Raw genomic sequence first — 110,757 nt, 5'->3', positions numbered from 1 at the left:
GCAACTGCTTAATTTGGGGGTTAGATTTTTGTCACATTCATCCGGGAATACTCATAAATCATGTACGTAATATTTTTGATAAAATTTCTGAGGGAGGTAACTGACCCTGTGATCCATACACGAAGAACCTCAGCTCTGTTGGTTAGATGGGTCTGCCATACACATTGGGAAGACTACTCCATCAACAGTAACTTCTTTTCTGGGTGGTGGTCTGTCTTGGTGAAGAGACTGGGGGAATCGGGGTGATGGGGGGTGTCCTACGGAGATGAATCTGTGGCATGGGTCTCTTTCCAAAGGAAAAAAAAAGAACATTTTGAATAATGTGGGGAGACTTGCTTTGCTAGTTATCAAGACTTACTATGAAGCTATTATGATTAAGTTATTGGTATTGAGATAAATTATACTATGAATCAAAATAGAGAGCACCCAAACAGACTCATACACATATGAAAACACAATATATGACAAGTTGGCATTACAAAAGGAAAAGGATTTAATAAATGGGGCTTGACACAGTTGGTTTTCTATATGAAAAGAATTAAAGTTGAATTGCTTCCTACCATTCACAAAAATAAATTCCAGGTGTATTAAAGACCTAAAAGGGAGCAGTAATACTTGAAATAGAAGAATAAAAAATAGAAGTAGAAGAAAAACAGCAAGACTTGAAATAGAAGAAAAGTAAAATATTCTTAGGATCTTGGGGTAAAAAAGGTCTTAACTTACAAAACACACAAACCATAATGGAAAAGGTTAAGTTTGACTACACAAAAAATTAAAACTCTGTTATAAACAAAAGTCACCATAGCAGAGAGACAAGTCAGGCCACAGAGTAGGAGAAGACATTTACAATACATTTAACTAAGGATTAATTTCCAAAATGTATCAAGAATTTCTATAAAGAATAAGAAAAAAGCCAAAGACTCCATTAGAAAAATGCGGAAAAATATGAATAGGCCATTGACAGAAGTGGAAACAAAAGGCCAAAAAAAGATGCTCAGTCTCACTACTAATCAGGGAAATGCAAATCCAAATAATGAGGTTCCCTTCCACACCCATCAGATTGGAAAAATGTTTAAATGGAAAAAAAACCAAGTGTGGGTGAAAATGTGGAACAACAGAACCTCTCATACACTGCTTCAGGGTGGAGCAAACACTTGGGGAACCATCTGACATCATCAAGTACAGCTCAAGACGCTGGTACATATAACCCAGGAATTCTACTTCTAGGTATACATGCAAACGATTCCACAAGGATATACATAGAACACTCATTACAGCATTGTTAGTAATGGTGAAAATTTGAAAATGGATAAACTGTGGTGCACTTACTCAGTGGACTGCAATATAACAGTTATGAGGAATAAATTATAGAACAATGCCCGGCATACTGCAAGGACTATATAGGTGTTTGATGGTATCATCATTGTCATTGTTGTCATCAGCACCTCAAAAACATAAAGTTCAGTGCAAAAAAATCAAGTGACAGAAAGTCGTGTAGACTGTGTTATTATTTATATAAAGTTTATATAAAGTCTTAAATCACACTGTCAATGTTGTAAGACATATTTATAGATAGATACATGTGTAATGATATTATAAAATTATGACAACCTCCATGGAAATGATAAACACGGAATTCAGAATAATATTTATCAGCGAGGGGGAAGGAGGAGAATGGAATCAAGGAGGAATAGAGAGAGAGCTATATTGGCATTTGCAGTTTTATTTCTTGAAGTAGATTGAGAGTCCATGGGAACTCTTTATTTGTTCTCCACATGTCATTATATACTGAATATTTCATGTTTTAAAAAGAAGTCTGATAATACCAAGTGACAGTGAGGATTTGCAAAAAAAAAAGAACTCTCTCACTGCTGGTGGGAATATAAATTGGAACAGCCACTTGGGGGAGTAATTTGGCAATACCTAGTAAAGTTTAAATGTCTGTCCTGGGACCCAGCAATTCCACTCCAGATGCCTCCCCTAGAAAACCTCTCCTGCATGTGGACACAAAGACATTGATAAAGATGTTTAATGAACCACTATTTATAATAACAGATAGAAACTATTATTTCTAAATCTCTATCAATAATAACAGCTGACATTTAATGTGTGCATGCCACACACTAGTCATTGTGTAGAGGAATGAATAAATAAAAAGATAGATAAATAAATAGCATACAACTATTAAAATGATAACCAAGACCTAAATATGTCAATATGATAAACCTCAAAAAATACATTTAAAGGGGGCTGGCCTGGTGGCACAAGCAGTTAAGTGCACGCTCTCCGCTGCGGCGGCCCGGGGTTCGCCGGTTCGGATCCCGGGCGCGCACTGATGCACCGCTTGTCAAGCCATGCTGTGGCAGCGTCCCATATAAAGTAGAGGAAGATGGGCATGAATGTTAGCCCAGGGCCAGTATTCCTCAGCAAAAAGAGGAGGATTGGCAGATGTTAGCTCAGGGCCGGTCTTCCTGACAAAAAAAAAAAAAAATACGTTTGAAAAGGGGAAGTACCAAAGGGTACACACAGTATGAATTTTAAATTCATAAAATTATATCAGGAGAGAAGATTCTCTGAAGGTGGTGTAGTAGGACGCACCAGGAGTCTGTCTCTCCACCTAGGCAACAATTGCACTGGCCAATCTATCTGATGTAACTGTTTTGGAACTTTGGAAGCTATTGAAGGCTTACAACCTCCAGGGGAAGGCTTGGATGGTAAACTATAGTTAATTTTGGTCAATTTCAGCTCTTCCACTGTGCATGTGTTCATGGAGCAGCTTGCACACGGATGGTGAGAGCTAGAGTGAACATAAAGGATACTGTCTTCAAAATAGTGGTGATCTGAGCTCTGGTCATTGATTGCTGCTTCTGGTCACAGAGGTGGGGATAAAGAGGAAGCCACTGCTGTTGCACCTGCCCTCATTGTTGCAAGCCCCTCCTCCCTCAGGTTGAAGTGACTTCCAGGGATTTTAAAGGGCCAGTGCCATATTTTTCCTCCTCCTTCATTTTTCTCTTTTTTCACCTTCTGGGAGGCAGAAATTAAACACCAGAACATTCAAAAACAGTTGCATACATGAGGAAAATTAGAAAGTGACCATGCATGCCCAGGAAAAAGCTCAGAAAAGACCTGAAAGACTTTAAGTTTATTCCTCAGGCTAATCCTCCACACAGAGATAGCCTGCAACAATCAAAAAAACAATAACTAAAAACAGCAAACCCTGGGAAGGTGGAGAATCTGATTTCCAGATTTACCACATTATGAGATTTAAATATCCAGTGTTCACCAAAAACACACAAAGCATATAAAGAAGCAGGAAAGTATGGCCCATTCAAAGGAAAACAACAAATCAACAGAAACCATCTCTGAGAAAGAGCTGATGGCAGATCTACTATACAAAAACTTTAAAAGAACTGTCTTGGGCCGGCCCCATGGCTTAGCGGTTGAGTGCACACGCTCCGCTGCTGGCAGCCCGGGTTCGGATCCCGGGTGTGCACCAAGGCACCATGTCTCTGGCCATGCTGAGGCCACATCCCACATACAGCAACTAGAAGGATGTGCAGCTATGACATACAACTATCTACTGGGGCTTTGGGGGGAAAAAATAAATAAATAAATAAATAAATAAATAAATAAATAAATAGATAAATAAATAAATAAATAATTAAAAAAAAAAAGAACTGTCTTAAAGATGCTCAAAGAACTAAGGGAAGATGCAGAGAAAGTCAAGAAAATGATGCATGAACAAAACGGAAACATCAATAAAGGAATAGAAAACCTAAAAAGAACAAAAAGAAATTCTGGAGCTGAAAACTATACTAACTGAAATGAAAAATTCACTAAAGGGATTCAAAGACAGATTTGAGCAGGCAGTAGAAAGAATCAGTGAGCGTGAAGACAGGACAATGGAAATGATCAAGTTTGAGGAACAGAATTAGATTGAAGAAAAGTGAACAGAGACTAACAGACCTGTAAGACACCATCAAGCAGGCCAACATATGCATTGTGGGAGTCCCAGAAGAAGAGAGAGAGAAAGGGGCAGAGAGACTATTTGAAGAAATAATGGCTTAAAACTTTCTAAATTTGATGAAAGGCATGAAGATAAGTGTTGAAGAAGCTCAATGAATCCCAAGTAAGACCAACTCAAAGAGATCCACACCAAACACAATATAATCAAATTTTTGTAAGACAAAGGACAAATCTTGAAAGCAGTGAGAAGCAAATCATCACAAACTAAGGAGCCTCAATAATATTATCAGCAGATTTCTTACCAGAAACTTTGGAGGCCAGAAGGCAGAGGGCCAATATATTCAAAGTGTTAAAAGAAAAAAAAAAGTCAACCCAAAATCCTATACCCAGCAAAAGTGTCCTTCAAAAATGAGGGAGAAACTAAGACATTCCCAGATAAACAAAAGCTGAGGGGGCTCATTATCACTAGACCTGCCCTACAAGAAATGCTGAAGGGAAGTCCCACGAGGGGAATAAGAGGACATGAGACAGTAACTCGAAGCTGTATGGAGAAACAAAGATCTCAATAAAGGCGAATACATGGGCAAGTGCTTAAAAGCTAGTATTATTGTAACAATGGTTTGCAACTGCATTTTTTGTTTTCTACATGATTAAAGAGACTAATACATTAAAAAAATTATTAGTCTAAAAGCTAGTACTATTGTAACTTTGGTTTATAACTCCAAATTTTGTTTTCTACAAAATTTAAGAGATGAGTGCATTTAAAAGAATTATTAGTTTATGTTTGGGCACATAACATATAAAGACATAATTCTGGGGAATTACAACCAAAAGGGGCAGGAACAGAGCCATAAAGGAGCAGAGTTTTTGTATGTTATTAAAGTTAAGCTGGTATAAATTCAAATTAGAGTGTTACAACTTTAGGATGTTAAACGTAATCTCCATGGTAACCACAGAGAAAATAGCTATAGGATATACACAAAAGGAAATGAGAAAGGAATTTAAACATTTCACTACAAAAAAATCAACTAAACACAAAAGAACTCAGTAATGCAAGAAATGAGACAAAAAAGCTGTAAGACATAGAAAACAAATAGCAAAATGACAGAAGTCCCTCCTTATCAGTAATTACTTTAAATGTAAATGGATTAAACTCCCCAATAAAAAGACAAAGTTTGGCAGAATGAATAAAAATGCATGATCCAACTATATGCTGTCTACAAGAGACTCACTTTAGATCCAAAGACACAAATAGATTGAAAGTGAAAGAATGGGAAAAGATATTCCATGCAAATAGTAACCAAAAGAGCAGGAGTGGCTATTCTAATATCAGATAAAACAGACTTTAAAATCTAAAAAGGATACAAGAGACAAAGAAGGACATTATATATTAATAAAAGGTTCAATACAGCAAGAAGACATGACAATTATAAACATTTACATACCTAGGAATTTGTCCATTTCATCCAGGTTATGTAATTTGCTGGCATAAACTTGCTCTTTATATTCCTTATAGTCCTTTTTATTGCTTGAGGTCAGTGGTGATGTCCCCTCTTTCATTTCTGATTTATTAATTTGAGTCTTCTTTTTTCTTGGTCAGTCTAGCTAAAAGTTTGTTAATTTTGTTGATCTTTTCAAAAGACTAATTTTTGGTTTTCTTGATTTTTGTTTATTATATTTCTTTTCTCTATTTCATTTATTTCCACCCTAACTTTTTCTTAAGTTTCTTAGAGTAGAAGCTTTAGTTATTGATTTGAGATCTTTCTTTTAATACAAATTTCCTTCTAAGCACTGCATTTGCTGCTTTCCTTAAGTTTTGGTATATTGGGTCTTCATTTTCATTCATCTCTAAGTATTTTCTAATTTCTCTTGTGACTTTCTTTGACTATTCGTTATTTAAGAGTGTTGTGTAAATTTCATATTTTTGAATTCCCCAAATTTCCTTATGTTATTGATGTCTCATTTCATTCCACTGAGGTTAGAGAACATCCTTCATATGCTTTCAATCCTTTTAACTTTATGAGGCTTGTTTTATGGCCTAACATATGGCCTATCCTGGAGAATGTTCTATGTGCCCTTGAGAAGAATGTATATTCTGTTGTTGCTGGGTGGAGTGTTCCATAGATGTCTGTTAGGTCTAGTTGGTTTAAAGTGTTAAGTTATCTATTTCCTTGGTGATCTTCTACCTAGTTGTCTATCCATTATTGAAAGTGGGATATTGAAGTGGAATAGTCAACCATTATTGTTGAATTGTCTATTTCTCTCTTCAATTCTGTCACTTTTTGTTTCACGTACTTTGGTCTGGTTGCTTTTATGGAAGAGTTGAGTTTTGGAGGTCCTTAGTCCACCATTCCAGAAGTGCTTCTACCTTTGATACTTTATTTGGAGCGTAGACAATGTGTCAGCTTTTCCATTGGAGATCAATCCTGTTCTATAAGTAGCTTTTAGGGTGCAATATCACAGTTCACATTTTACAATGTACAATAATTATACTCATTTCCTCCAGTCAGAATTATCATTTAACAGATCTCACTAATACCATATATTAGGGTTATGATAAAGTTGCAGATAAAAACCAGCATACCAGCCCCTAATGCCCTTTTCAGTTTTCTCTTATGAAAATCATATGCACCATGTCTCCAATATTCTCAAACTTTATATTTCACCTGGGCTATATATTTCATTTGACAATCATAACCAAACTATACAGCTGCCAGGGTTTTATCTCCATCTAGAACCTCTGTGGACTGCAATCCAGCTTATCTCACTATTCTTAAATTCTCTAAATTCTCAGTTCATGGCTTTATGTATCACACTTAGATTATCTTAATTTCTTAACTGCTCATCTCTCCATTACTCCTCTTTTGGATTTTACTACAAAAAAGCTCAAAGTGAAATGCTAAATTGGATTAGTCTCTATGATGTAGAGCTTTACCTATTAGCTTATCCACCTTTAGTCTCTTCTTCATAACATGCTCTGAGATGTTCTTTTCATATGAAGGTTATCCAATTGCAAATATTAAAATGTATTTTGCATTTGGCAGTCTATGCCAAATGTGAGTTTTGCTGGCAAAAAAAAAAAAAAGAGTCTAAAGCTCAAAACAATTACGGAAATAATTAAGCTAAATCATAGATAGGGTGGCTTATTGCTATTATAGATATCTGAAATGCAACATGTTCTTCTGGAAAAGATTCCAATTATAGTGATTGTACTATCTTTGCCTAATATAGCTCAGTGCAAATATTCTGCACATATAATTATGTAGATACACAACCTCAGATTATCTTATTGCACTTGTGTTCATAGTTTTCACCATTCTACATCCATTTTTTATTCAAAATATTTTTATTTAAACAGAATTGTCTATTGCTCATGTCTAGACAGAGACTGTTCACTAACGACCCTTTGAGCCTTTTTTTCCAAATTAATATAAGCCCTAACTGACCATGTTATGGACTGAATTGTGCTCCCAGCCCCAAATTCATATGTTGAAGCCCTAATGCCCAATGTGACCGTATTTGGAGATAGGGCCTACGAGGAAGTAATTAAGGTTAAATGAGATCAGAAGGGTGGGGCCCTGATCTGATAAGATTAGTGTCCTATAAGAAGAGACACCAGAGACAGATCTCTTTCTTTCTCTTGCTCTCTCCCTCAGTGCACACCACACACCGAGGAAAGGCCATGTGAGGACGTAGTGAGAAGGCAGCCGTCTACAAGTCCAGAAGAGACCTCTCACCAGGAATTGACCCTGCTAAAGCTTGATTTGGGACTTCCAACCTCCAGAACCATGAGAAAACAAATGTCTGTTGTTTAAGCCACCCAGCCCATTTTGTTACAGCAGCCTGAGAAGACTAACACAGCAATGTTTGGCTCTGGAGAGATGAAGATGAATCAGACACAGCCCTATGCTTCAGCAGCACATCGTCAAGTAAGAAGAAACATCTCATGAAAATACAACGTGGTAAGCACTTCTAATTTAGTCCGGGAGTTCTGAAAGGCTCCAGAGAGCACACATTTGAGCAAGGTTTTCAAAGAGGCCCAACCAGGAAAAGAAAAAGCAATCCAGGCAGAGAGAACCCCCAGCAAGGACTGAGAGACTTCAAAAAGTAGGATGTATTTGGTGAACACTGAACGGCTAGAGGGTACAGAGAGCATGACAGGGGGCATTGGAAGAGGAGGCTGAAAAGATGGACTGGGGGCAGGATGTGAAGGTTCCTGAGTGCCAATACTAAAGAACCTAAATTTCAATAAAAGAAAATATTTATTAAAAAATGTATTCGTTTACTAGGGCTGCCATAACAATACACCACAGACTAGATAGCTTAAACAACAGAAATTTATTTTCTCACAGTTTTGGAGGCTAGAAATCCAAAATCAAGGTGTCAGCAGGCTTGGTGTCTCCTGAGGCCTCTCTCCTTGGCTTGTAGATGGCTGTCTTCTTCCTGTATCTTCACATGATCTTCCCTCTGTACATGCACCTGTGTCTAAATTTCCTTTTCTTATAAAGATGACATTCGTATTGGACTAGGGCCCACCATGATGACCTCATTCCAACTTAATTTTCTCTTTAAAGACCCTATCTCAAAATGTGGTCACATTCTGAGTTATAGGGGCTAGGACTTCAACGTGCAAATTTGGAGGGGACACAACTCAGCCCCTAACAAACAACTCTCATGTGTATGATACAGGTATGTTTAGGACATTGCCCACTAGGGAAGGGATATGCCATTTGTTCACTTTTCCTCCAATGGACTCCCATGTTTTGAAAGATTTCATCTGCCAAACTACATTTATTAACTTATAAATTCTTCATTTTTAAAAATCAAAGACAAATATATTAGTCAAATCTGATCAGCAGGCAACATTTAGAATTACCATACGGAGCTGATACAATTTCAACCAAGAGAAAAATTGGTACGTTAATTAAACTGTGAAGATGGCTGTGGGGTAAATGTGACTACTGATAAACTTTCTGAATGTAACATTTGCTGCAGTGCATACTCCTACACACAGACACCCTGAGCATGTCTCTATCATAGCACTTTTCATACTGTATTGAAATTGTGGTTGTGTGACTGTATCTCCCTCCAGATTCTGAATCCCCTGTAAACAGGGACCAAGTCTCATTCGTTTTTACATACCTAGCAATGTCCCCAACTGCGTTAAACTGTACTGAACCCATTACCACATCTTTAAGACCCTTAGAGAGCAGAGGACCACAAAGCTGGAAACCACTGCTCTAGGATCTTAAATGTACATGGGAAGATCACACATTTATGTTTGTACACACACACACAAGTTCCCACTTTAAATGCCAACACAATGCAGATGAAGAGGCCATGGAATGATGATATTGATAGCGCTGTGGGATCCTGAGGAGGGGCTGATCAAAAGCTGGAGCATGCAGGGAAGACTTACTAGAGAAGAGGAGATGGGCTTTGAAAGATAAAGGGGAATTCACACAAGCAGAGAAGAGGAGGAAACATTCAGGTGAGGAAATAAAAACATTCAGGGATGGAAAGATGTTTCATGGTTTTCAGTAATTACATTTTTTTAATCGAAGTTTAATATACAAAGAAAAGTTTACAAATCATAAGGGTACAGCTCAATGAGTTATCAGAAAGGAAATATATCCACATTACACCCTTCTAGATCAAGAAATAGAACATTATTCTCTGTATCTCCTTTTATATTTTTAAATACTGACCCATGGCAAGTATTATCTATTAGAAAATATAAACATAAACAAATGAGAAACAAACAAAAACATAATGAGGGGATATATTCTGTCTCCTAGGCCCACTGTGGTAGGTTGACTAATGGCCACTACAAGATATCAAGGCACCTGGGAAGTGTAATTATTAATGTTTCCAATGTGGTATTATCTTGTTGTATAAAGGTTCTGTGTTCAAATAAATTTGTGAAAATCTTGGTTAAATGCTTTTAAATAACTTCATATCATAACTTCTCAGCTCCCTTAATATAATAATGTGCTTGTGAAGCTCCAAGATTGGGGAGACAACATATCCCAAACTTACTTGACCATGGAATCTTCTTACTTTAGAGCATTTCTCAGCAGTGATATTCCATCGGGTCTTCGTCGGTAAATGCTGAGGGGCAGCGAAGAAAGGATAGTCTTGAGAGATTTCGCTCGGACAAGGCAGCAGCCTAATGAAGTATCCCTGACCCACTAAACAGATCGTTTCTGTAGGAACCAGAATGACTGTCTCCTCTAGGTTCCTCATCTCTTCACCTGGACAGGGATGAATTTACACGCCAAAGTTTTCGTCTCCAAACCCAGCTTATCTGGTTTTTGTTACTAACAACACCTTCTGATGAAATTATTTTCTTAAATTGACTTTTACATCAATTTTGCCAGATAGCTTTCCCTAATCAAGTAGACTTTATCCAGTGGCTGTATTAGTTTCCTGAGGCTGCTGTAACAAATTACCACAAGCTGGGTGGCTTACAACAAGAGAAATTTATTCTCTTGCAGTTCTGGAAACCAGAAGCCCAAACTCCAGCAAGACCACCCTCCTGCCAAAAGCTCTAGGGGAGAATTCTTCCAGGCCTGTCCCAGCAGCTGGTGGCTCCAAGTGTTCCTTGGCTCGTGGCTGCATAACTCCATCCTCTTCCTCCATCTTCACACGGTCCTCTTCTCCTCCTCCCTCTGATAAAGATGTCTGTGACTGCATTTAGGTCCCACTCGAAAAATCCAAGAGTATCTCATCTCAAGGTCCTTAATTAAATCTGCAAAGACCCTTTTTCTGAATAAGGTCAGGGCCGTCCCGGTGGCACAAGTGGTTAAGTGCGCGCGCTCCGCTGCAGCAGCCCGGGGTTCGCCGGTTCGGATCCCGGACGCACACCGAGGCACCGCTTGGCAAGCCATGCTGTGGCGGCGTCCCATATAAAGTGGAGGAAGATGGGCATGGATGTTAGCCCAGGGCCAGTCTTCCTCAGCAAAAAGAGGAGGATTGGCAGATGTTAGCTCAGGGCCGATCTTCCTCGCAAAAAAAATAAATAAATAAATAAATAAATAAGGTCACATTCACGGACTTCAGGGGTTAGGACACGGACATATCTTTTGGGGGCCACTATTCAACCTACTACAACTCTGAAAGAGATATACTGGTATCAGTCTGTCACCAAAAATCATCTCTGGGTAAGTTAATAACAGAAGTTTAGACCTGCAAAGTTGAGGGCTAGATCTTGGACAATAAATTCATCTAGTAATACATTTCTGCCTTACCATGAACCATCCCCATCATCTCTTTCAGTCAAAACATCAGAAGTCATTATTATTTCCATTTTACAGAGACATAAACTGAGGGTCAAAAAATTTGAGTAAACCTCCAAGGTCATAGAGCTGGTGAGTGACAGAACTAGAATTCAAGCTCTGATCTTTCTGATTATGAAACTATACTCTCTCAACTCTATCCCACTGCCTTCCTCATTTCTTCTAGGACCATTACAAAGTCCTTTCTACTGAGCCATATGGCATATAACAGATAAACATGATATAAGATTTCCCCAAATATGTGGAAAAAGTTTTTATATCCTGAGTCTTCCCTCTTCTAGTCTTCACATCCCTGATTCCTTCCGCCTTCACTTAGATGACATGGCTTGTCCTCTTGCCTTTCTAGCCACATCCTCTAAATCTGTTGCATTTTGTCTGTATGCTTCTTTAAAGAATGCTTCCCAGAGCTGACTAGTTATAAACACGAATTTCTATTGAGTACTTATGTGCCTGGTCCCATTCTAAGCAGCTCAACTGTATGACTTCAATTTAATCTTCAATAACCTCATTTGATAGGTTACTATTATTATTTCTCATTTTGGAGATGAGGAAACAGACACAGATGTGATGAGCCAACAGCTATTTTGAGTTGCTGGCTAGGCATTTTACAGCATGACAGCCCTGCTCACACCCAGAGTCTGGACATTGAGATAAGGACCTGAACTTAGGACTCCTGCCACAAGTTCCTGCTTTGCTTTTCCTGGGGCACCTTTAAAAATAAGCTCTTCCAGTTAAGCCCCAACCACCCCGTAAGTAATAGGTGCCTGCTACCCTGTTCTCTATCTCCTGCTCGCTTGTGACCTGGGAGGGAGGACTGCCCCTCCCCTGGCTCAGTGCCCCCACTCACCCTTGTTTCTGGGATCTGTAGGTAATAAATCTTGTGACTTCACTTTCTTTGTGTGAGCGTACTGAAACTGCACCTTCAATCAAAATGACCCAGGGTTTTCTCTTCTCCAGAGTGGGAGCTCGGATGCTGAGGGAAGTACCTGCTGAGGCTTGTGCCTCTTCATTCAGCAGGTCATAATCTGCATATTCTTAATTTAATATACCAGCTGGTGGGCGGGGGCCGGGGCAGGGGCGGGGGGAGCACCACAACAGGGAAGTGAAGTATCTTGCTTAACGTCATAGGTCACAAAGTTAGGAAGTAAAATGCAGGTAGCCTGTCTCCAGAGCCTGCATTCTTAACTTCTACCCTCTATGCTGCCTCTCCTTGTGCCTACTCTAAGTGTGGTCTCAATCGCTCAGAGTAGAAAGAGACCACCTCCCTTGTTCTAAATATTACACTCCAATTAATGCAACTTAAGACCATATGGCAATCACATCATGTATGGGCATTTGGACATTGCCAAATGCACACCCAGCACCTATTCCCTCCTTTTCCTTGCCAAAAGTCACAAACCTGATGAAAAAGTATGCGGCAGGGGGGTGCAGGGGTGGCAGGGAAGGGGCGCACAGGCAGAAAGAAGGCTAAGAGAGGGCCAGACACAAAAGGAAGCTGATGAGGGGTCAAAGGGTAAAGCGGCAAGCAGGTCAACATGGAGAAGCAACACCAGAGGCTGGTGCAGGAAGATCGTGGGCTGGTTTAGGACAACCCTCACAAATACTGTGTTCCCATTACATTATTTCTATCAGTCCTCAAAGGAAGGCCGGCCACTATACTCAAGAGCTTCTAGAAAAGTGCTTGCAGAGTAGCCCTTAAAAACTGCTAATCACTTGTAGGTACAAGCAACCAGGAAAAGAGAGAAGTGGTTTGGGGCCGGCCCCGTGGCATAGCGGTTGAGTGCGCGTGCTCTGCTGCTGGCGGCCTGGGTTCGGATCCCAAGCACGCACCGACACACCGCTTGTCAGGCCATGCTATGGTGGCATCCCATATAAAGTGGAGGAAGATGGGCACGGATGTTAGCCCAGGGCCAGTCTTCCTCAGCAAAAAGAGGAGGATGGGCATCGGATGTTAGCTCAGGGCTGATCTTCCTCACAAAAAAAAAAAAAAGAAGTGGTTTATGACATTCTTTTCAGCACTGCGTGCTATCTGTCCGTTTGTCATAACCTTTTTTTCCTTTTCTTTAAGTAAAAGATACTCTAGGACAGGGCACAGATATTAGCCAACAAATGACCCAAAATAAAGAAAAATGTGTAACTGCATCTCCGGGTTTCAAGAGGTCACTCCAGACACAAAAGGTGCTAACTTCTGTTAGGTGGGAACTTCAGCAGTACCACTCCACACCTGCAGCCCACGGCTGGGCTCATGGCAGAACACTTCCTGTTCCAATTCCTTAACATTAGGAGCAACGTGCAGTCCTATAGGCTCCCTAGTGTTGGGTGTTTTTTGCTAAATCCAAATAGAGAATGATTCCAACCTTAAGGTTCAAGCCTACCTAACACAAAGGCCAGAGCAGAACTGGAATTCAACAAACATTATCTTGCAATTTTCTTTACTAGGGTAAACTAGGCTTGAATTATCTAAGACTTTTAAGATTTGATCACAGTGGTGAAGCTGACACAATGGTGGTTCCTGTCATGGAACTCTAGCAGTGGAAAAGAATGCAAGATTACATTGCCATGAACTTGTTTTGAATTGGTAAGGTAGATAAACCAGCATGTCTGGATATTTATTTACTGAACATAAAGATGAAAATGACCTAGCCTGGCAACCATAGAAATCCTCAAGGGTTAAGCAAATTGAAAGAGATTTTTAAAAAGCAGATTTCAGAAAAAACTGGCTAACATCTTTGGAGGACTGTTTCATAAACTGAGAGACAAAGAGCCTCACTAAACAGAAGTAGCCAAATTCAGTGGAGGTAGAGGTCTACACGCAAACGACCTCCATTCTCCTGAATTATAGCCAGTTTTAAGCTGTCATTTTAGTAAGCACTGAAATCCATCCTGTAATGTGCAAGTCAGCTCAAGTGCTATCATATGCATAAATCTTTTTTATTTCCATTAGAAAGGCATTAATTACCTCATGCTACAATATGTAATTAAGAAGTAAATGTGCTATTTTGCTTAGCCTTATAAGATAAACATTGTATTATTGAAAGAATAAAAGTTATGATTTTAACTAGCTACACTTCAATGTGGAATATAAGAAAGTCTACCACTACCTAAGCTATGTCCCTTATATGGTAATGACCCAGATATTATATAACAAGTTGACTAGTAATTATACTTTGATGTTAAAGGCAGAAAGTACCTTTCAATTTATAAGGCACTAGAAACAGTTTGGAATGAATGAGCTTCACAGAGACAGAACCAATATGAAGATTCACAAGCTATTAGAAGAGAACTCAGAAATGTCTGGGATAGTCTTTCAAAGTAGAAAAAGAAGGGTTCCTTCATTTGGTAGCTAGTTCAGGGCCTATTATGTACTAACGGTGGTGAAGCAAGAGGTGAGGCTGGGGGTTGGGAGGCGGAATAGGGAGAACGCTGGCTAGAAAGGTTTAAGTGATAAGGGTTTCGAATAGTCACTGTGAAGCATGGGAAAGCTGACAGGGGACAGCTAGAACAGACGAGGGGGCAGCTGCGGCACGGTACCAAAACTCTGCGCAGTCCCCAACAGCAGGCATTCCATGTTTGTTGAAAGAGCATAGGGAAAGAGACACTGGGCTGGAAGTGAGACCTGGGCTCTGGCACTAACCAACTGGATGGCTTTGGCAAGTCATGTATCATCCTGACAGGTCTGTCCTCTGACTTATACATACAGTTCACATTGCTCCATCCAATTCACAAGGACAGTGTCAGAGATTTACAACATCTAATACAGTTCCCTGGCTGGATATTCCTCTTCACATCCCTCCACAGAAAAAGAACAAACATCTGCCAATATCTATGTTTTAGATTTCTTGTCTTAGGAGAAGTAAACATAATGGCTGGGAACAAATCTGACTTTATCTTCAATGTCCCACATGGGGGCCACTTCTTTTTTTTAAAAAAACCCTTGTATGTGCAATCTAGTCTCTAGATAAGGAGGCCTTACCACGGGGGTCCACGAATAGGCTTTCAGGCAGAGTTCATAAACACCTTGAACTTACATGCAAAGTGATTTTCTACATACACGTACGCACGAACTTTCTTTGCATTTTGAAGTATATCTATAAACCCCTCCCCCCCAAAAAAGTTAAGGACTGTTGCTCTAAGAATGTTCCCTTTCTAAAGCAAGTCTTTTAACAAGTTATGGGTCTAATTCCCACACTGCCTTAAGATAAATGTTCTTATTAAGCGGTCGGCAAGGAGAGTTGGGAAAAAATGGAATTGCTTTGCACAGCCTAACCTACCACTATACTGTTCGAAATACGGTTCCGTAGCATTTGCAATGCTATACCCTAGTATTTGCAATGCTACACCGTAGTACTCAAATAAAGCCACAGGACTGAAGTCCCGACACCGCACCATGCATTGGCTCCACGGTTCAGAAACGCGTTTGCAGACTCCTCTTCGTCGATCCTAACTCGTCGCGCAATTTGGGGCCAGTTGCTTCGCCTCTAGGGCACCCACCGCGGAAAACACACAAGCCGGTGTCCGACAGGCGAATGGGTCCGTTTCTCTCCTCCACGACCCAGGCCTCCCGAGCACTCGGCACCAGGCTCCCGGCGGGCGACCGGGACGGGGCCTCGGGGTGGTCCCTTGCGGTCGGCGGCGGCCCCCGTCTGCCGGCGTGACGCGGTGCCAGTGTCACTCGCGTTCCCCGGACCTCCGCCTGTCTCCTCTCAGCCCTGCAGCACCCACACGGAACGCCACGAGCCTCGGCCACGCCCACAGACTGACCCCGTCCTCCCAGAGCCTCACAAACCCCAGTCGCGCCGACCCGCGCACAAACGCCTCACATAAGGACAGCGGCCGACACGTGACCACCGCGCGTAAACCCTGGACGCAGGCGCCGGCTCTCCGGCTGAGGCCAGCACGTGCGTGAGTTGCGCATGCGCGCGCGCATGCGTGGGAAGGGCGCTCGCCTCCCCGCGACAGTGTCGAAGCAGCTGGGCGCATGCGCCGCGTGCCCCCCGACTGTCCGCGGAAGGGGCTATTGCCGTCCCAGGCTCTGACGCGCTTGCGCAGTAGCTGGACGGGGGCGTTTCTTTCCGCCCTTTTTTTCGAATCGGTTTTGAGGGGTAGATTCGAGATACAAAATGGCGGCCTGGAGCGTGTTGGTTGCCGTTGCCCCGGCGGTCTCTGGCTGAGCGGACAGCTCCCTCCCTCACTGCCGAACACAGAGAGACGAGGTCCCCGGGGGACATGGTGTTGGAGACTCTGGGCTTGCTGACCACCAAGTCCTCCGAGAATCTCGGCGCCCCGGAAGCGACCAGGCGCGCTCAGCCGGGCGACCCGCTTCAGACCCGAGCGCCGCGGCCGCGACCTCGCGCCTGCTCGCTGCGGCGCACCCGGGCTTCGCCGCGCCCACGACCCAGCGAGTGCCGCGGGGGCCGCCCGGAGGTGAGCGGCCGGCGGCAGCGTGGGAGGGGAAGGGGCCGAGGGCGGGAGCCGGGGTGCGGGGACCGGGCCTGGGGACGGGGCGCCCGGGTGAGGATGCGGGGCCTGGGCCTGAAAGGGAGATCCTGGGAGGGCGCCTGGGTGTGGGGCCCCGGCCTGGGGAGGGGGACCCCGGGAGGGAGCCTGGGGAGGGGGAGCCTGGGTGTGGGGCCCCCGCCTGGGGAGGGGCCGCCGGGCGGGGCGCTGGGGGAAGCCGGGGAGGGTGGGGCGGAGTGACAGCAGCGACGCCGTCGGCGGCTGTTTGTGAAGCCGAGCTGGGGGCCGACCGGGTAGGGCTCGCCCGGGCGCGGGGCCCCTGCGGCCCCGGAGGAGGCAGGAGGCCGGAGCGCGCGAGGGCCGGCGTGGCGTGGCCCTCGGTCCGCTTCCTAGCGGTTCCTCTCGGTACTCGCCTCTCTTCTCGCCCCTTCCACGACCTCTGCGGTCTGGCTCCGCTCTCCTGTTGCAGTCCCGGGCCCCCTTTGCTCTGTTCCATCAAGAAGCAGTTTTGAGATTCCGTTTCTCTTGACGTTTCGGTCTCTGGGGTCCGCCCCCTCCTTGTCTTTTCCTCCGGGCACTGCACCATCAAGTATGGTCAAAGGTTTGCATCTTAGGGTGAAGTGATGTTGACTGAAGCTCAACCGCAAGCGCGGAGCAGCACCAGGTGGCAGAGACCACGTAACTATATCAGGCACAAATAACAAAGTTTTCTCCAGTTACCGAAAGTTTTAATTTCGTATCACAAGGCTTCATACCTAGAAATCATTTCATGATTTGGTGCCTTTTTAACCACAAGCCCAATCATTTTTTAAGTTCTTAATAATGATAGCTAGCACATAAGACTCTCTAGATGCCAGGCCTTGTTCTAAGTACTTTACAGGAATTTTTTTCTTCTTCTTCTTGCATAAAAAGAAAATTTATTGCCTGAGGTGTCATGCTCCGAAATAAAATTTGGATTTGGTAAAAGATGTTTTAAAGCCTGGCTCATAAGTTTTTTTTTCCCACACTACAACTTGTAAGTTTCGGAGGAAAAGTAATATTTTATAGTCTCTGCTTCTAAGAAAACTTGTTTCTTTAATAATATTTATTAACCCCTTCCTCTATTCCAGGCACTGTTCTAAGTTTTTTGTTTATCTCATTTAATTTTCACAACACCTCCCTGTTCTCCAGATGAAGAAACTGAGTCACAAAAGTTAAATAACTTACCAAAGTATCCAGCAAAAAAAACGGCAAAACTGAGATGGCAGCATCTGTAGTACCTTCTCAAATATGTAGTGCCCCGGTCACTGGTTGAACACCTGCTGGCACACCTCCCACGACACGGGCAGGATTGGGCATCTGGAGGAGATAGTAAAAAGCCCCTGCCCTCTCTTAGGTCACCGATGCGATAAATGTGGCAGAATATGGCGGCAGCTCGGTTAGTTTAGGTCCGTTTACTCTGCCAGTCCCTTCTTCAGTTGTGGCTGTGAGTCAGATGGTAAAATGTTACTCGTGTTATGGTTTTGCACTTTCAGTTCCCCCCTCTTTGCCAGTTAGTCCTAATAACTGTTAAGTTATTAACTTAATAGTTAATAACAGAAATGACTGTTGAGCTTCTCACCTCTTCTGCCCTGTGGAGGAGGTGTTAGTTACTGACTAGGAAAAAAATCCAGGCAGGGACCTGGCCTGTGAACAGTTGAAGGTCAGGAAGGAATCACATGTCTAGAAGTACCTTGTTTGTGTGACAAAGAGTAATAGCAAATCTTGACCAGGTGTTTGGAGGGGAGACAATAAAAAAGAGGATTTGCAGGTAAGGACTGAAAAGCATATTTGTTAAGTCTCATACTTTATGTTTTAGAATCTTGGACTTTAAAACCATTTATTCTATAATCAGAAAAAAAGCACACAATTGAAAAATAAGAAAAAATCAAACATTGTTAGGATATTATTAACAGCTAAAAAACCCCTATGTAATTACTGTACAGGGGGTCAGATTTTGGAGGGCTTTGGAATGTCAACATTTGAGTTTTATTTTGTAGATGCTGAAGAGCAGTGGGTGATGTGTAAGTTTGTATCTTAATGACCGTGAAGTTGTGGGAACTCACTGTGGTGGGTTGTGGTGTTGAGGGCAAGTGAGAGTGCAGAAAGACTGTCAGAAAGAGTAAAGGTGGGTTTCAGGAGCCCTGGCTAGTGCCATATACGAATTGATAAATTCCTGGGCAAGGTGAGTAGCAGAGGACATGGAGGTTTTTTGGTCCATTTACCTGGTGAGTTAGGGACGAAGCCAGCGTGACACTCACAATGGAGCTCTTCATTGATTGTTTTTGTTTTTTGTTTTTTATGGCAAAGGATATGGTAGGATATGTTAGGATGAGAAAACAAATTGCAGATTTCCAAAGTGCACCCTCTTTGGATAGATCCTTGTGTCCACTGCAGAGATAATACTCCTGCTACCCCGACTGCTGCTCTTACCCATAACACCGTGGTTTTGGGGGAGTTGAGCTGATGGCTTGTTTTTGGAGGGTTATAAACTCTCAGAATGTTAACACATCCTTATTAATCATGTATTGAACTTCTAAATGATGTTCTAGCTTAGCAATTTACCATTTAGGGTAATTAAATGTTCAGTCTTGGGAAACATATTTCTATCAATCGTTTGTAGCCTAAAGAAGAGTATTCACATTGCAAAGGTATTTCCAATGCCTATTAAAATTCTTACCTAAGGATGAACTTCTTTTTTTTTTTTTTTTTTATAATTTTATTTATTTATTTATTTTTCCCCCAAAGCCCCAGTAGATAGTTGTATGTCACAGTTGCACATCCTTCTAGTTGCTGTACGTGGGACGCGGCCTCAGCGTGGCCAGAGAAGTGGTGTATCGGTGCGCGCCCGGGATCCGAACCCGGGCCGCCAGCAGTGGAGCGCGCACACTTAACCGCCAAGCCACGGGGCCGGCCCAGGATGAACTTCTTTACGGGATCATTTTTAAGAGAATTTTAAATATTAAAAATGTTTTCCCTATAGCAAGACCATAAGTGTAATGTGCATAGAATATGTTAGTTAAGCACTTGTTGATTGTATATACAATACTAAAGATTTCAGATTTTAAAAAATTGACGTTTCATTTTAATTTTTTTCAAATGGAGTTGGTTTAGTGTTGTTCAGAAAGTGTGCCAGTGTTCCTCAGGAGACCTCCACTGCCTCCTCTCGTAATTCTTCAATGGATTTGTAACACTGGGCGCCTAACAACATTATTGTAAAGTTCTCCTTAAAGCAGTTCCCACCAGTGTTAGGAATGATTTTATCTCGTTTCATGCTAGAGTAATTGTAAAAGTTCTTTGTAAGAGTTATATCTTTGTCTAGAAAAGTAAACTTTTTTTTACTTATAACCTTTTTACTTTTAACATAGGTTCAAAAAAATGGCCAAAAGAATTGCCGAGAAGGAATTGACAGATAGGAATTGGGATCAAGAAGATGAAGCAGAAGAGGTAAAAAGTAGTTCCCTAAAAATGATTTCCTGCTGCTTCTAAATTTAAATTCATTTTGGACCTCTTCATGCAGACTTTGTGGTAAAAATAAAAGGCTTTTTTAAGAACATCCTGAATAGGAAATAGTGTGGTTTCTTAGGACCTGTACTTAGTATAGACATTTATTAGTTGCATTTGGGTATGCTTTTGCACTAGCACCTGTTCTCTAAATATTCTGCTCCTTTGTGGCTCCTTTGTGGAAGCACCTTCCTCCTGAATTTTACATACTTGCAGTATTCTATAACCCATGGTTTTAGTCATGACTCAGGGTGAGTTGAATGAGCTAGTCATGAACTTAGCACAGTGCCAGCGATCAGACATGAAATTGGTATGCCACTACCATCTCAGTCTGCCATACCCATAATTTTAGATTTCAGAAGATTGAGGTCACCTCCCTTACTCTGATGCTTCTTGGAGGCCTGCTTTATTTCATATTCTTATAGATCTGAGACCACCCAGCAATTGCGTTAATAGGACTAGAATTTAGATTGGCCTAGTTGCCTTTCTAACAAAATAAAAATGGTCTTCCCTGAGGAAATCTTTTAAATCTGCTCTTACAAAGAGTAGAGCACAGCTGCATTTCTAGTGCCGCATCAGCAGTTGGACACTCTCAGGCCAGTTCACTGAGGAAATCTGTAACCACGTTAGCCTTTCAAGTTAATAGAATACTGCTATGTAAAAAAAGAAGAAAAATTAAAGAATGTGGAAAAGTGTTTCCAAGCTTATTCCTAGGCTGCTGTCTTCCTTTCTGAATCTGTTTTGTAGTACTAATATTTTTTTCCTTTAAAAATATATGTACTAATATGTTTAGGGAAACCAAAATCACAAGTATGTTAATATTTTGACAGGGCTTTTAAAATGTCTAACTGACTTGGTGCTTTTTAACCAAGTCTTTGGTAACTAAAAAACTAAAACTAAAAAACTATGTGTAATGTAACTTACACATAGTTACATTCTGGGCCTAGTAAGATTTAGACTACCATATAATGATTTGCTTTGACATTAAAATATTCTAGGAATGAAAGAACTTCCATTTGGGTAGATTCTAATGAAATGAGTATGGAAGGGCATTACATTTAATTTTGGGCAAGTGTAACCAAACAGTCCCTTCTATGGATATCTCTCTAAGTTTAACATTATTTGGAGTAACTATAGATAAGAACTTTTTACAGAAGATGTTTTATGCCAGCCCTACAGGGTAAAAGAAAGATTGTAGTAAAGCCAAAGATCTCCAGCAGATTTCTGATAGTGGACATAGTACTCTCAGCATCCTGTGAAGAGCAGTAGTGTCCACCAGGGTCACCTTAGAGTCCCAGGTGTCTCAGTGGGCTTTTGCATGATGGATGAATGGGCAGCGCTCTTTTTAAAAATAATGTGTGTCAGAAATAGAACAAAGAATACTAACATTCATATGGGGCAACAAAAAACCTCGTATAGCTAAAGCAATCCTGAAAAAGAACAAGGCTGGAGGCATCACAGTCCCTGACTTCAAAACATACTACAAAGTGATAGTAATTAAAACAGCATGGTACTGGTACAAAAACAGACACACAGATCAATGGAACAGAATTGAAAGTCCAGAATCTACAGGCAGCTAATCTTTGACAAAGGAGCTAAGGACATACAGTGGAGAAAGGAAAGTCTCTTCAATAAATGGTGCTGGGAAAACTGGACAGCCACTTGCAAAAGAATGAAAGTAGATCATCTTCTTTCACAATACACAAAAATTAACTCAAAATGGATCAAAGACCTGAAGGTGAGACCTGAAACTATAAAACTCCTGGAGGAAAATAAAGGTAGGACACTACTCGTCATCAGCCATAAAGGGATCTTTTCGAATTCTGTGTCTACTCAGACAAGGGAAACAAAAGAGAAAATAAACAAGTGGGACTTCATCAGATTAAAGAGCTTCTACAAGGCAAATGAAACCAGGATCAAAATGAATAGGGAACCCATCAGCTGGGAAAAAATATTTGCAAACCATATATCTGACAAAGGATTAATCTCCATAATATATAAAGAACTCACACAACTGAATAACAAAAAACAAACAACCCAATCAAAAAATGAGCAGAGGAAATGAACAGACACTTCTCCAAAGAAGATATACAGATGGCCAATAGGCACAGGAAAAGATGCTCAACATCACTAATCATCAGGGAAACGCAAATCAAAACCACATTAAGATATCATCTTACACCTGTTAGAATGGCTATAATCACCAAGACAAAAAGCAACAAATGCTGGAGAGGCTGTGGAGAAAGGGGAACCCTAATTCACTGCTGGTAGGAATGCAAACTGGTGCAGCCTCTATGGAAAACAGTATGGAGATTCCTCAAAAAATTAAAAATAGAAATACCTTATGATCCAGCTATCCCGCTACTGGGTGTCTACCCAACGAACCTGAAATCAACAATCCAAAGAGGCTTATGCACCCCTATGTTCATCACAGCATTGTTCACTATAGCCAAGACATGGAAGCAACCCAAGTGTACCTTGACTGATGATTGGTTAAAGAAGATGTGGTATATATATACCATGGACTACTACCCAGCCATAAAAAAAGACAAAATCATCCCATTTGCAACAACACGGGTGGACCTGGAGAGTATTATGTTAAGTGAAATAAGCCAGAAAAAGAAAGACAAACAGTGCATGATTTCACTCATATGTGGAAGATAAACCAACACATGGACAGATAGAACTGTTTGGTGGTTACCAGGGGCTAGGGGGGTGGGGGTTGGGCACAAGGAGTGAAGGGATGCACTTATATGGTGACTGACAAACAATAATGTACAACAAAAATTTCACAATTAAAAGAAAAAAAAATTGAATTTGTAGTTAACAGCCTCCCCACAAAGACGGCTCCAGCCCCAGGTGGCTCTACTAGTGAATTCTACCAATATCTAAGGAAGTAATAATACCAATTCTGTACAGACTTCCAGAAAGTAGAAGAGGAGGGAACACTTTCCAGCTCATTTTATGAGGCCAGCGTTAGCCTGATACCGCAACTGGACAGTCTTCTTACTATAAGAAAACAGAATTACACACTAATATCCTTAGTGAACATAGATGCAAAAATCCATAATAAAATGTTATCAAATTAAATCCAGAAATATATAAAAAGGAGAGTACTTCATGACCAAGTGAAATTTATCCCAGGAATGCAAGGCTGGTCCAACATTTGAAAATCAGTGTAATTCACCAGAGCGATAGACTAAGAAAGAAAAATCCGAAGATGATCTCCTGAAAAAGAAAAGACATTTGATAAAATTCAGCATCCATTCACGATTAAAAGAAACTCTCAGCAAACTAGGAGTGGATGGGAACATTCTCAAATTGTTAAAGAGCATCTCTGATAAACCTATGAATAATATCACATTTAATGGTAAGAAATGGCTTTTTCCTCTAAGATTGGGAATAAGGAACGATACCCGCTCTGGCTGTTTCTGTTGAACATCGTGCTGTAGGTCCTGGCCCACACAACAAGTCACCAAACATAGATGACAGGCCTACAGGCTGTAGAGGAAGAAACACTGCTTTTCTATAGACTTCACAGTCGTCTCCAAAGAAAAACCCAAAGAATCTGCAAAAAGAAGTAGAACTAATAAGTGAGTTTAGCAAGATCATAGGATACAAAGTCAGTATACAAAAAAATCAACTGTATTTCTGTATACTAGAAATGAACAACTGGAAACAGAAATTTTAAAAAATTACAATTGACTATAGCATCAAAAACCAGGAAATACTTAGGGAGAAATCTAACAAAAAATATATAATATTTGTGTACTGAAAACTACCAAACACTGCTGAGAGAAATTAAAGAAGACCCAAATAAATGAAGAAATAGACCTTGTTCATGGGTTGGAAGATTCCATGTTGTCAAGATGTCTGTTCTCCTCAAATTGATCTATAGATTCAACTGGATCTCGATCAAAATCTTAGTAGGTTTTTTTGTAGCAAATGACAAACTTTTCAAATGAAAAGGCAATGAACCTAGAATACCCACACATCTTTGAAAAAGAATAAAGTTGGAGAACTCACTTTACCCTATTTCAAGACATGCTATAAAGCTGTAGCATTTTTTTAAGTGGCTAAAACAATTCTGTATTTGTATGCACATAACAAAGCTTCTAAATATACAAAGCAAAAATTGATAAAATGTAAGCAGAAATAAATCTACCATCATAGTACCAATTTTTAGTAATTGACAGATCAAGAAGATAAAAGTAAAAAAACCACAATATTTGCAGTAAATAGCTTAAAATCTCGATTTAATGGACAGACATATAGAGTACATTGCATTAAACAACTGGATGCCCCCAGAATATTAAATTTCTTTCACATGCTAGGTCACAAAGCTAGGCTTAACAAGGCTTCACAGGAGAGCAGTATTGGTGTCAACACGGCCATACAGATCAATGCAGGAGAACAGAGTCCAGAAAGAGACCCACAACGTAAATGGTCTGGTGATTTTCCATAAAAGTGCTAAAGTAACTCAGTTAAGAAACGACAGTCTTTTCAAAAAATGGTGTTGGAGCAAAAAAAAATAGTGTTATAAAATTTATTTTTAAAAACCGTAGTAAGATACTAGATTTGGACATCTGGATTTTAGAACTGGCTCCACTACCAATTAATCAAGTTTAAAGTACCTTCCAACTTTTGGAGAATAGGTTTTGTTTCTTAAAGGAAACTGAATTTTTATTCTACTGAATTTTTATTCTAAGTTTTGTTAATATCTTTGACTATATTTCAAATATTTGAAGAATTGGTCCTGAATAGTTTTGCATGACAGTTTTGATGATCTTAGTCTTGTCAAAACTTGTATGCGTGCACTCTTCTCTCAGGACAATGATTCAAAGCCTGGATTTGTAGATTCTGGAAGAGTTCTGATTTGCCTAATGAGCATCGGAATTCACAAGATAGATAATAAACATAAACTGTTTTAACAAGCCATCTCCATAATCTGTGTTACCAGTATTAACAATACTTTAAAACCAGCAGATATTAGGTAAGTTTGGTCTCATTTTTCTGTTCAGCATTTTCTCTCCTTTTTGGAGAGAGAATCTTACCACTGTTTAATTTGTACACTTCTGCAGGTGGGAACATTCTCGGTGGCCAGCGAGGAAGTCTTGAAGAATAGAGCCATAAAGAAAGCAAAACGTAGAAACGTTGGATTTGAAGTGAGTGTTTTCTTACAGCTTTTGGTATTGAACACTAATTTGATTTCTGAGTTGCAGAGTATTTTTACCTCTGGGAGCAATCAGATTAACAAATGCTTTTTAAAATGCTTACTCCACTTGTGAAAATCCTTGGTGTAGACCATAGGAGATAGAAAAAAATAATAAATATGAGATCTGTACCTTAAAGGGAGCTTATCCAGTTGCACAAATAAGACACAGATACAGACAGATTTGAGTTATGACAATGTGAAGAGAGAGAGAGGTAGAGCAACACAGAAGGCAGGAGAAGTGAGCGTCAGGTAGGGTTAGGGGGGAAACGTGAGAGGTTCTCGGTCTCATCTGCCCCAGGGATGAGGTGTGGTGGGGGAGTCCTTTAAACATAACAGAAGCAGTTTACAGGGCGATGTTTCTCCTAGTGTAGTATAGTATAGAAAAAAGTTTCATTCTGTGTTCAGAAGGGTAAAAGATGAGTTTCAAAAAATTGAAATTATATGGTCAGTATTCAGCAATCACTCCATGTTTAACAGTTCTTTCCCAGTACAACCGTCAGTGCTCAGATACATTCCAGACGTGTGTGCTGTCTTGGTGGCCTGGAAATCTGTTGTCAGGCAGGAGAAGCTTGTTTGAACATCCTGGGTGGCAGCTTTGGAATAAACCTACACAACTGTACATTCTGTGGTGGCTCTGTGCAGTTGTTTTTTATTCCAAGTTCTTTTCATTCTTAAGACTGGTGACTAGTTGGATGTAGGTGTTGAGCCAGATGATATTTGATGGCTCTTTCATGGAGAAGATAAGGGGGGAAGGGACAACTTAATTACGGAGGAAATGATTGGTTTAGTTTTAGAAATGTATTTTAAGGGCCTGTGGGGTGGAGTTCTCTAGAAGACCCCTAGGTATACTGGTTGGCTACTCAGAACAGGAATTGGGGTGAGAGGTGGGTGCAGCTCTGAGAGTTTTCACCATAAAGGAGGTTGAAGCCATGGGGGTGGATGAGAAGAGGCATGAGAGTGGGAGCTCATGATGAAGAATGAGAAGCCAAGAGAAGACGGTCTCAGGAGTGGTCCAGCTGTTAGGTGAATGGAGGTGAAGAAATAGAAGCAGTGCAGGCCACAATCCAAACTTAGCTAAAGGGTAGAGGGAGAGAGTGGGAGTCCTCAGGCTATTAAAGGATATCAAATGTATGTGGATAAGTGAAACCCATATAATTTTAGCTGTAACTTTTAGCATCAAGTTTCCATTGGAACCTGTATATTGGAGAAATTAAAGGTTGTGTCATCCACTTAAATGCTGAAACATGGCTTCTCCCATATAGTGGATTTCTTTCTTCATTCATTCAAGAGATCTCCTAGTCAACGGAGATACGTTGGTGGGTAAAAACAGACCAGAATATCCCTGCTTCATAGAACTTACATCCTAATGATGGAAGAGACACAAATATTTAGTATTTATTTTTCTCCGTTAAGTGCCATGGAGAAAAATAAAACAAGTGAGGGAAATTGGAAGACACAGGGATGTTTTAGTTCCCATGGATCCCAAATGGATATCTTCTCATTTAACTTTTACTCTCATTTTTCTCAATGTCTCTCTTTCCTTTTTGTTTTTTGTGAGGAAGACCAGCCCTGAGCTAACATCCGATGCCAATCCTCCTCTTTTTTGCTGAGGAAAACTGGCCCTGGGCTAACATCTGTGCCCGTCTTCCTCTGCTTTATATGGGATGCCACCACAGCATGGCTTAACAAGCGGTGCGTCGGTGCGCACCCAGGATCCAAACTGGCGAACTCTGGGCCGCCGCAGCGGAGTGCGCTCACTTAACCGCTTGCGCCACCAGGCTGCCCACCCCCCCCTTTTTTTTAAAACCAGTGATTCTTGAATTTTTGTCATGATTCTAGGGCCAGTTTGCTGTCAGCGGTTTCCAAAAGAGCTGTAAATACCATGTGTCTTTTAAATCTAGTGCAAAATAAAAGGCTCTGAAGAGCCCCTTGCAGCTTTACAGTTTGTCCGTGAATCGTTGTAAAACGATAGCTATCAGTTTGATGTATTTTGGATTTTGAATCATCAAAAATCAAATTTAGAGCATCAGAACCTAAGCTGTATTTATTATGTACAATAAAATTCATACAAGTTAAGATTTTGCATTCTTTTCCTAATTTTATTACAGATCTATCACTGGTCAGTAACCCTCTGAAATTCTGTAGAGGTGATTGAAACTTGGGTTTTCTGAAAACTGCTATAATACTTGGCTTGCTGGCCCATTTAGAAAATGAAGAGTTTCAGTTTAAGTAATTCTTTTTGTGAGATCATGACCATAACTGATTTATATGGGAACTTAAGGTTTGTGCACTCTCTTGGATATTCTGAAGCATGTTTTCTTCCATGATGTATATTTGAGAATATTTCCTAGAGTCTCCCTTGGATCTTTGGTCTAAGAATCAGATCACCCCCCTGTGGTATAACTACTACTTTGTTTTTTTTTTTTTTTAAAGATTTTATTTATTTATTTTTCCCCCAAAGCCCCAGTACATAGTTGTCTGTCATAGCTGCACATCCTTCTAGTTGCTGTATGTGGGACGCGGCCTCAGCATGGCTGGAGGAGTGGTGCCTCAGTGCGCACCGGGGATCCGAACCCGGGCCGCCGGCAGCAGAGCGCACGCACTTAACCACTAAGCCACGGGGCCGGCCCATAACTACTACTTTGAATGAAAAAAAGATCTTATAGAAATTGTAGTGACTTGAGCAAAGCACTGTAAACTGAGGAACCTTTCTCCAAAAGTTCCCAGAGGCAGAGAGCAGCTTTAGAATTTCATAAGGAATGCCAGACATTTTCAAAGCATATTGGGTTAGAGATGTGAGAAAGCTAGCAACAGTGGGCAAGGTCTACTAGAAAGACCTTGCTAAAGAAAGTAGCAAGAAAACTGAGAATAAATGTTGTCTTTGGATTTCTCAACTAACAAAAATGTAGATTTGAGACTCACTCAACTTCTAGAGTTTCTGTAGGCTGAAAGCTAAAGAAGTTCTTAGGAAATGATAGGTAAGTGGGTAAAATACTTTTAGTTAACGTAACTTGATGTTTCTACAGCTTCCTTAGGCAAATCGTTTTTGACTGAGTAGTATATGAAAAATCTTTCATTTGGGGTTTAGTTGTGTTGAGAACGTGTTTCTAGTTATTATTTTGAGGCTGGGTAGTGGGTATGTGAATTTATTGCATTAGTCTCTTTTGCTTTTTATATAAATATGTTTTTTAAAATACAGTGCGCTGTAAATTATGACCTGGCTATTATTCCTGGCTATTTCAGGAAGGCAGCTTTGGATTGTAAAGCTGTCATTAGGAATAAAATCTGTCATTAGGAATAAAATCTATCTCATTCTTATTTCTACTTGTGCTGGCAGGTTCCTTTACTGCTGGTTGCATAACGTGTGTGGGTGCTGTTTAGCCAAGATGATATTGTCACTCACTTGCTTATTTGGTGATAAAAAGCAGAGTTATCTAACATGTGCTCTTTCTTTATATTTCAGTCTGATAGTGGAGGGGCCTTCAAAGGTTTTAAAGGTCTGGTTGTACCTTCTGGAGGAGGAGGGTTTTTTGGATTTGGTAGTGGTGCTGGAGGAAAGCCTTTGGAAGGACTGTCAAATGGGAACAGTATAACTAGTGCCCCTCCCTTCACCAGTACAAGGGCAGCAACCGAGACCAAGACAGCCTTCGGTAAGTAGGCTCCCCTCCCCCTAGTCAATCTGTAAGTAAAATCTGTGAAAAATAACTTTGCAGAGATGTTTTTCTTGTACTTACCTGGGCCCTGGGACTATATGAGCAAAAACAGGGTAATAATGAAAGGGATGGAAATTAGGGAGTTGTTGGCTGTTTACAGAGTAAGTGGGTAGGGCAGAGACTTTTGAGCCAAAATAGACCTAGGTCCTGTTCTCAGCTCTGCCAGTTACCAGCTCTGTGACTTTGGTAAAGTTCCTTAACTTCTGAGCCTCCAAATCTTCAACTGTGAAATGAGAGTGACCCTCAGAATTGACCTAAGGGTCAAAGGAGAAAAGGAAGCTCTTAGCAGCCCCTCTGTAAAGGCCTGCCTCCCCATTGCCTCATGCAGTATACATGTGTACCAAGGATTTCCTGTGTGCCACACACCTGCTGGGAGCTTAGGAGTCCTCCCGGTCTAGATTTGTTTTGCCCAGGATGTGTTGATTGCCTGATCCTGTTTTGAGGGAATTAGTCAAGAACTCTTGGGATTAACATCAGAGAATGGGGGATCCTGGGTTAAAATCTTCAATTCTTGGAAATAATCCTGACTGGTAGGACTGTACTTAGCTAGTTCTTCTAAAAGTGTATACTGTTTCATTTTAATTAGGCAGAATGGTTAGTGTGATTAAGATAAGCACTTTCTGTTAAGATTTTAACTACGTTAATATATGTTCATCCTTATGATTTTGAGGATTTTTATACTAGCAGTATTTTGACAGTTCTGTGTGAAATGGGCATCCTTTTGAAGAAAAATATTATTTTAAAATTGTAGAAGTTTAGTGCAAGCATATAATAGATGCTGTTCCTGTATACGGTTTGATTTGATTTTTGTGATAACCAGTTCCTAAATATTAGATGTGCACATACTTCTTGAACTGTCCGAAAAATGGGATACAGTAGAAGCAGAAAATATGACAGTGATATAAAAATCTAGATGATTTAATCAAATCAACTTCTAAATAAATTCTTAAAACTATAATTTCCTGTAGGATCTATTGCTGCAAATGGCCCTACCTCCTTGGTTGATAAAAAGATTTCAAATCCCAAAACTAATGGTGACAGCCAGCAGCCCTCCTCCTCTGGCCTCACCTCGAGTACAGCCCACCGCGGGAATGCCTACCACAAGCAGCTGGCTGCCCTAAACTGCTCCGTTCGGGATTGGATAGTGAAGCACGTGAATACAAACCCGCTCTGCGACCTGACACCTATCTTTAGAGACTATGAGAAATACTTAGCAGGTATTGAGCAGCAACATGGGAGCAGTGGCAGCAGTAATTCTGAAAATGAAACCAACAAAATGTCAGTTGAAACACAGTCTCCTTCCCTGTTTGGTTCAACAAAATTACAGCAAGAGTCAACATTTTTGTTTCATGGCGACAAAACTGAGGATACATCTGAAAAGAAGATGGAGGCTGTATCTGAAAAGAAAACGGACCCATCACTAGGAGCAACAAGTGCCTCCTTTAATTTTGGCAAGAAAATTGATAGTTCTATTTTGGGCTCATTAAACTCTGGCCCCTTGACTGGATTTTCATTTTCTTCTGGAAACTCCAGTTTATTTGGCAAAGATAGTACCCAGAATAAACCAGTTTCTTCACCATTTTCTACTAAAACATTGGAGAGCCAAGCAGAAGGTAGCAATAATGAATGCAAAGGTAAATACAGAGTTTCTCCTTCTAAGTCTATGTTAGGTTTGTGTAAGTCGTGTTTAGTGGAAAAGGCGCAGACTTGTGATCTGGGTGGATCTGGATCACCATTACTCCATTGTTTCCTAGATGTATGATCCTGGATGAAGTTGATTAGCTTCTTGTAATCTCCGTTTCCTTATTTGTGAAGTGGAGTAAAACCTCTTTTGTAGGTGGTTATAAAGATTAAGAATATAAAAACAAAAATTAGGAATATAAAAACATCTGGCACAATGACTTTGAAAACTGTCAAACACATGGCTTTGCATATAAAAAAGAATTAAATGAATTAACACTTTTTGGAGATTCTGTTTTATTGAAAAAGTTCCTGAATGTCCACTGAATTTTTTGTATTTAGGAAATTTGATCATAAAGTTGCATGGCAAAACAATACTCCACTATAAGTAAAAAAGCTAGACTTTTCATAGCCATGGGGAACAAATTGACAGTGTTTTCTCAAGACATGTTTGGATTGCAGCCACCTTTCCAGAAGTTTTCTGCCGTGTGTGGTGTCAGTGCCCTGAGCCAGGCCTTAGTCCCAGTCCCTCCACTCCCCCTGTTCTTAGCTCTCTGGAAAGAAGGGTTCTGTCGTCATCCCTGTTCATCACATGGTGGTTGTAAACAAGTAATGTCTGTGAAGATACTTGTAAGCAGTTAAAAGGACATCTCTCAGGAACTGTGTTAACATATTGATCCTGGAGAAAGAAAACTGCAGTTCCCCATTTGCCATAGTATGTCTCCTACGGGGAGGTAAACTTCCATTCCTGTTCTGAATAGAGATCTCCCCTTTTATTTCTTTTTTTTTTTTTTTTTTTTTTTAAGATTTTATTTATTTTATTTTTTTTTCCCCCCAAAGCCCCAGTAGATAGTTGTATGTCATAGCTGCACATCCTTCTAGTTGCTGTATGTGGGACTCGGCCTCAGGATGGAGGGAGAAGTGGTGCCTCGATGCGCACCCGGGATCCGAACCCGGGCCACCAGCATTGCAGCGCGCGCACTTAACCACCAAGCCACAGGGCCGGCCCTCCCCTTTTATTTCTTCTCTGCCCTAAATAAGACAAATGCAGAGTGTGTCCTGGTCCTAAGGCAGTAGTCACAGGGACACCGAAGCTGCAGCGTATAGCAGGGATGTTGAATTTGAATTCTCTCTCCACTCGGCAGGATGCCCCTCAATAAAGCACTTAGTACTTACCATGTGGTTATCGTGTCTTATACGTCAGAAAGACTCGGCGAGCTTGTTTAACAAATGCCTAGGGCCCACCCTGGAGAGCCTAACTTAGGAGTACCTTCTTAAAATTTAAATCTTGGGTCTTGAATTGTTTGAGCATCAGAATTATTTTTCTTAATGTTGCTTTTTAATTTAGTGAGTTTTATGAGACTGCGTCTAATAGTGTCTTAAATCTCCCCTGTGGTTGGGAGCTGGTGTAAATGGAAGGTCTGTCCCAGCTCAGTCAGGGAAGGTAGCCTGGCTGACCAGAGCGTTGAGAGGCGAGTCAAGACAGAGCTTATGTTACTTATACTTGGCTTTGGGGTGAATTCTCTGACAACTTGCCCTGTAAAAAATCTTACTTGTTATCCTCATCTTTGGTCATTGCCTCGTATGGTCACAGGAACATTTGGGAGATGAAAGTGTGAGCAGCCTATCTGAGATTTTTATTTTCTAGTGGGTAATCTGAGTATATATGTGTGTTGACTGATTATTTTTCTATAAAAGTTTGCCTGTATGCTGAATCATAAGCATGGACATTTTTATATTCCATAGCTTTCTACAAATTAACATTTATTTTAGAAAAGAGAAATATGTTCCAATTAAAATTTATTCCTATTTTTCACAAAATAATTAAAATCCATGAGGGGCCGGCCCGGTGGTGCAGTGGTTAAGTGCGTGCACTCCGCTTCTGCGGCCCAGGGTTGGCGGGTTCAATCCCGGGCGCGCACCAACACACCACTTGTCACACCATACTGTGGCGGCGTCCCATGTAAAGTAGAGGAAGATTGGCCCTGAGCTAAATCTTCCTCGGCAAAAAGAGGACGATTGGCATCGGATGTTAGCTCGGGGCTGATCTCCCTCACAAAAAAAAAAATGGGGGAGGGGGCGGCCCCGTGGCGTAGCGGTTAAGTGTGCGCCCTCTGCTGTGGTGGCCCGGGGTTCGGATCCCGGGTGTGCACCAGTGCACTGCTTGTCAGGCCATGCTGTGGTGGCATCCTATATAAAGTAGAGGAAGATGGGCACGGATGTTAGCTCAGGGCCAGTCTTCCTCAGCAAAAAGAGGAGGATTGATGACAGACGTTAGCTCAGGGCTAATCTTCCTCACAAAAAAAAAAAAAAATCCATGAGTGCCTCCCCACTCCATAAAATTAGATGTGTGCTTTCAGTTTCTGGATCAGCTTACATGGGATTTTTAGGCTGAGGTGTCGGGGGTAGATAACCAACTTCTTTTATCATATTTTTAAGCCCTTGATTTGAATCTTATTGAGATGGTGTTTTTATAAAAGGTGGTGATGAAGAGGAGAACGATGAACCGCCCAAAGTAGTAGTTACTGAAGTAAAAGAAGAAGATGCTTTTTACTCCAAGAAGTAAGTAATGTTCATAGGAGTCCACTTGGTGGATGTGTTTTCAGAGACGTGCTTCTGGCTGGAGAGTGTGGGGGTGACATTGTCCCTGCAGAATTGACTGAGCGTCCCATCCTGGGGTCAGGCCCTTCCTGCTTTTTGAACTGGAACAAGGAAGAATTCTTGGCCTGTTTATTTAAAAACAAACGGATTCTAGAAATTTCCTGCTGGGCATATCCTACTCTATTCTGTTCATTTAGCTCTTTTGTGCTTTTAAAGTGCTTTAGAGACAGGCTTTTCTTTGATCTTCCCACCCCATCTTATCTCATACTTCTCTCCCTTTCTTTTTTTCCTTCCTTCTCTTCCCCTCCTCCTTCCCCCATAAAGAAAGCCACCTAGTCACTGATTTCAGGTTTGGTTTTACTTCTGCTCCTAATCAGGAGGCATCTCTCATCCCTTCCTGGAGACCTGGTTGGCCTTCGTGGATTTTCTCACAGCCTTAAAGTTCTGCATGGTAACCATCCCTTTCCATTAAGGATGTATAAACACTTTATCTTCCCCCCAGTGATGAGAGCTGTTTTGGTTTTTTGTTTTATTTTTAAGTGAGAGCTGCTGCTTTCAGAAGAAAGCTGAAGGGAAAATTTGAATTATCTCATCTCTCTCTCAGTGAAATGAAATTAGTACTCTTGAGTACAAAGATATTTACAGAAAAACATTTGTGCCATTTTAGAAGCTTTCCTAGGTGTGTTTTTCTAATACAAAAATTTCAGACTGAGTCAGCAGTTTTCATAACATAAATCAGCATGTCCTTTGGGATTCTGAAGTGTCATTTTATTTTTGAGAACTTTTAAAAGAGGCCAACAATTTCTTCTGCTTGTTTTAAATTGAATTATGCAGGTGACGTAGAGGAGTGACCCTGCTCTAAGGTTTTTTTCCTAATCAGAATAAAGCAAAAGAGCAGGCAGTGGTTTTGATTTATTAATAACCTAAGGAGATGTGAGACGGGAGGCTGGGAAGACATCTAATTACAATATTGTTAGTTAGGCCTTGCTTCAGAATGTCTTCCAGATTTATTTCAATGTCTTAGGAGACCAAAAATTGAAGGAGTCCTGAAGAGAATTCAAAAATGAGAAATAGGGGAAAAGGGGGGGCAGAGTGCTTGTCCTGTATTGTTCCTGTCCTTAAAGGACCAGGTCAGCTCTCAAGCTCAGGGCCAGAGGAGCACAGCAGGGGGGTATGGGGCGCTCAGCGTGAATTTGACAGACTTGAGAAGAGGCAGCTTCAGAAAGTGTTATTGAACAAGTTTATAGGACCCAGTATTTAATAATTTGAAAAAATAGGGGTTTTAGAATATCTAACCAGATTTCCTTATTCTGGTTTGTGCCCACAGCCCATGTGAATCAACAAAAGATTTATCCTAAAGCTTCCTCTGCTCTCGTTTAATACAGATTTTTCCACACACGTGTGAACAGTGTTAGAAAACTATGTGACTTGATTTGTCGTTGAGTGTCTGATCATACCTATTGTTTTTCTTCATAGGTGTAAACTTTTTTACAAGAAAGACAATGAGTTTAAAGAGAAGGGCGTAGGTACTCTGCATTTAAAACCTACAGTGAATCAGAAGACACAGCTTTTAGTGCGAGCAGACACCAATTTAGGTGGGTACCTTTTTTTTCAGGTGGCACCAGATAACCATAATCACCTAGTATATAAAAGCCCTTCACCTTGCTGATTTCAGTCATTGAAATTGTCAAGTATATTGATGTGTTTTTTGAAATGGCATAGGGATCGTTCAAGCCAAATTCATCCTGTACTTACTATTATTTATAGATTTAGTTGAGTACCAAGGTAATAGTGTATAAGAAAATGTAGATGTGTTAAAAGCTATAGCCAAGAAATAACCAAAATGGTTTTCATTTCCCTTTGTGTTAGAAATGTGACTGAGAAGCTATAGGTAAATTGGATGGCTTAAGAAACACAGAAGGGGAATTAACCATTTAAAGGAATCCATTTTATGTAGCAAATAATCATTAACACATTGCTGTCCACCCCTCACCCCACCCCTGGCTTTACCCTTAAAACAGTCCACCAGAAGGAGGGGGTTAGTGCCTGGAGGAGGTGGGGGCCAGGTCTAAGAGGAAGTAGTTGGTCATGGCAGGCCACACCAGGCTGGGTCGCAGAAAGAAACTTCTGTGAGGCTTTTTCTTTCCTGTGGGCTTGACTAAGTTGTGATATCAGTCTTACCAGTGAGCCATGCTGGCTCTGGGACAGAGATGTTTCTTTGCTCACCATTCTTTCTTTCTTCAAATGACCTAGTGAAGACTCCAGGTCGTACCTACATCTTCTTCCTTTAGTGCAGGAACGTACAGTGTTCAGAAAGGGCTGGCCATCCTGAACAAGGCCATCGCCCGTTAGGGATGCTGGTGTGGTTGCAGACTGGGGCAGGAGGGCAGAGGGCAGTTCCTTCACAGTGAGGCGGACTCCAAGGCCTGCCCGAGGCCTCACGGTGCTCTCAGGAACACCATGCTGGTGTCGGACAGGGAACCACTGCCCTTTTTTATGACATTCCTGATGGCTCCCAATTTTAGATCCATTAATTATAAGTTGCTTCAATCTTTTTTTTGTGTGTGTGTGAGGAAGATCGGCCCTGAGCTAACATCTGCCAATCCTCCTCTTTTTGCTGAGGAAGACTGGCCCTGGGCTAACATCCATGCCTATCTTCCTCCCCTTTACATGGGACGCCGCCACAGCAAGGCTTGCCAAGCGGTGCGTCAGTGCGCGCCCGGGATCCGAACCGGTGAACCCCGGGCCGTCGCAGTGGAGCGCACGCACTTAACCACTGCGCCACCGGGCCGACCCCAGTTGCTTCAATCTTTAATGTTTAGCATATTAAAGCTATAGTTTCATGGAGCTATAGTTTGTATGATTTTGATGTATTTTTTCCTTTGTTTAAATGCAGGCAACATATTGCTGAATGTTCTGATTCCACCCAATATGCCATGCACCCGAACAGGGAAAAACAATGTACTTATTGTCTGTGTTCCAAATCCTCCCATTGATGAGAAGAATGCCACCATCCCAGTTACCATGTTAATTCGGGTGAAAACAAGTGAGGATGCAGATGAGTTGCACAAAATTTTACTGGAGAAGAAGGATGCCTGAACACATTTCGACTGAGGAATTGTTGCTAAGTTGCTGCTTCCCCCACCACCCCTTAAACTTAGTCAGTTTTTCTTCTCTTCTTTCTTTGACATTCTGAGAACCTATAACTTAAAACTTTTGTGAGGAAGATTAATATGGCCAATAAAACCTTTAATGTTAAGTGTCAAGAAACTGTATTCTCCCTTCTTAAGAACTGTCTAATGTGTAAAATACATTTGAAAGAAATTTTTTGGAAGATTTTTAATGTTCATTTATTAAACCAACCACAAGTGATTTCTTAAAGGACTGAAATCAGGGTATCGATTAGATTTCCCAAAGGCTTTGCCAGTCCATGGGTTTCGGGGTCTGTTGCCGCCACTAGTGAGGCCTTCTGCCCGCGGCGTGTGTGTCCAGAGGGAAACCTGCCTGGAAGCGTTCTTCTCTCCGCGGGCGGGCTGGCTGGTGAGAACGGCGCTCCTCTTTCCAGGTGAACCATGCAGCATGCTGTGACAGAGGTGTTTCTTGGCTTTCTTTTATTGTGTCATTTTAAAGCCGACGTGAGCACTCAGTGTTGGCCTTCAACCTTGGCGTCGTTAGCTCTTTGCTTGCAGAGGTTGGCCTTGCCACCTGTAGGCTGCTTCCCCAGGATCAGGAACCGCTTTTTCATTTGAAGAAGAAACAAGGAGCTTGTTCTTTGGTTTTGTAGATTTGGTTTGTAGTTGTACTCCTGAGGTGCTATTGCTTCTCTATCCCCCTAGAGACAAATGGGATAGAGGGGGATTGCCAGGAATGAGGTTTAAAAGCACAAATTTGGTAGCTTATAGTTTATAGACCATGGACGGTAAACCCTTATAAAAACTAAAGTTAGGTCAAAGTTAAACCAGACTCCAAAAGGAAGAGAATATGCTCCTAGTGATTTGTACCACGACGAACCCTATGGATCTAAAAACTACTTGTTAACTAAGTGGAGTCATAGGAGCTTTTACTACGCAGGAGCCATGTGAATTAACCAGGAAACATGCAATAAGGTAGTGGAAGAGAAAAGTGTAAGTGTTGCCTTTAACTGTAGACAGCAGTATAGTCTACATTTGATATCTGAGATTTCCATTTACTTTTTTATGAGTAAGATATTCAGTGTGTCCGTGTGGAAGGGAGCCATGGTTGTGCACAAAAATATCCACGTCACTTCTTCATAGCTGGCAGGTGACTAACACTAGCATTCTTTGAAGACTCTGGGTACATGAATTAGATGCAAATTTTAATGTTTAAATATCCTCTTTCATTCCTTATGAATCATTTAATGCTGGTACCAGGTGGTCTTGTTTAAAGGCTCAGGGTCCGTGTCTGAGGGCTCACACTTGTATATTCTGCTCTTCAATGCATAATGTCTTCTGACTTAGAGTAGTCAGAATAATTGTAGATAGTACAGTAGCTTTTTTTAAAAACTACACTTTTTAGATGTAAACAGGGCAGGGAAGCTCTTATGATTAAATATGTTAACTCGTAAATGCTTGAGATAAGGTAGTTCGGCCAACGTTTGTCATGAGAGTCTGCTCTCAGTTTTCTGATTGCAGTGGGAGAACTTGTCCCAGAGTGTGACTTTGGATAAATGCACGCAGAGAGAGCTGTGCTTACACTATTATGGGATGTGGTCAAACTCAGCTGTATTCTGAGACCTGGGGAGGAAGTGGCAATCATTTTTGCATTTACTTTTTAGAACTGAGACTATTCATGAGTGTTAGTTACAGATGACTTATAGTAAGCAGGTGGTTGATAGTGTTACAGTAATACTGGCCCTGCCCTGTTCGCTTTAGGTTTATCTAGCTGTTATAAGGATGAGGAAATAAGGGGAACAGATTTCAGTATGTTACAGCTTAGCCACACTTGCTCCCATGGTCCCAACCAGAACAGGGACACTTCAGTGTTCCTGGTGTGTTATTTTGTTAGCTTTTGCATGTGTAGTGGAGTGTTCACCAGAAAATGGCATGGAGAGATCATGATTGGATTACCTTTTAATCCCCCTGTAAAAATAGTTTCTTTTTAAGTTAGTGGATATGCCTGGCTTTCTTTTTTCCTAACATTCCCAGCAAATTCTTGCTGCTAAGACGGTCACTGTTGAAGTGAAAATTACAGGGAAACATGTGATGTGTGTACCATAACTCAGAATGTGTTGTTTTCTTAAAATCATTCTTACGCTTTAGGAACTTGTTGGTCTCCACTTTAATTATGTATTGGTATAAAGAGCCTAAGTATGTGTGGATTTTACTGTAAAATCTAAATCCTGGTATGTTACTTAGGGGAAGGAGCCCCTTTGGCCTCCAGAGGGCTTACCTTTTCTTCCCCACTGTATTAACAGCTAAATTCTGTGCCATGGGTTTAGTTAGATTTATTTTTAATAAAGTATTAGAAATTAGGCTTTAAAATGTTTAGTGTGGACTGAAATTTTCATCTTTAGTTTGAGAATCTATAAAGTGTATCAGATATGTGGCCTAACGCGAGGTGTGTATATCTTTAATTCTAAATCGGATTGTGTTGCCTCTTGACAAATACTGAGTATCCCATTGGCCTTTTTTTTTTTAAACTGGTGTGTGTCCATCTCATCCTTTTGAGCATTCCCAGTAAGCAAAAAATGGAGTGTTGTGCTGTCTTCATTATTAGAATTACAGACTGAAAAGTGTGTGTCCAGTTTTTAAAGAAGTTTAGATTGTGTTTTCCATGGAAGGACAAGTCTGACTGTTTATGGACTGATTTTCTTTAAAAGGATTATTGTTTTACGATGACCATTCTAAATCATATTTTTGATATGCTGCATGCCAAAACTATCTACCTGTTCTGGGGTAGAGGAAAAAACTAATACTCCACCTTACTATTAGAGTTCAAAACAAGTTTTCACTGAGAAAGCCTTTTTGGTTTAGTTTTTAAGGTAAACAAGTTTGTTTTTGAGCATTTGTCAGTTGTATTTCAGAAGTCAAAATGCAAGTGCAGTGCATTTGAAGGCGCTGCAGACTAAATGGCTCACTCCCAGACCCCTGAGTATCCATTCTCATTCTGGAAGTGAGAATTTTAAGTAGAAACTTATTTGTCCTGTAGTCCTGGTAGGTGACAAAGAGGAGCCTGTCAAAACTGGTCTTTTCTTCCAACCCGGTGCTCCGAGCACAAGGCCGCTTGTATGACCTTGGCCAGTGGTAATCATGGAGAGCGCTGAGGACGCTCCGTTAGCTGCAGGCACAATTGTGACGGAGGTGGAAAACTTCTCAGCAATCAAATGGGTAAATTGTTTGCTTTCTATTTTAAATAGGAAATTGTTTTCTAAAACTAAAATACTTGAATTGTCATACAATGTAATCTCACTTTGTATTAGTTTTTGGATGATCCCATTGAGGAAGTGTAAAAATCCATGAAATGTGAATAAATGGAAAGTAAACAAAATCACGGTGTTTGACACTTTTGTGTTCCTCTGTGATGCACCTGGCGTTATTACAAGTCAAGCAGACTGGAGGGAGGAGAGTCAGGCAGAAGCAGTGCCCAGAACCCCCCCTGGACACAGGGAGGTCTGTGTGGAGGTGAGGAGAGACCTGTTTCTTATCAGACCCTGTGTGCACCAGATGAGGCCACTTACAGACCATTCAGGAGCTCCTGTTGGGTTCATGTTACAGATTAGAATGGGAATAATAGAGCCTTCATTCGCTACGTGCGAAGCATTGTGCTCAACGCTTTATGTGTATTATCTCATTTAGTCGTCACAGCAAACCTCCCAGACATGGGCTCTGTGGCCGGTTTTCCAAAGAAGCGGGTTTAGCCAGGTTAAGTTTCTTATAGGTAAGTAAATGGCGTTGGGATCTGTGCCCAGGTCTGTTTCAGTCAAAAATCTGAACCCTCTTAAGGACATTTTAAAACTAAGGATCAAAATGATAAGAAAAAATCCATTTTGAGTTTATGTAACTTTAAATTTTCAATGATTTAGAAAATCACTATTAAGGCATTAACAGATTAAATTGTTCTATATAGTTACGATAGTATTTTGGTGTGAGGTTCATATTTTTTAAAGGTTGCTGAGTTATTCAGCACTTAGCTGGTGTATCAGAGGTGTCTCCTGGTAAAGAAAATATTGCAAAGACTAACATCCATAGAAGTATTTTTCCTCAACTGAAACATGTAATGGAAGCTATTGAAATAACACTAAGAGGGCACTAGCGGAAGAGGGAAGACTACCTAAATGCACCAGCCCTGTTTTAGGTCTCAGCTGAATGGCTGGGCTGGAGCAGTGGTCCTCCAAGTCTGTTCCTGGGAGCAGCAGCACCTGGGAACTTGTTAAAAATGCAAACCTGGGGCCCGACCCTCGACCTACTGAATCAGAACCTCAGGTTGGGGCCTGTCATGGGTTTTTTTGTTTGTTTTTATTGAGATATAATTTACATAGCATAAAATTCACTCTTTTAAAGTGTACAATTCAGTCATTTTTAGTATATCCACAGAGTTGTGCAACCATCACCCCTATCTAATTCCAGAATATTTTCATCACCAGCCATTTGGGTTGTAACAGGTGATCCGGATACATGCTCAAGTCTGAGAACCACTGGGCTACATCTGTGCTCCCTATGACTTGCATCTAACGATAACCTATGAAATAGCCCTTTGGCACATTTCAGGGGAGGAAACAGCAATGATTATCAGAGTTCCCAGGAACTATGCCAGCCTTTGTACATACGTGTCTCACTTCAACCTCACTGCATCCAGGAAGGTGGGGGTGATTCTACTTTACGGTTGAGACAGCCCAGGCCCAGCCAATTAGATAACATGCCTACAGATGCAGCTTGCTGAGGGGCCAGCTCCACGCGGGCTCTTTCTGGTGTGCCACTGAAGGTATGTATGTGCCCATTAAAGGACTAACTTCACTGGTTTCTGGAATTGGCTAGAATCTTTTAAACAAAATTGTTTATTCAAAATATAATCGTTAAAGTTCACTAAAAACCATGGTTATTTCAAACTGAGCAGTCTGTTTTATTAAAGTCAGATTCCAAGATGAAAGACCCTTAATCCACATATAGGAAAGAAATATCTTGTTAAACCTGTTGGCTTATGTAGAGGCCAAGTCAGGAGGGAATTCGATGAAGCTGTGAGCAAAAGAAAAGACATCTTTTGTTTTATCCCCCAAAACAAATATTTTCCCTTGCGTGTATAAATTCTCCAGCTGTTCTGTCATTTTAACAATCAAGCACAAAGTACAGCATGTTTGTACATTCAACATGTATATATACAATGAACTATGGTATCGTATAGATTAGGTTATTGTACATTTCCCCTCCTCCTGGTATAAAATTCCAAACGTTTTCTCTTCCAGTCAACATTTTTTCCTAAGCTAGGGCATGACAGTAGTTCCTAAAAGTTCATCTAGGTCAGAATAAAAGAACAAACAGCGACATTTGCCTTCAAGAGCAGGCAATCGATAGGAATGAGGTTACTGCAGGTATCTCCCAGGGCAGAGACTTTCTCCCCAAATACCTCGTATTTTTCAGGTGACCATTTTAAAGGGACCTCCTTATTTAAACAAGAAAGGGCTTCAATCTGGATGGCAAGGAAGTTGTCTTTTTTATCAACTGAACTGCCTTCTTCATAACCACCATCTTGTACAGTCTGCCCTTGTGATGCCGGTTCAGAAAATTCTGGCTCAGGTGTTTCTAATGCAGTGACTGTTCCCAAGAGGTGTCATCTGATGTGACGACCCTCACTGTATTTCTAGATTTGTTTATGTGTTCCTCTCAGACCTCCCTTTTTACTGTCCTTCATTTTCTATAACTTTCTACTGTGTCTTAGGCCTTACTTGCACCCATGACCTTGTGACATAACCCACAGCTCACTTGGCCATGGAAAGAAAAACCCTACTGCGTGAGAGGGACTCCCAGGCTGCTTCCATCGCCGATGAACCTGCAACAGCGGGCTCTGGTAGCGTCAGCCCAAAGAACGTGCCCGCGTGCTCAGCATCAGCTTTGTTCATTACAGAGTTGGGAGGCAACAGGGAGCCAGGGTCCAAAGGCCATCTTCCAGAAGTCCAGCCAGCTTGTTGGAGCCTGCCTAAACTTGAACTCGGGACCCCTGACTTATGCTCCACTCATTTTCCCACTTCTGTGAAGGCTTTTTAAAAGGCTGTCTAGAAAAAGCTTGGGAAACTTCACAACAGAAAGGGTATATACTACTTCACGGGGGCTGAGAGCTAAACCCGAAACATCTCTTATGATTTAATTTTGCAAATACAGCCTCTGACCAAACCACAGCCGCCGGCCTGCCGACCCCCTCACCGACTCCTAGGACTGCCAAAGCCAGGGCATGGGGAGGTTTCTGTCAGTCTCCAAGAACATTTCAAAAAGTAACCTGTGTGACAGCTCCAAAAAGAGTTCTTGAAGAAATCTTTGGGGACAAATTAAGGTTTAATCACTAAGTTATCGCATTGCTCTAACATCTGTAGAGTATTTAATCTGAAATACCCTACTGGAGGAAAAAATAACTAAGTAGAGATTCATTAGAGGAAAAAACAGAAGAAAAATAAATTTAATATCCAACATGCAAATCAACTTTCAAAAGAAATGCAAAATTATAAAGCGGAGCTAACAGCCAACCACAAGCACTGCTTAGAAATTATTTCCACTGTATGTGGAAGATGGTTCATCCAGAAGCTGCTGCTGCTGTTTATGGAAATACCACTGACAATTAGATCCTAATATGTTCAATGGATGTCGTCACGGTGTTTTTGCTAAAATATGTTTTGTAGAAATCACTTTAGTTAAGCCTCAAAGTAGTGAAAAATCTCTACAGGTTTTCTCTGCAGGTTTAAGTACTCTCATACACAGAATTCATTTGGAAACCATAAAAGATTACTATTTACACCTAAATCACCCAACCTGCTACAAAGTAAGGAACTAAAGAACAAAGAAGGTGAGAAAGCCTGGATGCTTCCAACTGCTCAGCAGAGCTGGAGCATCACTGTTATTTTTGATCTGCTGAGCTCAGACTGGAACCTCGACAATAAAAATGCCCGCTTGCCTCGGGAAGAACAGAACACTGTAATACACACAACCCCTTTCCACGAGTCCGTGGCTTCCTCCACTTCTGAGGTCCACCCGCCGTGGAACTCTGACCCCAAGCCACCGGTGTTCAGTGACTTGGCTTCTGTGTGGTGCCCCAAGGAGCTCTCTAGGGCTCTTTGTTCCAGGGGCTCAGGGAAAGGGCCGGAAGAAATGTCCTTCTTCCACTGAGGATCATGTCAGTGCCCAGTCAGTGAAAAGGAACCAGGAAGAGAAGCCCCAGGCTGCACCCAAACCTGACTCCCAGAGGTCATCTCCCAAGAGGGAGGGGTGGAACTCTGGCCACCTGGCCTAAAGAGCAGCAATTCCTGATACTCCAAAGGCCACTTCTCGTCAAGCTCAGGGGCCAGATGGTGGCCAGCACTGGCATTTTTATCTCTCAGAGTCTGTGTCCTGTCAGGGTGGTTATTTTTTAAAGAGAAGTAATTCTGCGTTCTGACACAAAGAGAGAAAGCCTGAACAGGAAGAATCAAAGTAATATCAAAAGACACTTGGTTTTTGAAACTGGATATGAAACTAAATTCCAGCTAAACTGGAAAACTGAACAGAATATATACCAGAGTGAAACCTATTAAGGCTCATCACAAAGTTGGCAGACTTTTGATATGTAAGTCTTCAAAGAATTTTGTCCGACAATTTAAAACCGCCATATTATGACAATGTCAAATATATTTTTCAACAGTCAGTCATCAGAATACACCATCTGCAGAGGGACTTTCCTCTGGAATGTCTTTTAATAGAAAAAAAACTTCTCCCTTGATTCTTCAAAAGTCTACTAACTAGTCTATTGGTGATTAAAACATCAAAAATAGATCCTGGTTAGATTCTAGCTAGATTCTTTGGGAAAAAAGTCACATTAGGAACATGACTTTATGTCGTTACTCTCATTGTCCCATGTGGATAGAAACCTAATTGATTTCTGACGATTTGTTCACAGTCCTTGGAAACTCCAGATGTCAGCAAGGACTCGACTCGTCAGAAAACCCATCTCCAAGGTGACCAGGCGATAGAATATCTTACTTCTTTTTGTTCTCTTCTGACTACTTCTCTGTTACTTATGCTTTAAATAATATTATTCTTTTGGAATAATGAGCCTTGGCTGTTTTTACAGGCAACTGGAAGTCCCAGTAAGACACCAGAATGTCAACGCCTAACGCCCGAGCCCTCGGGTGCTGAACGAAGAGGGAATGCAGATGGTATGTTACCTACCAGGCTCTAGGACCACGACATCTCTCTAAAAGAATAAAAGGGTAACTTTCTCATCAATGTCCTGAAAAGGGACACCTAGGTTTCTTCAAGGGAAAACTGTACTTTAATTCTCAATCCCATTTAAGAAACGTGCACGCACTCTGGTCGTCCCTGCGTTCTGCGAGAGACAGTCACATTCCCAGCAAGATTAAAGACGGCCTTGCAAGAAGTAAAAATGGACCAACCCCGGGATGCTGGGGTGCTGGTTCGGGCCCTGCCACTTGTTACTCTAGTTCTTTGTTACTGATTTGTTACTGGTTTGTCACTTTGAAAAAACCAGCCTCAGGGTCACAGCTTACTGCCTCGTCACTGAGTACCTGTCAGCACGTTTGAAAGTCAGGATCAGAAGTGCCCTTTGGAGGATTTAAAGACCGAGGAAGGTCAACTCCACCAAACATGGGTCCGTCTGTGGCGGGCAGCACAGTGTCGTGCTCAGTGTAGATGGGCCGGATGTCTGGCTTGGACCCCTGCCGTCACCACTTGCTGTTCAATCTTGGGCAGCTCACTTGACCTCTCGCTGGCTGTTTCCTCATCTGGAAGATGGGGATAATGATAGTACCTGAATGTCTCACACGGGGCCTGCACACCCGACGTGCTACCTAAGTGTTGGGTATAAAACAGCCAAACCGTTGTGTGCCTCTGTTCACATTCATACAGATGAGGTATGGGCTCTAAAATCCACCACTGCACACATTTCTGAGACCTGCAAAGCATGTCACCGGCTACTGCAGTTGGTCCTCAGTTACCCTGCAGGGCAGGCAGAACTTAACGTTTGTCATTTTACAGAGGAGCCTGACTCGCCCAGGGCCCCGCCAGGAGCCGTGGCCGAGCCTCAGAGCTTGGCCCATTTCTGGCTCCAGCTGGGGGGACCTTCTCCCGTTCCTCACCTCTGAGAACAGAGGGAGGGCCGCTGCACTTCTGCACGTGTTCAACTACCTCATCCTTCCACGGAAGAGACATCAGGACTGTATTTCTCCCCAAAACTGAGTTCCAGAGTCTTCAGACCCCAGATGAGCAGGGAGAAAAAGTTCCTGAAGAAAAAGCTCTCATTTAGCCACCCTGGACACAAACTCAGGGGCAGCATTCGGCTCCCCTGGAGAACACTCAGACGGCATCTTGGAACACAGGGCCGCGGCTCCCTGAGGCTCTGCTCCCACGCTTTGGGGCGAGACCCGGCTCTGGGCTGCCCTGAGACACTGCTTTGGGACATGAAATCGTGCAGAGAGCTGAGATACAGCCGAGCATGAGCAGGGTGCTGTCAGAGAATGGACAATGTTCAAACCCAACCCCACCACATGTCTTCCTGGACTGGTGACTGGGCGGGGGGAGCATCCTAGTAGTTTAACACCTGACCCAAGCTACGCAGAACGTCTGGCCATCGCGCCCTGACCCAGTCGTGCACTGGAACCCTGGAGACTTCAGTGAGGTAGGTGGTATCAGCCCCATTTTACAGGTGGGCAAACTGAGGCAGAATGAAATGCAACAGCTCGCTTTTAATAACAGCATACAAAATCTAGAGAAAGCCCCAAAGTAGTCCTCTGTTCCCGGAGCCCAGCACAAATCCCTGGAATGCACGGAATAAAAATAGGTGGGAGAACAAGCCCCTCCAATTCCTTGTCTCCCCCAAAGAGGATCTCTAAACACACAACAGGAACTCCTCAAATATTCCTGGGGACTTCAAAGAAAACGACATAGCAACAGAGACCCAGCTTACAGTTTATTCCCAGCGGGGGAGGGGACACGCGTCTGCTCTTGAGGAGGCTCGTGGTTTTGAGAAGAGCACAACGTGTCGCCGCAGATGGAAAGCCTCCTGGCTGGAACGAGGCCCCCGGCAAGCCCACGGCTGGACGGCCACTCGCACAGACTAGACCGGCCACGTGGAAGCCAATTCCTCTTTGCCTCAGTGAGCTGGTCTGAGAAATGGGACCAGCTCACTCAGTCAAAGGAATCAAGCTCCAGGAAACCGGGGAAGATGAAACACCCCACCCCATCTCCAGCCCCCGGAGGATGGAGGTTCTACCCAGAACCTTCCCAGGAGGATGCCAACCCCACCCCACCATCCACCCTTGGCAGAGATCTCACTGTCATCCTGTCTGGCTACCCGGCCCTCCCACCTGCCCTCAGAGTCCAAATCCTGTGGGTCCTGCCAGCAGCGGTGGAGTGGTGTGTCTCCAAGTGAGAGGTGTGCGTGTTGGCGGTGCTCTTTGGCTGGAAGCAAAGGCCATTCTGGCGGGATCGGGGCCCGTCTGCTCAGCTCGAGGCCTTTTTGAAAGCAGGCATGGGGTGAGGTGTTCCCAGCCCAGGGCAAAACCAACAACAGCTTGTGCTCCCCATCTCCCCATGTAACCCCTCTACAACCAAGTGGTAAACCAGGGAGGACGCAGGAGTCGGGACTAAGTCAGATGCTGAAGTTCACACAGCATCACAGGCTCGTACACCTTTTTCCTGAAGAAAGTGTCGACAGTTTGACACTGAGTGACCCCCGCCAGGTGGTCTCCGCCTGCTGTCTGCGGGACGTGAGCGTCGAGTCAGTAGGTCTGGACACGCTCTGGGTGCTGGCTGCTCCTTCGCTCTCTCTCACAGCTTCTTGGGGTCTCTGGTCCTCTCTGGGTGCAGAGGGCTCTCCAGAGACGGGCTGGGGTGATAGGTGATGGGTGTGGGCGCAGGGGCAGGAGCAGAGCCAGCAGGGGAGGAGAAAGAGGCACTTCAGTTTGGGCTGGTGTTCGTGGAGTTGGCCCTGGCCCCGGGAGTCGAGTGGCCCCGCCTGGCTCTGGCTCTGGCTCCGGCGCTGGGTTGTCACAGAAGACCCCGGTGGCGGTGGACAGGTAGGCACTTGGCAGCACTCCCACGCCGGGCAGGGCTGGGGGCTCTGCGCCGGCCTCGCACACGGCTAGGTCATCAGAATGGGCTTCTGCCGTACTTCCAGAATGTCTAGGGCGGCAGGAGGGGAGCGGACGAGAGAGGACGTTAACACTCCGAGTGCTGCAGCGACAACAGCTCCATTGATGGAGGAGCCCGCGCTCAGTGACCACGTGCACTTCCTCCTCTAGCCCCCACAGAACTGCAGTGCTGTCGTCACCCCATCTTACAGACCCGGAAACAGGCTTGGAGCTGCTGCACAGCCCAGCCAAGGCCCAGTGAAGTGGCGCTCACACACCGGCTGGCCTGACCCCGCAGCCACCACCCGCAATGTCGCTCGCCCATCGTGAGAGGCCCGGGAACTTCGCCTCACCCAAGAGGGACGCATAGCCAGGGGCCTGAAGCCACTCAAAAGGGGACAGCAGGGCCGCCAGAGCGCTGCGCAAAGGGACACCCTAGGGGAACAGGGAGGTCGAGAGCCCCACACGGAAACCTACCGACGGGCTCCTGACTTGAAAGGACGGGACAGGGTTAGACACCCTGAGTGGGCCTCAGGAAGCCAGGGCCCAGGAATCAGGCTGGCTACACAGAAGTGATACTGGTGTCCCACATCGACCAACATTACCTGTTAAGATCCGATGCAGTGGCAAAGTGACGTAAGTCAAGTGTGCATAGAGAAGGAAATTTCCATCCGCTCTGTTCAGCTTTAGCCAGGACCCGACTAGTGACCGGCCCGTGCCAGACAGGGACCGAGACCTCAGGTTGGTGGCATTATGCAGATCGGCTAGAGGGGAGAAGGCCGGGTCAGGGCCCAGGCAGGGGTCCCCCAGGAGAAGGAGAACACTTCTCACTCCAGGCGACTCCTGGGCCCAGCTCCCCCTCTAGTGGGCGCTCTATCATCCAGGCTGTAACACCCCGCCCCTTCCTGCCTGTCCAGCCCTACCCAGCCCTCAGGGCCCACATCCGCCTCTCTGAGCTCTCCCTGACCCCTTTCTCTGTCCTGGGGCTCACGTTTCCTCTGTGGGGTCTGGCACATGGCCACATTGTGTTACTTCTCTGCTTCCCTGTGGCCCCCTCTGTCACTGAAACTAGGCACCACCAGTCTGCAGGGCACAGGGGTGAGGCTGGAATGACTTGTCACCATCACCCATCACCCAGTCTTATGAGTCACCCTGGGAGGCAGGCTGGGATGGCTATCAACGCTTTCCTACTGATCTGGAAACAAGCGGAGGCGGGGAAGGCACTCGCCCACCTCACACAGGAGCAAGTCAAGGCCAGCGCTGGGGTCTCCCGGCCCCGGCCAGGGTCTCGTCCCGCAGGGCCCTCTGTCTCTGGGACCTAGCGGTCAGGACCACTCAATGCCACAGCCCCAGCTCCCTGCCCAGGGCAGTCCATCTCGCCAGCGAGTCCTTCGTTCTTTCACTAGTCTAGCAAACACGCATGGAGTTTCTGCTGTGCCAGGTGCCCAGCTCGGTCCTGGGGATGATGGCACCACGCACACTCGGGCCTCCCGGGCAGAGCTGACCAGAACCTCCCACCTGTCTCCCATCAGCCAACCCTGCCCTCCTGTAGTCCATTCTCCAAAGGGACCGCTGAGCAGTATTGTGAATATTGAAATCTGATTTTGTCAATCTCTTGCCTAGAACTCCCTAAGGGCTTCCCACTGCTCTCAGGATGAACCTGACTCCCGCTCTCTGGCTGCTCGGCCCACTTACGGTGGGGCCGACGGTGCGGAGAGAGCAGTGAGAAGGCGCAGGTCTGCGGGGAGAGACTGCAGACCGCGAGGGGGTTAGACAAGGGTCTCTGGGACCTCCCGGCGGAGACGCCCAGGAGGCCATGAAACACACACCCTTGGGCTCGGGGAGGCCGGGGGCGAGGACGTGCGGGTCGTCACAGGAAGGCAGGTGAGCCCTAAGGAGACTTCGCAGAGCAAAGGGAGACCCTGAGGGACACCCCCACTGGAGGTTCTAGCGCGAGGGTGAGCTGGCTAAAGCCAGCACTGAGGCGGAGTAACAACCGCAGTTGGAAGTCACAAACGCACGAAGGAAGCAGAGAGCTCATCTCTCACTCGCGCCCTCTGTGCGGAGCATCAGACCATCAATATCAGGAGTGTAGGAACCCGGACACCGTGTGCAAACTGCCGCTCGAGCCTCACGGTCTAAACACTGAGACCACAGCAATGGGGGCTCTCAAGGCAGGGATTTCTGTCTGTTCGTGGCTCCCCACCCCAAAGGCACCTGCTCTCGCAATGTGAATGAATGAATGAACAAGAGGAGACTGAAGAGCCCTGGGCAGGCGGCCCCCGGGGCATACAGGGGCCAGGGTCACCTCCGCCCTCGTCCTCCCGGAAGAACTCCTCGCTGTCGTTGGCAGAATGAGACTTCTTCATCTCAGCAATCCGGTTCCGGGGCACCTTCCTCTTGAGGGACGGGGAAAAGAAGGCGGGCCGGTTGTTCCGCTCCGGCGTTGGGGGTGTGCTGAAGGAGGTCACCTGGAACAAAGAGCATAGTCACCAGAGCAGCCCGGCTACCGCTGGGGGTCCCAAAGCCCACCAGCATCTCCTGCCTCAGACTAAACCCGACGCAGAGCTCCAGAAGGGAGCACTGGGAGGGAGCACTCGGCAGAGGAGAGGAGACTGTGGTCCCTGGCCCTGCCCTCCAAGGGCCGGCCACGCTGGGGCTGCACGGGCACTGGGAGATGGTTTCAGGGCAGCTCTGCCCGAGAAACCAGGGCAGCCTCTTGCAGCCCTCCAACACTGGTTAAGGGGTGGCTCAAGTGCAAAGTAAGACGGGCTGCTGACGCCGCTCAAGTGTCTACCACTGAACCCACCAAACCTTCCCGACCCCCCCACGAGACAGGAACTAGTATCAGCCCCATCTGACAAATGAGGAAACTAAGGCGGGACAGCGACCTTGACTCGACTTTTGCCACCCAGTAGGACAGTGGCAAAACTGGGATTGCAACCCAGGTCCTCTGCCCCCAAGGCTGTGTTCTTCACCGTACTCTCTCCTCTGGGCTAACATGTCCCCATCCTGCCCCCAGCACCCTCTCACACAAGTGCTCTGGCTCAGCAGCTCTGTGCCTCCATCTCCTCCTCCCCTCTCTTCTCCACCACACTGTCCAGTCACCAAACACTCTCCACACCCACCCGGGGCCAGGCGGGGGTAGCACTAAGGACAGACAGGCACGTGACACTGGTCCCTGCCCTCAAGGAGCTCACAATCTGCTGGGGGCGACAGACTCGGAAAGTAACAACCACAGACTGCATATTGGTTGCTGAGACAGAAAAAGGGGAGCACAGGATACAGGAGAGCACAGAGGCAAACAGATCGACAGCCTGGGAAATCAGGAAAGGCTTCCTGGAAGAGACGCCGCTCGAGCTGGGTCTTGAAGGACGAGTAGGAGTTCGCCAGGTGAAGAAGGGGGGGAAGGGCGTTCCAGGCAGAGGGAACTTGGCCCATCTCCTCCCTCCTCCCCATGCAAACAAGAATCTGAGGAACAAGACGAGCTGGGACTGAGACTTCAGGAGCCCCATCAGCCTCCTCGTCACGGCTCCGACATCCAAAGTCCTGGCGGCCGCTGGGCTCCAGACGGTCCTCCCATAAGTCAGGGAAGGTTTTTAAAAGATAAAAAACAGACACCAGAAACCACAATACACACAGAATCTGCATTTGTCATGTGCTGGTTACAAATGACCCCTCTGGAAAAGGGGGACAAGCAACAGTGAGCACAGAGGTGGCGGGGTCCTGAGCGGTCCCCAGGAGGTCAGGCCCTCGCACTGACAGCTGCGTGACCCCAGCAAGTCCCTCCCCTTGACCCCAGGCCTCCCTGCTACTATGAGCCAGAGGCCTTCACAGGCATCGTCCCCTGCCCGGCCCCCCAGCCACCCTGGGAGAGCGAGTTATCCACTCCCATCTGACACACAGGAAAGTCAAGGCTCAGGAGGGTCTACTAATGGATCTGTGCTCCTTCAGCAACAAGTGGCTAGAACTGGCGCCCAGGTCTGTCCAGCCCAGAGCCCAGGCCACATCTCCAGAAGGACTTTCACAGACAAGTTTTGTCAGAGTTTCAGTGGGCAATTTCGCATCAGGGAGAAAAATCAGGCTCCTGAGCTCAGAAATGAGCTCAGAAATATAAACAGCCTTTGTGCCTAAGACGAGAGAGGCCCTTGCCTGGAATTCTCACCCATCTTTGCAAAAAACAGCATTTATTGGTTTTGTTCTGCTTATAAAACACATTCACTACAGAAGGTACAAAACAAAAAAAGGTATAAAGAAGAGAAAGAAAACCACCATCTAACTACCTGGACACAGGCATGGCTAAAGTATTTTTACAGAATTAGAAGTATAGCAAATACACGCTCGCTCATCTTGGGCTGTCAGCAGTAATGCTCCATTTACATTCTTAAGTCACCTTCCCCGGAAGATCAAGAGCAAACGGTAACTAGAGAGGCTGCAACTTGGAGAGCGCTCCTGCGGGCCCAGCCGTGCAGGGTGCGTGACGTGCAGTGGCTCCCCTGAGCCTCCCAATGCCTTGGGAAGCAGCTGTTCTCACCCTGCTTCTGGATGAGAAAACTGAGGCTCAGAGAGACTTGCCCCAGGTCCCCCGTGCAGCAGCGCGGGATTCCAGCCCTCTCCTGGAGATGGGCTGGGCCAGGCTGCCTCCCTGTCCCCGGGGCACTAACTTACTGTCCTTTTCCACGACCCACAGCTCTGAGCAGCCCCCTCCAGAAGATCCGAGCAGGGCAAAGCAGTCAGGGGGCTGGAGACTTTCTCCTGCCTGAGCCCTGGGCCCACTGGAGGCTCTGGGAATAGAGCTGTGCTGACCTCGGCTTCCCTTCCCCGGGGAAGGATGGGGGCCTAGAAAGAGCAGAGCTCGAGGCTCAGTGCTGTCACACGAGAGCCATGTGACCTGGGGCGAGCCTGGGGTCCCAGGTCTGCAGACAGGAATGCTCACGCCTACCACCGGGCCGCTGGTGGACTCCCAGCAGCCTAGCTGCATCACACCTTGTAATCAAGTGGGCAGGGCCGAAAGAAGAGTTGGGTGGCCCCAGGGCCTCTGACCTCTCTGGCTGAACCTCACAGGGCAGGAAGGGAGCCTGGCTCACCACTGCCCCATCTCACTCACCAGAGAAGGCTGGTCACGTGCCCAGGCTCACCCAGCAGGTCCACCGAGGCAGACGCCAGGACCCGGGAGACTCGGCCCGGCTGCAGCGGCAGCTCAGGGAGGCAGAAAGAGCTCTGGCCCAGGCACTAACCTGCTGTGTGACCATGGGCAAGTCACTTGCCTTCTCTGAACCTCGGTCTCCTCACCGGAGGGAGTGGATGATGACACCTACCTCACGGGGTGGGGGATGTAAGCATCAGGGAGACGGTGGGAAGAGGATCTAAGGGACAGGATGGCCCCCCCGCCCCGGGGCTGTGCAGCCCTTACCCGCTCGTGCATGGGCGAAGCCGGGCTGGAGTCCTCTTCCGTCCCGCAGGGTGACGTGTCACCAGTGGACACACGGCTGACCGCCATCTCAGCGTGGCCCTTGCCCTGCGGCCCCTTCATGCGTACGAACTCCATGTTGCTGTACTTGTAGAAGCCGAAGGACATCTTCTGTGCCATGCGGGCGGCCACGCTCACCTGCGGGCAGGGGACGGCCGAGTCAGCGCAGGAGAGACGGCCTCTCCCGGGACACAGCAGCCGGAATGGCCATCCCCCAAGGAGCGTCCCCGAGGGCTGCCTGCCCACCTCTGGGGGAGACGCAGCCCAGGCGACCTGGCCACGGCCAGCAGGCAGGGCGGCGCTGGATGCTTGGGGTCCCTGGCCAACGTTCCTCTCTACCCCGACGACCCTCGACCCACAGCAGGCCCAGCACCAGGCTGGGAACAGAGCCCCCACCCCGCAGGATCCGGGACCGCCTCCCCCTGACTCATTCCTCCGTGGGCTCTGAGGGCGGCGAGCCTCAGGATGGGGCCTGGTTGCGGGAGAGCGGCCCCACCACCTGGATCAGCCAGGGGCCGATGTCAGGGGTGTTTTCACTCGGGGAGGCCCTGGGGGCTGAGACGTGCTATGAAGAACGAACATAAGGTAGGCCCTGAACCACCTAAGAGGGGCCCAGGGTGGGCGGCAGGTGCTCTGAGGAGGGGCAGCTACAGCACAGAGCTGGGCAGAAGGGGGCTGTGGGATGCTCGGCCCCAGGCCCTGGGCAGACAAGGTCGAGTCCTTGGGAGACCAAGGGCCTGCCCCGCACTCACGCGGTTGTCATACACCTTCTTGAGCGCCTCGTAGCGGATGGAGCCCTGAAAGATGACCCCTTGGAACATGTTGGTTTTGTCGCTGGCCACCAGCTCCACACAGACCATCTCTCCTTCCCCCACGGTCATGTCGCTGAACACCTGGGGTGGGGCGCAAGGAGGGGACAGGGACAATGACTGTCAGCTGCCCACCCCCGAAAGCACAGCCCGGCCAGCTCCCCCGCCCCACCCCCCTCACTCGCCCAGGCTGGCCAGGGAGGATGCTCGGAAAACTCCCATTTTGCAGGTGAGAACACTGAGCCACAGATGTCAAGATATTGCCCAAGGCCACCCAGCTCTTCACCACGCCACTGAGGCCAGCACAGGAAGAGGAACAGCCTCACTGTGGGGCAGGGGGTATTTCACAACGGTGACTCTGAGACCGGAAGAGGACACCCGCCCCGCTGGCCCTGGGAAGACGCTCCCTCCTCACACTTCCTCATGCTAAGGAGTGAGACAGCTTACAAAGACTGTGTGGCCCACATTCCAGAATCTTCTTCACTCTGGCTGTGGGCAGCCAGCCCCGCCCGCCCCCCGGCCCCGAGCTGCAGCTTGTGCACAGGCACAGGCTGAGGAGCGCTGACAGGGTGACCGCCTGCCCGAGTCACTGCCCCCAGGGGCTGGTGTACAGACCGAGCTTTAAGGTCACAGGGACTCAGGCTCAAATCTCGGCTCTGCCATGAACGAGCTATGTGAGCCTGGAAAGGGCGCTGAACCCTGAGCCCAAGGTGCTTCAAGACCCCATCAAATCCAGAAGAGACCCTGAAAGACACGGCCCCTCGTCCCAAGTCCTCCAGGGCCTGAGCGCCTCTGGACGGGAGCACGCCCCGCTGACAGGGCCTTGATGGGGGAGAGTGGCAGGCAGGAGCCGGGCGGCATCGGGAGTGGGGCTCAGCTGGATTCTTCCCACACCCTGGGCTTCCCCGGGCGAGTCACCTTCTGCCTTGGGTCCCAAGTTTAACATAAAAGGTTGGCCCAGATACCTTCTGAAGGCCCACCCCCCTCTGACACCCTAGGATCCCAAGACGGTGCAGGGCTGGGGCACTTATTTAGAGTTTAATGGCAACAGTAATGACTCCTCTTGCCCGGGCGGCCCTTTTGGTAGGAGTTTACGATGGATCCTCCCACAGAGCTCGTTTGATCTCCAACCCCGATGGGTGAGTACGACAGACCATCACGATGCTCATCTTACAGAAGAGAAAACTGGGGCTCAGAGCACAGCTAACTCACCTGCCCCGAGTCAAAGAGCGGGAAGAGTGGGGGCCACGTGTGTAGCTACGTCTGGACCCACCCCGTTCCCAGTGCCCTTTCTGAAAGGGTGTGAGGCCGAGGGAGACAAGCTTCTCACGTTCTCTGATGGGGGAACCTAGAGGGAGACAGCTCACCTCCTCGAAGCTGTCGATCATGAAGAAGATGTTGGGGTAGCTGATCTTGGACTCTTCCCCTTTGCTGTCCATGGGGTGCTTGCTGGGGGACGCAAACACTTGCTGAAAGAAAGGAGATGCTAAGGACCGGGTGAGGCCCCAGCCCACACCCCGGCCCAGAGCCCCTCAACTGAGTGGGACGTGTTGTCCAAGGCACAGGTCACCATGGCCACACCGCTCAGAGCCAGGCCAAAGCCACAGGGAACCGCTCTGGAAGGAGCTGTTTGGATGACCTGGTTCTGTGCTCCTTCACAGGACACAGGACCCCAGGAGGTGAAGGGATCTCTGGAGTCAGACCCTCCCCTCTGGGGCAGGGAAGTGAGGAGGAGGACTTGCCTCCCAAAATAAACACTGGGCAGCGGAGAGCGGCCATTCTGGGCTGAGCTGGCAGTCAGGGGTCTGGGGGCTCTCGGCCCCATGGCTCACCTGAGACTTCTTCTTGTGGATGTGGATGTCGCCCCCATCTGCGCGTGTGCACACGGCACATGTCACCATGTAGTCCAGCTGGAAGAGAGAGCAGGACAGTGCGTGGAGGGTCTGCTGTCCCTCAGGGCCTACCGACAGCCCTCCTCCTGCCCTGCCCCCTGCGCCCTGTACCTTCTGCAGGATGAGATTCAGGCAGACGCTCTCCTCCCAGTCGATGTCAGGGTCGCCCAGGCCCGGCAGCTTCTTGGAGTCCCGCCGGTACACCTCCACCTCCACCTCCGGCTCAGCCTCCGCCAGCTGCAAGGCCCAGGGCAGACGTGAGTCCTGGCCACTGCGGCATCTGGAACCCTCCTCCCTGACCACAGCTCCAGGGACGGTGTTAGCACAGACGTGGACTCCAGCCTTGCCCCTCTGCCTCCAGCTGTGCAACCAGGACCTGAGGCGCCCAGGTCATCCCTTGGGCCTTGCAGCAGAGTGAGGGGATCCCAGCATCCCGTCCCACCCACACTGCTGCTGCCCACCCCGCCAACAGGCGGTCTGTCCACCCATCCACCCTCCCCCGCTAGCGCAGCAAGCCTGCAGGTTGCTATGGAGACCGGGTACCAGCTCTGCTGCCTGTGGGATGGGGAGGGGGCGGGAGGCAGCCGGGCTTGCCGCAGAGGCCCCGCAGTGCGCAGGCGCCAAAGAAGGCCCACACTGCGCCTGCGCCTGCCAAGGGCTGTCCTCTCTTTCTCTTCTTTTGAACGGTGGGGGCAGAGAAGCTGCCTGGGGATGCCTCAAGTTTCCCCACTCCCCCTCCCTGCCCGCCCTGCACCCCCTGGGCCCATGGAGTCTCCTCGCACCGCTGCCCGCCCCCTGCCCTCCAAACACTGCGGTCAGACACCACACAGCCCACCCTGGCAGGGCATGACGTCATGTGTGTCTGGCACCCCCCCCCCCACTCCACATGTGCTGGTCCCTTCACACGGAATGTCCTCAGTCCACTGAGGTCCCCTCTCTCTGTCCTACAACACTCCAGATGCCACCTTCTTTTTGTGGGCTCCCACCCACTCCCCATTCTTCCCACCATCACAGCACCGACAGCTCTGTGTGTCACTGGCTATGCTGTCTGTCCCAACAGACTGGGGGCTCCCGAGGATAGGGCCAGGTCTGAGTCACTTCTGTGCTCCCAGTGCTGGGGGAGGGACATCTGTACACAGCTCACTGCAGGTGTTCCATGGAACATTCTAGCACACAAATAGCCAGATTGCCACAAGCTCCCAGAGACTCAGCTCCCCTCACCGACCTCAACACGCTCCAATCTTCAGGAGAGTCTGCACAGGGCCTCACCCTCCTGCTTCAAATTCCTCAGTCCCGGATCCAGGGAACTTCTCCTCCTCCCAAGAAAGAGTCATGATCTGCCCATTGCTTTCACCTCCCCACCTGACTTCTCCCTTCTCTCGCCTGCCCTCCTGGACAATTCAAGGCCGAGTTGGGCTAAGAAAATCCTCACTGACCAGAGCCTCTCCTGGCACCGAAATTCAAGGTACAGCTGCAAGTGTCTCAGATGTGCCCAGTCCTTATTAGAGCCTCTGGTCTCAACAGACTGCCTTTGGAAAAGACCAAGATTTGCATAAAACCATTGTCTGCAACCTGAACTCCAGCAGATGTCAACAGGCCAGAGTGGTGGACAGCAGAGGCCGGAGTCCACAGCTCTGCCACCTCCGAGCTGTTCACCCTTGGGCAAAGGACTCCCCAGTTCCAGTTTCTCTGCTGGTGAACCGTGGTGGCAGGAGTGCCCGCACCCCCAGTGCTGTGCTGAGGACAGAGGAGAGTGTGTCCAGTACAGAGGTCACCAGCAGTGACCTACATGCTCACCACCTTCTGCCAGGGGACTCGCGTGGTCACATCACCCCAAACACCTGGCCGCCCAGGTGGGTGCGATGCGAGGGCCTTAACCTTATCGAGTCTCTGCCTTGGCCCCTTTCCAGGAGAGGCTGCGGCCAGGAGAGGAGCTGATGACAAGGTCACACGGCATATCAGAAGGAGACAAAGCTGGACTGGATAGCTGGTCTCCTGCTGTACCCCAGACAGGGCGGGCACGGTGACCAGAGACTCAGGAGCCCTCAGCCAGGCTCCTGAAGGTGCTTGGCTCATGGCTCTCTCCACCAATACCTGCCCTCCAAATCCCACCAGTTGGGGCCTCCTCTTCATCCCTCCCAGAGAGGACCCCCTGCCCACATGGACTATGGCTCGGGGTCCCTGCCCACCACCGAGGCCGCTCTGCCAAGGCCTCCACAGCCTCCAGTCACCAGATCCAATGGCCCGTCCCGCTTCTCGTCCTGCCACACTTGGCTCCTCAGGCCCCACGTCCCTGCCAGCCACACCCCCTTCTCCAGGCACCCCCACCTCTCTGGTCAGTCACTCGTGGAGACCGTGAGTGGTCTCTCCAGTGTCAGGCCAGCTCAGGGCTCTGTCCTGGGCCTCTTCGACTGTCACTCCTCCAAGCCTCCCTCCTCTTCCCATGCCTTCCTAGGGCCCCAGGGACCATCTTGGTGCCGATGGTCCCGAGTCTCTACCTCCATCCCTGACCTCTCTGCTGAGTCTCAGACAGGAGACCCACTGCCCAGAAGACATCGCCATCTGGACGTTCCACAGGCACCTCCGACTCGACTCTCCTCCTCCTGTCCCCTCCTATGATGGGCACCATGTTCACCCGGGCCCAAGTCAGAGACTGGCTGTCAGTCTGGGTCTTCCCTCTGCCCCCACTCAATCACGTGAAGCCATGCTAGTCAAGCCCACTTCTTGGGCCTTCCTTGGCCCTGTCTGACCACTCCTCTGCACTTGCCCCTCTCCCTGGTTCAGGCTACCACCTGCAGCCTCTTTCTTTTTTTTTTTTTAGGAAGATTGGCCCTGTGCTAACATCTGTTGCCAATCTTCCTCTTTTTCTTTTTTCTCCCCAAAGCCCCAGTACACAGTTGTGTGTCATAGTTGTAGAGTTGTAGCTCTTCTATGTGGGACGCCACCTCAGCATGGCTTGATGAGCGGTGAGTAGGTCCGCGCCCAGGATCTGAACTGGCGACCCCAGGCCGCTGAAGCGGAACGTGGGAACTTAACCCCTGCGCCCCCCGGACCGGCCCCTACCTGCAGCCTCTTGACAGTCTCCTCGCTTCAGCTCTAACCCTCTCCACTGCTTCCTCCACCCACCGCTCGGGCTTGTTAAATGGGACTCTGACCTCGTCCCTTTCTCAGTTTCTCAGGCTCAGGGGTTTCCCAGGGCTTTGGGGATAAAACCCAAACTCCTGGGCACGACCTTCGGCATCCACGTGATCTGGCCCCCGCCCACCTCATCTCCTTGCTCCTCACCTTTCTTCCCCAACTGCACAGAACCGCCAGCAACCTCCTGAATCACTGGGATTTTACATACTTTCAGGGCCACTGTTTGGGCCATCATCCCCCCTGCTGGGGACCCCTGTTCCCCTTCCTTCAAGACTCACCTCACCCAAGTGGCCTCTGCTGACGTTTCCCTCCCTTCCGGTCACTAGATCTACCACACTGTAGTGTGTCACTGTGATGCCCTTCTGGCTCCCAATGCCCACCGGCCCCAGTGACAACACACAGTCACACAGCCGGCTGCTGCAGACACCCGATGAACATCAGGGGACCGTGGCCAACCCTGGGTCTTCCTGCATGTCACACAGTCCCACCAGGCTAGCTGTATGGCTGCCAGCAGGGGAGTCACCGTGTCTCCTCTGCAGCAGGCACCAGGCCTGTCCATTTGCAGAAAACCTACTGTCCATGTGTCAGGCTCAAACATCAGGCACACAGCAGGGAGGGGGCTCCAGACAGCCGGCTATAAGCCACAGCTAACAGGCCGCAGCCCGGGGGTCACAGGCACTGGACGTGGAGCTAGGCAGCCTGCAAGTTCCAGACCTCCACGGCCCTCCCATGTTTTGTGTTTCAAGGAAGACAATGCATTTCCATGTTTGGCAGACAAGCTGCTTAAACATTTTACAAACTACTAGAGCTCTGAAAAACAGAGAAGGAAATATGCAAAGTCTGTTTTATTACCTCCTCTACACACTTAAATGTAGTGGATGAAACACCTTGGGCGAGTCACTCCATCTCTGAGCTCTCGGATTCCTCATCTGGAGAAAGGGGGTAGTAACCCCTCGAGGTGTTGGGGGGACACAGTGAAGAACTTAGCACTGCGTCTGGTACACGGTAAGGTCCAGAAGTGGCAGGCATCATCACCATCACCACGCCAGGTCACTCTGCCCATGGCCAGGGAGGACCCTGGACTCTGGGGCCACCCTCTGCTCTACCATCTCTGTACTAACTATGAGAGGCTGGCCAAATCACCTAGCCTCTGCCCTCAGTCTCCTCAAAGGGACAATGGTAATGATAATCACGGGCTTTCAGGGTCATGTGAAGATTAATAATGATGCGCACACACGCCCAGCACATCCGCCAGCAGGCAGCTGGTGTGGGCGTCTCCACACGCTTCCCGGCCCCTACTAGGCGCTCAGGGAACATCACTTCCCCTTCTGACAGCACCAGGACTGCAAGGAAGCCCACTGTGCACACCCAGAGCAGACCCCACAGGGACGCTCGGCTGCGGCTGGAGGGGGTCACTCACCTTCCTCGCGTCCACGCCGCTCTCGCTGCCCGTGAACGCCAGCTTCCGGCGCACATAGAAGAGCATGTCGTCCTGCCGAGGGGCCCACTTCTCCATGAAGTAGGTGGAGAACATCCACGTCCAGAAGACGATGCGGTCATCCTTGAAGCACCCTGCAAGGGAGGCCAGGGAGGAGGGAGAAAGGAGGGGTCAACCTGGCCCTCCCCGTGTGACCTCGGCCAAGCCCTGTCCACCCCACTCCTGCAACCTGCATTTCTGGGCAGAAATCTGCCAGGGCTTCACGGTGTTCAGAGCCCCCTTCTCCCTCACCGCCCCCCATGGGGCATCCAGAGAGGCTCCAGGACACCGCCCAGGAGGCCTGATTCCTCCACCCTCGGTGCCTGAGAGCCCAGCTCCCAGCCCCACTGCAGAGCGGAGCAGGCAGACTCCCGCCCTTGGATGAATCAGCAGCCTCGGTGGGAAAGGAAGGCCTAATGAGCCCAGCGTCACCGGCGCTGTCTGGTTGGGAGCGGGAAGGGCTCTGGAGGGGCGATCCATCAGGCAGGCACCACCCTCAGCCAGCATCCCCCGCCAGGCTGTGGTAGTTCCCACAGAGAATCCTACTTAAAGGAACAGCCGCCCTTTGCCAACCAGCCTCAGCTGCAGGCAGAACGCAGGAGACGTCCACGCCCACCCTCACCCCTGCGTGCCACGGAGCCTTTCAGCATGCCGGATTCATTCTCACTTGATCTTCATGGGGACTCTTCTTTTCATTACAAATAGTATTTCTTTATGATAAATAAATCTTTATCATAATCTTTCCTACACAAGGAAAAAGCCCACAGGCTTTGGTAGGAAAAACCTGGGTTTCCCCTCCAGCTCTGCCACTTGCTGTGTGACAGCGGGCAAGCAGCTTACCCTCTCTGATCCCCAGGTTCCTCACAGTGAATGCGGACTGACTGAGACCATGGGCGTGAAGAGCCCATACCTGGCACAGAGCAGGATCAACAAAGGTGGGCTTCCTCCCTTCTAGACAGATCCCAGGAAATTTCAAGATTTGCTACAGATCTATTTCTTACAAACTCAAAACATTACATTGTTGCTGGTTTCTTTCTTTCTTCTCCAGAAAATACTTTACCACTGTGACCTGTCCTCGTGCTTTAGTGCTGGCAAGACCTGACCTAATCCCTACCCTTATAGACAGGGAACCCGGGGGTGAGGCCAGCCGGTGTCAGGACCCTTCCTCGCCCTCCCAGGCAGTTCAGTGGCCCTCCCAGGACTGGCCAGGACCCTGACTTGCAGCCCAAGCCCCCTCCTCCTAGGGGTCAGCCCTCAGGCTCTGGAAAACTGAGTCACATGCAGAAAACCCCAGCCTTTGATTATTTTAGCCACATTACTACCAAAGAACCAGGGCTCCAAACTAGCTCCTGCTCTCTGCCCTCTGCCCTCTGCCCTCTGCCCTCTGCCCTCTGCCGGGCTGCTGTGGCGGTCTGTGGCCCACCCCCTCCCAGCCCTGCCTCGCTCCCAGAGGGAGGAAAACAGGAAGGGTCTTATCAGTCAGGGGCCCGGGTCAGCGAGCCTGATTAAGCAAGCTGTCAGCCTCAGGGGGCAGAGGCCAGGAGAGCCTGGGGACTGACAGCCATCTCCCCAGGCCCACAGGCACCAGGGGGAACCAAACACGCTGTCTGCGTCATTCTGCAAGATTGCTTTGAAATGCCTGCTACACTTCTACAGAGGCAACGCCCAGCTCACCAGCACAGATCCCCTGCATAAAACTGAACTCTCCCTGTAAGTTTGCCTTACTGTTAGCTGTCGCTGAGCCCAGAGCCCAGCAGAAGGTCATTTAGACTAAACGCTCAAAGACTGCCCATCCCGACGGCTTCTTGGTCCCGTGGTGGACGCAGAAGTAACTGGCTATGACAAGCAGGGGGTCATGGCTCAAAATCCCACCACCTGCCACAGTGAGGCCCAAGTTCACCATCAGCTTCTCTCCTTGGGGCTAAGCACTGCCCTTCCTCGGGCAATCTCTTCTTATTCTGCTAATGGAAGTAACCTGGTGGCAGCACCTTGGGCCCCTAGACAAGGATGATGACAAGAGCACGGCTACAATTTGTTAAGCATCTGCCGTATCTTGAGCACTGGGCAGAGCTCTCCGTACATTATCTCATACACTCTCACTGGCACGCTATTATTACGGCCCCGTTTCACAGAAGAAGCTGACCCTCAACAGGTTAAAGAACGCACCCAGATTCACAGAACTAGAAGCTGCTAAGTCCTCAGAGCTGTCAGGCCCCGCCCTCAGGCCCCCAGAAAGTGCCGTGCACTATGCTTGGCGACCTGGCGAAATGAAGGAACCATAATCAATACAAACTGCTTAGCAGGCAGCTGGCATGCCCTGCGAGCACAATAAATGGGAGGCGTTCTCGGGTTGGGGGGAGGATGAGGAGTCTGGTTTCAGGAGTGAAGTGCTGGGGAAGGCACAAAATACGCGCCAATTTGCTCTCGAGTATTCCACGTGCACAGCCAGGGCCTGGCCCAGCGGGGCCACACGGGGTCCCATTTCCCTGCTTTACAATGCTGAAAACACATTTTGTTCACAGCTCATCCACCCTGGTTAATGAGTAAAGTCTGCAGGCCCCAAGAGTCTGAAGCAGACTGCCTGCCAGTATCTACTTCTTTTTTTTTTTTTCAAAGACACCATTCTTTTTTTTTATTTTTGAGGAAGACCAGCCCTGAGCTAACATCTATTGCCAATCCTCCTTTTTTTTCCCTTTTTCTCCCCAAAGCCCCAGGAGATAGTTGTGTGTCATAGTTACACATCCTTCCAGTTGCTGTATGTGGGACGCGGCCTCAGCATGGCCGGAGAAGCGGTGCGTCGGTGCGCACCCGGGATCCAAACCGGGCCACCAATAGCGGAGCGCGCACACTTAACCGCTAAGCCACAGGGCCGGCCCCGCCAGTGTCTACTTCTAATTCACCGGGCTCCTGGGGCCCGGCCCTGAAGGCGCCCCATAGAGGCCACACCCAAACACCATCTGAGAGGGACAGCACCAAGCCAATGCTGGTCCCACCACTCATATGATCCCGACCAAACTCCCAGCAGCCACGTGGCCGTCAGAAAGTCCTTCTCACTGCCAGCACTCGACCCAAGCTAGCACCATCTCCACTGGGACACACCAGCCGCCACATCCACTCCTACCCCGACAGGCCACCCTCCACACCACAGCTACAGGATCTTTATGTAAAGATCTTTTCCTCCCCCCCCCCCCCCCCCCCCGTAGAACCTTCCCATGGAATTCAAATTCAAATCGAAAGTTGTTACAAAGTGCGTCTTTATGGCCCCTCCCCTCGCTCCTCCCCAGCCCCCCTGGCCTCCTGCCTGAGGCTGACCTGTGAGCACTCGCCCACCTCAGGGCACCTTTGCACCTGCTCCTCCTCTACCTCCCATTCTCTGCCCCAGGACCCTTGCACAGGCGGCTCCTTCCTGGCATTCCAGTTAAAGTTTAAACGTCACTTCTTCAGAGAGCCTCTCCTGACCCCCCGTTAACTGTGCCCCCAGGATCCTTCCTATCACATCATCTTGTTTTATTGTCACCATAACCCTTATCATCACCGCCTGGTGCTTTCTTATGTTCGCGGTCTGTCCCCTACTGCACGACAGCATCCCAGGTGGAGGGACTTTGTCTTGATGACCATCAGATATCAGTGCCCAGAACACGGCCAGGCACACAACAGGCACTCAGTAAATACTGGCTGAAGTTGGGTTATCCCAACTTCACAGGAAACAGGCCCAGTGAAGCCGGCGACTTGCCCAGGTGCCCACCGCAGGGAAGTGGCCCAACCAGGACTGTCCACCTGAAGGCTGGACGCCCTCACGCAGAGCACAGGGTGTGGATTTGCCACCTTTTTCCAGCCACTGAAGGAAGATCTTCCAAAGCAGCTCCAAATACCACTCGACACACAAGGGCTGAAGCCCGCTCGCTTAGCTCTCCGAGAGCTCAAAGCAATGGCTCCACAGTGGAAACCACCGCGGAGCTGCAGGGGGCAGGTGGGCCCCGCGTGTGCGCTGGGAAGGTGCAGCTGGGAGAGGAAAGGAGCAGGCACCCACACACAGCCGACCTCACCCGTCCTTCTGGAGCACCTGCTGCCCCCAGGCACCTGGCACATGTGAGTTAGGAGACCCAGCGCCCACAAGCTCTGACAGGAACAAGGGGCTTAAAAGTTCCTTGTAAGCTGTAGAATACCACATAGATATTGTCATTAATGTTACTATTTTAGTACCAATGTGACAAACCCCGCAGGAAGAAACGCATACTCTGCCAGGGAACCCCACACACACCTCACCCTAACACAGGTGCAGGCCCTGCTGTGAGGCGGGGAGAGGCATTCAGGACAAAGACCTGCCAGAATGATCGCCAGGAGGGACCGTGGGCGCCACACCGAGGGACACCGATGGGACAGACCACGCAGAACATCTCCACACCCAGGACACTCAACGCATAAAAGCAGGAAGAGAAATCACAAAGGTCAGAGAAAAACTCCCCTCAACAGTCAAACCCCTCATGCCCAAGAGAAGCTGACTGAAACCAGGGAGCACGAGGACCGGGGGAGGGCATCCACAGAGAAGGGGGGGTGCCCGTGACTCATGAAGAGTCCACATCCCAGCAGTTATGAGAGAAAACGCGAACAACTCCACCAGATAAACGGGTAAAACACCAAACGAGTAACCTACCAAAAAGGAGAGACCAGTTAACAAAAGTGCGGGGAAATATTAATCTCAGTAGTAACCAAAAATTCATAGTAAAAGGGCAAGTTATCATTTGTAAGAGGGCAAATTTGCTATTTAAAAAATACCACTTACAAAAACCAGCGAATTTGTATAGGTTAAACATGTATTTACCAAGGATTCAGCCCCTCCTAGGTACTTACCCAAGAGAAATGAAGCATGCGTCTGCACAGACACTGGTACACAAACGTTCACAGAAGCTTTATTCATCACAGCCCCCAAATGGAAACCAGGCGAATGGACACGTGAAACATGATACAGCCATTCAGTGGACTAGTTTTATCACTAGCAATAAAAAGAAACTACGGATCCACATGGCACTACACATAAATCTCAAAATCATCACAGAGCAGAGCAGAAAAATCAGGCACAAAAGCCTGCAAACCATATGATCACATTCCCTTGACATTTCAGAAAAGGCAAAACCACAGCGACAAAAAGCAGACCGGTGGTTGCCCCCAAACACTCTGATTCCTGATTGTGGTGGTGGTTTCGCAGGTGCATACCGCCACCAAAACCCATCAAAGTGTTCACTTTACACGGGTGCAGCGTATTTCGCATAAATTATTCTCCAACAAAGTTGATAAAACAGTTATAATATATTATATATATATATAAAATATGTAAAAGCGAAGCTGGCAAGGGTGTATTGAACTGGGAACTCGCATATATTGCCAGAGAACAAAAATCATTACAACCTTTGTGAAAAGCAAATGAGCATTTTTCCTACTTCTATGAATCTACCTTACAGAAGAGAGATAAAAAATACAAAAATGCACAGAGATGTTTCCTATGTTATTAAATGAGAGCAAACAATATAATAACAACGATTATCATAACAATAAGAAAGAAGGAGAAAAAAGAAAATAATATTCTGCAATTATTGACATGGAATCTAGGTAGATTAAGCTATATGTCCTAAACCAAACCTTCAGCAATCTTTTAAAAGGGTGCCTACGGAGACGACAAGTAGACACACGGAAATGTGTGTGATACAGCAGTTGGTGAAGGAGCAGAACCTCATGCTGCAGACACAACAACTACAGCCACATAAAATACATGCAAAGAGTAGAACAAATACACCAGATGACAGGAGGGCTGAACCTAACAGAGAATATTTTTTCTTTTTCTTTTTATTTTTAATATTATAATAGTAAGATTATACTACTTTTTCCCATGAATATACGCCTTTTAACGCATATCATAAGGCTCATAAAAGAGAGAGAGAGAGTGAAGGGGGAGGGAGAAGGGACTCCTCTCTTCAGTGGGAGGATGGGAGGGAGGGAGAGGGAGACAGACACAGAGACCCCACAGTCCAGTCCAAGAGCTGGGAAGGTCAGGGCTGAGTGAGAATCTGACTCCTGGAGGCGCAGTGCAGTGTGAGGATTTGCAGTCAAACACACCTGACCTCAGGTCCTGACTCTACTCCTCCCTAGCCGGGTGGCCAATTCACTGAACCTCTCCAACTGTCAGTGACTCCACTTGCCAGATGGGTCACCTGCCACCCGCCTGGGAATCAACAGTGAGGACTGGGGGAGAGAGGCCGATATGAAAGTCCTTCATACGCTGTGAAGCTCTGTCCACATGTGGGTTCGTGAGGACCCTCTGCACTGCTGCGTGTCTCTGTTGGCAATGTGGCCTGCTCAGATGAAGTCACTGGATCCCAAACCTTTCAGTGTCCCTGGACCACGCGGTGCAGTAACTGTGTGTGAATAAACACACGAGGGGTAACTGGGCCCTTGTGTGGCCTGTGAAATCAGTGCTGTCTTCCTCCCACAGGTAAACCCTCCTCCCTGCATGCTTTCCCAAGGCCTGCCCAGCAAGAAATCCCCTGGGTCACAAGCCCTGGGAGCTGCCATTCTGCTCAGCAGAGAGCTCCTTAACCTCCAGAACTCTCTCCGTCCCTGCCTTGCTGCCATCTGGCCACCTGGGCAGCAGGTTTTCTGGGCCCCTGAATCCAGTGGATACAGTTATAGGAGAGATGCAGCGTTGCTCGTTTGGGCAGCACCATGGACAGCTCCAGCCTGAGGGCCCGCCTCCCGGCTGGTCTGGGCTTGTAAAGCAGCAGCAGGGATACAGGCCATCTCACTGGGGTGGTTTTATTCTATAAAGTAGCCACAAACACTGAATGAGCAAATACCAAACCACTGCCTCTAGGGGAGATAGAGGGCTGGGTTCCTGCGAGCCTCTGGTCACAACATTTTCATCAACTGATCAACACATAACTTTGTTTTACGTGTGTTTCCGTTTAAAGACACCTTGGTTCATTAACATTGAACTCAAGGCCACCAGCGCTACAATGTGTGCCTGAAGGAAGCTTATCTACACACATATTTTCTCAGTAAGGCCCATGATAACCTCCTCTTGCTTGAGACTACACAGCACTTCAGCAATATGCCTGGGGCCATGTTAAATAGCAAAATCACCAACACAAAGCACAAAAGTGCAAAAGTACATGGCACTAAATAGACCAGCAAAAGGACACTTGTTTACAGTATGAGAGAAAACAGGAAGGCAGAGCGTTGCCCTGTTCCACCTCAGCTGGGAACGGGCCCATTGGGCGACTCAAATGTTTCACCCCTCTGTGCAGGTCCGCAGTTAACCATGAAAGCGCCCTAAGTACTGATTTTAGGGTTACAAAAATATTTAGCAAGTAGGTGAATTTGCAAATACAGAATCCATGAATATTGAAGATGGACTGTATCAGAAAACTGGTATCTGCCAGCTCCAATGGGCTACAGGGACCCAGCTGCCTCCCCTGCCTGGGGCGAGTAAGCTGCTTTCCTAAGCCTCTGTGTTGGCACTCCAGACCTGGAAGAGCCCTGTACAGACTGGCAGCCTCAGTGATGAGTGGAAGCGAGGGCACACAGCTGTATGAGGACTAGAACCCTGCCTCCCACGCCCCAGTGCCGTGCTCTGCGACACTGTGTTGCCACAGATCCTCTGCCACATTCTGCACGACACTGAACAGGTGACATAATAGTGCCAACAGCTCGACAGTACTGGCTGAGAAATGCAGAGTAGGACGACAGCTCACATAGTCCTGCACTCTACAATTTACAAAGCCCTTCCACCTGTCACCTCTTCAGATCCTCATGGCAACTTGATGAGATGGGGATAACCTCAGATTTGCTTAAAACCTCAGTCTTCAGTTTAACGATAAGGCAACTGAGGCTTGAGAATCCAACGGCTCAATGGTATCTGGGGCTCAAACCAAGCCCCTCAAAAGAGAGTTCATATTCTTTCCAGGGCCCCACACACAGGCACCTGCAGCCCCAGGAGTCTTCTGGCTACTTTATAAATGAGGAGACTGAGAGGACCTTCAGGTCACCTGGTAGGCAGCCTGGAAATCAACTCGGGCTTCTTCCAAACCTTGCCACTACACATCTGAGCCCCCACGAATGGCCCTGCCCACGCCCTGACACAGGGGCGTTCACAATGGCCATCCTGAGCTCTGAGGCGTCCTCAGGGTTCCTATGATATCCAGGAAAGACAGCAGACAAGGCGCTCAGTGCACAGGGGCTGTGGGGTCCGCTTCCCAGGAGAGCAACATAATTCCACTATTTTCCACAGAGGTGATTCTTTAAATGTACAGTGAAAAGGAAGGGAACTTCCATACCTTACAAGACTTTTCCTAGTAATGCAATCACAATATGGGGCTGCGGGAAGCCTTTGTCAGACTAGACTTTAACAGTAGACTGGATTCACACTCTTGACCCATTGCCCACTTGGGTAAGTTATTTAACCTCTCAGACCTTAGTTTCCTCATCAATAAAATCGAGAGAACAGCAGCTCCCTCCTGCAGTTGCTATGGAGACTAAATAAGATAATACAAGGTGCTCAGAACAGCACCTGGTCCTTCACACTCAATGAATGAGACTGCTACTGATGTTACTATTAATAACTTGGAATCATTTTCCATTACCCAGACCTTGGAAATAATCAGGAATTGGATTTTAGGAGGCATTCCTTGAAACGCACCCCACTCCTGTTCTAGACCATTAAACTATATAAGTTAAGCAAACTACAGTAACATCCTACTCAAAATAACTTACAGCAATTAAAAATGATGGTTATGTATTATAATACAGAAAACTGTCCAAGAGCTGCTCCCAAAAAAGTACTTTGGAGTAGTAGGCCAAGAGATGTTTTTGAGAGGGCAATTCTATTAGACCTTCAAGAAACAGATAACTCCAATGCTACTTACACATTTAGAGCCTATGAAACTTGCAAATTCTTTTTAACAAGGAAGCATAACATTGATTCCAAAAACCACATACATACACAGAAAATTACAGGCTAATCTCACTCATGGACATCAACATAAAAATCTTAAATACAATATTAAAAAGAATCCACCAATCCATTAAAAAAGGATATGCCCTAAGCAGGATTTAACTCAGGAATACAAGAATGGTCCAATACTAGGAAATTTATTCATATCTTCACTATATATTTATAGTTCAAATGAGAAATAACACATGATCATCTCCACAGATGCTGGGAGAAAATTCAATAGAATTCAATACCCATTCTTGATTTTTAAAAAATTCTCCATAAAATCGGAATAAATGGATACTTCCTTAAACATGACATATATCTCAACTAGAAAAAGTTAGAAACAAATTAAGTATTATCACAATTCACTATTATTAACATAATTCTAAAGGTACTAGACATTGCAATTAGACAACAAAGATAACAGAAATCGTAAAGATAAGGTAAAATCAGTATTACTTGCAGATGATATTATACCTGACCTGGAAAATGCAAAAAAATTAATTAAAAATTATTCAAACAATAGAAGTCATAAGGCACCTGGCTACAAAATCACCAGTACATCCAGAAACTGACAGCTTTGATATAAACCAACACTCCCGGTTAGAAGATATAATGGGGGGAAACATTCTGTTTAGAATTTAAAAAGCACTAGAACTGAAGAGGTTTTCCAAGTTCTTACCTAAGAATATGCAAATCATAGAGGGAGCAACTCTACCTAATTTGATCTATTAATTTAACCTGACCCAATAGAAAATGCCAAGAGAATGTTAAAATGAGAACAGCCATGGACATGCAGAAGGAGTGCTGTGGGGACATGACTCTTACCAGGAGTTAAACACGCTGGCAAGTAAAGCCTCTGGTCACCACCGTCAACCCAAACCATCCACGACCCTCAGTTGTGCAGGCGTAACCCGGGGGGTGGGGCGTGTGGACGCCTCTGCCCTGCCTCGGGGAGGAGGGGGACTTGCGCAAGAGGAGCGAGAAGTGGAGCACAGAGAGGAAAGAGAGCGGGGCCACTCAGGCCTTAGTATGGGGTGTTCCTACTCTTCCTGAGGTGAGGTCTCAACCTGCCCACAGGGCCGGCCCCGTGGCTTAGCGGTTAAGTGCACTCGCTCCGCTGCTGGCGGCCCAGGTTCGGATCCCGGGCGTGCACCGACGCACCGCTTCCCCGGCCATGCTGAGGCCGGGTCCCACACACAGCAACTAGAAGGATGTGCAACTATGACATACAGCTATCTACTGGGGCTTTGGGGAAAACAAAAAGGGGAGGATTGGCAAAAGATGTTAGCTCGGAGCCAGTCTTCCTCAGCAAAAAGAGGAGGATTAGCACGGATGTTAGCTCAGGGCTGATCTTCCTCACAGAAAAAAAAAAAAAAAATCAACCCGCCCACAGACTGTGAGCCAGGGAGTCTCTTTCTGTCTAAGCTACTTGGTTTCTTCTATTGGTTTCTTCATTTGTAACCAAAAGAGCCCTAACAAACACAATACTCAAGACTCACCCAACTGTAAAAAACCAACCAAAAGGCCTCCCCTGACCCCACATCACCCTCCAGCTACCGTCTGACCAGAAGCTGACGCCAACAGACACTGTCAGTCCTCATCTTCTTGGACAGATTTGTTCATTTCTACCATTGCTTTTCTTTTTTTTTCTTTTCTTGCAGAACTCTCTTACTTTCCTTCTGTATCACTTCACTGATTCTACCTTCCAACAAACCCGGAATCCACCCACTTCTCGCGAACCACTCTTCCAGGCGGCCAGGCTGCCGTCTGCTGCCTGGATTACTGTCCCAGCGTCCTAACTGGTCCCCATGCTGAAATCATGTCACTCCCCTGCTCCAAGTCCTCCACGAGGCTCACTTCCTTACCTTCCTGCTCTTTCCTCAAATCCCTACCTTCTCAGGGAGGCCCTCCCCAACCACCCTATTTAAAATGGCAAACCCCACCCTACACCCCTACCCACTTCCTCCTTTATTTTCCCCAGAGCACCAGTCGCTGTATGACATATACATTTTACCTATTTATTTTGTCTGCTTTCAGTCTTTCCCTACTATGGGAGCCAGCAAACTTTTTCTGTAAAGGTCCAGAGAGAAAATACTTGAGGCTCTGAAGACCATATGGTCTTGTCTCAACTGTGAAATCAGCCATAGCAATAAGTAAACACATGGGCGTGGCTACGTTCCAATAAGAGTTTATTTACAAAAACAGGCAGCAGGCAGGAGCTGGCCTGGGGCCACACTTGCCAACACCTGTGACACCTGCCCAACTAGAACTGATCTGTGTATTAACAGGGACGTCTCAGGAGAACGTAAGCTCCATGAAGGTATCCGTATTTTCCCTCTTTGATTGCTTTCGTCACTACGGTGTACTTAGTTCCTGGAATAGTGTTTGGCCTCTAGGAAACAATAAATATTGGTTAACTGAAGGAATAAGTGAAATGAATTGAGCGATTAATGAAAGCAAGGTGGTACTGGAGCATAATTAGACAGACCAATGGGACAGAATAGGACACACAAAAATAGAAATAAAACACACGGTAATTGAGTCTATATAAGGACGGCACTTCAAATCAGTAGGATGCAGATGATTCTTCAACAACTGGTCGAGAGGCAACTGGCTAGCTGAGGAAAAAGAATAAGGTTGGGTCCCTGCTCATGTCAAAGTAAATTCCAAAAAGATCAAAACTTTTAATGTTAAAAGTAAAATCATAAAAAAAATGAAATAAACCATGAGAGAATTTTTTATTCTCTCAGAGAGGGAAAAGGCTTTTTTTAAGTAGAACACAAAAGCTATCAAAGAAAAGAATGATAAATCAAACTACATAAAAAAATTGCTATAGGAAAAAAAAACCCCACACACACCATAAACAAAGGAAAAAACACCATGCTGGAAAAATTATTGGAACTCTTAAATGAGGGTTAATTTCCTTAAAATAATAAGTTTCACACAATGCATAAGAAAATCAAATAGAATGGAAAGCAAAGGGAGATACAAATGGCTTTTAAAAAGGAAAATATGCTCAATTTCACACAATCAGAGAAATGTATATGAAATTACAAAATTCTATTTTTCACCTCTCCGATTTGGAAAAATCAAAACACCTGACAACCCTCCAGGCTGAAGAGGATGTGGAGAGATGGGGCCTTCATATCTGGCAGCAGCAAGGTAAACAGATAAAATCTTCACAGAGCCATTGGGCAACAAAACCCACAAATGCTTATACCCTCTGACTCAGCAATTCCACACCTGAGGGCTTTTTTCCTACAGTCTGACCCTCACATGTGTAAAACTGTGTAATTATTATAGCACTGTTTGCAAAATACTGGAATGGTCCCATCAACAGGGAAGTAACTGAATAAAGTCGAAATCATTCACAGAACGGGATCCCATGTATGAACGGAAGCAGTTCTGTCTGTGCTGAGAAGGAGACATCTCTAGGATAACAGAAATGAAACAGTGAGGAGCAGAACAATATCAGAGGCTTGTAATACTAAAGTGAGTAGTTCAGAACGTGGGCTGGGAGGCTGGCAAGCGCAGAAGCAGAGAAGTGTGGGAGCTGACCGCTCGGGGTCCATCCTGGCTCCCGAGGTTCTGGCCGGGTGACGGGCAATCCCAAACCTCCTGGTGCCCGTCCCCACTTGTAAAATGGTGGTAATAAGGAATCCACCTCTCGGGGCTGTTGGGAGTTTGAATTAGTTGATTGTGAGAAGCCCTCTGCATGGCGCTGGAACCGAGCAGGCACCAGGGGTAGCAAGTATCATTCACAGCATTGCCAGTGTCATCGCAGCCTCTGGTGAGAGGCGACGGGGGAGAAAGGAGACCTGGCTTTCTCACTGTGAATCTTCTCATACTCTTTGACCTATTCAAAAAGTAACAAAAATACTTTTAATAACAATGCAGTTATTTGGAAAAATGCTTATGATAGAAAGTTAAAAAAAAAAAACAAAAAAACAGCAGGCCACAAACGGGTACTGCTTGAATGAAGGAACCTGCTTTTTAAAAAAAGCCTAAGAAGAAAGACTGACAGGAAGCACACCAAATGCCCACAGCGGGTATTGTTAAGAGTGCTGAGGGGCCCGCCTGGTGGCGTAGTGGTTAAGTTTGTGCACTCCGCTTTAGTGGCCCAGGTTTGCGGGTTCGGTTCCCAGGCACAGACCTACACCACTCATTAAGCCACACTGTGGCAGCAACCCACATACAAAATAGAGGAAGATGGGCACAGATGTTAGCTCAGAGCTAATCTTCCTCACAAAAAAAAAAAAAGTGATGAAATTACAACTTCTCCCTGTCTTTCAAATATTTTGTAGTGTATTTATAAATACGTTATGCATTTAAATAACACCAACGGCTGACTGTGCGCCAGGCCCTGTGCTAAACACTCACATCCTCGTCTCACCAGTCTGTGCAGCCAGTGTCATTTATCCAGGGTCACTCAGCTGGCTGGGGCTGGTCCTTGAACCCATTCACTCTCACCTCCTTTAGTCTGCAGCAAACATTTACGCAGCTCCACTGTTAGAGGCTGGTGCTCAGCACTGGTGCTCAGCGCAGAATCTAGCACAGTCCCTGCCCCCAGGAGCTTCGGGGGAATGCAGGATTTATCAACAACACAGATAAGTAGGACAGCTGCCTGAGGAAGGGCCGGGAGGGCAGGCAGTGCACCCTGAGCCTGCGACGGAGGCTGTGCCTGGACGGAGGCTGTGCCTGGTCAGGGGCGTCAGGGAGGCTCCCCTGAGGAGGAGGGGAGAGTCAGCTGAGGGCTCGATGAAAACGATGAGTTAAGCGGACAAACGGGGAGACAGCATTCGGCCCCAGAAGTGAGGATGCGAGTGGGACCAGAGCTGGAGTCAACAGGACCTCTGGGGGCCTCTTCACTGGGTTGGGGGTTTTGTGTTTATCTTCAGAGGACTGGGGACCCTGAGGGTTTGGCGGGGAGGGGGTTGAGATGGAGTCTCTCTGCCGTGGGGAGAATGGATGGGTGGAGGGTTGCACCACGGCCTGTAGATGCCCAATGCCCAGCCCGTCCGGGCCAAGGGCCTCGAGAGGTGCCTCCTGAGAGCGCGCCTGGCAGGGCAGCAGCCTCTGCTCCATCTGGCCCCCTCCCAAAGGTGGGGGGTCAATTGGCCTCTCTGGGGAGAGTCCAGGGCAGCCCTTGGCCCTTGGCCGCTTCCCCAGCCGGCGGCCAGGGCAGAATGAATAGGCTTCTGTGGCCCTTCAATAGGCCTTTCATCAACTCGTGCCTCTCAGTGCTCCTCGCCAGCTGAGGACCCTCCCTTGGGGCACATAAGACAAAGAAGCTGCCCAGGGAGGCCCCGGGCTGCCTTGATGAGGCACTTGGATGGAGAAGTACTGGTCAGACGGTCCCCACGTGAGCAATCCCACAGGCCTGGCCAGTCCTCTGCTCCAGCCTAAGGGAAGCGTGGGGTTTCCATGATGCAAGGTGGCCTGATCAGGACGAGCCCAGCACCCCTGCCTGCTTCAGGAAACAGTCCAGGTTCCTTCACCAGGTGAGCCTGGCCATGCAGACAACCCCCGAAGTCTGCGGTGTGGCCCCCCATACTCCAGCCCCTGCCCTTCCCTGACCAAACGCCCTGTGCACCCTCAGCCCACCACTCCCCTCACCGTCGGGACTCCCCCGGACCACACCCCGGGAGTCCAGGCCCATCCCGACCTGACCTGTGCGAATCAGCTCAGCCTTGCCCTCCCTGGTCCGTCCCCACCACCCCGCCCCACCCCAAGCCTCCCCTGATCCCTTCCACATCTGAGCGCCCACCTGAGCTACTTTACCTCACTTGATCTTCATTTAACTGAAAAGGAAACTGAGGCTTAAGGCCTGAGTCACTCGTCTGATGTGACACTGCTACACGTGGCACAGCCAGACAACAGCCCAGATCTGCCTCCAAGCCACGCTCTCAGCTCTATGCTGCGGCCTTGCCACACTGGTTTCTAATCATTTGTCTCAGGGTCTCTCCCCACCAAGACAAGGCACCTTGCTAGCAGGGTGACCTGGTACCCTGGGCAGGGCCCACAACAGTGGGTCAGCAATTCTTGAACAAATAAATATGTGACGATGACAAACCTCAGGTTTCAGATTGCTCAGAGAACACCACAGAAGCTTTCGAACTCACCCCAAAGCTGCCGTCAGCAAGAACTTTATTCATGATCCCTTATTACATATGTGCAATGTTGTGAAATCCTTAAAGCGCTTTACAACCCTCAGATCACATCTGGGATTTCCCTAATTACCCATTTCACAGTTGAGGAAAGCAAGGCCCTCGATCCGGATTACCCAGCAAGATCATGATGGGGGTTGGGATTGGAATCCAGGTCGGGCTCCATCGGCACCCACTCTGAGAGCCAGGCACTGCGTGAGGCCCCGGTGCAGTGAGGAATAAACCCCGACCCTGACCTCAAGGTCGCTTTCATGGGCTGGGGCTTCCAGCAGAGCAGCCCACAGCCCGCAGTTCCCAAAGCAACCCTCTCGACTCTCCCGAACAGCAGGGCCTGCAAACCTCCCGCAGCCCCGGGGCCACTGGCACACGACGCCAGACGTTTGGCCCCCCACAAACTGCTCCCAGACAGCTTCACTCCAGCCCGAGCAGTTACCAGGCCGAAACAGCAGCTCCACAGTCCCACTCTCGTCTCCTGGAGCGCGTCATCACTGTGGCCTTGTTCAAACTCCTGACTCACTGCTCTGCTCCAACACATAAAAGAGCCCCCAAGACGAGCTGCTGTTCTCGTGAGTAATCTCTCAGGCTTCCTCGAGCACCCACACAGGTGCCCCATCCCAGACAAACGCTGTGACCCGGCCAGCCCAGCCTCACGCCCCCACCCTCCCCAACTGCCTGGCCTTGAGATCACATGGTCACTGCCCCGGTCACTGGCCAGTCAACATTCCACCTCCTGCCGCCTCCACCCCAATGCTACACGGCATGAGGCGGGTCTCAGAATCCCAGAAGCCTAGGCCAGCTGCAGAGACGCTCACAGCTGACCGGCTCCACGCGGCTCACTGGATCAGTGGAGATGCTAAAACCTGGGCAGAGGGACTCGAGCCGTGAGTGCCTCCACTCCTCACTTCTTCACTCTTTGCTCAGAGCCCGGCTAGGAGCTGAGAACCAGGCACACAGCTGCACCAACCCACCCGCCCATGAGCCAAGGGCAAAGGGACCACGTGCCTTGCTCAGCGCTGAGCCCCAGCACCTAGCTCCTGCAGGCTCCCAGGGCAGGCCGTTTACTAAGTGCTTCTGATGCGCCAAGATGCAAAGCTGATGATGCTGCAGGAAATGAGGATTCACAGGCCCCTCTGGGCCCTGGGGAGACACCAACAGGCTTGTTCTACCTTCAGCGTCCTGTAGCATACTGCCTCTGGACACTAGACAAACCCAAACACACCCCACCCCACCCCCAGGTGGCCCCATCTCAGTCTTCCTCCTACCGGGGGCCTCAGTTCTCTTGCTCAATTCCAGCACTCTGCTATGCAGCTTCCTGCTCAGAAACACCCACTCCCACCACGTCTCCTCTTTCACGTCCCTTCCTTACTCTCACTTCTTCTAAGACCTCCTTCACTGAGAAAACCAGGGGCAGGCTCTTCCTCATACACTGGATGGGGCGAAGCCACACAGAAAAGGCACCAAGCACCTCTCCTCAGGGAGATAGGCACGTCTGAGCGTGAGAATGGACAGGCCACAGCCTCGAGCCCAGGAGAACTGTGTCCAAAACCCAAACCGACTGCTCTGGGACCCTGAACGAGTGCCTCAACCTCTCTGAGTCTCATCGTCTTCATCCGCCAACGGGGTTAACACCCCCTTCGTCAGAGGGTTGCGACGGGAAGGGCATAATCCCGGGCACGTAATAACAGGGGGTGGTGGCTGCCCGGCTCCAACCCTCCCCGGGAGGGGACCGGCCTCGCTGGACCTCCAGAGAGGGCTGCTGCTCGCAGAGCCTCTGGATGGAGATGACCTCATCCCTGCACCCGCGGCAGCACCGGCCCAGGCTGATTCTTTGGGGTTTGCTGCAGGGATCGAGAATTCCCGGGAGCTGAGCAACAGCTAATGAGCCCGCTGTGCGGGCAAGCTGCCTCCTCCCTAGCAGGTGGCAAAGTCTCGGGATCACTGAGGCAGCACCAGCACTGCAGACGAACCTCGGATCAGTAGGAAGGACCTGCAGACCTGCTGGGGGGCTCGGCACGTGTGAAACCTACGACCCTACACGTGAAGTCACAGCCCTGAAAGGGGGTGACAGGGTTCCCACTTCCACCTTTTGGGGGGGTGCCTACTTCTGCTTCCTCCCATTTCATTTCTGTCCCTGAACCAAAGCACACAGCGGCACTGACCTCCCTGGGGTGTGGCGCAATGCGCCGCTTTTCACAAGTGGCTTGGTTTAGGTAGTAAAGAGTGTGTTGGGCCGGCCCCGTGGCTTAGCGGTTAAGTGCGCGCGCTCCGCTGCTGGCGGCCTGAGTTCGGATCCCGGGAGCGCACTGACACACTGCTTCTCCGGCCATGCTGAGGCCGCGTCCCACATACAGCAACTAGAAGGATGTGCAGTTATGGCACGCAACTATCTACTGGGGCTTTGGGGGGAAAATAAATAAATAAAAATCTTAAAAAAAAAAAAAAAAAAGAGTGTGGACTGGCGAACACAGGCCACAGGCCACAAACAGCGGTCCAGGTCAACCTTCCTCTCCCCGTTTTACCTACGAGAAAACTGAGAGCCAGAGGGGAAGGGCCTTGCCCACGGTCACTCCCACAGGTCCCTGGGATCTGTCACCTGTCACGGGCAGCCTCTGTGACACTCTCTGACACTCTAGGTCTGGAGGCCCGTCTCTGCCCCAGGTGGAGGCAGAACAGTAATCAGCCCTACTCTGCGAGGAGAATGGAGGCCCAGAGCGCTGCAGTGATTTCCCCAAAGTGGCACAGCATTCAGGGAAAATTAATTTCTGAAACTTCTCTGCTCCCATCCCCACTCTGCCGAGGCAGTGTCCTCTGTGAGAAATGGCCCCCTCAAGAGCCACCTCCCCAAGAAATGATGACCCTCTTCACTCAACAGATACCTACCCATCGATCCATCACCCACACTACCCCCAGGGCCCCTTCCCTGGACCACTCTCATGGAGCTGTGCTCCCTCATCGGTCCACCCTGAGCTGGCACAGGGGACGCAGAGCCAGTGCTGAAGGCCCTGGAGGGGAGCCCAGGGGGTGAGGGAGAGGAAGTCACACAGGAGGCTGTGCAGTGTCATAGGACTGATGGCAGAAATCGGAGTAGGTGCCATCAAGAACAAAGGGAGGGGGCAGCCTATTCCATCAAGGGGTCAGGAAAGGGCCACGAGGGGCCCTGGAGCTGAGAACTGAGAGGTGAGGCCCCCCGACAGACAGGGCGAGGAGGGCAAATCCAGCAGAGGGAGCAGCAGTGTGGAGGAGCCCCCAAAAAAGAGTCAGATGGCTGGGGCTCAGGTGTCAGCAGGGCCAGGTCACAAAAGATCTTGGACTCTGAGTTACAGGCCTCAGCAGTTTTTAAGGGTGTAAGCAGCAGAGTATGACACAGTCGGGAGTGCAGCTGTGGGGGACAGAGCACTAGCTGTGGTGACTGGCGTAGTCCAGCCCAGACGTGACACAGGTGAGATGAGAGCTGGCTCAGGTACAGGACAGACTCAACCACGGCTGGATGCGGGGGTGAGGGAGGGCTAACCCTTGACTTGCAGTTTGGGCATCTGGGTGCTGGAGAGACGGGGTGCAGGAGCCGCGGGCACAGGGCGAGGCAGAGCCCGGTCTCGGCCAGGCTGAGCTGCAGGGACCTGGGACATGTTCAGGGGGAGACGGATGTCCGAGGACAGTGGTCGGCAGTGGGGGCCTGGGGCTCCAGGGAGTGCGTGGGCTGGTCCGTGATGGGTGTGGGCAGGATACAGGGGGCAGCAGGAACGGTCACCCTCCACCACCTGCCACATCTCCCCAGGAAGCTCACAGCTCCTGGGAGGCAGGGCCAATTCAGCCTGATTCAGCTGGGCACCCCAGGTGCTCAGTAACTATGACCTGCGGGAATGAGGCAAGGGTGACGAGAAATTCCTAAAACCGCACACTTAGAGAGGTGCCGAAACGGCGGTGGAGGTGAGAAATTGAGTGGCACAAGGGTCCCGTGTGGTGGTGGTGCTGGAAAGGTGCCTATAGAGCAATGTTTCAGAAAGAACAGAAGGCAGAAGCCCAGGCCTGCCTCACTCAAGGTCCGCGTGTCCCTCCGCGTCTCCAGCCCCCTCCACAAAGGGGACGGGAGCCGCCCTGCACTGCGCTCAGCACTGCTGTGCACGTGGCAGAGCAAGCACTTTGGGAAAGTCGGGCTTTTCCTAATTATCCAGATAATCCATCCTTCTCAGAAAGAGTGGTCTGTATTCTGCTTGTCTCACTTTCTCTGACATAAGTATTGTCCCAAGTATAAAAAGTGTTTTTCAAGATTCAAAGCACATCCACAAGTAAAGGATTTTTACATTAAAGATAAACACTTAAGATAGCACCTCCATCTACAGACAAAATATGCAAAATTAAGCCACCCTCCTTTTCACTTTGCCAACAGAAATTTCTCAAGTATTCACTGGTCATTCAAGGGGGGCAGAAACATATATCCTTTAAAAAACCCAGGCTAGAGGCTAGCTGGGTGTCTGTCTTGAATCCTGTCAGACACACGATTCCATTTTTAAAAGGATGTGGTCCCTCCTAAAGTGACCTGTTGCTTCTCCTGCCCAGCCTGACTGTGCAAAGGGTCCTCCCTGAGCTGGGCAGCCTCACCTCGGCCCCCACCCCTGGAGCTCAAAGGAGCCCCAGACGCTCCGACTCCTTGTCTGCAGGTCCACCAGCAACACTGCAGCTCAGCACCATCCCAGCTCCCCGCTGCGGCCCACTGGGCCCTGGGAGGGACGTCCTTGAGCTTCTCTCCCCTCCACACGCAAATAGGGAAACCCACTAATGGGCCTCAATCTCCTGACCTGTACGGGGGCCATAGGTGGGAGGGTCCCATCAGGCATTCTGGCTCTTGTGATCCACCTCTGTCAGGGTCCTCTCTGAGCCTCAACTACCTATCTGCACAGCGACAGGGTTAGGCTCGTTGCATTCTGGATCCTTCTTGTCCATCCAGCTCCCCCAGGATGGCCTGTGACCCAGAGGACATTCTGTTGCCTGGGCCAAAACCAGAGACTGGGAGCAAGTTGCTGGGGTCATCCCGACCCCAGGAGGGGCAAGCTCATCAAGCAGAGGAAGCCCAGAGTCAGGTCTGCTCCCACAAGAACACCTGTCCCAAAGCCACGTGGCACATAAGAAACACGGCAAGGACTGGACTCGAGGGCTGCAGACCACACCCAGTGCTTTCTCCTCATCCACTGGAGCCTCTGGTGGGAAGAGCCAGGACCAGGGCTTGCCGCTGCACCCAGAGGCCCTCGGCACAGGCAGCCTGGCACCCGAGCTGACCCGGAGGCCAGTGTCTGCTGTCTCCGAGGCCCAGGCAGGCTGGGGCAGCCTAGAGTTGGAAGTGAAAGGAGCGACAAAGAGTAGAAGGGAGGAGCGGCAGCCAGGACCATGGGTGGGAATGTAGGTGCAGGCGGGGAGCCGGCCCGGCCCGTGCTCACTCCGCAACCAGGCCTCCCTGTCCTCAGCTGCGGAGCAAACGGCCCCGGCTTCCCTCCCTCATGGGGCAAGCCTCAAGTCCCAGGGCGAGGCCCAAGGGTGAGACGATAAGACTGGAGAATCACAGACCAGCAGGGCGTCTGCCCTCAGGTCTCATCTGAGGCTGGATCCTCTCTCTCTGCGACTTGCATACCTGTGTGCTGGGAAGCTCATCATCGCCTTTTTCCTGTGCTGTTCTAACTGTTCAAAAAGTTCTCCTTGAGGGTGGTAAACAGCTGTCTGCCGTCTGCCACGTCCAAGTAGGGTCCCAGCCCTGCCCTGGGGGGCCAGACCACAGCCTCTAAGAAATGGCCTCCCAGGCTGCTAGGTTCTAGCCTAAAGAAATCATCCAAATGCACAAATCAAGAGGTCTGTTGCAAGCTATTTATAACAGGGAAAAACTGGATCCAAGCTAAGTTTCCCACAAGACAAGACCAATTAAGTAAATTATGGCACATACTCTCGACCATCTTGTAGTCATTTAAATAAGGTTTAGAGTTTGAACAACACGGAAAATGTTTTAGGAATTTTAAGTGAGAAAGCATGATTAAGAAACTTTATGTAGGGCCGGCCCCGTGGCTTAGTGGTTAAGTGCACACGCTCCGCTACTGGCGGCCCGGGTTCGGATCCCGGGCGCGCACCGACGCACCGCTTCTCCGGCCATGCTGAGGCCGCGTCCCACACACAGCAACTAGAAGGATGTGCAATTATGACATACAACTAGCTACTGGGGCTGTGGAGAAAAAAAAAAGAAGGAGGATTGGCAATAGATGTTAGCTCAGAGCCGGTCTTTCTCAGCAAAAAGAGGAGGATTAGCATGGATGTTAGCTCAGGGCTGATCTTCCTCCCAAAAAAAAAAAAAAAAGAAGAAGAAACTTTATGTATAGAAAATCAAGTATGCTTTAAAAAGGCTTTAAAAAGATTAGAAAGCAAGACTTTGCAAAGTTAATAGTATGTCTCCGGGTGATTGGAACTATGAGTAATTTTTTCCCATTCTCTTATATTTTCCAGTTTCTATAATGTGCATGTAACATTTTTTAACTGGAAAAAATTTTGTTTGGGGATTTTGAAGCCGTTTTTTTAACAAGCATCCTGCTGGGGGCTTCTGTTCAGCGGCTTCTCGGCTTAGCTGGTATTCACGAGCCTGCCCAGCTCCGGGAAGGAGGCGAGTATAACAAGGATGGCAAGCACTGTAGCCAGGGGGACACGACCGTCCGAGGCCACAGAGCAGGGCAGAGCAGGCACTCACATCCAGGCTGCGGGGGGAGGGCAGGTGCCAACACAGCTGATTACCCTCTCCCTTTGCAGAGAGGTCCCTGCAGCTGTGACCCTTGGTCTCTGCAAAGTGTGAGGTCCAAGGTCCTCAGGTTTCTCTGAAAGGTCGCAGAGTGCCTGCCTCAGGAGAGAATCACACCAGCAGCCTCCCGGGCTGCTCTAGCCCCAGAAACGGAGAGAGGCCGGAACCCACAGGCCTTAAAAATAGGCCCAGGAACCGAAAGAGGCACTGCTACCACTCCAACGGTCACACTTCCTCCCCACCCCTCCACTGGCCCAGAACCACCTCTGCCTGCCTTAGGGTTGGAGGGCCCGGGGACCCAAGGGACACAGGGAAACTGTCCCTAGTGCCTGACAGCAGTCTGAACTTCAGAGCGAGAATCTAACCCTAACTCCACATGTGGGCACCAGGCCAGATGCTCCGTGTCCTCGATCATAACAACGGCATACAGGGTCAACTCCGTGCCAGGGCTTGTGCCGGGCCTGTACCTGCCGCGTCTCATTTAGCCCTCAAGCCACCCCGTGAGGCTATGCCTGCCACTTCTCATACAATTCTCACAACCCTATAGACTTTGGCGTTTCCACTTTACAGAGGAAGACACGGAGGCCCCAGAGGGTGGCAAGCTTGGGTCTCACAGTCTTCCCTTCCACCCACATCTCCCACTAAAAATCCCCACCCCACCACTTACGCCCAGCTACACTGCACCTAGCAAAACAAAGGGCCAAGCCAACAATGCACAGCCCTCTTCCCAATCCAGAAGGTGGCATCAGGTGCCAGGCACGTGTAGGTGTTCAGCATGGAGGAGAGGCTCACGGGAAGGCATTTCCCCTTCGTTCCTTCTGGCTCATTCCATGAATTCTCTGAGGGTGGCTATTTGCACCTGACAGGCCTCAGCTGGAACCCCACGGATCCCAGTTCTGCCACCTCCCAGCTACGTGACCTGGGATGAGTCACCTTCCTCTCTGAAGCTTGGTTTTCTTATCTGCAAAATGGGGTAACAACAGAACCGACCTCTCTGGGAGGCAGATCTACAGCACTGCTGCAGGTACGGGGCGGCTGGCACCCGGCAGACGGGCAGTGTCCTCTGTGCTCATGGCCTCTCCAGTGCAGCCATCCCACAAGTCAAACACCCACAAAGCTCCCTCAGGCCAGGCCAAGGAAGTGCCGAATCCTCAGCAGGGTAGTCAGGGCCCCAAACCACCGCTCTAGCCTCATCTCCCATAGCTTCCCTGCAAGCTGTGTTAGCCTCTCCTCCTCCGCCCAGGCAAGTCCTGCCAGGCCACAGCCCCTCTTAAAGGCCACGAACGGCACAAACGCCCTGGTCAGCCATGGTGGCTCCCTTCTCTGTGCCCCCTCACAACTTCATACCTCAATGTGGGCCCTTTGTCAATCCATGCCCTGCAAGGTGCTGTGCACACCTGTGATGAGTGGGCCACCAGTCCCGTGGACAGGTGTGGGAGGGCTCCACTTCTGCCAGGAGCTTGGGCTCAAACAGCCAGAAGGCCAGGGGCATGTCACTGCACCTCCAAACCTGCATTTCCTCATCAAGACAAAGAGAAGAGGATCATAACAGCCACCTCATAGGATTATTTCGAGGATAAAAGGAAATAGTGCATGTAAGAGACTCCAGTCAGAGAGAGAACTCCCCAGGCCAGCTGGGGGTCGGGGCGGACAGCCCAGGCATAAATAGCTCTAAAAATGCTCTGCCCAGGCCAGCCCACAGACAACCAGCATGAGGTGGGCCCCTCCCCTCACAGCGCCTCTCCACCACCCACACCGGGTCCTGGAGTCAGGTCGTGTCCACACAGCCTGACTGAATGTCAGATGTGCTGCCCCTGTTGAAAGGGAGCCTGCCCGCACAGCATGCTTGGGCTGACAACCAGGCCCATGAGAAGGCCCAATTCCAGAAGCAAGTGTCAGGCCATGTCCACCGTCCGTCCAGATGTCTGCACCACATGACATCTGGGCACTGGACCTGATGCTTCCCATCTCAGAGAGTCTGGAGGCACAGAGAAGCTCTTCCAACCAGCCAGCTTGGTTCATCTGCTACCTGGAATCACAAGCAGTTTCCCGTGGCTAAAGCACCAAAGTCCTGCTCGGAGCGGCCACAGCCCCAGCTGCTTCTAGGAAGGTTTTTACTTTGGGTAAGTCACCTGTGCACCTGGCTTCTCTACCCTGGCTCAACCGTGCCCTCCTACAAGGCAGGGATCAAGGCTGATGCCTCCACCTGGCATGGAGCAAGTGCTCAAAAAAAATGCTTCTACCGCAGAGGCTGCAGTAGACGAGATTCAAAGGTCTGGATCTACAAGGTGGCTTTGATCACGAGAGCCAAGCGACGATCCCTAAGCGGGGGGCCAGACACTTTCTTCCTGTCTCTCTTAGACAGACACTGTGCCTCAGAAATGACAACAGCTTGTCCAGGGTCAAGCGTCTCTACCAGAGGCTCCCTTACACCTTCAAAACCACCTCAGAGGACACGGCATGGTTCTGAATGACCTAAGCTTTAGTGAAACAGCAACAACAAAAATCTGGGAGGTTTAAATGAATTCATAAATGTAACAGGTTGTCACGGCTGTAAAGTGGAGACGAGAGGGTTACACAGTCCACCAGGTGTATAAGTGCTTTGGGCCGGCGTTCTGGGTTCATGTCTGGGTGCCTGGGCCAGCCACTCGGGCTTAACTCTCCTTTGGGCATTAAGTCACTATTAAGCTTGCCCTCTCTGAACATCACATTTCTCAACTGAAAAATGAAAAAAAGGGGCAACGTGAGCCCTTCTAAGAGGTTAAGATTCCACTCTCCTCGGCCATCCACACCGTGCATTTCCCAGCCCAGAAATTAATCTCTCATTCGTTTGCTGAATGTTTACTTGGCACTAAGGAGACAGACTGGGCAGCGCCCTCGAGGGGCTCATTGCTGACTGGGGAGACAGCCACACAGACCATTACAATGCCACAATCATCCAGACCATCCAGCAGACACGTGCCAGATACAAAGAGAGCGCAGGCAGCGGAACAGGGCATGGAGGGAGGGTTCCCGAGGTGGCAGCCTTGGAGCTGAGGCTTGAAGGGACCTGTAGGTGTTTGCAGGGCAGGTGGGGAGGGGGGTGGCTCTCCAGGCGGAGAAAACAGCAGGCATAAAAGCACAGAGGATCAGAGCACTACAGGGACTGAGTTCAGAGAGGGCAGCGGGGGAAGACGGGGAGACATTGTGTATGCGGGAGGGCTGGAGGCCAGGAGAGGAGACAGTGACAGTGACCACCAGCCTCTGCTCCCTGCCTACTCTGGGCCAGTTCTTCTCACCAGATGCAACGCAGTAGCCGCAGCAAGTCCAGGCTGGGGACATTTGAAGGGGGGGGGGGAGGGACGGGGCAGGATCTGGGGTGAGATTGACCAAGAGTCAATCCCAGCTGCGCCACTTCCTCACTGGCTGTCCCTGGGCAATTCTCTTGCCTCTCTGAACCTCAGGCTCCTCGTCAGTGAAATGGAGATGCTATTCCTATTGGCAAAGTCAGTATCAAATTGACAGAGCACGCCTAAAGCACCTGGCACAGAGTAAGTGCTCAGTAAACGCCAGGTGCTAGGACAAATGACTGTTGTTCTTAGGGGACGGCCCTGCAGGCTGCTTGGGGCAGGGACTATCTCACAAGGGAGAGAAGGTGCTCAGAGGTCAGACGACAGTAGGAGCGTGTTGACAGGGGAGGCGGGAGGGGCTGCCTGGAGCTGCTGAGCAAACAGGGCTGAGGGGCCTGCACCAGATGGTCCCTCAGAACCCTCCCATTTCAGACACCCTGTGCCAGGTGGCAGGTGGGCATGCAGCCTGGCACACAGTAGGTGCTCAGTGACAGTTTGCTGAATGAATTAGTGAGGATCCTTCAATTCCCGCTCAAAACTAAGTCGTGACACCTTTTCAGAAAAGAGACCAGGGAAACCTATGTCCTCATCCATCCCCACCTCGTAGGCACCCCCACCCTCACATCCACTCCCGCCCGTGCCATGAGGAGACTTCATTCCTGGGCAGGCTGGGCTGGGACCTATTCTCCAGGGGGAAACGTCTCATGCTAACCAAGCCTGCCTCCTACAAAAAGGAGGATTCATATGTATTTCCTCTCCTCGCCCCAGCCTCCAGGGTGTGGCCTGCTGAGGGGCCTGGGTCCTGGGGCTGCCACGTCCATGCTGCCATGTGACTGCAGGGGGGCTCTTTGGGACTCAGTTTCCCCAACGGTGAATGAAGGGGAGACTGGTAGACTCTCCAAGGCTGCCCCTCCCTTCTCCACAATGCTGCCACCCCCTCAGACATGCCCAGCCCAGACTGGGGATGAGGGTGGGGTGGGGGATGGCTGACAATGTGGTATGAAGTCATTCCCGCATGAAGAAGGGAGGGGTCTTTTCATGGAGAAAATGACAAACCCGACACTACAGGGGAGGGGGCTCCTCCTGCTTCCGTCTGGGCACGATCCAGCAGGAAGGATTACCTCACACTCAGCCAAGCCCGGAGACCCCACCCACACCTGCAGTCCCAGGCTTTCAAACAATACAAGGCACCCCCACACCACCGGCAGACCTGTGACTTAGGGCCTCCTCAGAGCAGAATCACACCCAGAGAGGCAGCAGGCCCTGCCCCCTCCGCGAAGTGGCTGGGTTCAGGGGGCCACCGCCCAACAGGTCCTGCTTAGAGCTAATGGACAAGCGGCGGGTGCAGAGGTGCGGGAAGACAAAGGCTTCAGGAAGCCAGAGACACGGCCCTCCCTGTGAGCTGCGGACGGTGGCCGGGACACGCTTGCAGGAAGGTCTGCCCGGAGCACACGAGGGCCCTGACCCTGCCGATGGGCTAAGGGTCTCCCCAAATCCAGTGCCCACAGTCCCTGCAGCAGCATTGAGAGCCCAGAGAGGGCTTCCTGGAGAAGGAAGGGGTCTGGCAGAGCCACGGAGAGGAAGGAAGGGGACGGACAGACACCCGGACAGACGGACAGAGGGAGACACCGAGTGACCCGGGAAACAGAAAAAGACACAGGGACAGGAGCGTGACGGGCCGTTCTTGAGACCAAAATCGGCACAGGAAAAACCCAGACACGGGGCTCTGGGGGCTCATGGAAGAGGACACGACACGCAGGGAGCCCCAGAGACACGCACAGACAGAGACATGCAGAGACGGAGGCGCACAGAGACACGCGCAGAGACACAGACACGCCAAGACGGAGACACACACAGAGACGGAGACGCACAGAGACAGAGACACACGCAGAGACCGAGACACATGCAGAGACAGACACGCAGAGACAGAGACATGCAGAGACGGAGACGCGCAGAGACAGAGACACACGCAGAGACCGAGACACATGCAGAGACAGACACGCAAAGACAGAGACATGCAGAGACGGAGACGCGCAGAGACACGCGAAGAGACGGAGACACGTAGAGACAGACAAGCAGAGACCGAGACACGCGCAGAGACCCCCGGCCGCCCACTCACCGAGGCCGCAGACCTCGCGGCGCAGGCTGAGGCGGCTGCGCTCCTCGGCTATGGCGCGCAGCATGTGCTGCAGCGAGCGCTCCTCCGCCTCGGCGCCGCCCGCAGGCTCGGGGGAGGCGGCGGCAGCGGCGGCGAGGGCGGCCGGCCCGGCCCGGATCCCCGCGGGCGCGGGCGCCGAGGCGCAGGCCCGGCCCGGCGGCCGCGCAGAGGCCATGCCGGGCCCCGGCTCATCGCCCGCGCCGCGCCCGCGGGGGCCCCGGCGCGCCCCGCCGCCCGCGCCCCCGCCCCGGCGCCGCCCGCCGCCAGCACCAGTGAGGCCACAATCAACCTTTGTGCGCGTCGCCGCTGCCGCCGCCCGCGGAGCCCAGTGAGGCGAGCGCACCTCCGCGCCGCCGCCGCCGCCGCCGCCGCCGCCGCCGCCGCCGCCCGCGCGCCCCCGGGCCGCCGCCGCCCCGCCCGGCCCCGCCCCCGGCCGGCCCCAGCCCCAGGCCCCGCCCCGCAGGCCACGCCCCTCCTGCCCCAGGCTCCGCCCCCGCCACCTCCCAGCCATCTCGTGACTCACCTCCGGGCCGCCCTGACCCGCCCCGGCCCCTCAGGCCACGCCCCCTGCAGCCTCTAGCCCCGCCCCCGACCCACCGGACCTCGCCCAGGCCTGCCAGACCCGCTCCGGCTGGGTCCCTTCCCCTACTCCGGCCCGCTCTGGCCCCGCCCACTTCCAGGCTGCCAGCCTCCGCCCACCCGCGACGCCCGCCCGCTCTTCCTCTAAAAGCTCTGGGGACCGCGCCTCGATGCCCCGCCCATCGCCTCTTGACCCTCCCTGACCCCTGCTCCCCTGCGCCCACCTCCTCCAGGGCCTACCCCCACGGCCCTCCCGTGACCGACCTTCGCCCCTGACACGCTCCGCAGTTTGGCCCCTCCCATCGCCCCTTCGGGGCCCCTCCCCCGACGCCCACCCTCCGCCGCTGCCCCGCGCGAGACTGACTTTGTCACCCGCCCTCCTCGTTGTCACCCCCGTTCTCTCCTCCAAGTTGCGAAGTCCGGTTTCCGCTGGGAAGTCCTCCGCAGAACCCGGAAAGAGGTCACCCCCGCCCCCAATAAAGAGGTCTCCTGGGGGGCGCGACGGCAAAGCCCTTCCCGCCCGCACTGACTTCTTCGCCCGGCACTGTGCGGGGTGTTGAGAAGGGCTCTGAGCCTAAGTTTCCTCAGCTGTACAACGGGGGCCTCTCCTGGAGTGTGGACTAGGTATGAGGGGGTTGAGGAGTGGGGAGTTAGGTCAGCTGGGCACGTGATCCTCATGAAGGCCAAGGTCCGGCCGGACATCCATCCGTGTGCTGGCCTCTGCTGACAGAGGAAGAGCCAGGGAGAAGCAGAGGGACAGGGGGAGGTGGAGATGGAGAGACAGTGCTGGGGGCTCCCAACTAGCACAGTCCCCAACATCCCCCCCACAAGTCACCCTGGCCTCCACTCCTCAGACCTGTCAGGGGAGTTCCTGCCGCCACGCCCCACCCCTCTTCCGGTTCTCCCCACCCTTGTGAAACTTGCTTCCCACTTTCCTTTGGATCCCTGTGTCACCTCCTCAAAGAGCCTTCCCTGACACCTTACCTAAAACGCCACCTTCCCTCCCTCTCCAGCCCCTGCCTCCTCTTCTCCACAGCACAGCCCTTACCCCCTCTGACATGGCACTGCGTAGCTGTGTTCTGTTTATTGACTGACATCCCCACTGAGGACGGGGTCTGTCTTCTGCACAGCTGCGTTTGGGTGCCTAGAACATTGCCCGGCTCATCGCAGACACCCAATAAATAAATGTGGGCTGAATGGATGAAGAATGAAGGAGAGGCCTGATGCGGAAGCAGGCGTGTCTTCTTGGAGGAGGCCATAAGGAGGCCTGGGACGGTGGGGTAGAGAAACAGGCTGGAGGAGGAAATGCGTGGTCTGGGTCCCCCTTCAGGCCTCACCGCTAGTTTTGTGGTGCAAGGCCCTGAGTGCCTCAGGCAGGCCCATGTCTGACCCTTCTGTGTCCTCAGCACCAGGCATGTGGGGGGAGGGGCTCTATAAAGAAGTTGAAGTGAGGGAATTAGTGAAGCAAATGATCGGCCATGGGCATCTCTCTCTTCTCCTCTGGGCCTGCAGCCCCATCTGTAAAATGAGGACCCTGGCCTGAGGGTTAAGGCCTCCAGTTCTGAGTCTGGACAGCTGGGATTTGAGCTGGGGGGAGTGGGAAATGGGAATGCCTGGTGTGGGATTTGGCCACCCTGAAATATATCTCTTTACCTTGATTGTTTTCTCTGAGGGACATTTGACCTCCCCCACTAACTGCCTAAAGTTGACATGGTGGCTCCTTCCTGGAACAGATAGTCTATCACAATGGCTGTAATGATAATGTAAAATAGATGTTACAATGGCAGAGACACCAAGCCCCTTTTATCAAAAAAACTCTATCTCTCCCTGACCACATTATCTATAGATGACCCTGAAAAGAATTGTCTTCTTGCCTTCTGAAGTCCCAGACCACTACCCACCCCCAACACCTTCCTCGCCTTTAGCTACAGTGCTTAAGCAGCTTAGACAGAGGGACGAGTTGCTCATTTCTGAGTTTCTCCCATGTGTACATGTTATTAAACTTGGTATTATTTTCTCCTGCTAACCTGTCTTGTTAATTTGGCCAGCCATAAGAACCTTAAGGGAAGGGGCAGAGGGGGAGATTCTCCCTCTCTCCCCACACTGGCAAATCAATGGTCAGATCCTACTTGTTTCCCCAAACTCACAACGACCACTGCCTGTTCCCACTGCCTTCCCTTTGCTCATGATGTTCCTTGCAGGAAATCCTTTCTTCTCCGCTCCACACCGTCCAGGCCCACTGTCCCTGGGAAGCCCTCTGGTTAGGCGTGGCCAAGGCATTTGTGTTCTTATCTGCTCCACAAACTCCCTTTCCCCACACCCCACCCCCCACGCACGGCAATCTGCGGTTGCCCCTGGAGATTCTGTGCAGTAGGGCCAGCTTCAAATCAACTCGTCCCAGTTTTCACCTCAACCCAGTCCAGGACAGGTGCCAGAAAATATTTATTGAATGAATAAATGCACATCACGTGGGCTCTCTCCTTTTTATTTCAATAATACTCCTGGTATTGTCCACATAGGGAATTTTTTCATGTCGACCAATGTTGAGTTATATTTTGGACTTGAAGAGGGCGTGAGCGGGGCTTCTGGGGCCACAGGGTGTGTTCTGTTTCTTGACCTGGGTGCTGATTACATGGGTGTGGTCAATTTATAAAAATTAAACAAGCTGTAACTTTGTGATTTATATTCTTTTCTGTATATAAATATTCAGAATATAAAATAGAATTAAAAATAAAAAGATTTAAAGTCCTTGAAAAAATTCTGGTTTAGCCATATTTCCTATGACAATGAAAATGTTTTTTTCTTTGAAGAAGTGAAATGCTTTTAGAGAGACCAATGAGGAAAAAAAGACTATGTAGGCAGAATAATGGCCCCCAAAGACGTCCACACCCTCATCTCTGGAAGCTGTGACCATATGTTACCTTAAGTGGCAAAGTGGACTTTTCAGATGTGATTTATGGTACGTACTTTGAGATGGAGAGATTATCCTGAGTTATCCATGTGTACCCAGTCTAATCACGAGAAGATTTCCCAGCTGTAGTCAGAAAGAGATGTGACAGCGGAAGAATGATCAGATAAATGCAGCGTTGCTAGCCTTGAAGAAGGGGGAAGGGGCCACAAGTCCAGGAATGCAGCCAGCTTGTAGAAGCTGGAAAAGGCAAGGAAACGGATTCTCCACTAGAGCCTCCAGAAAGGAACCAGCCCTGCCTGCGCCTTGATTTTAGCTCAGTGAGACCCCATAGAACTTCTAACCTATAGAACTGAAAGAGAATAAATATGTGTTGTTTCAAGGCACTTAGTTGGTGTTAATTTGTTATGGCAGCGAATACAATGAGCCAACCTGAGATGAAGAGAATCACATGAGCTCTCAAGAGGTTTATTTTGCAAACGATGCTAGAGCAATAATAAAGCAAAGTTTAGCAAAAAGAAAAATCACCACAACCCAATTACTTTCATAAGTCAGTTGCTCCATTTTTCAGCATTCCTTCCTGGTAGGTGTAACCACCATTCTCGGGTATACGATTGTGACTGTGGTGTTGATGGTTCATGTTTTTATCTCTAAACATTCAGGGCTAATCTTATTCAAAGGCCAGTCAGTGTTAAGAAAAAATGCTCCCAGGGAACCCTTCTCCCGTTTTCTAAGTGGCCGAAAGGCGCAGGGACTTGTTGGAGAAGGTGCCAGTTCAGCTGAGAGCCCCTGGCCGCCAACCTTCTCTTCTCCGGGCCTCAGTTTACTCCCTGTCTGAGGGCGGGCAGGAGGGGATGATCACTGGGATCTCTCCTGGCCTTATGGTTCTTAGAGTCTATAGTTGGGCTCCAATTGTTCATCTTTTTCCCTTGGTCTCCAAGAAGAAAAGATGGTTAATTCGCCAGGGCAGGGCAGGTATAAACAACCCCGCCTTGGCTCAATGACCACATGTTCCAAGGGGCAGGTTCAAAGGCTCTTCCATTCACCCCTGATAATCTGTTAAACCACTTTTTCCGAGGTCATGCGAGTATGTTGTTAGCAACTTCCTGGCCTGACTTCCCCCTTCTTATGACTCATCATTCTCCTTTGCTCGGAATCCCTATTTCTCATCTTTTTGTTTCTCTGGAAAATTAAATCCCACCACCCCAGATCTAGACTGCAACAGCTCCTCTAACATGGAGCCTTTCTCACCTGCTACCAAGGTAGGGGAACTACCTGGAAAGGTTCCACTGCCTCGCTTCTCCCCTCCTCCAGCCTCCACCTTGCACCCGACACACACAAAGTATTTTCTCATCCTCAACTGTTGTCAGAAACTCCACTGTTAACACTCCACTTTTTTTTGGTAATAGATCCCTGCTAAAATTCCCCTGGAGAGGGCCGGCCCCGTGGCTTAGCGGTTAAGTGCTTGCGCTCTGCTGCTGGCGGCCCGGGTTCGGATCCCGGGCGCGCACCGACACGCCACTTCTCCGGCTATGCTTAGGCCGCGTCCCACATACAGCAACTAGAAGGATGTGCAGCTGTGACATACAACTATCTACTGGGGCTTTGGGGGAAAAAATAAATAAATAAAATCTTAAAATTCCCCTGGAGGAGATAAGCTTAAAATTATTATTAGGCACAGACACATCGGTGAGAATAAAGGATTCAGAGGAGATTTTGAAAGAGGAAGTGCCTGATGGGGTTGGGAAGATACATGCCAACATTCCTTAAGGAACTGCTTTATGCCAGAAGCTTCATGAATGTAGACAAGTTTAATTCTGAGCCCTGGAAGGCAAATCGAGTTGTCTTCATGTGTTAAGTAAGACAGCCCAGAGAGGCTGAGTAATACTCAAGATCACACAGCAAATGAGACCTGGAGATAGGATTCTAACCCTCCTACAGCCAGGAAAGAAGAGACACCAATGCACACACCATCTGGCATTAACTCATTCCTCTCCCGGTTTCAGGAGGGAAAGCCCAGTGGAGAACAGAAGTGGGATGATGAATTTTGAAGGGAGAAGGCCCACGTCAGGGAACCACAAGGCAATGGGACTGTTGCCAGGAGGTACAATAGCAGGGTACTTGAGGATGAGCGTGGGGGGCGTGTTAAATGTGGGCAGGGATGAAATAGGGAAAGATCATTAGGTGGGAGACCCGGAACGAACCCAGTTTGAACTTGGGCAAGTCCCCTCTGCTCCAGAGCCCTCGGCCTCACATCTGTCAATGAGGAGGCTGAACTAGATGTTCCCTTGGGCGTTTCCAACCCTGACATTATGAAGGACACGTGGGCTGAGCCAGGGCAGGGAGCTAGAGAGCCCGCCCTCCTTTTCCCAGCTCTCCCAGACTCCTGTTCTCAGAGCTCCTGCCCAGGAGTTGTTTCTCTTGTCCATAAACACACAGCCTTCGCCGCCTTGGGGCAATGGAAATTGTATTAGCAATCAACACTGCGTACTACTGCAAAATGCAAAAATAAAATGGCAGAATTAAAATTAATAGATGTTTCATTAAATACCTACAAGATGTAACATTATGTCATCTTTATTTTTTATTTGGTATTTATAAAAGTTTTACTACATTTGAGAACTCTGTTAGATTTTCTCACGTAGCAGGAATTCTGAGAACGCTGGGTAGTAGATAAGAAATCAGAAATTAACAGGTTACTGGTATTTTATCTTATTTAGCAAACAGGTATGCAGGACTGACTCTGCGCTGGGCATTGTTTTATGACTTTACAAATGCTGACATTGAATTCTGTGACTTAGGAACATCATTATCCCTCTTTTACAGATGAGCCAGGGAAGCACAGAGAAGTTAGGTATCTTCTCTGAGGTCATCAAAGCAGAGTCAGGTAGCCAAGTAATTCAAGAGCAAAACTACAAAAATCCGTTCACAAGTTTTTTTTTTTTGGAAAAAAATTACATTTGTTAAGGTACATTCATGTTTGAGATGATGTGGGCAGAGCCTCCAAAAGCGAGAGTGACTCAGGCCAATGAAGGCCTGAGGGTGGGCCTGTCTTCTCAGCCCCCAGTGTGTGCCTGCACATGGAAGGTAAATGTTGAATGAAGGGAAGAAAATTAACAACTCATTGTCTGCTTGGGGTGGGGGAGGGAATGGAGAAGGGAGACAGCACTTCTTAAACACCCAGCACGTGCTGAGTTCATTGCATCCAGCTCATTTAACCCTCACATTAACTGATGGTACCATGGTCATCCCCATTTTACAGATGAGGAAACTGAGGCTCAGAGATGCTAAGTGTCTTACTCAAGGGCACACAGCCAGGGTGCAGCATAGCTGGGTTCTGAACCCATGAGCCTTGAGAAGAAAGCAGTGATTGTGTTTGTATATTTTGGTCTCATTTCAGTCATATTGATAGAGTTATCTTGCACCTACTTTGTGAAGGCTCATTGCTGGATGTTTAGCCCCAATAGCTGTCACACCCACCCCTGTCCTTTTGTGATGGAGGTGTTGGGAGCAGTGGTGCATCCTGGGAGTGGCAGGTAAGGGGCTGGATTAGAGAGAAAGTCTTGGTGTGTTGAGGCCCAGCCCCTGTATAGACTCTCAACCCTTGGGAGTCACAACCAGATGCTGCTTATGGTCCTTCATAAATGAGACGGAGATGGGTGTGTTAGTTTCCTGTGCCTGTCGTAACAAATGACCACAGCTAGGTAGCTTGCCACAGAAATCTATTCCCTCACCATTCTAGAGGCCAGAAATCAGAAATCAAGGTGTCCGCGCGGCCGAGATCCCTCCGAGGCTCTAGGGGAGGATCCTTCCCTACCTCTTCCAGCTTCTGGGGGCTCCAGGCGCTCCTTGGCTTGGAGCTGCATCTCCAGTCTCTGCTCCTCTTCACATGGCCTCCTCCTCTGTGTGTCTGTGGCTGGAGTCTCCCTCTGCCTCTCTCTTATAAGGATGCTTGAGATTGGATTTAGGGCCTACCCTAAATCCAGGATGCTTTCTTCTTGAGAGCCTTAATTACATCTGCAAAGACTGTTTCCAAATAAGGCATATTCTCAGGTTCTGGGTAGATATATCCTTAGTGGGGAGCGAGGGGCCATACTGGGTTGTGACCAAAACAGAGGTACACCGTGAGCCCTCACTTAACCAAGGGCTCGATGGCACAGTGGCTGTCAGGGGCCTCCTTACTAGAGATGAAGATGAGACTCGGGCAGTAGTGTGTGAGCACTTGGCAGGGTCCCAGGAGGCCTCTGGTCCAGGCAGAGCTGGGAGATGGAGGCCCAGAGAGGTGCCGCCTGCCCGAGGTCACACACGTGGTGCTGTCTGCCTAGAGTGCCCGCCGACCCTCAGACTCAGCTCAGGCCCTCCCTCGCCAGCTCTCCCTGCGGGCAGGCTGCCTGTCGATGCACACTGTCTTCCTGCTGGAGCCCAGGCTGCCCTCCCACTCCTGGAATGGCCCTGTAGAATCTGTCGCCAGTGCTCACCGATGTCTTCCTCCTCGGCGAAGCTGTTCCGCGCACAGAGAGCCCTGGCTCGTGGGACGGAGCTTGAGCCCTCCATCGTGAGTAGGGGTCTGCAGATGGAATTCAGGAGGTCTGTGAACGCTGGTGGAAAAAAATCACCTCTTTATTTTCACTAACTTCTAAATTAAATTTAGCTTTCTTTTCATTATGATTGCAGGCTACAGACCACAGAAACATCACAGATCACAGTGGTATCTGCAACTTTGTTACCAGCGCCCACACAGGGCCCCGCAGGCAGGTGAGTCAGGCATGGTTCCTGTCCTCCCAGAGCTGCCCCGAGAGTACAGGGAGCCCCGAGGGCTCCTGGTAGTGATGTCATCTCAGATTTGTGTGTATAAGGATGACTGTGGAGAATTGGCAGGGACTGGGGTCAGGGAGGCCCGTGAGGAGGATGAGGCTGCTGCAGGGGTCAGGCGAGGGGCCAGGAGTCCTGGGCTGGGGTTGTCACCGCGGGAATGGGAGAGAGGAGGACACAGACTCCAAGGGTAACGAGGAGGTCAGAGTGGCAGGCCTCGGTGGCCCATGTGGTGTGCAGCCTGAACCCCATTGCCCCTCGCCCTGAGGCCTCCTCCTCCCCCAGCTTTCAGGATCCCAACCTTGCCTCCCCTGGCACTTTCAGAGTCAGGTCCTCCAGGCTCCGTCCTGGGCCCGACTCCTCACTCCCGTGGCACCAGCCTCCATCGCAACCCAACGACTGCTCACGTCTGCCTCACCTCCAGCCCTCACCTTTCCCTGCGCCCAGCCGACGGCTTGACAAGTTCACTGATGCCTGTAAGGACACCTCAACTGTCCCCCAGATCTCCTCCTCCTGCAGGGCCCCCTCTCCGTTGCTCAAGCCAGAAATCTAGGTGTCTTCCTAGATGTCCTTCTCCAGCGCTCTTGTATCTGACCCATCTGGCGGTTTTATCTCCTGAGCGCTCTCAAGTCCCTCCGCTCCACGCTGTCCCCACCGTCCCCACCCTAGTCCAAGCCTTTGGTTCTTTTGCTGAAACTCTTTTAACAGTATATTTGGTTTTGGTTGCTGTGTAACAAACCATCACAGACCTAGCAGCTTGTCGTCTCACAATTGCTGTCGGTCAGAAGTTCAGGCCCAGCATAACTGAGTTCTCTGCTCAGAGTCTCACAGGCTGGAATCTGGGTGCGGCTGGGGCTGAGGTCTCATCTAAGGCTTGGAGTCCTTTTCCAAGCTCATGTCATTGTGGGCAGAATGCATTTCCTTGCAGCTGTAGAACTTATAGAGGCTGTGTCTTCAAGGCCACAGGTGTGCATCTCTGACTTCCCTTGACTCCTCCTTTGAAGAGTTCGCCTAATTAGGCTGGGCCCACCCTGGCTAATCTCCCTTTTGATTAATTCAACTGATTAGGAACTCAATTACACCTGCAAAATTCCCTTTTGCCATATAACATAATTACAGTGATGTCCCATCATATCTGTAGGTCTTGCTCACACTCAAGGGAGATTATACAAAGGCATTGGCGGTCATTTAGAATTCATCCACCACAAACAGCCTCTTCGTTGACATCTTCCAGCCTGGGAGGCCTGGTCCCTCCAACCTAGCCTCTGCTGGACAGCCAAGGTTGATCTTTTCTATCTATCTCTCTGTCTGTCGGTCTGCCTATCTATCTGCCACTGATCTATTTATCTTTCCTTCTTTCTGTCTTTGTTATTATTATTTTTTTCTGTTTAATATGAAATATTTCAAACCCAAAAAGAGGGTGAATAGTATAATGGACATTTCTTGTACCTATCACCTAGATTTAGCAATTGTTAATATCTTGCCTAATTTTCTTCATTTGTCCTTTTCTTTGATATTTTAAAGTCAATTTCACATGATGATTATTCACTTCTAAATGCTTCAATATGTGCGTTGATTTTTTTTAAATGGCCATTTTTCTCCATCACCACAATGTCATCACCAGATCTGAACATGTCGTTTCCCTGCTTAGCACTGATGGTGTCCCTGGCCCTGGGATACAGGCCTGAGTCCTGGCCTGAAGGTGGCAGGACCCACCGGCCCCCTTGTGCCCCTCTCCCTCACCCCTGCCCACTGGCCCTCCTTCAGTTTCCCAACAGGCCACTGTCCCTCCGGCAGAGGGACCTTCATGTCTGCTGGTTCCTCCACCTGGAAATCTTTGTGCCTTCCCATCTTTCCCACCCAGTTCAGCCATCGTTTTCCCGGGGAGGCCCCCAGGAGTCCCTGAACCAGGTCCAACTCCTGTCTCATCTGATCTTTTGGAACCTGTTTCTGCCCTGGAGCCACTCCTGTGCTTCAGAGCACCCCCCTCGGTTCACAACGCCACGTCCTGGAACTGATTTCTTGACTACTCTCTCACCCCCCCACCAGCCTGGGGCCCCTGAGAGCGGGATCACATCTGTTTACTCGCCATTATGTGCTCAATAAATACATATTAAGTCAGTGAGCAAAGGAGTGAACCAGGGTGTGAACCAGGACTGTGCCATCATCAGAGGAGTCTGCAAGCCCCTGCTGTCCAGAGGGGAGTCGATAACAGAGGGAGGTGACCGCCCGGGGGACAGGGCCAGCCCCTACCTTTCCTGATTCCCACCACCTCAGACCCTGGAGGGAGGCCGTCCAGAGCTGACCTTCCTTCTGGCTGGTGCTGCTCTCAAAGGGAGGGCTTGCTTCCAAGACGGCCCGCAGGCAGGGCGAGTGGCCAGAGGGGTCCACGCCCTGGCCAGGGCCTCCGTGCTGCTCCCTTCAGTCCACCTCCACACAGCAGCCTGAACAACATTTCCAAGATTGAAGTCAGATCCTGCCATTCCTGTTCCCATCCCACATAGAATAAAACCTTAGTGCTTCACTTCCATCCACCCTTCGTGGGATCCAGTGCCTGCCAACCTCACCAAGCCCTCCTAGAAGCAAATCAACACAGTGAGGTCACGGAGAGGAGGCAGGGCTGCCTGCCAGCAGGAGGCGTCGCTGGAGGAGGAGGTGACGCTGACTGGGAGATGACCTCGGGTCCAGGACAGAGCCGGAGCTGAGGCCTTGAGGCAGAAAGCGCCTGGCCAGGGACCAGCAAGGAGGACCCGTGAGAGACACAGTGAGAGGACACACAGAGCCCACAGCAGGCAACCCTAAGACGGGCTTCTCTTTGGTCCACACACTATATTAAAAATATTAACTGAAAGTCCAAACATAGACCCACACATATATGATCAACTGATTTTTGACAAAAGTGCCAAAGCAATTCCACAGGGAAAGAAAAGTTTCAACAAATAGCATCGGATCAGTTGGGCGTCCAGATGCAAAAATTGAATTCTGACTCTGCCCTCACACTACATACAAAAAGTAATTTTTTTAGGTCTGTGAAATAAACCACAGACCTAAATGGAACAGTTAAAACTATGAAACTTCTAGAAGAAAACGTAAGAGAAAATCTTAGTGACCTTGAGTTAAGCAACGATTTCTAAAACAGGACACAAAAAACACAAACTATAGAAGGAATAATTGGTAAATTGGACTTTATCCAAATTTTAAAATTTTGCTCTCTGCCGAACATATATCCCACAAAGGACCTGTACACTTTCTGAAATGATGTTTCTCAGCCTTTTTTTCATCTTCAAGGAGCCATTTTAGGCATTTTTTTCCTAATCGCCCCCCTGAAATTTTAATACCGCAGATATGTTTCTGTACTGTATGTATATCCGTGCTTTCTACATAAAAAGAGTCTGACTTTTTTTCACTCCTCAGAACCACTTTTCACCCCCTTGGGGGCAATACTGCCCCCATTGAAAATGTCTGACCTAGAATATAAAAAGAACTTTCGTGACGAGATAACAAAAAGATAAACAACCCAATTTTTTTTTTAATAGGTAAAAGATCTGAATAAATCAACAAAGAAGAGATAGGGATGACAAACACATGAAAAGAAGTGCGGCATTATTAGTCATTAGGGAATGTTAGACCATAATGAGGCCCTACTACCCACACTGCGGGATGGCCCATAAAAAGACTGACCGTTCCAAGTGTCGGCAAGGACACGTAGGAACTGGAACCTTCATACACTGCTGGTGGGAATACAGATGTATGTCCACTTTGGAAAACAATTTGGCGGTTTCTTAAGAAGTTAAACATACACCTACAGCATGACCCAGCCATTCCACTCCTAGGATTTACCCAGGAGAAACGAAAGCACATGTCCATACAGAGGCTCGTACAGGAATGTTCATAGTAGCTTTATTTGAAATAGCTAAAAGAAAAAAAGTGAAAGCAACTCATTGTCCACCAACAGGTGAATAGATCAACAAATTGCATATCTTTACAATGGAATACTGCTCAGCAATAAAAAGGAATGAACTATCCATCCATGTAACCACGTGGATGAAGCTCAAAATAACTATACTGAGCAAAAGAAGCCAGGCGAAAAAGAGAACATACTGTTTGATTCCATTTATAGGAAATTCTAAAAAATGCAATCAAATCTATAGTGATAGAAGTAGACCACTGGTTGACTGGGGGTGGGATGGAAGGGGGGGATGAAGAAGGGTGGATTACAGAGGGACATGAGGAAACTTTTGGGGTGGTGGAAATGGTCATTATCTTGATTGTGGTGAAGGATTCACAGATATGAATATACAGTCAACCATTGCTTAACCAAGGGAACACGTTCTGAGAAATGTGTCGTTAAGGAGATTTTGTCGTTATGCGAACATCATAGAGTGAACTTACACAAACCTGAATGGTAGAGCCTACTACACACCTAGGCTCTATAGTACTAACCTTACGGGACCACCATCACGTATGTGGTCCATCGTTGACCGAAACGGCCTTATGCAGTGCATGACTGTATATGCCAAACTTTATATGTATTTCACACTCATCAAACTGTACTTTTTATTTTTTTTTTTATTTTTTTATTTTTTTTAAGATTTATTTATTTATTTTCGCCCCAAAGCCCCAGTAGATAGTTGTATGTCATAGCTGCACAGCTTTCCAGTTGCCGTATGTGGGACGCGGCCTCAGCGTGGCCGGAGAAGCGGTGTGTTGGTGCGCGCCCGGGATCCGAACCCGGGCCGCCAGCATCAGAGAGCACGCACTTAACCGCTAAGCCACAGGGCCGGCCCCAAACTGTACTTTTTAAATATGCGATTTATTTGTATGTCAATCATACTTCAAAAATCTGTACACACAAAGTAAAAACGTGGGTTAGATAGCAACAAATAGAATTCATGAATATTAATGGACATAGTTCAAATAAAGAAATCTTCACAGGAAAAAAAACGTGTGAGTTAGTTGCCAATCTCAAAAATGCAGTGATTGCAATTTTTAAAAAAATCTGTACAGAGGCCGACCCAGTGGCATAGCGGTTAAGTGCGCACACTCTGCTTTGGCGGCCCGGGGTTCATAGGTTCGGATCCCAGGTACGCACTGATGCACCGCTTGTCAAGCCATGCTGTGGCGCCATCCCATATACACTAGAGGAAGATGGGCACGGATGTTAGTCCAGGGCCAATCTTCCTCAGCAAAAAGAGGAGGATTGGCATTGGACGTTAGCTCAGGGCTAATCTTCCTCACATACACACACAAAAATCTGTATAGGGGCTGGTCTGGTGGCATAGTGGTTAAGTTTGCACTCTCTACTTCAGCTGCCCCGGGGTTTGTGGGTTCGAATCCTGGGCGCAGACCAATGCACCACTCATCAAGCCATGCTGTGGCGGCTTCCCACATACAAAATAGAGGAAGATGGGCACAGATGTTAGCTCAGAGCGAATCTTCCTCACCAAAAAAAAAAAAAAATCTGTATAAACCAATACATGGACAAAGAGAACAGATTAGTGGTTAACAGAGGGGAAGGGCGTTGGGGGGTGGGCATAAGGGGTAAAGGGGCACATATATATAGTGACTGTCCAATAATAATGTACAACTGAAATCTCACAATGTTTATAAACTATTATGACATCAATAAAAAAGAAAAAAGAAAAATAATAAAAAACAAAAACAAACAAACAAAATCTGTATTTCTGACTTTGCTTGAAAAAGGCAAATGACTGGCTGTGTGTGGCTTTTCCCGTCAGCACAGCGGCAGGTGGCTGAAGCTGAGGCCCCCAGGCCCTCTCCGGCCCCGGTGTGGCCGACTCTCTTGGCTTTTCTCCTTCCTGCATCCTCTTCTGTGGCCTGGGGGTAAAGGCGGGTAGAACCAACGGGGAGCTGGGGCGGGTTTGAGCAGTGGTGACACAGATTCGCTCCTGCAGACCCTTGTCAGGTGGCCCAACAAAGCCCCTTCAGTCAGGCTGTGTCCACAGGTGGCGGGGGCGGTTGAGAAAAGCCTCACACACCAGGCGACAGACTCTACCCTAGAGCCGTGATAGCTCAGTTGATTCACATCACGTCATCGTGTGCAGTGTCATTGTCCCATTTTACAGAAGATCCTGGGGGACTGTCTGACAGGGTGGGGGTGGGGGCGAGGGGGGTGGCAGGAACTGTGCAAGGACTCCTTTGTCCGTTATTTCTGTGCTGGGCTGCTGAGTCTGTGAGGCACAGCCCAGAGCCAGGCTGGCCTGGAGTTGATGTGAGCCGAGCTCTCTGCCTGCACGCCCCTCTCCCCTCTTCCTGAGGGATGCAGGGACCCGGCCATACTCACCTCTGCAGCTCATTGCTTCCATCAGTCCAGCTGTGGCTAAATATTTGCAGAACTGACCTGTGTGGCTTTGGCCACATCCCTTCCTCGCTTCCTGCCTCAGTTTCCCCATCTGTAAGGGGGAGGGAGGCTTGATGCTTTCTAGAGGCTATGATACTCCAAGATTCCTTGAGGACACACCTCTCCGCCTCTTCCTCCTCGGAGCTACTAATTACCAGGATCAATTAAGAAACACGAGCCCTTGAAGGCTCTAGAAACAGGTTCCATCCTGTAACCCTGAATTTGCCCAGAGCTCTGTGCTCTTGTGGCTCAACCAAGCCCACTCTGGGGAACTTGGGGAAATCTTGGCGGGTCGGAGGAATCTTTCACCTCTGAGTCCTCACTATTCCTGTGCACTGAATGAATAAAACACACAAACTCTATTTCTCTTTGTGTTTCGGTCTCCAGGAAGCTCAAAGTCACTTCCCCTTGACTTAGAAACGGTGGAGGATCTCCTGTAACTGCTCTTAGGTTTGCTGCCTTACAAACCCTAAGGAATGGTGTGGGACGTTTGGACACACATGTCCACACTTGATCCTTCCCGCTGCCACACGGAGGAAGAGCCAGAAGCAGGAGGAGCTGTGGGGTGTTGATGGGGGTAGCCTAGGAGAGAGGGGGTTCAAGGGGGATGGAGGGGATGGGACACATGCCCGGCCCTCGGCCACTGCGCGGCTTCCTAGCTGGGCTCCCTAATTGCACTCTCCTGCCAGCCTGTCGTCCACCCAGCAGCCAGGGAGTGCCTTCTAAGAGCCAGACTCTGCCCTCTTGCAGCTAGCTCCCTTCTGTGCAGGGGAGGAGCGCACGACTGCCCTGGGCCTGTAAGACCCTGCATGCGCCCCCACCCCCTGCCCTCGATGACCTCATGACCGCCTATCGCTCTCCCCTCCCTCATCTCTACAGCCCCTGCCTGGACGGCTCTTCCCCAGCCTCCCCACGCGTCCCTCTTCCCTCCTTCGGCTCCATAGCCTTCGCTGACCACCCCCCGTTCTCTCATCCTTCACCTGCCCCAGCCTCCTGCCCCGCCCTCATCGCCCCTAACCCGGCAGACCTTCCTTGGTTTCCTGTGCCTCCATCAGCACAGGGCTTCTGTCCTGTCCGCTGCCCTGTCTTGGGGTCCCGTCTGGCACGCAGGAGGTGTTCAGTATTCTTCGTTGCATAATTGGAAAGAGAAGGCGCGTGGTGCCTGTCCCGAGACAGGAGGGGGAGTGGGGAGTCAAGGACGGTACTGGCGCCCCCAAACCCCCCAACCCTCACCCGCCACGTTATCCCCGTTTGCCCTTGGAGGGCCTGTGTCAGAGAGGGCGGGCCCAGACGGGCCGCAGGATGACCTTCCTGGGCCCTGGGCACTTTCGCCTTTGTGGGACCCTTCCTCCATAAACGATAATAATAATAATAAATTAAATTAAACTACTTTAGAAAGTAGTTTAATTTTTCTAAATTAAATTTTTCTAAAGTGTCTTTAGAAAGACAAATATATCAAAATTACATGCTAAAATATTTTCTTCTACGTCAAAGCTCATTCTCTTCTGATTCTACCAGAATTCAGGTGTCAGCCGCGGGGTGGGCGGAGTCTCATTCGCAAGCCCGCCCCCACCCTGTCCGAACCGCGCGCGGGGGCGCCGCCAGGGGGCGCCCGACACCAGCGCGCGGCCCCACAGGGCGGCGGGAAGGGGAGGGGCGTCGCGCTCCGCCGGCAGGGCCCTACTCTGGGGTTCCGGCCTGGGATTCCCGCCGCACCAAAAACCCACTCTGTGCGCCTCATCGCCTCTCTTCCCCTTTCAAGACCCACTTAAGGCACCACTGCCTCCAGGAAGCCTTCCCGGGCCTCAGGCTGGGCGGGGCATCTCTTCTGGGCTCCCACAGCCCCCTGAGGTCCTGTCTACACTGTCGTTAACTGTTTCCTTCTCCCAGGACAGTGGACAGTGAGTTCCCGGACAGGGATGTGGGCCTGGGTCACACATGACCCCAGAATGGCCACTTGGTTTCCAGGAGAAGAAATCTGGGGGCTGGGAGCCCCACGCAGCTTTACTGAGTCATCGGTGGTGGGAGTCCTGGCCTCCCAACCGATGCTTGCTTAGGGCATGAGTGGCCACGGACGTGGGGTAACCCGGCTCCCTGGCTATCACCCCGGTCCCAGCATCTCAGGTCTACAATTTCTGAGGACTGGTTATTCCTCATCCAGAGCCTCAAGAACGTGCCCTCCCAGGCTGACCTTGAGTTCCCGACCCCAGGCCTTTGCATTAGCTGGTCCCCAGGAATGCTCTCCCCACCCCCACCCCCACCCCCCCACACCATGCGTCTCTGCCTGCTGCCTCCCGTTCAAGGGGCGCGTTCGGCTGGGGTGGGGGGTCGTTCTTGAGACTCATCTTCAATTTGTGGGCAATAATAAAGTACTCAGAGATGTTTGGAAATTGTTTTCTTACAATGAATAAATTAGAGAGGATCCAGTTATTCGTAGACTCACACAGTGTGTCTGGCAGGCATGGTGGTTTCCAGAAAGACCGGATTTGGACGCTCTAGAGCACTCAGCTCCACTCCCCAGGGTCCCCTGCTGGCCTCAGGCTCACCCATGTGTCATATAGGTGGTTCATGGCCCAGACTGGAGTGAGACTGCCTGGGTTCAAATCCCAACTCCAACTCTGGCTAGCTGTGTGGCCTTAGGTAAGCTACTGAACTTCTCTGTGCCTCAGTTTCTTCATCTGTAAAATGGGATGGTGATGTCATCCTCTGCCTCCCACCCCGCTTTCTTGGGAAGATTGAGAAGACAATGCCTGCAGAGCACTCAGGAGAGAGCCCAGCACAGAGCGAGTGCTCAGAAGGGTTAGTAGCAAGCACTGCTGTCAAGCGTAGGGTTTGCCATCACCTACTCAGGGAAGTGGCAGAGAAAGGAGAGAGGCTGGCCCGCCCCAGGGCCCGCCAGGCTTGTGACTTCTGTCCTTGGCCCCAGAACCTCTCTCCTCATGATCCTCTCTAACCCTGACCACGCGTGGGAACACACCCATGCTTTTATCAGCCCCTCCCCTTACCAAGAGCTCCTGGAGGAGGGCAGGGGCTGGCAGGGATGGGGGCGATATTCCTGAGCGAGGACTCTCCACCCTGGGGTTGGAGTCAAGGTCCTGAAGGTCAGAAAAGACCAAGTCAGAGCTATTGTGTACGTGAGCTGTGACAGGCAGCAGAAAAGAGCCAGGGCGCCCGCCTGCGTGTAGATGGGGAAGTGGGAGCAGAGACTCGGGAGAGAACACAGGGTTCTGAGATGACCCTGCTGAGGCCGTGCTGGGGGGCTGCACCCAGCTCTTCCCTCCAGGCCTCGGTCTCCCCCCAGACCACGTGGGGCGGGATCAGATGCACACAGAGGCCCCTTCCAGCTGGCCAGGCAGTGCCTGGGATGGATGGGGTTGGGGGGCCAGCAGCCGTCAAGTCAGACCGAGGCCTAGAGTCCAGGTTCCCAGTGCCCAGCCATAACCCAGAACCTGGGGTGCCCACCCCATCCCTCCATCCCGGGGCATGCACCTCCCCACCCAGAACCCCTGAAGCACACACTCAGTGTAGCAGAGCATGCACAGAGCCAGTAGCCTGGGACACAGGTTCAAGTTCTGGCAGGAGACAGGAAAGTCCCTGCAGCCTGTAAACCCCGTTTCTCCTCTGTACAGTGGGGGCGACAACTGCCTTCCTGAGCTACTGCGGGGATGAAGGGACGTGCTGGAGGGGGAGGTGCTTGGGAGCTGTAGAATGCTCCCCCTTCCCACATGGGGGCCTGCTCTCATCCTCTGGCTCTGACCCACCCAGGGATGCCGGGGTAAGGGGCTGGTGGGGAGTGACTGGGCCTCCTGAGGCCCGTGTGGCCGAGCGAGAGCAATTTTGAGCCAACACAGGCCTTCCGCGGCTGGGCAGAAGAGGCGCCCCCATGCCTGTCAGCCTCCAGATCGCACAGATAAGGAGAGATTAATGTCTAATCTGGGCTTCATTCCAGAGACAGACAAACCAGTTTGCCACTGCTCCACCAGAGAAGCCTCACCTTCCCCAAATGCAAGGGGAAGTGCTCTGGCCCCCGCCTGACCCTTCCCTGTCGCACGGCACCGCCTTGACATGGGGGCTCCAAGAGCTTCTCCAGGACCTGCCAGGACTGATTGCCCTCAATTCCCTGTGCCCAGCACAGGACTGGGCAGCTGGTAGGACTGGGGGACGTTCATTAAATTCAGGTTGCAAATCGGTCCCCCCACCTCCTGCCAGCTCTCAGGTGTCGCTGTGAGGAGAAGCTGCCACTTGCTCTGCAAATTCTCCGAAGCCCAGGGACAGGTCCCTTGTCAGAGAACCAGCCTCGCAGATCCCAAAGGGGATGCCATCAGGAGCAGGAAGAACACCGGGGTCTGACCACTGCTCTGAGCGGCTGCGTGGCTGGGCCTAGCCACTTTCCCTGTCTGCGCTCCAGAGCCTCAACTATGAAATAGGGAATTAGAAGGACTAAAACCAACGTCCTGATTCCCTCTGCCCTCCAGACCCGCTCTTCCCGCAGCCTTCCCCTTCTCAGCTACAGGCAACTTCATCCTCCCAGTTCCTCAGGCCAGTATGTGGGGCCACCGTTGATTCCCCCCTTACCCACACCCTACATCCAGTCCATCAGCAAAGTCCTGGTGGCTCAACCTTCAAAATATATCCATGGTGTGAACATTCCTCCTCCCTCCATGATGCCAACCAGCCCCGGACCATGCTCCTTCCAGAAGGGCATCTGGCGCAAAGCAAGATGAACTTGGTACCTTGAAAGAGGCTCCTCTCTTCTACTTATATTGATTTAAATATTCTTTCACTCATTCATTCATCAAACACTGATGGGCACGTGCCCTGTGCAGGGCACTGGAGTCACTATAATAAAGAAGACCCTATCATGGCCTGGGAGGGGCTCTTATTCTGGGCCTTGGAGGAGCAAGACACACACTGGCATGATGTCATCAGAGCTACGTAGGACGTGTGCTGGAGAGATACGGAAGGAAGACTGTCTGGAGGAGAAGGGATTTGGGCTGGGCCTTGGAGGACAGAGGGCTTCCATGGTGGAGCGTGGAGCCCAGGCAGTGGGCACAGCATGTGCCAAAAGGGCTCAGGGCAGGAGTCCAGGGGAGGGGGGCCTTGAGAAAGCATCAGTTGATGATATCAAAGTTGAGGAGCACTGTGAAAGCCCTCATCTTCAGAGCCACAAAGGGCAAGAGAGAGCATGGTGAGTTTGGGGACGTGCCAGTGTTCAGCGGGGCTGGTGTTGGGGCGAGGGGAGAGAAGGGAGGCAGAGAGGTTGGCGGAGCTGACCAACGATGCAAGGCCTTGGACACTGGGGTGAGAAGCATGGGCTTCATCCTGAGACAGTTAGGGCCCCCGAAAGGCTTTACATGAGGGAAGTGACAACCAGATTTGCACTTTAGAAATGTCACTCTGGCTTCCGGGTGGAGATGCCCCGGAGTGGTGACACATGGATGAGAAGACCAAGGAAGGGACAGGTCTGCATAGTGGTTAGGGCTTGGACGCTGGGGTCCCATGTCCTCGGCTTATAATCCGCCTCCCTACTTCCTACTGGGGTGGGGTTGGGAGTGGGCACTGGGCATGTCTGTCTGTCCAGCATAACATGTCAGGCCCCGTGCTGGGTGCTGGGGTTAGAGACACGTTCCTGCCTGGACAGAGCTTACGTTCTCACGGGCAGTTCCTCAACCTCTTTGAGCCTCAGTTTCCTCATCTGTAAAGTGGAAGTAACAATTGTACCTGCCTCCCAGACTGGATGTGATCAATGGGTTAACGTGTTTAAAATGCTGAGCACAGTCCCTGACACATGGGGACTATTGTTGTTATGTTATTAGTGCAGGCAAAAAGGCATGGAGAGAACGAACTATGTGTGTTATGGGTGAATTGTGTCCCCCCAAATCCATATCTGGAAGTCCTAACCCCAGTCCTAACCTCAGAATGTGACTGTATTTGGACACAGGACCTTTAAAGAGGTGATTAAGGTTAAATGAGGTCATTAGGATGGGCCCTAATCCACTGTGACTTATGTCCTCGTACGAAGAGGAGATTAGGACACAGACACACACAGAGGGACGACCATGTCGGGACACTGGGAGAAGACGGCCGTCTGCAAGCCAACAAGAGAGGCTCAGAAAGAACCAGCCCTGCCCACACCTTGATCTTGGATTTCTGGGCTCCAGGACATGAGGAACTAAGGTTCTGTGGTTCCAGCCCCCCAGTCTGTGGAATTTGTTACAGGAGCCTTAGCAAACTGATACCATGTGTCAGGCGGCGGTGGCGGGACCCAAAAGGAAGAGATGGATGTGAGTCACTTAGGGACGAGTGTGCCCAGCACACAGCAGGCACTCCGTGAATATCTGTTGAGGGAGGTTGCATTCTACGTGAGAAGGGACTGGCAGGGAGCACTGTGATGGCCGGGAAAAGTAGGACAAGCCTGATGGGGCCCAGCAGAGGGCGATGGAGAGATATTTGTAACCCCCAACACTGCCCAGCACCCCAGTCACGAGCACGTTCACCCCACCACCACACTTCATGCCACTGCCCTGCAAGGGGGCACGTGGAGTATCCTCACTTTACTGAAAAAGAAACTAAGGCTTTGGAAAGGAGCAGGGACCCCAGACAGAACCAGAGCCGGGGTCCAGAAGGACCTACCAAGGTGGGGAAGTTCTGCAGGACGAGTGGCTGGAGCTCGGGAGAGATGTCGGGGTACGCAGAGCAACTTGGAGCCGAGAGCAGATGCGTGAGCTCCCCACGGCCGGGGGTTTGGTTTTCTCTGCTTGTGTTTTGTTTTGTTTCATTTTGTTTTAAGTGACTGAATTTCAACGCGTTGAAAAGTTTGGCTTCCAGGATATCTCGGATGTAGGAAACTCTGAAAGCCAGTGCTGCTGTGGGAAGATTACTCACAACTTTGACTTCTAAAGAAGAGAGCCGTGGAAACCGGTTCAGGCCACTCGGGAGCTTGGAGAAACATTTCTGGGTCAAGAATTTCCAACCCATAAATTCCCCGGGTTTCGAATTCAGAGGAGGCCTGTGTGGGGCTGGGGTTTGCATAACCTTTCACTTCACAGAACTTCCTGCTTTGTGACCTCAGGACAAGCACGGCGGGCTGGGCCAGGGTTCAGACAGACGGGCTGATGGATTGAGATATATAAACAGATCCAAAGTCAGACCGAAGCTCAGCGCCCTGGAATGTGTCTGATCAAAAAGGGGAAATGTAAAAAATATTTTTTTGCAAAAATTTTTTTTGGAATGTCCGCATGGGGATTGGGCCGCAGCCTGGGGACATTGGCAGGTGTCAGGGCCTCTTCTTCACCCCAGTTTCCCTCCTTGGACACCAGCATGGGTGTTTCCCAAGAGAATTTGCCACAGTGACTCATCGCCTGCACTTCTCCCCTCCCCAGAATATGCCAAAAGAAAGACAGCATCTTTGAAGTGGAGACTTGTTTATAAACCCAAGGCTTTTTTTTTTTTTTTTTTTTTGCAGAACATTTTTGGGCCTTAGCAGATTATTATTTTAACTTTTCCCCCAAATGTTCTCTCCATATTTGGGCAAGGCAAGAGACTAGAGGACTTTTTTTTTTTTTTGCTTTTTCATGAGAAACCACAGTGTCTTGGAGAAGACAACGACTTCCTGGGCCTTCTCCCTCTCATGGGTGATTCTGGGCTGAGCCTTCAAGATCAACTTTGCTGCCTCTGATAAACCCTAGGTTCACAAACATTCATTGAACTTGAACAAGATGTGTCAGTTCATAAAAATTCTTGGAGGAAAACCCCACCTCTTGGTCAAGAATTCCTTATCTCCAGGGCATTTTTGTTCCCTAGAGATAAGGATCTGATCATCTACTCTTGGCATGTCAGCACTGAGAGGCCACCAAACCTCCTCCCCATTTTACAGAGGGGAAACTGAGGCACAGAGAGAGGAAACAGTACATTTGTGGCTGAGCATAGACTCTTTCTCCCAATATTTTTACTTTGAAAAATTTCAAATCTATAGAAACATTTCAAGAAGAGTACAATGAATACCCATATTTACCAACTGTTAATGTTATGCTACATTAGCTTTTTCTTTTTTCTTTTGGTGAGGAAGATTGGCCCTGAGCTAACATCTGTGCCAATCTTCCTCTATTTTGTATGTGGGACGCCACCACAGCATGGAATGATGATCAGTGTGTAGGTCCACGCCTG

At 49.0% G+C, this 110,757-nt stretch overlaps 2 protein-coding genes across 4 annotated transcripts; one reads left to right on the top strand and one right to left on the bottom strand.

Annotated features, from left to right (window-relative positions):
• The first annotated feature begins 16,363 nt into the window (after nt 1–16,363).
• On the top strand, nt 16,364–39,960 carry NUP50 (nucleoporin 50). Of its 2 annotated transcripts, XM_004437974.3 has the most exons (8): nt 16,364–16,688; nt 20,108–20,186; nt 25,325–25,408; nt 28,922–29,108; nt 30,140–30,805; nt 33,332–33,413; nt 34,929–35,047; nt 36,349–39,960. In XM_004437974.3, exons 2-8 carry the CDS (start codon nt 20,118–20,120, stop codon nt 36,549–36,551), a joined length of 1,410 nt encoding a protein of 469 aa, XP_004438031.2. In that variant the 5' UTR covers nt 16,364–16,688; nt 20,108–20,117; the 3' UTR covers nt 36,552–39,960. The 2 variants fall into 2 exon arrangements, with proteins under 2 accessions (XP_004438031.2, XP_087304882.1); XM_087448756.1 differs by lacking the exon at nt 30,140–30,805.
• Nucleotides 39,961–46,330: 6,370 nt separating this feature from the next.
• KIAA0930 (KIAA0930 ortholog) lies at nt 46,331–88,121 on the bottom strand. 2 transcript variants are annotated; one of them, XM_087448757.1, is made up of 10 exons: nt 87,893–88,121; nt 60,466–60,617; nt 56,019–56,144; nt 55,848–55,925; nt 55,383–55,484; nt 53,959–54,099; nt 53,150–53,344; nt 50,030–50,207; nt 48,342–48,500; nt 46,331–47,788 (listed from the first exon to the last, which is right to left on the bottom strand). In XM_087448757.1, exons 1-10 carry the CDS (start codon nt 88,104–88,106, stop codon nt 47,748–47,750), a joined length of 1,386 nt encoding a protein of 461 aa, XP_087304883.1. In that variant the 5' UTR covers nt 88,107–88,121; the 3' UTR covers nt 46,331–47,747. The 2 variants fall into 2 exon arrangements, with proteins under 2 accessions (XP_087304883.1, XP_087304884.1); XM_087448758.1 differs by having other exon boundaries at nt 50,045–50,207.
• Between the last annotated feature and the right edge of the window lie 22,636 nt (nt 88,122–110,757).

The sequence above is a fragment of the Ceratotherium simum genome, chromosome 25 (assembly GCF_057802395.1).
Source record: "Ceratotherium simum simum isolate JZ-2026a chromosome 25, ASM5780239v1, whole genome shotgun sequence".
Classification (NCBI taxonomy): Eukaryota; Metazoa; Chordata; class Mammalia; order Perissodactyla; family Rhinocerotidae; genus Ceratotherium; species Ceratotherium simum.
This window is presented reverse-complemented; position numbering and strand designations above follow the sequence as displayed.

Excerpts from the sequence above, each read along its gene's own strand:
- NUP50 (XM_004437974.3), top strand. The coding sequence starts at position 20,118 with ATGGCCAAAAGAATTGCCGAGAAGGAATTGACAGATAGGAATTGGGAT. Across the intron at positions 20,187-25,324 it reads AAGAAGATGAAGCAGAAGAG|GTGGGAACATTCTCGGTGGC; the intron begins GTAAAAAGTAGT and ends ACACTTCTGCAG. Across the intron at positions 25,409-28,921 it reads GTAGAAACGTTGGATTTGAA|TCTGATAGTGGAGGGGCCTT; the intron begins GTGAGTGTTTTC and ends TTTATATTTCAG.
- KIAA0930 (XM_087448757.1), bottom strand. The coding sequence starts at position 88,106 with ATGGCCTCTGCGCGGCCGCCGGGCCGGGCCTGCGCCTCGGCGCCCGCG. Across the intron at positions 53,345-53,958 it reads AGAAGGTGTATGACAACCGC|GTGAGCGTGGCCGCCCGCAT; the intron begins GTGAGTGCGGGG and ends CCCTGCCCGCAG. Across the intron at positions 50,208-53,149 it reads CTTCGCCCATGCACGAGCGG|GTGACCTCCTTCAGCACACC; the intron begins GTAAGGGCTGCA and ends TCTTTGTTCCAG.